This window comes from Telmatherina bonti (assembly GCF_933228915.1).
Source record: "Telmatherina bonti genome assembly, chromosome: 8".
Taxonomy (NCBI): Eukaryota; Metazoa; Chordata; class Actinopteri; order Atheriniformes; family Telmatherinidae; genus Telmatherina; species Telmatherina bonti.
The window spans coordinates 14490917-14602712 of NC_136626.1; the positions used below are offsets into that span (position 1 = coordinate 14490917).

A 111796-nucleotide genomic window follows, 5' to 3' on the forward strand; every position below is an offset into this window, starting at 1 on the left:
AAATCTGAAAAGTAAGTATTGCAAAGCTGTGGTCCACACACCCACTCAGTCATTTACTATTGCAAAGTTCAACATGTGTAATATGCAGGAGTCATACAAGAAGAATGGCAGATGCCCTGATTTTTTTTTAGCCCAAATCCTTTTAGCTGCGTCAGTTCTACATATCGCAGCTACACAAGACATCACATTTTCTGTTCTGCTATAAACAAGCACTTTCCAAAAAGAAAAAAAAGTTTATAAAATCAGCACAGTTTATCAAATCTGGGTTGCAAACTACAGCTGGTTCTAAGAGAAAGGACAGAATAATGCAAGATTATGAGTATCAATGTGCCAGAGGCTTTTTTTTCTCTGCATTATATATATTATATATTTGGTAGCTCAGAGTCTGAGTGTAATCCTCTGTCAGAGCAACCTATAAAGAACAGACAACCGTGGTGTGAAAAGGTGCTAAAAGTTACAGATGAAAGATGGTTACAAAGAAATGAAGACAACTTGGATCTGTTTAGTTCAGGATGCAAAGATCATTTGATTGTGTTTGCCTGTTGCCGGTGCTTTTTTTTTTTTTTTAAATGAGGAAAAATCAGGCAAATAACACCAAGTAAGGACCGCATGGAAGAAGACCGTCTAAATAAGTTTGGGACAAACGAAGAAAGCATGAAGGAAACCAGGAAGAACTGTAAGACTAAATTCCAGCAAGATAAAATGTTCATTATTCATGAATAATATTTTAAAAAAAAAAAAAAAAAAAAGCTATAAGTATGTGATAAAATTTCCAACTCGACTTTCCTTGAGAGACGTGGCCTTACTACGACGATGCTGCTGGTGTATATAACCATGCATCCAGGTGGCTCTTGTTAATGCAAACCTCATTTCAAAGCTGTGGAAGAGCCAACTAATGCTGTAATATGCCGAGCTTATTGCAGACTTGTGTTATACACACATCTGTTTTATAGATGGAACGTGGGGAAAACTGCAGGGGTGTATGGCTTGAATGAAATACCGTCCGAAACAGACTAAATTTTAACAAGTTAAACATCCTAGACAGGCAGTAAAAGAGGATGCTGAATGGAAAAGCTGCTTTTGCAGCAACACAGGAGCAGAAGGTGGAATCTACAGACTGTTTATATGTTAAGCCTTTTCCACTTCCTTTTTTTTATTTTTTATTTCTGCTTGTTGTACCACTGAGCATCTTCTAAGACAGAGGAGATTGTTTCACTTCCAGAAAGTAAACCGGATGGGGTCAATTTTTTCTTAGCACAAACATAGAAAACCAGTCATGAATCAGCCTCGCTTCTAATTAATTTCAGTCTATCTCAGATTTTCTCAGCCTTTTTGAGCTGCATGGAAACACACGCACACACACGTACACACACAAACCCTGCTGCCTATTGAAAGTAAAAAAATCGCGGTCCTGCTACAGAACCCCCCCACCCCCCAAAACTAATATTTATTGTGTCTAGTTTAGTAACAGAGTAATCTGAATTTATAACTAATGTCCCAAAAATTCTACAATTTCATTTTTTACTTTTCATGAATGAATATTTTAAAATACGTAATATTGCTAAAAACAAGGGTCATCCCATCACAGACCGATGCAGAAAAACTAGTCCATATATCTGTTACTGTAAGATTAGACTACTGTAACTCCTTGTTATTGGACTGTCCCACATATTCCCTGAAAATTCTCCAGCTGATCCAAAATCCTGCAGCGAGGGTCCTGACGGAAGCTAGCAGTAGATATCATATTTCTCTTTCCCACCGTTGCCTGCCTCCTCATGTATGCTCAGGGCTCAGGAAGGGGGGTTAGACTGAGGACAAGAATTGGTGAAATCTGTTGGTTTCCTTTAACTAGGCTATTATTTTATGAATTGGCTTGTATGAACACAGTGATTTGTTTCGCTTGGCTAGAATTGATTATTCAAATTGCCTTGAGATGACTGTGATTTGGTTCTAAATAAACAAAGCTGAATTGAACTGAATTGGAAAATAAAAGACAAATATCATGAGACATTTCGAAAGCTTTAGTAGGAACAAACAATTCAACATTATTGGCTTCTGCTCAGAGCTTTCTGTGCAAAGCCACAGTTGAAGCCGCCATGACTAAGCTGCTTCCTGATGTGTCATTTGCAGTTAGACAGCTGTGAGATATGCATTTAGCAAAAAGGCAGGAATCATCTCTATCTGCTGACCTTTGGGAAATATGATCATTTCCTCAGCTGACACTGAAGCACAGGGATGCTTCACTTCACAGGAAAGACAATAAGTGTGAAAGAATGAGCTTAATAAATTCATAAAGATCTGGATCACAGCCTGAAACGTGTCTGCGAGTCCACCTATTTCCACTGTGTTGGAGTGTGTATGTGTATGTGACAGCTCTACAGGTGCCTGCAACACGCAGGAGTCTGGCAGACATAACCAACACTTCACTGAGCAGCCAGAAGAGAAAGTCCCTGCAGGTTGGGTAGCTGAAGGCAGCTGGAGTTGTTTTTCTTTCAGAGAAACCTGCCAGGAGCCCATTTTTAGACAAAACAAACAAAATGCCAGAGCTGCAGACTTACTCTCATTATCTGCATCACAGCAGCTGAGAAATAAAATAATTACACAGAAAGCTTTAATCAAGATGTGGACATAAAAGCGTGGTCATGAGGACACATTTCCACCTGACTGGAAGTCAGAAAGCTAACGGGAATATGATTAAAATATGTTTTTACCCAAAGTTTCTAGCACACTCCTGCAGACAACCAGCTGCACAAGAGAATTCAGGAACTATAAGAAATTACCAATATTTCTGAGACGACAGCAGTCTGAAATAATAAGTCTCAATGACAGATTAGTGAGAGCATCACCAACAGCCCAAGCGCAACACCTGCAGAAACTTGCTCCTGCATCTACTGCAGGGGTCTCAAAGAGCCAGGCGACAGCGACGGCGACGTGACTCATCCAAATAAAGCCTCCTTTACCACAACAGAAACCACTTTCCATGATGCACAACACTGTAAGCCGATACATTAAAGTATTTGTAAAAGTAACCAGATCAGCTGACAGGAGACATCTGCCATCAGTGTGATCAACATTTTTCTAACATCACAATAAGATGTATGGTATACAGTGTGATAATCTCACTGTGAAGCACGGTGGAGGGAGCATGATGGTTTAGGACAAGACTGCAACAGAAAGCAACAACAGAGCTGAAACCACATTTGGGACGTGATCACAGGAGCTGATGTGGGATGTTCAAACCCCACAGTTTAGAAATACGGACAAAGTGACATTTTGAAGGGGAGGAATAGTTCAATATTAGTCATTTTAGTTTATTTAGTTACAGAAAACACATGGAGGCTGTTACTGTACTTGAAGATTTGAAAAATTTGACCTGAAAATAAACAGAATAGACTTTCTATATCATATAACCCAAATGATGCATTTAGCTGGGAAATGAAAAACGACTAAAACATCCCAGTTTAGCAACCTCACAACACAAGGGTGTGTGTGTCCGAGAAGGACTAGCTTCTTAAAATAACCCCAACAAGCTGCCAAAGACCTCAGTGCTCTCAAACCTGACTGGATATAGTTTGTCCTCAGCAGTTGTGTATAATCTGCAGTTATATACAGCAGTGGTAGTTTGGAAGAAAAAACCACCATGAGTGACAAATGCAACTGAAATTAAACAACATAACTGAGGCATACTCAGGATGAAAAATGGGATGAAAAATTACAGCAGGAAACAACAGAGAGGGAATTATACAGACAAGCAGCCACATATCAAAGGGGGGGGTGGGGGTAATTTGAGCAAAGTAAACACAAAGTAAACACATTTCTACAGACAGAGAACTTCCCCACTAGTCTGTAACAGAAAAGCAGTTTATCAAAAAAGAAAGAAAGACTTCATACGATGAAGAAGGGCTTTAAAAATGTTTGAGTGAGGTTCTTTAAAATGTCTAAAAGTGTAATAAGTTATAATAGTTTTCTATTAGATATTAAAGCATGCTTCACACAATTTGTGTTTTTTCTTTTTTCAAAACAACACTACAAAACTTTCTAAGCTTAAACCTTTTATCATTCTGACTCGTGACAGCACTTTGACATCAAATATGCACATTCCTGGAGCCATTTCCCCCCATCTGGGTCATCTCATTACGACTGCTTTTCACTTTACGGCACGAACCTCACACAACTGAAGATCAACTGGCTGAATCGAACATGCACTACAGCGGATTCAGATAAGAAACAGGAAAAAAAACCCATTATTGCAGGAAACAAGGAAAAGGAACTGAGAAAAGAACAGAGCAACATATAAGACAAGCGTCAACATTGGACTGACATTTACTGGTTGGAGAGAGGTCAGAGAAGAAACAGGACGCAAGATGGACAGCACTTTAGCTGTCGTGGGTTGGGTCTATTTAAATATATGTCAGAAAATCTGCCAAAGTAGTGGGGCTTCAAATGATTCTGTGTCAACTTTAGTAACAAAAAGCATTAAAAAAAAAAATGTAAATCCTGCTAAAGTTCAGTAGTGCTGCTTTAACCAACATTATTTCTGTCTCATGCATTTACCAGAAAAAAGAAACACTAAATCTACAGCCTGATGTTGAGGTTACTGGTCATAAGGACACAAATAAAACAAAACAATCTTAATCTGGAGGCACATTTAGGAGTATTTGATGCATTAAAGGCTATTTGTTGAAACACGCTGGCTGAATACAAGTTCAACTGTTTCCTTCATGACGGTAAGACTAAAATAAACCAGAGAAGCCAGAGCCTGACAGGAATGCAAAGGCAAGATACTTGAGTAGGAATACAAACAAAACACAGCAGAATGCATGCTAAATAGAAATTAAACTACAGAATAAAGCAAAGAATATTAGATTAACTTTAACAAAAAACATGCATTCACTTATGTTTTCTGGTCTTGGATAACAGACTCTTTTTTTCCATCTTCTTCTCTACAAGTGTCAAACTCTGGTCCTTGAGGGCTGCTGTCCTGTAGGTTTTTGTTGTCTCCTGCTCAAACCTGCCTGACTGAAAAGAATGGGTCACAGTGAAGAAGCTGAAGGAAAACCGTTGGATCCATTTGATGGGAATCAAGCAGGTTGAAGCAGCGAAACAACAAAACCCTGCAGGATAGTGGATCTGGAGCGCCAGAGTTCACCACCCCATGCTTTACTCTTTTGACTTGTCCAGAATTTCAGTCGTTCATGGATTCTCGTGCAAAAATAAGCTGCCGTTTTCATGACTTGATTATTAACTGAAAGAAAATGTGTCAGTGTGAAACTCACACCATTAAACATTAAATCAAAGTGTGACGTAAAAAATAAAGCAATTGGAAATATAGATGGAGCTTTTATGTGTGCGTGTGTGTTTATTGCCCTTAGTTTATTAGTTAATCATTTGATTTATTATTATTATTATTATTATTATTATTACTTCCTCTCCCATTATTGTGAGTGCATGTGAACATCACATCCATCCCGTTTAGCAAAGCCGCCCCCACAGTCCCAAGAAACTCACACCACTTATCTGAACTGAAATGACGTGCCCACATTATCTCATCTCACGTGCTATTTGGTTTCACAGTGAGAGTGTGGTTGCCATGGAGATGCAAGTACTATTCTGTACAGAGATATATAATCGTAGTTATGAGCAGAATGCAAAGAAACAAAGATAAAGGTGCAAAGAAAGAGAGAGAGCCTGTACCAGGATATTATGGCTAAAAACATTTCCGTTACAAAATGAACACATTGTACATTCATCTTCCTACATCTGTAGTAGCTTTTGTTATTGCCGCTTTGTTTAACATGAGTTTTTTTGCACATAAACCAACCTATGATATGAAAATAACAATCCCTCTCCTCTGTGACAAACACAAACTGAACAGTCTGCATATTGACTGTGCACCAATATTAATAACTGCAGTGGTAGAAATAAGATATGGATAAATAGTTGGAAGTTCCTTATTTGAAAAATGATACTGCATGAAGAAAATCTTATGTGCAGAAAACATCACTGCAGAAAAACTTGTTTTCAATCTCATACTGCACACTCCCTTCATGTTTTATTGAAAATAGAGTTGCAAATCTACTCTAACCATAATACAAAAACAGGAAATTATGCAATATGTGCACTGTGCAAATGTGATCAGACTGGGACATTTAAATGTCAATTAAATGTCACAGAAAAACAGCTCAATTTTTTTCTTCTTTTTTTTTTTAAAATCCACAAATGTTAGTTTTTTATTTGCTCCTGGAGCTGTTTCTTCAACTTCATTTATATATTTTCTCTTTTTTTTTTTTTTTTAAATCTCAGCAGGAAACATTTATATGTTCTCTGTACTGAGTGTAGTGTGCAGACTTAATTACCGCCGTTCAGACACTTAAAACCTGCTTTAAATTGGTTTGTGCCGTAATCTACTGAGTGAGTCCTTTGTGGAAAAATGGCTGCTGCATGTGGAGTTAAAGCTCATGTTAGTGCCTGAATAAGGTCCAAATGTTTTAGTATGAAATAAAAGAGGAGGAGGACTGTGCCTTACTATTTGGCTTCAGTGTTAAAAAAAACAAAAACAAATAAATACCTACATTTAAGCCCATAAATTATTACTCTAGTCACATATTACTTGGATTGGCTTGGAATATTATTATAGTACAAATATATAATAGTCTACTGCAGACTGAGCGAAAGAAACAAATATGACATTTAATAAATTCTCTCCATTTGTGTTTTACACTCACAAAGGAGCTTGAAAACGCCCATTATATTGTATTTGTTTGTTATGCATGGCTTCATATACTTTGATTATATTACAATGCATTATTTACACAAAGGTCCGTCTGTCAAGGGAAGTTGTTGTAAGTCATCGCATTTAAGGGCTTTGATTGGTTCAGGCCCTTTTTGTTTCCTGATTTGTACATCCCCAAACCTTGGGACTGAAATGGCTGACACTTCCTACAGATACAGCATAGCGACACACACACAGAGCAGACACGTGCGCTCTAATTCTCAGCTGGGAAATTTAAGAGGAATCTGGGTAATAAAAGGCAGTGAAGCGGGAGCAAACAGATGTCAGTCTGACTGAAGAATCAAAGCGTGAGTGTGCAACATCAGACATGTTTAGTCTTCTGGAAAAGGGAGGCGGAGAGGGAGAGTCCTGACTGTAAGACCAGTTCTTAGACAGCTTGAAGCGGGCAGGACAGATCACCTGCTTGCAAATACAAAAGCAGCTTTTACATACGGATACCAGATACTTTAGTTTACATGATATTAGAAAAGAAAATGTACAAGATAATAGTAGTTAGGTACGGTTAACACATCGGCTTCGAAACAACGGTTTAAGTTAAATATTTAAGGCTTGAACAGGACAAAAGCAACACTGTGTATGTACGCATATGTAAGTGCCAAAATCAAAGAGCACTATGGCTTGCTTTCACTTAAGCCATTTGCAACCCTGACTATTTGACTTAGTACCTACTGCTGGGGTGCAAAATGGCAGCCACAGAAAGGCCACTAGAGGGAGCTATGACATCCAGGTGATTGTGCTTCCCTCTCTAAATTATAGGCTTTAAGGTGGTTTGGTTCGTTCAGAGCCTCTTCCTCTTAAAGTAGTCTGCGTACTGGCCCCCAAGGCCCTGGGAGTGCTGCCCGATGTAGGTAGCCTCTGATGATGCCACCTCTGGAACTGCCAGCTGAGGATACTCCCTCTTGATGCCCCTTGTCTGGTTCTGTTAAGACAGACATGATGAAAGAGAAGACGGAAGGTTAAGTACAGGTCTATTTATATGTGAAAAAAGACTATTTGAAGGTAGAAGCTGGAAAGTTACTGATGGAAAGACAAGTTTTGTTTCAAAACTTTAAAGATATGAAAACAGCATCTTCTTGGACACATTTATATCACACTGGCCGTGTTTTTAATGGAAAAAAAAAAAGTTTAAAAGAAATGTTTACATGCACAAGGCAATTTTGAAACAATTATAAACCATTTTTGTTTAAATTTGCATGAATGCACATTTGTTTTAGACTTAACAGCTTTTAGCTCCAGAAAGAGTTTTTCCACAAAGGCTGTCTGCACAAACAAACATAAAGCTTCTAGGAGACGAGACTCAGCTCAGACGTCTGGATCTGCTTGCTTTACGTCAGCATGCTTTCCCTCTGTGAATCTTCTGCACTGCCTTTCTCAGTGGTTTTTGCAGCTTTTGTTACAAGGTGTATGCTTGCAGTCCCATTCAAGATTTAAGACTAATTTATTTATTTGTTTAAAGTTCCTACGGCTGTCGCTCGTCTTTCTAACTACCCCTCTCATATCGACAGCCGGCCTATTTAGCCTTTGTTGGGAGACTCAGGTCTAAAGTGGAGTCTTTAAGGTTTGCCTCTTGTTTGTCAGACTCTTGTAATTGTGAATTGTGTGGCGACAGGGCCACCTTGCAGTTGTTTTGCTTGTTGTTATATTAGTTAGTTGTGCTGCTTCCACTTGTTTTTTTTGTGGTTAGTGCAGTCAGAGTTTCTGTTACTTTGTTTGTTTGTTTGTTAATCAGACTAACTGCTGCTTTACTTTAACTTAGTCCATTTTGTTTGATTGTCTTCTTTGATTTAAGCAGCACCACCTTCCCATCACTCCTGTCTGTTGTCTTTATGTCCACCTGCGATAATAACATCCCTGTTACTCCACATTTCATCTGGGCATCTTTATTTTATGCTGCATCTCCTCCCCATGCGAACCAGGTTGTAACATAAGTCCATATTGGCTCCCTTCTCTTTTTTTTAGTTGCGGCTAATAGTTGACAGGGGGAAAAACTCTTCTTCATGGGCTCTGTTGCCTGCGTTTTCACGCCAAGTTCCTTTTATTTTAAGTGTGAAAAAAAATCATCCAAGGTAAAAACATAACAGCTGACAAGAGCATACCCCACTTTTTATCTTATTGTTGGTACTGTGTGGGCCTGACACAATAAACAGTCACCTTTACACCTGCACACTTTACATAAATACAGACTCAGAATTGTCCTACATTTACATAATATGCTTTTCTCCAAGAAAAACGAGATAAAACTGCAGCAGAAAAGGCAAAATGGCACTAATGTCTTATCAAAATGTGATAAAAGACTCTCCAGCTCTCAGAGAAAGGCCTGGTCCTCCCTGCAGGCGAACACAGATCACTACTACAGTAATAATGCACTCTCGACAACAGCTATTTCACATCAACAACATTTCATTTTTCAACAATTTTTCCACTGGTTTGTTTGCTTTCATTTTGAGGCAGCCGGAGTTATAAAAAAAAAAAAAAAAAAAAAAAAAAAAAAAGCCATTTTTGTTTCATTCTCTGTAATTTAGTTTTAAAGCAAACAACGGTGTCCTGGTCACTGATGAAGTCATACAGCACAGCTGCGTAAACCATCTGTATTCATGTTTATTATTTGCAAGAGGATGAGCCTGTTACACAAAGTATGCAGAAGTTAGTCGCCGATTCAACAATGACCAATAATTCCTGCTTACAAAAGTCTGCTGTCAACAACCAGCATCGCTGCTGAAGCACCTGAGTTGTTTCATAAGAGTGAAAAAAAGACAAGAGGATTGTTTTCTTTTCAGCAACAAGGATTCTTGTAACTCACATAGTAGTAGGTGTTCCAGTCTGTGGCAGCAGTGTGTGCATGTGTGACCGGGTTTGGTGTGGCTGCCGCTGGGTGTGGTGCCCCGAGGAAACCGGGCATTAAAGGCAGGGCGCTGTACGCCGGGAGCACGGCGGCGGCGGGTAGGACTGCCGGGGGCGGAGCTGCAGCGTTACTCACCGCATGCAAAGAAACTCCCAGAGGCTTACACACATCTACCTCCTGCAATAAAGACACACACAGAAATCATCAATGCTCAATACTGCAAAAGACACCATATTAAGACCCAAAAGGAAAAAAAACAATGAGCTCCAAATATCAAAGCTGGAGTTCAGTTTTGTACTGAACTGAAAAACTAGTTGTTTTTTTTTTCAGAAAATACTTTCCAATCAAAAGACCATTTAATCTCTGAATTATTTATTTGCTAACTTTTCTGCCCTCTAGTGGTTGCTATGAGAAAAACAAATATCTGCTCAGGCTCAGTCAGGTTCCAATACTGTTTAAATAAATAAATAAATAAAAAAAGAAAATAAGATAAAGTCGAACAAGCAGGCACACTAGCTTTAAGCAAACTTTTCACAAAAACCTTAACATGAATTCATTCTGGAAACTTATTTTAACTACTGAATTTTGGCAGATTTAGTTACTTTGGGGATCCTTAATGACAACTTCTTCAGCATCTATCTTGCATCCCATCTCTACTCTGAGCGCTCTCTTATCAGTAAAAGTGAGTCCCATGCTGACTCTTGTCTTATATGTTGCAGTTTCTTTCTCTGTCTTTTCCTCGCTGTCCCTGAGAATAAATGTTCGGTTGTGTGTGTGTGTGTGTATGTGTGTATGTGTGCTTTTGTGTGTGTTTTTTTAAATAAATTTGCCACTGTGTGCATTCAAAATGGCCAGTATGTCAGTATGATGCTGGCATGTGACATGGTTTTGTAAAGTGAAACAAAAAGGGCTGGGAAAGGCAGGACAACATCTCCAGCAAAGTACATCATGAATATCAGTGTACCATAAAACGAATCAGAAGCACAGAGATCAGAAAGTTATGTAGTGTGACCGTAAACTGATTTATGCGTCTACAGCACTGGTGATCCATGTGTACACAAACAGAGCAGATAAACTTGGACTTGGCTGTGTGTGGAGATGGCTGGTATCAGTTGCTGGGTGCAGAGTGATGTGTTCCCTCTAAGAGGGTATCCGTGTCACACAGAGAGGTCATCCTCTCCAAATAAACATGCAGACAAATCCTGTGTAAATGCCAGCCTGCAGATCTGAGGCATGCAGCACAGATAGTTCTACAGGATGGAAAGTGCTTTGGCTCAAGTTTAGTTTCAAGATTTGGTTTCACATAAAAGCTTCAGGTTTTGTGATATGGACGCCCACAGAATCCAAATAACGTAAAAGTTCATATCAGCTGTTAGACTGATGCAGATGGAATAAACAGGGCTCATAAAAAGAAAACCCACTCGTGCAGAAGTTGTAAAATCTCAAACTTTTTCCAAATGATCTGGAAAACTGCAACCACACAGTCCGTTCTGTCACAAAGTGCTACTTTAGAGGGAGCTGTTGGGTTGTTTCTTTTCTGTTAAATGACCTTATCTAGCCCTTCATAACCAATTGCCTTGCTATATTAGAGACCTTTTAAAGCCTTATGTTCCCAGCAGGTTTCTTAGATCTGCTGACCAGGGTTTGTTTAAACACGGGTTAAAACAAAAGGTGGAAAAGCCTTCGGAGAAATGGCCCCTGCTTTATGGACCTCCCTTCCTCTCTGCCTGAGATCGGCTGAGTCGGTGATCTCTTTTACAAAGCAGCTTAAGACATATCTTTTTAATCTTGCTTTTACTTAGTTTTATTTGTTTTGATGTTCTTCCTTTTTTTTTTTTATGTTTTAATTTTTTGTGTTTCGTTGTGAAGTGCTTTGTGATTTTTATCTAGAAAGGCGCTATATAAATAAACTGACTTTTTGTTGTGAGCTAACTATACAAATAAACCTTTACTTACTTTTTGTTGTGAGCTAAACTGAATTAGAACAATCTGTTTAAAAAGGGAAAACAGTTTTTATTTGCTCCCTAAATCATGTGGAAAATCCGTCAGTGCCATTTGAGGATAATGTTGAACTTTTTGAACATTGCAACACAAAAACAAAAAGTCCATGGGAAAACAGAGATGGCTGAATTAAGCTTCATGTCTCCTTCACAGCTACCGTTACCCTTAGCAGAATGATTCAATTATTAACAATTTACTTGCATCAAACCGGGAGTGTTGGCGTTATTCTTCGAAGCATGTGTTGAACATGTTTATTCTTGAATGGATGAATGAGATTGTTCATGTTGTAATATCTGTTCTGGAAAAGTCTGACACCACATACACCTTTTTTTCTAAATTTCTTCAAATCCAACCATCTGTTTTAGAACTGAATTTGGACAATGTGTAAAAAAAAAAAATACTGACAGAAACCCAACTTCTGTTGAATGTAGTAACAAAATAAAAATGTCTTTGTCACAGAAATTAACCAAATAAATATGAAAAAAAAAAATCTAAGGCCTCACTTTGACATGGCATGTCCGTCTGTGTTCGCATACCTTGCTAGCGTAGTTCTGGTTAGCTGTTGCAGGCTGAGTGTAGTACTGAGTCACAGCCTGCATGTAGGAATTGTAGTCCCCGTAAGATGTTGCTGCAGGAGCCTGGAAGACAAAAAGGCTGCAGGTTCACATCCTGATTTATCATAACTAAAGTATTGTGAAATTTAAAAAAAAAAAAAAAAAAGATTATTCTAGCTGTCATTAAAACAGTTTCAATAGTTTTATTGGTGTTTTCATTCTTTTGAATAAACCTTGGCTGGATTTGAACTTCTCTCACTTCTTAAAGGCATGATGTTCTCAACTGTTCTTTAAAAAGTTAATGGGTTTAGTTTTCTTTAAGATTTTATATAAAGTATGTGAATGTTTTACTGATTGGAAATGACCAACATAGTTACTGTGTGTGTGTGTGTGTGTGTGTGTGTGTTACCTGCATGTGCTCCTTGCTGTAATCTGCAGATGTGCTCTCCTGCGGAGCAGCAGCGTTGTAGGTGTGTGTTTGTGCTGCCTGGTACTGCTGGTACCACTGCTGCATGGCCTCCTATGACAAAGAAACCCACAAGCAAATATCAGGTGAAGACTGAACAGAGCACACAGATAGCATTTGCTCAGGCATTTTCTTGTCCTTGAGGGTCTTAAGCCTCCCTCTTCTCGTTGTTCTCGTCATCCTTCGTTCACCATTGTTCTTGCTGACAGCTCTCCCTTGTTTTCTTCCTTTGTCTTGTCTTTCCAGACAAATTAAACGAACCGTTTTATTGGCTATCTAATCATGACTCATTTGTTTGGAAGAGTAGACTGTAATTAACATTTAAAATTGGGTTTCTTCTCGCTGCAAAATATCAGATATGTCACTTGCTGCTGGAGGAGGCAAAAAGACAAGTGGAGAGAAGAAACAGAGTGACAGGAGAGAAAGAAACGGAAGACAAGAGAAGCAGACAAACAGCCAGTAGGAGGGCTTCATGACTTGTTTTGAGTGGAAGGTTGAGAAAGGAGGGAAGCATGGACAGATGGAGACACACAGCGCTCACTGCCAAATCTACTTTCATTCTGTCTGTCCAAATATCCAAACGCATTCTCATCCCCTCCGTTTCCTTGCCTGCCCTGGTTACAGCTCATCATTTACATCACTTCATCCCTTGCTAAGACAAAATGTGAACATGACCCATCTATTAGCACATGTCTTCGTTTCTATCAGCATAGCCAGTCTGCTTGTGTCGTACCTGTGTGTAGGCTTGGTTGTACTGGCTGTAGTCAGCGGAGGTATCGGGGGTGTACGGGGCGGGAGCTGTAGCTGTCGCATTATGGGAGAAGGAGTTGGATCCCTGGGACACAACAGGTGTGACCGGGTTGCCAAATGGCCCCGAGCCTGGCTGTCCTCCCTGGGCTTTGCTCGCCACCGACCCTGAGAAAGTGGAACATTGTCTGGATTCAGGTGCAAAAACTTGCAGAATAAACTGAAAATTCTCCAAACAGCCTGTTTTTTTATTATTATTATTTTTTGTTTTTATTAAAATAACAAAATGTGAATTCTTGTTGGCTAGAAAAGGTGACTGTGAAACGTATGTTCCTCCAGACTGGAAGGCAACAGTTAAAATGAAAGCTACATCAGCAGAAACTTCTTCAGCCGATACCGTGTCCCCCATGAGCCAGTGCATTAAAATCTCCCACCTTACAGTAAGTACAGGTTCACCTCATGATGCTGAAACATTGCTGACCTTTGGGTGCATTTCTGAGGATTCCTGGACTTCTGTGAGGTCTTCCAGTTTTACAACAGTGGAAACATTGTTTTCTCAGTAAAATCTGACTGGACGTTCCACTGAAACAGGATCTAGAAAGCTTGGGGTCTGGGTCAGCATCTTTAGCTTTTGGTCAGATTACTTGAGCTGTTTATTGAGTTTCTGCATTGCCAACTGTTCTGATCGGAGATTCTGCTGCTGTTCAGGATCAAACAGATTGACTGGAGTTTATGTTCAGAGTGTAGGAAAACATCACCTTTTCACCTGAACTTGCAGAGCTTCAAAATTGTTACAAGGCTACAAGGAAAAGTCAGCTTTGTACATGCAGGGCATGTGAATCTACAGCAGTAAAATGTCTAAGACTGCCGAACCGCCTTGACTTTCTGACTCTTTGTCACTACTGGCATTAAGAATTACTGCTGTGAATCCCTGCTGATGAAATCTGCCTTCCATAGATGAAGGAGCTAACTAGTAGCTTTGTACGCCATGTTTTCAACATGTAGACAATTCAGTCGTAAATAGAAGACAGTTCCAGAAAAGTAGTACTGCATGGTTGATCCTCTCTGTGCAAACATAATATATACGAAAGAAAAACACTGTATTTTAGTTTTTACTGTATGCCTTCCAATTAATAAAGATTTGTCAACCAAGATAACATTAGTAACTGATCCAGATGCTAATATTCGTTGCTTGTTTTTGTGCTTACCTTGCAGAACAACTCCGGGCATTACACTGGCCAGGTTCAGGTAGGGATTAGAGGGCAGTCTCACTTCCTTAGGAGGATCTCCCAGTAAAGAACTCTGAGTATTAGTCTAAAGAAAAAAAAAAAGATGAATTTTAATTGCATTATTTACAAGTAGACTAATCTGCATGTAAAGACACGCAAAAACTTCAGTCTTTCTGTTCACGAGTTGTTTAAAAGTCATCTACATAAGGCTTTAAATTAGAATTTTTAAGGTGTCGAGGAGCTGAAGAGGCAGCAGGAACCTTTGCGGATTCTTCTCTGTTAATTACACTTTCGCTCTATTAAAATACTTTCCAGAAGACGGCGACGGGACGGGAATTAGTTCCCTGAAGAACTTTAGCACTGTGATTATGTCTGCACACTGACATATAACGAATGAGCGGGTTAGAGTAGCATAGCAGTGCTGGATTTAATCAAGGCCTAGTCAAGGAGAAAGCAAATGCAGGTGCAGAGACAGGTTGGCACGAGCTGTCAGAGCCAGAGAGACAGCTGGGGAGGCAGAAGGGCTGACAGAAGTTTTCATACTGTATCAGAAAATACGGGCGGGAGAAAGGTGCATTGTGAGGATTCTCTCTATGGAAGAGTCCTCCAGGGATTAAGAGTGTTTGCTTGCATGTTCCCTGTGTTTGAGTGTTTTCAGTGAGGTTGAGAGAGTGAGGACTTAAATAAAGATAGGATGGAAAGACTGAAAGATAGCGTAGCTAAGGATGATAAGCAGCATTGACAGCAAGTAGATTAATTTCTTTATTGAAAAGCTTATATTTGAAAGAATAAGAATTGTGAGGATTGTTGCTGCAAAATGAAGAGCAAGTAAATATAATTCAGTTAGTATGGAAAATAAATGCATGAGTAATAAGGGAAGACTTTCGCCCCGCAAGAGGTTACAATTAGCATCTGTACAAAATCATAACACTTCCACTGTACTGAGCTACATTGTTAGTTGGTTTTATGAAAATGCAGGAATTAAAATAAATGTGGGGTCACTGAATCCACAACACCATATTACCAGCCAAAATGTTCTTTCTATACAACAACATGCCGTCCAGATATATTGACAAAGCAGTAAGTAATACTAGGGACTGAAATTAAAAAAGACACGCAGAGAAAAACTCTTAAGCACAAACAGTAGTGCAGAGCTCACAGATAAAACAGTCCAGTGGCTCTGCGTGCATCTTTAGGCATCTTTAGGTTATACACCTTTTTACTCATCATGAACATGGGTCAGAAATAAGTCTCAATGATCTTCATATAATATCAACTATAAATAGTAATTGAATAGTTCAGAAAATAATAAAAATTTATTTGGATATCTCTAGCTTTAAATATGTTAAAGTCTGACTGCTGAGCTTTGGCGCCCCATAACAAAGGCTAATTTAGCAACTGCTTGCACCCTGTCTCTTTTCTGACCTCTCTCCAGCCAGTAAATATCAGTGCAATGTTGACTGACTGAATCAGTGTGTGAAACACAGTTGTAATGTGATGAGATTAAAAAAAAAAAAAAAAAAAAAAAAAAAAAAGTTGTGAGGTTTCTCAGCCTTGGGATACGTCAAGGCAACGGCAGCTAAAGGAATAATACATAAGAAATATCGGAGTGCCTTGAAAATGAGTCAAAGGCATGGAGTTTTAAAAGTCAGAAAGTTATGTAGTCTTTAAAAGCCCAAGGACTGTGTGTTGTGTTGCATTACTGGACTGTTAATGTAATTTTTTCCTCTATCATTTTGGGAAAAAGAGTAAAATCACAGATGCATGACAAAGGAAAACTGTGGAAATAAGGTGAGTAAACGTGACCTCGCCCCTGCAGCTAAAGGGCTAAACATTCTGCGTTCAACACAGCGATGCCAGAATTAGCTGGAGAAGAAAGCCAGTCTGTGTATGCATTTATAATGAGAACAAGAAAAAACAAAATAATTGTTTTTTGGCTAAAACTGCAGACCTAGCAACACACAAACTGAGAAGCCAAACTTCTGTGCCATCCGGCTTGGAGTCAGATTTACACTCAGTGTGAACTCAATATAAGTGAACAAAACACAGATTCATGGATTTGTTGGAAAGATCAATAATTTACAGCTTTGATCTTAAGTTAGTGGCTGACTTTTAGTCTTGTGTTTTGTTTTGTTTTTAAATTTACAGTCAGATGTTCAATTAGGGTTATTTTACTTTTATTTAAAAAAATGGATTTAATAGAGTTAGACTAGGAAAATGACGAAACAAAGAATTAGGAAAAGATCTGAATATTGCTGTGGAATATTAGCGTGACGGTATGACCTGAGATAGGAACAAACACTCAAATATATGGCAAACAAGCCAGGTGCATTCATTGGGGCTTCATTCTACCTGTGCGTAATTAACTGAATTTCTTCTCATAGAAATGCAGCCCTCATAAACACACCTGTACCTGTCCTGTTTTAAGTAAATTATATTGCATTTGTCTTTGTGATGTTCATATTGTGAATGCTGATACAGCAGTAACAATATTTTCTATGTTTGTCTAACAAAGAATGGATTAATATACAAATCTGTTTTTAATCTAATAAACAAAATCTTTTGTACGTGATCTACAAATAGCATGCCTGAAGTGGCTGATTTACTGCTGAAATAAGAAATTGAGCACAAGAAAAGAGTATATGTTGTTTATGTTGCTGAATTAATGTTAAGATGTGTAATTAGAGCCAGAAGAGTGGGATAATAGAACCTTTTAATTTCTACATGTGGGCTTTTGGCCAGGCTCACCATGTTAGTCAGGCTGCTGCCATCTGAGCTGATGTGCTGGTGACCTGTTGATGTATATGCTCCTCCAGGGGGTTTAGTTGGAGGTGCACCAAGACCGCAGTTATTCATACCCAAGGGAAAGCTCTGTCCCTGCGGCTGGGAGCTCACCATCGTCCCTGGGGGGGCTGGCTGCCTGTCGCAGGAGTTTGCAGAAGAAGTGGAAGCAGAAGGCGTTGTGATGTTTTGGTCTCCTCCCGTTCGAGCCTGGAGATACGGCATCACACCTGCTGCAGATACCACTACTGAGGCACTGTGGGAGGAAGGTGGAATCGTCTCCTGGCCCAACTCTGGAAGAAAAAACAGGAAAAAAGAATGAGAAATAAAAATAGAAAAGTAAATCATTATGAGGAGGAAACACATTAAAAAGAAGAATTTGCTGTTACAGAAAAACTGCAATGCTAAAAAAGGTGGAAGTTTTGATTATTATTGCTGAAAACCTGATGCTGAAGTGTCAGCCGAAATAGTTTTAGAAGGTTATAAGTTTGTAAGCAACATGTAGCTCCTTAAAGTGGTTGATTGGGAAAAACTACAACAAAAATAAAAAATTTTAAGATAACCTACTCTTGTTTTTTTGTGGTTTCTCAGATAAGATATGTACATTTATCTTTGGTTGAACATTTTGCTTTGTTGAAAGCAAATGGTGACATATCATGCATAAATGGACTTTACCACTTTAGTAGTCATCTCAAGTCAAAGCCCTTTTTAAAGTGGTTCAGTGTCTTGCTCAAGGCCATGTAGTCGGGGGGGGGGGGGGGGGGGGGGGGGGGGGGGGGACGGACTAGAATCGAACCAGCAACTTTCAAGCTGGTAGAACAGTCGTCTTATATACTGTTTGGAAACTTGAGCTCTTGGCTTTTGGCTGCTCACCGCACAAATCAAGGCTTGTTAAATAACTTTCCATGTCCTTAACACAGTAATAAAAGGCTTCATATTTTTAGAACAATAAAAGTTAGAAATTTAAAAAAATCCTTGTACACATTTCATGATTTAGTTGCAACAAACAGAAGAAAATGAGACGATAAATCAAAGCGTCTAGAGCCTTTAGAGAAGCCTGTTCAGTGGTTGATGTTTGGAGAAATCTTGATTTGTGGGTGGGCCAGTGAAGAGTTATGAAAAAAGTAACAAAAAAAAAAAAAAAAAAAAAAAAAGGGGAACAAAAACGCTCACACACTGAAAAAGACGATGTTAAAAAAAAAAAAAAAACAAGTAAAGGAAATTAAAAGAAGAAAATGGAGGTGGGTGAAGAGAGATACCAGATAAACACATAAAATGGCTTTTACTGATGACCATCAGCATCTGTCTCCTCTGGATAGAAAAAAAACCCCACTCAGACGGCGCCTCACCGTCTCTCTAATATTCGCGAGTGGGTTTCCTGCTCATACATCATCACTTATGTTTATTTACGGCTCAGCACTTATCTGCACACTCCCAGTATCTTCCACATTCCAGGGTTTAATAACACAAATATACACATGCATACATAAACACAAAGAAAAACTAAATAAAACGCAGCATAAAATACTACTCATATTTTCAAGACACACATAAACACTAAAGGTGAATAAATAAACACACACACACACACACACACACACACACACAGTGATACTTATTAAAAATCCAATAATGCTGTGACAAACTGCCTCTATAGTACAATAAAGGAATCAGCTCTAACAAGCCTTAAGCTAACATTCCCATCAGACACTGATAAAAGCCCCACATTAGAGACACACACACACACACACACAACTGAAAACTCATACTCATGCAATCAGACCAACAGAAACATTAGTGCACGGACACACTGAATGTGTGTGCACTCTTTGTACAACATGCTGTATATTGTTTCCATTTGGAAAGGAACATGGCTGTTCTCAGCTGGATATTTGAATTGTAAATGTACTGCAGCTTCCTGGGGATGTTTTTGTACAGTAATGTACAACTGAAGCATTCAGCCCTGACAACCCAGACATTCAGCATTCACTGACACTTATTAACATATGTTTACTGATGGGAGAGACGTTTTGGAGGAGTACTTTGACCCCATGCATGGGGCTCCAAGAGTCACAGAGAGGTTCGCAAAGTGTGAAAGTTGTACTCAAAGTATCTGAAAACAACTGATGCTCCCAGAAAAAAAAAAAAAAAATTGGACTTACATGTCACCCCCTTCCCCTTTCCCATTTCACTAATAAATGAAAAAGAAAAATCAGCTGATATTTACATCAGGAAGCAATGATTCCCTTTAATCTCCAGTGTTGACCTAACATCTTCCAAAAACACTTTTGTTCAAAATGTCCTGAAAAGCCAAAATGCTGCAGTGCAACTTCTGATGAAGGCAGAACCTTCAGTTATCAAGCTCCCCAGTTGGACCAGCTCTCAGCTTGGATTTAGCAAGCAGACTCCCTCTGTTCCTTTGAGATTAGACTTTTAACTTATAGTTAAGATCAGCTTTGGTGCCACTTTATCCTTCCTTCGTTAGTTATGCTGCTGTAGGAATATGTCATGATGCATTTCCTCCCATTTCTCTTTTTAGTTCTAATTAACATATATTATCTTAGTATGTGGTAATAAATACTATAACAAGTCCATCACAGAGAAGCTGAACAGCTCTGAGAAGTTAAATGATTTGCTTTGAATTCAGTGGAGAAAACGTATGCAACCTAAAAAATAACTTTATAGGTGATCTCTTTCGTTTGCAGAGATTAGACAAGGTTGTTTCAGGCCTGGGATCATCTCACCTGTTGGCGAGTCTCCCAGAAGGCCTTTCCCCAGCGGGATGAGGCCTGGAGGCCGCAGGGACAAAGCTTTCTGCATCAGCAGCCTGGACGGGTCTCCGAGCAGACTGGAAACCTGATGACGTGAAAGGGGTGTAGGCGAATGTAAACAAACAAAAAAGATTTTACATTAATAAAAAAGCAGAGAAGATATAAGGACTTGGAGAATTAAGGCAGGAAAGAACAGCAACATTCAACTCTTATTAGGAAAAAAAAAACAAAAAAACAACCCAGATCAAGCCTAAAAAAAATTTCATTTTTAAAGTGCGTCCACACAAATTAGCAAATGAATTTACACTGTAAAGACAAGAGCTGGAATACAAAACAACCCTTTTTTCATAATCAGACTTCTACTTGGTCATTTCTGCACCGTTACTCACAGTTGTGTAGCTTTTAGATATACAAGGAAAGAAAAAATGAGAATAAATTAAGAATAAAGAAATGTCAAGTACAGAAAAGTTGTATTATTCAAGGCAGTGGGGTGTTTGAGGGTCAGGAAGACTGCAGTGATTATGAAAAAAAAAACAAAAAACAAATGAAAAATATTCTAGATATATTTTAAAAGAAAACATGCATATGAAAATGTTAAGCAGAAGTTCAGCAGCTAACAGCTGCGGGATTTGAGAATGGTTTGGTTTAATTATGCATTAAGTGCCGAAGATAAAAATGTGAGAGAACATCCACCAGTGCCCACAGCTACCTTCCTTACTAACCTATGCAAATAATCATTTACACACAAACAGCTGTCTTACACTGCTGATGCGTTTGTCTTTGATGTGGAGAAGCTGCTGCTGCGCGAGCTGCATGTGCAGCAGATTCTGGAGGACAAGTCCGTTACCGACCATGGCATTCTGTAGAGACAGAAAAAAAAGAAGAGATTTCTATAACAAACATAAACACACACCAAAAAAATACAGCAAGAAGGAGCTGCTATAACCTGGTGGGCTTTTCCCAGTGTGAGCAGAGCTGTAGTGAGGGGTGGTCTGAGGAACGGCTGGCTGGTGTGACGCCCGTATTTCCCTAGAAACACACAAAACAAAGAAAAACAATCAATGCTTCACTTTTCTGTTTTCTTTCGTTAAAATTCCTTCTTCACTAAAAGACTAGTTGAGCTTCTAACTAGTCACCACGAGTACAAGCAACCACGCAGATGTGCTTCAACCTCCACAAGAAAACCAGTATACTCCTGTAATGGTCTCTTTGCACTGGCTGCCAGTATGCTGAAGAATTAATTTTAGGATCTTGCCATTGACTTTTAAAGCTGCTCATGGCCTTTTGTCTTCTTAACATATCATGCTCCATGAACCTGTATGAAGTCTTAGATCCTCTGGCAGAGGACTTGTTCTAGAAACTTGATACAACACCAAAGGTGCGAAGCAGTCGCTGTCAAAGCCCCTAACATCTGGACCGAGCTGCCTTAGGAAATTATGTCAGCAGAGAAAGTGTCTTCTTTTAAATCTTTTTAAAACATACTATTACACTTCTATTGTGTTTTTAAAAAAAATTTGTTTATATCAACTGATGTGTGAAGCTCTCCCTAAATGGTGTCAGCCAGTTGCACGACAGCTGTTGATGGACCAATGTAGTAGATAATGTGTGTAATATTCCATGTACTTTGTAAAATGTAAAATAGCCATGAAACTTGTTGAAATAATAACAGATTCGTTTTCTATAGCACTTTTCAAGACACCCAAAGTGCTTTACATTACACTGGGGATGGTAAGCTACATGTGTAGCCACAGCTGGATCAGTGAATACTGACGGAAACATGGCAGCTAGACACAACAACAGATTAATTTAGGATTCAAACTGCCAACCTGACAGTCACTGGACAACCTGCTGTACCTCCTGAGCCACTGCAGCCCCAGAACAACTGTGTTTCATATACGGAAATATGTGATTGGCAACAGCCAGTAAACTATATGCATGTGGGATTGTATTATGCAGAGTTATTGCAGAAAAAAAGAATTTCCTACATTTTTTAGTAGGATTACATGCACAGCAGAGCACATTTTAAACCAGGCTGAGCATTTAACTACACCACGATTGTATTATAAAAATATATCCGTAAAGATGCAGATGCGTGGTATCGTCATGCTGTGTGAAAACCGGTTCGGGACTTTCTGGTGCATCTAACTTTCTTTGTGGTTGATCATCACATGTGAGTAAATTAATACTCATAATACTCATGAGCTTTATGAGACTCAACCTCATTTCAAAGCAGAATCAAATTATCTAAAGTTAAGCCAGAATTGACATGATGGGGGTGGCTGTGGCTCAGGAGGTAGAGTCGGAAGGACAGTGGCTCAAGCCCCCCCACGATGCAGCTCAGAGGGAGGCACAAGCCAGTGTTCTCTGAGGGCCGGTCCCGAGCCCGGATAAAATATAAAATAAATATAAATATAAAATAAATATGTCCCAATGAATATGTGTGAATATGGCTTCTGTACTGGACTGGTAGGTGGGAGCAGGTGTGATGCACTGACAAAAGGACAAAGCCGGAAGGCGAGGAGGAGGAGGAGGAGGAGGAGGAGGAGGAGGAGGAGGAGGAGGAGGAGTATTGACTTGTTGACAAGGCTTCTGTCAGATTTCATAGCAGACTATCTGCAAATTTATTTGGGCATTTAAGTTTTTACTGTTTGGCCTTCCTATTAATAAAAGTTGTCAACCAGGAAAACACATTTTAGGTAATACCAACGGTATTACCATGGTTATCAACTTCAACTGGTGGAGGTATACAAAAGGTTTAAAAGGTAGGTTAAATCTATATGTAACGAGGTTATATTCCATTCATTTAATAATCTTTGTTGGTTTATAGTTTATGATACAACAGCTAGAGAGTGTTGTTGGGAAGAGGGCTGTCTGGGCTTCCCTCCTAAACCTGTTGCCTACATGACCCGATGCATGGTAACTGAAAGAAAATAGATGGATGGACGGAGGCCATAGGATAGGTGACCAAATGTCCTCTTCTCCCCATACATGTCCACTTTTCATAGGCTGTCCAGTTTGTCCTGAGGAGTTTAATGAAATGATTTTTACATTTTTTTAAATAGTTTTTCACAGCTTGAATTAGCATGCATATATCTGCTGTGACATCATACTGCAAATGCTGAATTAAATGCCTAAGTGGCCACAAAGGCCTGCTTAAAGAAAAAAAAAAAAAAGGTGATAATTACTTAACACGAGAAATGCAGGCGGAGGCACAACAGCCAAAAGGATGGAGAAGGTGGTGGTGCAAATGGACTCAGAGCAACAGACTGGTTAATACAGGTGAGACAGCTGGTGACGAGCTGCAGATTTATAGCTGAACATCACATGACGATCCCAAGTGGAGATTCTTCATGACCTTTTACATGAAGCTGTATTAATGATTCTGGTACTACTTGCTGGCAAGACTTCATTCTGTTGTTGCTGCGGTTTGCTGCAGTGCTGCTGTATCAGCCGTTGGCTCAAACATAAAGCTACTAGTTATTCCTAATGTGGATATAAAGTAGGTCCTGAATGGGATTTCCTGTATAACAGATAAAATATTTGTTAATATAATGAGCTGTGTTCAACTGACAGGTGGAAATTTTCATATTTTGGCTGCTGGATCTGAACACAGGTCCATATTTGTCCTCATCTGTCCTTGTCCAACTCAGAAACAGGTGCAAAACTGTGCCAATAAGGAACATTTTATCAGTCCAGGTTAAATACTGATGATGAAACCTTTGAACTTCATCATTGTGTTTATCTGGTTGTAAATGATGAGAACTCCATATGAAGTGTGTGCTTCTGGGTGTGTTTCTGTTTACATAGTGATGACATGGCTATCCTTTCTGCACAAACTATTAGGCGGGTCCTCGGCAGGTGGGTTGCTGCATAATAAAGTTTGGGAACTCTTCCTAAAGTTGCAAAGTCTTTTATCTGTCGAAGTTGTGATGACTTTTTCATTTTCCAATGTTACATAAATCATGAGGTGAAGTTGCGGTTGACCACTATGTTTTACTTGAGCAGCAAATATTGCTGTTGGTGTATTATAGTAAACTAGCATCTAAAGGATTGGCTGACAAAATGATAGAATTGTGTTGTTTATCTCTACATATTAGCATACGAGTCCGGTTCTGACTGCTAGAATGAACAGAGAAAAACACTGGGCTTGTGGCTTGTAGTTTTATGTGGATAATGGTCTACAATAATCAGCCTTAGTGATTACTTAGTCCATATGTGTGAGCACATGTATGCAGGATACGAGTTGGGGTGTCATGTGTTAGTGTTCGCGCCTGGTCTGACCGTGTCCCAGTCCACGCCGGCCTTTCTTCTCTGCCCAAAGACAGAACAAAGTTTTCTCTTTTCAGTGACCTGGTAAATGGCAGTTTGGTGTGATAATGTTCAGCAGATGTGTACAATATGTAAAATGGATTCTATACCTTAGCTGGCAAACCAATAATTCATCATTTCGGTTTATATTCACCACTTACATCTAAATGATCAGAATTAGGGACTTGCCTTTGGTTTTGTTATGGCTGTCCCATCATAGGAAAATTATGAAACAGGTAACAAAAAAAAACAAAACAAAAAAAAAACCAGTTGAGCAATTGCAAACACCTCATGACTGTGAGTTATATATGGTGATGAGGATTTCATTGCATTGCATTGTCTCTTGTTGTGTTTAGTATTCATATCAGAAAAATAAACCACAGGGCATTTTTTACTTTAGACTAAGTTTTACCCAACATTAACCCAGACGACACACATTTTCTTTGCCTTTTGAGTGCACACCTGCTACCTCTGAATCTCAAGAACTCCTCATAATAAATGTAAGCGTCAATGCTAATGGTAGCTTCCACCAGAATAGGTGCAGAAAGTTTAACATTTAATCAAGGCCCTAATTTTAGACTTTAATTGTGCGTGCTCTTGTTTAAGAGAGCTCCCCCACCTCTCCCATCCTCTCTCCTTCCTGTTCTCATTTGTTCCGCTAATGTCATACGATTTCATTTTAATACCTGATTAGCCATTCATCAAATAATGAAGATGAGGTGATTACAGCAGCGTATAAACGAGGGCCTAACAGAAGGACAGACAGATAGCGGATATTTGACTATGAGCCCCAACGGAAAGCAGAGACTGCAGAAAAGAGTTCAGGACACTGGAAGTCCTTAAAGTATATCGAATCATTTCATATCTGCTGTATACTTGCTATTTTAAATCTTGATCTTTAACCCTGTAAAGCTAAACATCTCATATTTGATACACAACATTTCTGAGACATTTTTGCATCACTTTATGGTAAAAGCTTTGCTTAAATTCCTGTTGAACACAATCTGATTGTGGTGATTCCTGTTCCCTGGTGGGCGTGGTCGGCTGGGAACTGGAGGCACACCTGATTCACATCCCAGCAATCATCACACAACCTATTTAAGACCAGCTCTGCCTGCTATCCAGCGCCAGATTGTTGATTGCCCTGCGAGAAAGCCTGCCAGTTCCTAGACACCGCCTGCCAGTTTTGCCTGCCTGCCTGCCTGCCTGCTCGTGCACTTGTTCCCCTGCTTGCCTGCCTGCCTGCCTCCTGCTGCTCGCCAGTCCGCCATTCTCTGCAGGTCTGCTGGAAGAATTCACAGGGATCTGTTGAAGAACAAATAAACCTCTCTCTGTATCCTGACAGTGTCTGCTCTTTGGATCCACCTAGCCCCTCTCTTAGAACAGAACAATCTGGCCACCAAATGGATCCGACGGACGCCTGCTCCCAATCTGCCCGCTCACCAACCTGACTCAGCACACCCCGTAAGAGAGACGCATATTCCAGATCCCAAGCCGTATGCTGGCGATTTAGGCAGATGTAGAGGATTCTTGCTTCAATGTTCACTGGTATTCGATCAGAAACCATTCACCTACGCCACGGATCGATCAAAGATTTCTTTTGTGATCGGACTCCTTGACGGGAGAGCTCTGGATTGGGCTGAAGCAGCCTACGAACAACAGGGTTTCAGGCAGCAGTCATATTCATCTTTTGTCCATGAGATGAAAAAGGTTTTTGATCATCCTGTAAGAGGCAGAGAGTCTGCTACACGTCTCCTCAGCCTCCGTCAAGGAAGTACGAGTGTGGCTAACTTTGCTGTTGATTTCAGGACAGCCGCCGCAGATTCAGGGTGGAATGATGACGCTCTCCGTGGTGTCTTTGCTAACGGTCTGAGCAGCCGGGTGAAGGACGAATTGGCAACCCGTGACACGCCCGAGTCCCTGGAGGGACTAATTTCCCTCGCCATCCGGGTGGACAACCGACTGCGGGAGAGGGACCGGGAACGGCGATCCCAATCCGGTTACAAGCAGGAGAGTTCCGCTGGAGCAGTACCATCCTTCCCTCACACAGCCACTCCCACAGAGGAGCCTATGCAGCTGGGAAGAGCGCACGTTTCCCCAGAGGAGCGGCAGAGGAGAAGGACCTCGGTGACTGTTACTACTGTGGACTACCCGGACATTGTATTTCTTTCTGTCCCAACCGATCAAAAGACCAGGGCCGTCAGTAGCAGTGGGGGTACTGACGACCACATCCTCTGAGGTATTTCCCCACACTAAGACTCTCATCCCAGCAGTCCTGTTCAGCGATAATGTTCCCCATTCTGTTGATGCCTTGGTTGACTCTGGTGCAGAGGCCAATTTTTTGGATAGATCCTTAGCTAGCTCACTACATATTAGCTTGAAGACCCTCTCATCCCCCATATCTGCGCAGGCCCTGGATGGCAGTCTCCTTTACACCATCACACTGCAATCCCTTCCTTTAAAATTGATTGTTTCGGGTAATCATCAGGAACTTATCTCTTTTTACATTGTTGACTCACCTAAATCCCCTCTGGTTTTAGGCCACCCTTGGCTGGCTCTGCAAAACCCTCACCTGGACTGGCAGACCGGGAGGATTATTAACTGGAGTTCCTTCTGCCATGTTACCTGCCTTCATTCAGCTGTTCCAACTCCCCTTATTTCCAGCCGCCAACCTGTTCCCCTTGACCTGTCTACCGTTCCTTCAGTCTATCATGACTTAAGGGAGGTCTTTAGTAAGGACAACGCCTCAGCTCTTCCCCCACATAGACCCTATGACTGCTCCATTGATCTGCTCCCGGGGGCGCCATTACCCACCAGCCGTCTATATAACATCTCCCGACCAGAGACTGAGGCTATGGAGAAGTATATCTCCGATTCTCTCGCTGCAGGACTAATCAGGCCTTCTTCGTCACCCCTAGGGGCTGGGTTTTTCTTCGTCTCAAAGAAGGATGGTTCACTCAGGCCTTGTATAGATTATCGTGGCTTAAATGCTATCACTGTAAAGAATAAGTACCCTTTACCTCTGCTTGACTCTGTATTCAACTCCCTTCACGGCGCCACAATTTTCACTAAACTGGACCTCCGCAACGCTTATCATTTGGTGCGAATAAAGGAGGGTGATGAATGGAAGACTGCTTTCAGAACCCCTCTCGGCCACTTTGAATATCTGGTCATGCCATTTGGGTTGTGTAACGCTCCTGCGGTATTTCAGGCCATGGTCAACGACGTGCTGAGAGACCTCATTAACCGTTTTGTGTTTGTTTATTTGGATGACATCCTCATTTTCTCCCGGACTCACTTGGAACATGAGCAACATGTCAGACAGGTACTGCAGAGACTTCTGGAGAACCGTCTGTTTGTCAAAGCAGAGAAATGTGACTTTCATAAAGATACCATCTCGTTTCTGGGCTATATCTTTGAGCGTGGACAGGTCCGAGCTGACCCAGATAAGATCAAGGCTGTTGCGGATTGGCCGACTCCAAACTCTGTGAAAGAACTGCAGCGCTTTCTGGGTTTTGCAAACTTTTATCGACGCTTTATCCGCAACTTCAGCCGTACAGCTCTCCCCCTAACACGTCTCACTTCCCCATCGGTTCCTTTTTACTCGTCAGATGCGGCAACCCAGGCTTTCAACAAGCTTAAGGAACTGTTCACCTCAGCCCCAGTTCTTATCCATCCTGACCTGAACCACCAATTCGTAGTGGAAGTGGATGCCTCGGACACCGGAGTAGGAGCCGTGTTGTCCCAGAGATCTTCTGAGACCCAGAAACTACACCCTTGTGCCTACTTTTCCCGACGTCTTTCCCCCGCGGAACGCAATTATCATGTTGGGGACCGAGAACTCCTTGCCATCAAGCTGGCTCTAGAGCACTGGCGGCACTGGCTGGAGGGATCCAGAGTTCCATTCCTTATTTGGACGGATCACAGAAACCTGGAGTATTTGCAGTCAGCTAAACAATTGAATCCCCGCCAAGCCCGTTGGTCTCTATTCTTCAACCGGTTCCATTTCACACTGTCATACAGACCAGGCTCCAAGAACCAGAAACCCGACTCACTTTCACGTCAGTTTGCCCCTGAGACCACCACCTCTGTGGTGGAAACCATCCTACCAGCTTCCTGCATCGTGGCTGCGGTCTCATGGGAAGTTGAGAACAGGGTCATTGCAGATCAGCAACACCAGCCTGACCCGGGTACTGGTCCCCAGGATCGACTGTTCGTTCCCGACACCGCCCGATCCCTGGTCCTCCAGCGGGGTCACTCCTTCCGTTTGGCTTGTCATCCTGGTTCCTCACGCACTCTCTCCCTTATCAGAGGCAGGTTTTGGTGGCCAACCATGGAGAAGGATGCGCAGGAGTTCGTGGCTGCCTGTACTACTTGTGCTAGGAGTAAGGCATTGCATCGACCCCCGGCTGGACTTCTACGTCCTCTGCCTGTCCCTAGCAGACCCTGGTCACACATTGCAGTGGATTTTGTTACCGGCCTACCTGTTTCCAAAGGTAAAGACACCATCCTGACTATTGTGGACCGTTTTTCCAAGGCTGTGCATTTCGTCGCTCTCCCCAAGCTTCCCTCGGCCAAGGAAACTGCCGACCTGTTGGTGCACCATGTCTTCCGACTCCATGGATTGCCCACTGACATAGTCTCTGACAGAGGACCCCAATTCACTTCACAGGTGTGGAAAGCCTTTTGTCTCTCCATTGGTGCCACAGTCAGTTTGTCCTCCGGCTTCCACCCCCAGACTAATGGTCAAGCCGAGAGAGCTAACCAGGACCTGGAGACCGTCCTTCGTTGTGTGGCTGAATCCAACCCTTCATCGTGGAGTGACCATCTGGACTGGGTTGAGTACTCGCACAACTCCCTCACATCCTCAGCTTCTGGTTTGTCTCCGTTTGAATGCTCTCTTGGGTACCAGCCGCCCCTGTTCCCTGTCCAAGAGGTTGAAGTAGCTGTGCCATCAGTTCAGCACCACATCCGCCGTTGTCGTCGGGCCTGGAGGACGGCTCGGACTGCGCTACTTCAGGCTGGGGAACGGAGTCGACGCCAGGCCGATCGCCATTGCACAGCTGAGCCCAGATACGCTCCTGGTCAGAAGGTCTGGTTGTCTTCCAAGAACATTCCCTTGCGAACTGACGCCAAGAAATTGGCTCCCCGCTACCTGGGACCCTTTGAGATCCAGCGGGTCATCAATCCCACGGTGGTTCGCCTGCAGCTCCCCCGATCTATGCGGATTCATCCCTCCTTCCATGTCTCCCAGTTGAAGCCTGTGTCTTCCAGCCCTCTGGTCCCTCCTTCCGGGCCCCCTCCTCCCGCCCGGCTTGTGGCTGGTCGCCCGGCGTACACCGTCCGACGTCTTCTGGATGTGCACCGTCGCGGCCGGGGCTTCCAGTTTTTGGTTGACTGGGAGGGTTATGGTCCTGAAGGAGCGGGCCTGGGTTCCCCGCTCTTTCATCCTGGATCCTTCCCTGGTCCGGGATTTCCGTCGGGTCCATCCCGAGAAGTTCCGGTTGCTGGGTGGCTCCCGTTGAGGGGGGGGTACTGTGGTGATTCCTGTTCCCTGGTGGGCGTGGTCGGCTGGGAACTGGAGGCACACCTGATTCACATCCCAGCAATCATCACACAACCTATTTAAGACCAGCTCTGCCTGCTATCCAGCGCCAGATTGTTGATTGCCCTGCGAGAAAGCCTGCCAGTTCCTAGACACCGCCTGCCAGTTTTGCCTGCCTGCCTGCCTGCCTGCTCGTGCACTTGTTCCCCTGCTTGCCTGCCTGCCTGCCTCCTGCTGCTCGCCAGTCCGCCATTCTCTGCAGTTCTGCTGGAAGAATTCACAGGGATCTGTTGAAGAACAAATAAACCTCTCTCTGTATCCTGACAGTGTCCGCTCTTTGGATCCACCTAGCCCCTCTCTTACAACACTGATACCTGTCCTCTGCCCCTTAATAGAGGAGCAGAATATTACACTATACAAATTTGGACATACCATATGGTAATAAATTCCCAAAAATGTCTAAGTCTTTGGTTACATTTTGTTAAAGAGACAATTAAAGACCTCATATAAAAAAAATATGACTTAACATTTTTTCATGGGTCGGGCTTCAAGGGGTTAAAATGGAAGTTTTGAGTTGTAATTAAAACGTGAAATAACCAAAGATTTGGAGAAGTCAATCAAATAACTGTCAAAGTTTCATTAACATATTTAACAAGATTGTTAATGCTATTTTAGTGATAAGCCACAACTTTCTGGGTGGATAAAGAAACTGGATGCTGCTTAATATTTCCTGTCTCTGATATTTTCTAACAGTCCACTCCACCGTCTCTTCACTGCGCAGGTGGCTGGCTGTTCTAACCTCCCATTTAACTTCAAGTGGATTCATCACATCTCCAGCTGTGATCTGAACGATCACTCTTTACTTACTCCTATCCATTTCAGGTCTTTAGAGTCACTTCTCACATGTTAACATCCTTGCCTCCTGTCTTCGCGAGGACTCCTGAACTTTACGTCGGAGTGAGCGGAGGAATCAAGGAAGAGACGTGAGGAAAAATTAGTCCTTTCTCATATTTTTCTTACCTCCTCTTTTCCCACTGTGGTACGGTCTCATGAGGACCTGCAAGGCGGCTGGGTTGGTCATGCTGGTCAACAGCTGAGCAAGGCTTGGTTCTGGTAGCAAACCTTTCCTACTGCTCAGGATCTGGAGAAGAGAAAGAAAAGAAAACAACATACCAATAAGTTGGAAGAAAAAAAAATGCCGCGTTCTGTATAGTAAGCGTTTGATCTTGTCATTAGAAGCCTCTGATGGCCACGGTAATCATTACACCGGATTACATCATGAGAATCTGTCTGCAATGTCAGCAGAAGGGAGTCAGTCTGAGACAAAAGGAAAAAGAAAAGACGGTCTTGAGCAGTGAGAAAAAACAGGAGCCACTGGGTTGAAAGGGTTTGCAAAAAACAGACACGTTATTTTTTTCTTTTTAAAGAGATGAGGGAGCCCATGGATCCCATTTAGTCAAATTATCAGACGTTTGCACAAGTTAGGATCATGTTTAGATAAAGAGTACAACAAAACAAACAAAAAAAGAAAAATGTCTGTGGAATCCAGTGGAAATGTTGACATTTTGGAATTTGGAAGAAAAATGCAACACGTGTGACAGATTTGACTCTAAGAAGAGGCTTTCCACGTCTAAAAAGTCCAATGTAAAATGTGAGATCGTGTGAAGCAATTTCTACTGTTACTAAGCCAATTTTGCAGCACTTTCTGTAAGATGTGTTCCAGCTATACCAAAAGATGTACCCTTAATAAATAAATAATCTGTCAAATGTGTAGATTGCTCATTTTTAAACAATAGTTTCGGACTGCATATAAAGGATTGTTGTTGTTTTTATAATTATTCTTTTTATTGAACATTTTAAAGAAAATTTTTTACAGTTCAGTACAAGGCATACACATTTTATGACAAATGTTGCAAATCCACAAATTGCTTTCAAAAATATTTTCTTTATATTTTTTCATTTGAGAATAAAATATTCTTGAAACACTAATGGCAAAACATCCAGTTTTGTAGTGAAAATAATTCATGCAAGTTTATTTTCATTAATATTAAATAAGTTTCCATTGTAGTTACTGAAAAATTTGCTCTACAAAACACCACAGCAAGACATTAAAGGCTTAATGGGAACTGAAATTGGCAGCTAACTGGCTTCTCTCTCTCTCTCAAAGAAATCTGATATTAGACTGCTCCAGCTGACTGGGATTTTTCATTCTCATAAATCACTAGTATACGACCCATTTATCTCAAATAAAAGATAGTAAATGGACTTATCCTTTATGAGTTACCTTTCCCAAAACACTTACAGAACATTCATATGAAGATCGAACAACCAGAATCCAGCTGATCAATCTTCACATTTACAGTTATTATACACAGGCAGTGCAATTCTTATATAGGAAGATAAAAATGCGTCTATAGCAGTTGTACTGGGATGTGCAAACCCTTCATTACCCTCCAGGCCTTGCTGATCAGAAAACCCATATTTAGTTCATGCCTGGTAAACATCCGGTCTGTATGTCTAAAAACATAAGCAGACAGTTTGACTTCCCATTATACACTTTGCAAAGGCTAGGAATGTACCTAATAACATAAACCAAATGAACACATTGCTTTATGATGCTAGAATTTAAAGATTTCATAGCAGGCTCCAAGCTTGAGTTTTTCCTGTCTAAATTAGATGGATTTTTTTGTTAAACTTCAAATAAGTTGGATGTGACAACTAATCTCTGAGTTTGTGTCCTGCTATATCTATTTATAATTTATATTCTTGGCATCGATAATTTTACTGTATTTTCTTTTCATTAAATGTGGAATAAGTTGTACCTGCTTTACATTATTCAGTTTTCTTCATCACTTTTGCTTTAGTACGTTTCTCTTCTCCTGTCAAACACATTCAAATTCAGGAAATACAAAAATCATTTCCTCTTCAAAAGTCTAAAGGTGTATCAACCAAGAATATAATTCATGTTACATGCATAAAAAAACAATTTCAATCTTTCCAACAGCAAAACTGCTCATAATAAACAACTTTAAAGTAATTTTAGATAAAACAAATAGATTTATAACTACTGAACAAGTCAGTAATATAATTTTCAATATGACATGAATTGTATGTTTAAAGTCCACTACAGCTCTAGTTACACCTTTTTTAACTTCCTCGGTCAGTTTCTGGGTGGAGTCTGCATGTTTTCCCTGTGTATGGGTGGATTCTTTCTGTGTACTCCAGCTTCCTCCCATTGTCTAAAGACATGCATGTTGGGTTGGTTATGCTAAATTGTCTGTAGGGTTGTGTGTCTCTGTGTGTGGGCCCTGTGATGGACTGGTGACCTGTCCAGGGTGTACCCTGGCTCTCATCCAGTGACTGCTGGGATGGGCTCCAGCTTCCCTGCAACCCTTAAGGGGAAAAAGCGGTTCCGAAAATGAATGAATTACATCATTTTATTCATTCACATATTTTATGATCATTTATATATTTGATATTTTTATTATATTTTTCATGTATCAAATTATAACATATACATTCATATTACATATATGCAGAAATTTATTAATTATTTTATATTTTCATTCAAAATGTATCTCAAAATTAAGCTGTTAAATATTTCTCACACTTGTTAACTTTAGACATATTAAATATAGTATATAACATTATTACTTTTTTTTTTTTTTTTAAATTTCTATCCTCATTGACCTTTTTAAGTGGTGACAGTTGCTCAGCTGGCACAGTGGCTTGTCTTGTTACCCAAAGGTCAGCGGTTCTAGCCCTGCTTCCCTACAGAGCTTTGAGAGGGACACAATTGTTCTCTGAGAGGCCGTCCTCAAAAAATGTTCAATTGTGCGTTAATTTGATGTGGTGACCCCTTCTGAGGTACAATCCAAAGAGAAAGAACATCTTCATCAACCATCTAAACTCCCACTTTCTTACTGTTTTTTATGTTATAAAAATTTGACATATCAATTTTACATATACAAACATTCCTCCCAGCATTTAGGTTGGCATGGTTCTGTAAAACCAGCAAATATTCAACCCTTGGTTTCTGGAAGTGAAAAATCTAGTATTTCACATGATGATGAAGCAAACTTTTCCAGATTTACAGTAGAAGTTATTTTTAATGTACATATGCATACAGTTCTACTTGTGTAGTAATTATGACCACCTGAATTGACTCACCTCATCATAAAAACTAAAGTCAGATTTGTTAAAGCTGGGGTAGGTAATGTTGGGGAACTAGCAAGATCTGAAAGTAGCACCCTGCCTTGGCTCCTCCCACTTTGGTTTTGCTCCTTGCCTGATCCAAGGCTTTTTTCTTACCTCTACCAAGGAGGTTATGTTTTTACCGTCGTTTATCTGTTTGTGTTTAAGATAACTCAAAAAGTTATGGACGGATTTTATTGAAATTTTCAGGAGTTGTTGGAAACGTGAAAAAGAACTGATTTAATTTTGGTGGTGATCCGGATCACCGTTTGGATCCAGGAATTATTTCAAAGGCCAAGGCGGAGATTTGTGCTCCCGAGTGCTTTTCTAGTTTGCAGCTTTTTCCACCAACAATTTTCTCTTTCTCCGTTGTTTAGCAGGAGGAGGCAAATAAACCGAGACGGGTCGGGGAAATCCTCCCTGCATTTTCTCAGCCATGTTTGCCTTCCGACTTTCTTCTTCCCTACTTTGTATTTTCATCCTAACATGCTATTTATATGCAGGGTGTGGCTATCAGGTATGTGCTGCGGGAGGAGGGGAACCAGGAGAAGAAGCTTATGAAATATAAGAAATGAACAACTTCAACTCGGCCCGAATGTTTTGACTGGTCAGAGTTTTTACAGATTTACAGTAAACTGAGGAGTCTGACTATATTTCTTATTGTCCATGATTACAAAATGTACAGACTAGTATCAGGGCGGAGAACCACTTCACCCAGAGTAAAAACAAATATCTCTGAGCAGCTTTAAGTAAGAAATATAGAAAATATAGAACAATTTAAGCCCTTTGTTTACTTTCTCTAAAACACTGGAGTGTCTTCAAGTTTTCCAAGTGGTACACACACCCCCATTTGAGATGCCTTAGCCTACAGTATGTGTGTCTTTTGTGTCACCAACTTGTTTTATATTTGAGATAAATTGTCCTTTTTATTTATTCTTTTATTTATCTATTTTAAGTTTTTTTTAATTTTTATTTTTGATTCTAAGAAATATAAAACATTAATTAGCAGTACAGCTTACATTTAACTTGAATTAACTTTCAACTGAACAAATCTCTGCTAACCCATCTGCAACAACTTTATATATAACACACTTTAAAAACAGTAGTTGACCAAAGTGCTATAATGTGCAACAGAACATGAAAATATTAATAAAATAAATTGAAGATGTTTAATCAAATGGCATACTGTACCACCTGGATGACAATTTAACTATTTATTACACCCAGACAGTTTGATTCAATGGACTCAACTAAAATCTAATGAAGTTAAAAAGCAGTTAAAAAGCAGCTCTTGCTTATTTAGCGCTTCAAAACTGTTAGCATGCCGCCAGTGCTAGTTAGCTGGCCCAAAGACATGGATATTTATAACAATATCAAGCATGATGGTGATATTTCCTCTTCGTCTGCCTCTCAGCTACAGCATGACTTCCACTTGTTTCCTCTCCGTTACATCTCAGAGATGGAGCTTTACTGATGGGGGACAGAGTGGGTTTGACTCCATCCTGTCAGTAAGTCTACTGCACAAGTACTGTATGTGTGCGTTTGTGTGTCGTACAGAGGGCAGAGCTGGCATTTGTGTGTGCTGTGGTGTTGAACAAGGCCACTCGTAGCTGACAGCGTCTTTCAAGGGAAGAGAGGAGGAGGGAAGGAGGAGGTGGAGAGCTCTCTCGTTTCTTTTCTTCTACTGGAGAAAATGTCAGCATGCATCAGTCTGTTTGGCTACTGGCACAAAATCCAGCCACACACCAACACACCCACACACACACACACACACACACACACACACACACACACACACACACACACACACACACACACACACACACACACACACACACACACACATGCCAGGAAGGTAAGGAAGCCGTGAAGACGGGGAGGCGTGAAGTATTGGGTAAGAAAAAGGATTGATGGAGAAGAAAAGAGGAGGGAGGAGGAGGCCATCTGGTCCTCAGCATTCTCACTCACATTCAACCAAGTGGAGAAATGAGAGAACTGCCTCAAAGGAGATCTGTAGCCAGGAGTAGGTCTTGATCTCTTTCTAAAAGGTCTGATGTTTCCTTTACCAGCTGCTCATATTCACCACAGTGATCCTGAAGGAGCCTCCAGCTACTGATTTAACCCCTCAGTCTACACCGACTGTGATGCTCACTGTCCCTCTGGCTCTTCATTCTCCTTCATTTTTCTGGTATCTTTTGAACTTCAATTTCTCTGAATGTTATTCTCTCTTTTGCAATTCAGACTCTTAACTGCTACAGCTTTGCTTTTCAGACCATAATTTTCTCTCCATTCTTCAAAGCTATTACATTTTTACCTTCACCTGATTATTCATGTTACACAGAGGCTGCAAAACCGTCTTAGAGGCATAGAAAAAAAATAACTATACACCATAAGAGAAGTGATTATCGAAAAGAAATTGCATGGGGCTACTATAACTATTAAAATACAAGAATTGGTGAATGTATACAGGAAGTATAGACGCATTAGAATAATACAATCACAGTGATGATTGTTCAAGTGTTGCCTTCAATTAGCTCAGTGGCGAAATCTGAATTATTTAAAGAAGAAACTTTAATAAATTTCTGATCTTCAGGTAACTTGTAACTAATAAATAAACTACATTAAAAATAGAAAATAATTAATAACTTTGATTACAGCATGAAAAACACGTACCAAACTATTAATACAGAATGAATAAATTCCTTAAATAGCCTCAAATGCTGCATTTGCTGCTGGTCTGAATCACCGTAACACCTGCATTACAACCACTGAACTGTCTGTCCTCAAGGATAAATTAAAAAATAACTCCATTCTGCACCGAGTGATGCAACAAAATTGCAAAAGGCATCATACAGCAATAATTAAAAAAACTGACTAAACACATAAAATGATACAATTACTGGAAGTCTTAAGAAACAGACAATTTAGTTCCAGCTTCTAAAATCTCTCTTGGGCATCTAGAAGCATCTTTCACCTGTTTACTGGTGGCGTCTGCCACTCTTCCAGCTCTATGCACTCAAGCTTTTAAGTTTGCAGGGTTCCTTTCTGTAATGGCAGATTTCAGCTCTCTGTAAAGATTTTTTTAAATGGAATTTAGGTCAAGACATTTTGCAGGTCAGTTTTAAAGTTTTTTTTTATTCTTTTGTGCTGTTGATTGTGTAATTTGTGGTGATGTCCTGCTGAAAAACCTTGCATACTGACTTTAAACCTTCTCTTCTGAAAATGGGTAAATTTTGCCTGAAAATGCCAGCGTGATTTTCTGACTTTATATTTCTTTAAATCCATTAAATGCATTTACTACCAGAGGAAACAGAGCAGCCTCACAGCAGGACAGTCTGTCACTTACATGGAATATTTCTCCCAGGAAGACTGTGGCTTCGGCTAGATTGGCTTTTTGTGCCTTCTTATCAGCAGTTCCCTCTTTAGTCTTGAGCTACAGGAATCTGCTTGGTTCATTGTGATGTATGCTATAGACTGACATCTTCAACATAATTATAAACCATAAATGAAATTAGCTGTCATTATAAAACATTCAATATTAACAATTTAATAGTTTTTTTTTTTGTTAATTTCAGGCCAGTGCTGATTTATAATCCCTATACTCATCCATTCCTGACAAAAGGCAAGATTTATTATAATTGAAAGCCTTAATAATAACAACTGTGCTCTTTTTGTGTACATTAGAAGACAGGAACCAACAAATTGATGTTGATAAGAGGGTGTAAAGCATCAGTAAGTCTGTTCTATCAAATGGCAGACAACAATGAGGAGTTCTGATTTGCTGCCGGTTTCACTCAACTGGTTTCATACTGGTGATTGAAGATAATAAGGCAGAACCTGTATAATTTTATCAATCAGAAGTATGCAACTGTTCGACAGGATGGATGGAGGGAGGGATGACAGATGTCTGCATGTCATTTCTAATGTTGGGTTTTCTCCACAATCCACGGTTTCCTGTTAGCTTCAGATTGTGGCAGCATCTTAATAGTTTTAAAATGATAACATTTCTTGCTAAAACTGAAATTAAAACAGGAATTTCACCATCATTATTTTTTCCTATTTTTTCTCCTGTCTTTGTGAGGAAGAAAGTGAATTAAAATATCTAGTATTTATACATTAAAACTATAATTCAGTAGTTCATTCAATACACGTAACTTAAAATGAGACATTGGTAGCTTAATTGGCCTTAATCTGCTTGATGAACTAATTCCAGATGCAGGGCTTTATATCACCACTAATTTCCTGAATTGATTAGATTCAATCCACAACAACCTGGCAGTATGATTTAATTTTAATTCATTAATTATTTCATTTACAGATATATTAAAAAAAACACATCTATTTTACTTAAATATGTAAAGCAAGGCAGGTGCTTTACAAAAAACATTAAAAGCACTGCAGATTAAGTAAAGAAGCATAAAAGACAACAAATAGAAAACATCTCAATAAAAATCAGAAATTAAAATAATTACAATTAAGATCAGTTAAAAGTTGCCATGTGGATTTCATGTACAGGCGCATGAGAAAAGAAATATTTTTAACTTGGATTTATAAGTGTCTACGATTGGGGAGAGTTTAGTTTTCACTGGCAGTCTGTTCCACTTGTTTGCAGCATAACAGCTAAATGCTGCTTCTCCATGTTTAGTCTGGACTCTGGTCTGGACTTGGTGACCTGAGTCTTTGGATCCAAGAGCTCTGCTTGGTTTATATTCTGTGAACACATCCCAGATCTCTTAGTCCTAGTAAAAGCTCTAGCTGCAGCATTCTGGATGAGTTGCAAATGTTTAATGGTCGTTTTAGGAAGTCCTGTTAAAAGACCGTTACAGTAATCCAGTCTACTGGAGATGAATGCATGGATGAGTTTCTTCTGAGCTTTCTGGGACATTAAACTTTTAATTCTGTTGATGTTTCTCAGTTGCTAAAAAGCTTCTTAGTGAAGCCAGATTTGAGTCTATCAACACTCCAATAGTACATACTTGGTTGCTGGTTTTAAGAACCCGAGTCTCCAGGTGGTGGTCCAAGAGGTGACCCACTTCGCTTTGCTACCAAACAGAATGATCTCAGTTTTGTCTTTATTCAAATAAAGCAAATTCTCTCTCATCCAGGTGTCTATTTGCTTCAAACACTGACACAGTAAGTCTATTGGACTGTGGTCGTCTGGTGACAACAGCACAAAGTTGTGTATCGTCTGCATAACTGTGATAATCAGTATTATTATCCTGTAGTATTTGACCCAAAGGGAGCACATAACAGTTCAACAGAAGGTCCAAGGACCGAACCTGAGGCAGTCCAGAGGTCATGGCCATCTGCTCAGATTCATAGCTGCTGACTGTTACAAAATAACTGGCCGTCTAAACTGGACCTGAACCACCAAAGCAGGCAAGAGCTGAAATTGTCCATCTTTAGTCCAGATCTGACTCCAATCAATAATCTGTAGTGAAGGATTCTTTATTCATTTCATTGTGCAGCTACCTTCTATGAATGTATATACATACATATATACATACATACACACAAAGGAGTGTTACTGTGTCGCAAGCTGTGACTTGGGTTTATTTCAGGCAACAGAAGACAGTGGAACAGCCCAATCAGTCTACTGAACTATAATTATCATGTCAGTGCCTCTCTGCTTCCACAGCACTGTGTAGGAGGGACATCACAGCTACAAAGAGCATCTCAGCCAGAGAGTGTTCATGCATGTGCTCCATGTCAAACCACCGGCATATCTTAGTGCAAGATGTGAAATAACCACTTGGCATTGACTTTGCAATTACATGTAGATGTGAGCATATCTGCTTGTTTGCATGGGAAGTCTGATGTTTTGGTGATGCAGCATATGGTTTTACAGATAAGAGGAAGTGTTTCTATGCCACCTTTATTAAACTTACACGACTTTTTGTGAGAATTAGCTCTAATGAAGAAATATAGCCGGAGTCTAATTTAACTTGACTAAGAGGCGTTTTTGTTACGCAAGTCAAGGTTATTCTAAATTTACATTTTAAAGACTAAAACTTATGAACAGTGCCCATTAACCTGCTTTGATGTTTATGGTTGATTAAGCTGTGGGTCAACATTAAAGTTTACGTGAAACTGATTCTAATATTTGTGTAGCTGATTGTTTTTATCCTTCTTGCAGCTTTGCATGTCCAACTCCTGATCAAACAATATGTAGAGAAGTAAGAACCAGTGTGACAACACAGAAACAGCAGCAGAGAATGTAAGCTAACCAGATATCTCACTACTTTTGGTACATTTGAAATATAGTACAAAGTGTATTATGCATTTAAAAGCAAGTCCATCCCCCTCTTCAGCCTTCCATCTTTCCACCCCAGCACAGACACAAACACAGATACATTTACACACACATAGATAATGTGTAAAAATCTATAGTTTAAGAACTATGCTGCTGTGTTCCCACCAATGCATTTCTACATGCATGTCAGAGTCTCCAGAACAGTTCAGGCCCTTCATTTAAATTTGCTACAATAGATTTGCTGCAAAACTTGAGGTGAATTTACATTTTATAGGGCCAGGTTTGTTAACTGAAGTGGACTGACTTTGCATGGAGAGTTCAAGGAGCGCTATTATCCCCCTCTAATATTTTCCAGTAACTTTTTAACAAAAAGTAATCCTCTAACATGTGTCCATAATTTTACTATTATCATCATTATTATTTCCATCTTCTGCCGCTTATCCGGGGTCGGGTCACCGGGGCAGCAGCCTAAGCAGATGAAGACCAGATTTCCCTCTCCCCAGCCACATTTGCCAACTCTACGGGGGGATCCCAAGGCGTTCCCAGGCCAGCCGAGAGATATAAACCCTCCAGCGTGTCCTTGGTCTTCCCCGGGGTCTCCTCCCAGAGGGACGTGCCTGGAACACCCCACCAGGGAGGTCCAGGAGGCATCCTGACCAGATGCCCAAGCCATGCAGAGGAGCAGCGGCTCTACTCTGAGCACCTCCCGGATGACCGAGCTCCTCACCCTATCTCTAAGGGAGAGCCCGGCCACCCTGCAGAGGAAACTCATTTCAGCCGCCTGTACACAAGATTATTATTTATTTATTTATATTATTATTACTGTTATTATTGTTATTATTATTACTATTATTATTATTATTATTATTATTATTATTATTAGTAATAGTATTAGTAGTAGTAGTACTTTAAGTGGATTTTTAGTAAGAAATCTCTAAAGATATACACTTTGGAAAAGAAACTGCATGAGATTAAATAACAGCAATTTTCTATTAACATAAATGTATGATATTAAATCAGGAGCTTCCATTAAGAAGACTATTATTAGTGATGGTGGAAGATTTAGGGACTGGTTAAGCTGGTTTAACAGCAGAGTAGCAGTTTGTATTTAAGGGTTGGTGGTAAGGAAAAATCATATGAGTTGTCGCTTTGTTACACATGCTGATGCTGATGCTGTTTTGTATTGTTCAATATACTCACCATACCCTGGGTGGCAATGAGTGCAGCCAAAGTGCTTCTTCCTGAGGTACCAGGGGTGCAGAGCGACAGACGAACCTCCTGTGCTCCTACCAGTGTTCGGTCCATCTCTATCAGTACAGCCTCGGCCTGCTCTGCACTCTCATATTCCACCACACCGAAGCCTCGAACTGGGCTACCTTCATCCTGAGCAAGCTGGAGAAGAGAAAATTATGGTAATTGACTTTTATGAAGACATACAGCATCTTTAATTGGTTAGACCATTGCTGGTCGCCTATACTCTCAAACCCTTATAAACTCTAGAGAAAATGAGTTAGGTGCTTCAGAAGAACAGAAAAAAAAATGCTCCCAGTTTCTATATGCAATTTATAATCTCACAAAGGCTCTGCCTCCATTAAAATGTTCATTATATGTTACATTATAGTGTAGGTTTAATTTGATTAAAGATGTACTACAAACTTGCTCTCCACTAAACACAAGCACAAGTCTTTACAATCCAACAGTAGGGCACATGTGCAACAACTTGCTCATAAAACTTGTGCAAAAAGTGTAGAAAACAGCTGATGGGCAAAACAGACATGTCTTATTGATGTTGAGGCACAACAACAAGAAAAAGTTCTTTTTAGTCTGGTCATGTTCCACTCTGACAAATCACACAATTCTTCTCAGAGCTCCTCAAGAAAAGAATTCTGCATGCCTGATATGTCAATCACAGAACAAAATGACATTTTCTTTTCGGGACCTTCTCACGACGTATTCAACAGGCTTTAGTCATCAGGGTCAGCAAACAAGGTCAGACTTCCCTTTACATCTCCAACAAGTTATTGGCAGGATCTACTGTACGAATAGCAATACGTTGAGAGTTGTTTCAGAATTTAGGATTAAAAAGGACAACACAATGTTTTCCAGAAAAGAGTAAATGTGCAATATGACGAAGCACCTTGGATGGAAACCAATCTCCAGCAAACCGTGACATCAGTTCCCAAAGCGTTCAATTTTTGAGAACTATGCATATTACTGTAAGTTTTATTATTATTGGGTTTGTTTGTATTATTTTTTGCTTGCCTACCTGAAGTAAATTAATAATGTTTTACAGTGAAAGTGAACAGCACTTATTTCAGCTATAAAAAAAAACTGTAGATATGAATGGTATCCCATCATTGTGCTCCTTTATTTCTCCAGTTAAATAAACTTGTGTAAAATTCAACCACCACAAAGCCTGTTCTTAACAACATGATAATTTTGTCCTTATACTCAGTTATAACTGAACTTTTCCAGGCTACAAAGATAATGGAACAATGTCTTCCCATCTGCAGACACACCAATCAATCTCTCTCAAGGCGTGTGTACAATTGACCAATCAGATTACCTAAGAAAAAGATGGACTTTCCTGGCAAGAAGGTTCAGTCACTTGGAGCAGCTAAATAATGCAGGTTAATGGCTTAAAGCTAATGGAAGATGTTGGTTAATGACGATGGCTAAAAGCTAATGGCTTGTGGTTCAAACACGCCACTTGACCTATTGTTGGTGAAGATAAAGTCTTGCAAGAAGCTACAGCTACCAGTGTGGGGGGAACAGTGAAAGATGTGTCAACACTCTGAGACCATTTAAAATTTGGCTTTCATGATGTTTCCTTGCTTGAATGTTTCACTGCTCAGGATAATGTTTACTCACAAGAAGGCTGTTTTCCAAGGCATTTATGTTGATTCAAATGTCAACAAACAGTGATTTTGTGACATTTCTTGAAGTTTGAATGTCAAATGTGGTCCAAAACACACCAGTCACAAGGTGATGTGAAACGTCATACACAAAGGAAATTTTTTTAAAGCGTGAGACTTTATGAATCCACAATGTTACCTAATGCCTGTCTTTGATAGATTACGAGTGAGAGGAATGGAATACAGCAAATTTCAACTATGACATTTAACTATATATGAATAAAAACAATGTCAACATGTTATAATAAAGTTTTGCTAAAATAAAAGCAAACTTGTTCTAGAAATCAAGTCTAAAAAGTGTTCAAGTCAAATTATTTTAATCAGAGGAAAGTAAAAACAACCATCCAAGTAGGTCAATAATTGCAGTTGGTATCAAACATTTTGTTTGGTTTGATTCCTCTGAAATGCAACTGCTGTGACTCAGGCTACTAAAGTAGCTGCTGTTCAAGACTCCACAGTAGCTAAAATGGATTTCTAGCCAAAAACCTTCTAGCCTCAATGGCCAGAGGAACACAAGAAAGCAAGAATTAAAATTAAGATAAAACTGATGAAGCTAAATTTATGTGCATATTTTTTTTCATTTTTTTTATTGCAGCAATTTAGCCCGCAAGGTCCAATAAGTAAGTGTGAGTCATAAGAGTTTCCAGAATATCTACAATCAAGGCTAACTTTGCATTAACCAAATATGCCACTAATGTTTTACAGCCTGTGCAGCGAAATAGCAGTCACAATGGCCGCTGTGCACCATGGAGCCTGATTGTTTGCTATTATGTGCTACTCAGTTGAAGAATCTAAAAACAACTCACATATTGACGGCAGAAGCAGTCTAGGAATCACTTTTACTATTTTACATTTCGACTCCTTTGTTGTTTTGTGACAATAGTTTCGGCTCCTCAGGGTACCTCACTCAATGAATACCAGTACAAATGAGGGACTTCTTCAGAGAGCAACACAACGTCCCACAGAGTTGTAAAAGGCAGGCAGAGCAGAGAATGGTACAAGACAGCACTAAGATGTGAATGCACAAAATGTAACAGGGTTTTATAGGTACTCATCAGAGCAGAGATGTGTACCTGCAAATGCAGCTGGTAACAGGTAGTTGGATGATGCATGTTTACACCTGATGGTGGGCATGAATTGAATGACCTGCTTGCAATCATGTCAATAATGAGTTGCATAAAGACTGGACAACCATTACTGCAGGAAGACTTTCTTAAATCAAATGCACAGGTATGACATTTTCTGCTGTTTTCAGCTTTGTTTTTTTTTTAAAAATTAAATTTGTTGTTGAAACTTACAAGTTAGGATATTTTCCAACACTGTGACAAAAAATCAACCCAAGTGAAAGATAGTGACGGTGCTGGGCTGGTTGGAGTGTTCAAACCACTGTTGTGAGTCCGGTTAGAACTCCAAAGAACGAGTCACTTGAACTTCAACGGCGTTTATCTACACCAAGCAATCACATAAAACACACATAAAATGTCAATGAACTTTTCTGGCCAACATTTGGCCCAGATTTTGGCAATGGCAAGTTTTTTTCTCCTCAGGAACATTGTAGTAGTTTATGAGTACATCACAAATCTCAGGCTACAGGAACAGGTTAAAAACACTCATTATTAAATTTTACAAACAAAGAAGACAGTACAATTCACCTTATTCATATTCTACATTTGTAGAATAGAATAAAAAGGGGGGGGGCTATCAGAGAAATGTCTAGTTTACCAAATGTGATAAAGCCGTTCTTCATAATAGGCTGAGACGAGGAGAGATGGGGCAATAGAGAAGCTTGGAGGAAACTGTGGCACATTCCACTCGCCATAGATGTTGCAGCCTTAAACCAGACAGGACTATGTCTTCATTCTCTCTGTCCCTGCTGTTCGTTTAGCCAGTATAGTTTTAATTTTCATAAAACAGCAAGGCCATAAGCGTAACTACCGTTATATGTTAACCACACACAGAAAGCTGTACCGTGTTGCTCAGAACTGTCCGATATTCCTGCATGTTCAACAATAAATTTACAGTAAAACAATTAGTCATTGACAAAAAGAACTGATATGTTTACTTGCAGAAAATTTCCATGTAGTATTTTGCGGCAATATTTCTTGATTGTTGTTTTGTAAACAACAATCACAGTTTTAATTACAAATTAATCTGCAAATGATGGGGAAAAAAAAATAGAGAAGGCCATAATTTGGTTTTAAAACCATGTTTTGTCTACACAACAGGCCACGTTGGACAATGGTCGATTTTTTAAACCAATAATTAAACAATAAGAAACGTAATGGATCATTTCTATTTATGCAGCGTTACTGCTAAATTCAGCAACTTATCTGTCTCCCATTTTCACTAAAGTAAACTGTGTCTGCCAGCCAGATGTATGTGAAAGCAAATACAACCACATCACACAAATATCTGGCAGAAAACCAAATGTATTTGCATTTTCTCTGAGCTTGCAAACTAATGCCTGTTAGTGGTCCTCTACCCTTTCATCTGTATGCTGTTCCATCTGGTGGATGAATGGATGGATGGAAGGATAAAGAGAGGAGACAGGAAAATGCATGCATGTGTGGAAAGTGAGTCGGTCAGCTATTATCACTACTTTATATTAAACTAATTCCATGGAAATAACCTGAACTACTCAACTAGTTCACAAAAAAGTGGGTGGGTGGGTGGATGGATGGATGGATGGATGGAATTAGTTAGCTCTATCTGAATTCTATATGAATTATATGAAAATATATGAATTTGGGCACAAATGAATGGATTTAGCACATCATCTGTTAACCAAGCAGAACGCACTCACTAAAGCAGAGACAAAATCTTTTATTGGAAGTTTTTTTAATCCTTCCTAGTCGTGTATGGCTCCACTGTGTCCTGAAGGTGTAATTTAGGATTATTAAAGTGTAATTAATTGCATAAATATGGCACCTAATTTATCATTCTCCAAATCATTCTTGATACAAATCCACAACAGATTGACCCAGAAGAAATTCTTCTCCTGCTTCCTTGCAATTAGAACATGTCGAGCTGTTTTCAGGCAGCTAGTTATAGTGAAGTGTCAGATTAAATTATTGTTTGTGTTCACCTGACTACATAAAAAAAACACAGAGATTTAATGAAAGTTGGTATTTAAGTTGTGTCAGATACTGCGTGCATAATGTGATACTCAACATCAATCTGACACTCATTACAAACATGATATAACTGCACATGCTAGGCTAACAGGTTTGGTGAGACAATTTCCCACATCTTCTGTATGACTAGTGAAAAACCTACTAAAGCCCAGAATGGCAATTTCAAATGTTTTCCATTATTATCTAGACATTAGGCTAATTTCAACCAATGAAACATTAATTCTCTTTGTTTTCTCTGCATTAGTCTGAGCTGTTGAAGTGCGAGTCGGTCAACTTTCTATCTTTTGCCAAGTCCACATTTATGATATTGTCCACTCTGTAAGTAAAGTAAAAGAAGCTGAACATTTATGTCTTAATTTATGGATTTTCTGCAACTGTTGATATTTGTCTCATTCGCACTGTAAAGCAAGGCAAAGTTTGTGAGATAACAGTTCATTTGTCTTGTCTGAAGACATCTTCACCTGAACCTGAAAAGTTATGTCAATAAATGAGTGTTGCTTTCCTAAAATTACAAAATAATACATTTATAATCCAAAAATATAATCTGTGTGCCTAGATGCTACTTGTGTTGGCCTGTAATTTTTCTGTACAGGGTGAGAATTGATCCTCAATGTCCGCAGAGCATCAACACCTACATGGGTGTGAAATGAGGAAAATGTGAAGTATTAATGGTAAAATAATGCTTCCTAATACATTACCATAACTTACTACCTGAATGATACAGATTATATGAATTCTAATGAAACATAATGGTCTCTTACAGGTCTTAAAATAATCAAACATTTCATCCAAATCACTCAAAGTTAGTCATGCTTGAGGGAACTAGAAAAGCTAATTATCAGCAGTCAACATTTCCCGATTTTTGGCTGCATTGTTAGAAAAGGTGCCACAGAAATCCCAGAGATTTCTTTTCCAGTAGTGTTCACAAGTGCTGTACATGACAAACTAAGGGCTTCACTGCCTATAAATCTAAAGATGAAATTACCAGGACACTTTAATTACTGCTACAATCTACACACTGGCCATGCTGGAGGACTGCAAACAGATTTAGGTCCAAATGTCTTAAGGCAACCAAAAAAAATCTCTCTCAAGGCTTCAGGATGTGATTTGGATATTCAGTCAGTTCTTTTAAAAATAGCATCAAATTAGCATCTTTTAAACTTTTTTTTAATTCAAACTTGTTCAGTTACATTTGTGTTTCTGGTTGTTTGTATTGTGAAACATCTTCCGAAAGATAAAATAAAGGTCATGAAATGGGTCAGTACCCAAACTGATCCCAAAGCTATGGGTGGTCCCCCAGAGGGCAAGAATATTTGCAACTTGTATGTTTGTGTAAACACCGAATATCTTGAAGTTATGAAGGTATTTTGTATATTTCAGTCAACAATTACCTTCAATTAAGAATGTGCATCGACTGATACTTTTGACAATGAAGATAAAAAAAAAGGGTCAAAAGTAACGTGAAGAAGAAAATGTGTCAAGTATCACACTGTAAGAATCAGCCACTTCCAGCAGCTTGGATGTTTCCAGCTGTGTGACGAGACCTAGCAAGGCAGCAACCACATGTTTACGTGCACTGCCTTCTGATCTTCCTCTGTTTACATCTGCACTTGTATTAAACTCAGCCCAACTCTGTGATATCCTTACGAAGTGTGGTAAAGTCTCTGTTACACTTTAACAGTGTTTTTAGGATGTTAGGTTATTGTCTGCTGCACATGCTTCCTTAATGTTTAACAGACTCCAGGTGAATTACTCAAAATAAATCAAAGGCCATTTTAATAAAAATCTTATAGAATCATGTGCAGCAAAAGTTAAAATGTAGAGAAAAAAAAACAAGCATAAATCTTCTACAGCTCAATCCTGCAACAAGACTGAAAAGCAAAAAATGTGTTTTCCTGAAACAAGCATGTACGCCTGCCGTGCAAAAAACCCAAAGATGCTAAGCTAGCAATCAGTATGTCTGACAGCTCTTGAACTTGAGTCTGTGGCCAAAAGATGCTGACTGCATCACTGACAGGGCTAAGACTCAGAGGAGCAGCCGTCACTTTGTGTGTGTGCAGGGTGGGAGAGAGTTTAAATGGCCACGTCAGTAGTCTGAAGTGAGTGATGAGGTCACGGCAGTCCTGTCACAGCTGTCTGTGGAGAAATGTATGTGACCTATCACAGTGACAAGTTTAAGTGTACATATGTGTATGAAGAGTACTGCAGAACTGAGACAGAGGATTGCAATGTGGACATGCCAACGAGGAAGATGCAGACCAGATCAAAATGTGACACAGTGGGCAAGATTATGTAAATGCAACAACATTGAGTTGTAAACTGAAGATTAAGTGATCATTTATTAAACCTTTTTCCTCCTATTGCAGTGTTAATAAGGAAACAAAATCAAATATGGTGCTTCTCTATTTTCCCATTTCTGAATAAAACTTTCTAAAAGGGGGTCAATAACTGTGTCAGGAAGCTTAAGACTGTACTTGGAAAGACTTCAATTAGTGATGAAACATTAAGTGGCAATTGATAATTACAGCAAAGAGCATGTTTTCCTGGGTAAATAAGTCAATATGATTTACATCTTCAAAATTAGCTTTTCTTCTTCTGTTATGCTAAATACAACAAAGTAACTTCATTCCTCACAACAATCTCCTATCATTATTATTAAGTCACCTCTGCTGTTCTGCTGCTGCAGGAGAAGACACAACTGCTGAGAATAGTATCACATAGCTTTGCCTCATGTGTCTGAGTGCTTTTTTCCCCCCAGCTTTGCGCTGCAGACCTCTTATAGACTTCACAGAATAAAACAAGATGGTTTAGTATTAATGGGAGTTTATGTTCTACTGAAGCTCTTATTTGACTTTACAGACCAGTAGAAGGTAACTCATTTGTGATCGCTAAGCTGCTGTGGAAAATCATTCTGTCAGAGATCTGAAAAACCCTATTGCCATACAAGATCATATTTAGTATATAATATTAATGTCCTTTCCTCAGTAAAAAAAAAAAAAAAAAAAAAAGCCTACAACAGAGACCTGAGCTGAAAGTTGGAATCAAAGGGGACAGTGGTTCTTCCTGGAAAGTGTGACTAGCTCAAACTTACATGAGAACACTAGTAGATAGGTGTTGATTGGTCCAAGGTGGACTTCAACGTTACAGAAATTTCCATAGCTCTGCAAGTCATATAAAAAAGAAACAATCTTTCCATATTTTACAACATTTTGTGCAAAACTTGATATGCAAGATTACAACATTATACCTTAAATTATGCATTGCTGAATTGTGAGAGCTTGACTAAGAATTTAAAAATCAAGTTCTTTACTTCTTTTTAGTGCTTGTCTTGCATAAAGTGCAATCAAATGTCTTCATTTAGTTGGCTACATATTTCTCCTTAAATCTAACAAAAGTTGAGATATTTTCTTCATTAACCTGTCCTCCTGTGCTCCATTTCCGCCATCCATCTTTCCATTTGTTTCTCCCTACCTCATCAATATGTCCAACCTTTTACATGCACACTGCTATATGACCGTTGACATTTGTTGTTCTTTTTTACCTCCTAATTGAGTGTAACTGTGTGTAACTTGCTCATAGCCATCATTATTACATTTATGCTACGTATGCATGCCAACAAGTTTACTTTGACAGAGATCACATGCCTTAGATGATTTCACCAACACTGTCAGTCATCGCCTTTCACTCCATCCTCTTTAAAAGTTCTCACTTCATTCCAACCCATTCCAATGCCTCCATGCTGCTGTCCTTTCCTCTAATATAGCTGACATTTTTTTTCCTCCTCTCCTCCCTCCATCTCTACTGGCTGACTCAAGCTAAAGTGCTTTCTAGAGGACCCTTTCGTGGGTGGCAGAATTATGGCGCTCAGGGCAAGGCCGCAGGTTAAGTGCACTCTGAACAAAAGAAAAGTGTCAAGAGGGCTGAGTTCTACCAATGTGCATGGACGAGGAACATTGTTTATGTAAGACTAACTGGAGCTGGAGACAGAATGACATTCAGTAAAGACCTGAAAAGAAAATGGCTATGCAACAGATAAAAATGACCGCATTAGATTTGTTCGCATTGCACCTGTTCAAGTGTGTGTTACAGGTGCAATCATCAAATTTCAAATTTGAGGTTTTTTTTTTAAACACCACAAGTGAATCAGTGGGAATAAAAAAAAAAAACAATGGTTATGGTTGCGGCAGTGAGAGTGATACTTCTTACGCCATATCTGTAATTGAGCTGAATTGAATGTACAATATTCTCTTGGTCACAGTTGATGGATAAGTGGTCTGAAACAATCTAAAAACAGCCATCTGTTTGAGCTTTAGGCAAATTTCTACACAACTTTACATAGTTGCAAAGTCTAGATGCTTAATTTAAAGACAAGTATTATACTCAAAGCTAAGATTTAAAAAATTAAGGAAAATGAAAATATAAAGACAATGGTTTTTCAGATATTAGGGAATTTAAAATCTAGCCTTTTTAAAAAAAAAAAAAAAAAAATTTTCAGAAACTTTTTCAAGCATTATTTTAAAGAGTATAAACAATTTCTGAACTAAGTGGGGCAATTTGTCAATCAAGACTTTGCCTTTTTCTTTAAGAGAAAAAGGTGCCATACTTGGTCAGGACACTCAATTAAAAAAAAGAAATCAATTTCAAAAGAGCGCAATGCACCATTATCTGATATACTGCCCATGTTAATGTGCCAATAGAGGTTCACATGGCAAGCCATCCTAGAAAGATCCGCTTAAGAGACGTTTTTTTGTTCAGTGCTTTGTCAAACACATGTAATTGGCCACTAAGTCTACAACTCACACTGGAGTTACTTAAAATATGGGTTTATGACTCCAAAGCTTCTGGCATAATTTCCCTTCGATACCATGTTCCATCAAAACGAAGGAATGTCTCCACTGAAAGTGTTTTGAATATTATTATTATTGTATTTAGGCCTGTCCCCGTAACTAATTTTGCCAGGCTAATAATTGCTTTTGCAAAACAATTATTGTTGTCATTCTCACACCCTTTCAAAGATCAACACACTTTTAATTTCTAAAAGATTTAGCTCGATGTGCAGACTAGTTTATGGTCATCCAGTCCCCAGTCTACTAAAACAGATCACGATTTCTCCTGGGGCTTTTGGAACGTGGTTGTCCGGAACATATGGTCACAATACACTATTTAACACAGTTACACAGTCTATGGTAAAGCTCATATAAGTGGACATGTTTGGACTTGACCAGAGGTGGAATGGTAACATTGAATGTCTTTAAACACCTTCAGTATGTCATTTTCCATGTCATTGTAAAGTTGTGGATTTGCTGTTTGTAACATGTATGTTCATTCAGGCATTTTATTCTGTCTGCAAAGTGTTTGCAGCATTTTTCAAAATGTTGCCTTTTTAACAATATTAAAGGGCAGCATAGATTTACCAACCACGCTGCCTGAGTGCACACCATGTTGCACTGTCCTGTTTGTATTTAATCTGTCGGTTAAACACTGATTGTGGAAGTTTGTTGCGGTCTTTTTTTCCCAGCTGGGATAACTGCAGTTGATGTGCAGATGGAAGCTTGTTATTACTGTGTTTAGTTAATACTGTCTTAAAACAAATGTGGCACTTGAGAAAAAGACAAATGAAAATGACTGCGTCTGGCAAACTTATTGCGAACATCTTTTCTTATCGTACGATTAATTGACTTATTGCTTATTGCGACAGGCCTAACTGTATTATTATTTTCTTAATAGCTTTATGGAGAGCGGGTATTTATGAGTATTTGTGTCATTTATCTGGTGAAAATGTTTAAGGCACACACTAAAATGATGAATATAAAAAGCTGCATAAATAATATCATCCTTGATTGGGTATTAGCTTTTACCAGCTCAAAAGCACTACTGTTCAGGCTTAGACCATGTTCAGACATTTACTGCACGCTGTTGCAGATTATACTAACTATTTTCCTAAATGCCACGAGCTGGCATGAAGTGCTAGCTGGCATTTTAATAACATCCTCTTGTTTTCCGTTATTTCCTTTTGTCCCATATACTTTCTGCATTCACAAATTCTATATAATGATACCACTAAATTCATAGTAAAATAGTTTTTTATTCACACTTTTGTATTTGTTGTCAGGTAGTGACAGGTTTTTTTTTTTTTAAAGAATGTGACTAAACATGTTCAATAAAACTGTGTTAACCTACAGCTCCTGAGAAAGCTTCTTGCTCTGATAAAATCCTAGAACCACAGCATCTGACAAAAATCAATATTGTTCAGGACAACTAAGTTTTGGCAATATCTACAGGGTGCCCAGTGTTGGTCCTTGAGGGCTGCTATTAGTCCATGGGCCAGAGCTCAAAATTTTACAAATTGGTACCACTCAAGGTGACGAAACTTACTTATGATTTTTAAAAAGATCCATGTCTGTAGATGATATTTTGGTATGATAACCCTTTCTAACTGGCAGCTTTATCATTATTATCAGCTCATGAAGTTACCCGACCCCCATTAGAAAATTACATGTAAACTCTGGTGCATATCCTGGTTACACTTTGGTATCGGACACCTGTCAAAGTTTAACAATATTGTCTTTGGTATCATTTTAAAGGTTTTTTTTTCAGTTTTCATCCAAGCTAAGATGTGAATTTCTCGGACCAACATAGAGGCCACTGTAGTCCTTTAAACAATAGACAACACTCGTTTTTACACAGTTTTCGCCTAAATTATATACTATCTTTAAGCACTGTGTCATCTGAGAAAAACAGGGAAACAAAATATAATATCTGGAATACTCCCAGGGCCACAAGGATTCAGAAAATGTATAATATGCTGCAAGTCTGCAACTTGCACTGCCAGTCCATTTGATAAGCATGTGCAGCTAGGCAGGGTGCATGAACGCACACATTTGCATGTTAGCAGCTCCAAGACTACACACGGTGCAGGTGCAGAGTACATCCAGTAAATGGTTAGCTTTCCCTCATCTTCTTTCCATCCATGTTCTATAGGATTTGGGACCACAGGGTTAGCCTGCAGACTGCTCCTCCAGATGGCTGCCTAATAAGTTGCTCATTCAACATGCAGGAAGAGACAGTCCCTACATGGTGGCAGTAGGCTACACTCAATATTGCCCCTTTTAGAACAGAAGAGCTGGTAGCGTAGTTGGTTCACCTCACCAGTGCTTCTGTTACCATCATACATGTGATGTGAACTCCTCAATTCTTTGGAACAGTTCCTCACTCAGATCCCATGATTGCCCAAGTTCACTGAAAGTTTTTTGTTAGAAAATGTCCTTCTTCACTTTCTTCAGGGACATTTCTCTGTATTGTGGGACTTTCCACTCTTCCACTAGCAACTTGATGAGACTAGTCTTATTGGATGGACTGCACAGAAAAGTTCTCCACTGATTGATGCAGTGCCCCCTTGCCCGGGTCTTATAGTGCACAGCGCTGTCTGCTCCCGAATTAAGTCTTTCAGCATTTTTAATTGAAGTCTGGTGGTACACATCAAACAACATCAGTCCTTTGACTCTGTGCCCCCTCATGGAAGACCTGCTTGAAGACTGAATCTGCCACCTGTTCAAAGGTTTTGTTGTTGCCATTCATTTTCTGGACCAGTGTTACAAACCTCTGCTACATCTGCTAGAGGAAGAGGGGCAGCAACATTAAAAACATAAGATAAATTAGGGGGCAAGGATTTAACATTTCACCAACACTCTGGTCACAAAACAACATTGCTGGTTCACACCACAAAATGATACAATAACATCCGAAGGCCAACTTCAAGGGCTGACAATGGCAGCAGCAGCAACAACAACAAAACCAAACAGTCTCAAAAAATAGTATTATCAGAAATACCTTTTGTAAAACAAGTTTTGATACAAATTAAATTTAGATCATAGATCGTATATGAAAGATGGATGGAGCCTCCGGCGGAAAATGTGAAGCCTATGTGGAACTGCAGTTCCCCCCTCACCCGCTAGGGCTGGCTCCAAAACAGAGCAAATCCCCATAGACTCCCATGTTTAAAAAGACCAACTTCACGGCCAAAATAATCATGTTTACAGCAGAAATAAACATGTTTACAGCCTGGTTCAAAAATCCATTTTCGGTTTATAGGTCAGGTTTACCTTCATGACAACTGTGTGGGGAGTGAATTTTTTTGTAATTCGCCTGTTTAAAAGTAATTTAATCTCGAAGTTTGGCATATTTAGGGGCGTGTCCTTTTGACTGACAGGTACCGGACCTCATGCTTCAAGTAAGAACGTAGAACAACCGCGGTTTTTAGCCTTGTTAACAACGTGGCTTAGCTTTAGCCCGCTTACCTCCATTAGCTGGTTAGCTCCTGTTATCTCCGGGTTAGCTCGGTTAGCTCTTAGCTACAGGCAGCTCAGAGTTTGCTCGATGTCAAACATCCACCATGATGCTCACAGCCCCCCTCTCAGCTCCACCTCTCTGCCCATATTTGTATTTTCCGGGTGAGACGACACGCATGCCCCTGCCAAGATGGCGATGGTAGGAACCGCCCACCGAGCTTCAATTCAGCTCTTCAGAAACCTACAGGTGACGTCATGGAGGCCACGCACATCTTTTATATACAGTCTATGGTTTAGAAAAACATGTAAGGTGGAATCTCATTTAAAACGTACTAATGTACTTGCATGTATGACTAAAAACGATATGAGATGTGTTTAGAGATAAGTTAAAAACAATTCTATTGTGTGATCATGCATGTGATTAAGAGGGTTTTCCAGAGAGAATCAGGTTTATTGGATTTCATTACATTGTAAATAAAAAAAAACAAAAAAACTTGTCAGTAGAACAACTGTGTTTTTCAGCCGGCTAACAGTGCACCTGTAGCTCCTATTAGCTATCCTAGGTTAGCTTGGTTAGCTCTTAGCCAAAGGTAGCTGGGAGTTTGATGGGTGTCAATTATTCACCCTATACTCACAACCCCCCCACTGGTTTTCACCCTGTTTTGTTTTTTTTTTGTTTTTGTCTTTTTTTAATAAAATGTAAAACATAAAGCAATACACAAGAATATTTTAGACTGAATTGACTAATTCATCAGTCAAGTCAGCATTGGTTTGCAAGAAGAAGTACAACTGTTGGATATATCCTTTATGGAATATGGTAAAGGACTATTTTTTTGACAATAAATTTAAAGAAATTAATAATTTACTTTCAGTTTGAAATATTTGTTTTGAGACAACAACCACTCACATGGCTTATAATTGAAAAGTTGTCTTGCCAAAAACAAACTACAAAGATTCTTCTAAACTGTGCTAATCTCAGGCATTAGCCTTAGCAATGTGAAATATTTTTAACTGAACATCATATAGTGTCTACAGTCATATTTTTAAAAATTGTATGACATTTTATTTGAAAATACGATTGTATATTACCTTGTTTGATGACAGCAATTTCACTAGAGCACAGATAAAAAAAAATGTCATGTTCTTTCCATCTTTTCTCATTCTACTCCATTTGAATCTAATAATCTGAAAATGTTCTTCAAGTTTAATGTTAATAATCACCTCTGGCATTATAAGAATATAAGCATATTATACATTTTCTGAATCCTTATGGCCCTGTGAGTATTCCAGATATTATATTTTGTTTCCCTGTTTTTCTCAGATGACACAGTGCTTAAAGATAGTATATAATTTAGGCGAAAACTGTGTAAAAATGAGTGTTGTCTATTGTTTAAAGGACTACAGTGGCCTCTATGTTGGTCCGAGAGATTCACATCTTAGCTTGAATGAAAACTGAAAAAAAAACCTTTAAAATGATACCAAAGACAATATTGTTAAACACTGACAGGTGTCCGATACCAAAGTGTAACCAGGATATGCACCAGAGTTTACATGTAATTTTCTAATGGGGGTCGGGTAACTTCATGAGCTGATAATAATGATACAGCTGCCAGTTAGAAAGGGTTATCATACCAAAATATCATCTACAGACATAGATCTTTTTAAAAATCATAAGTAAGTTTCGTCACCTTGAGTGGTACCGATATCTGGTCTGGCCCATGGACTATATTCTGTAGCTTTTCAATGTATCCTTGTTTCAACATACCTGGCTTTCATAAAATGGATCCAACAGCCAGTGAAGTTCTGCACAATCTGCGATTAGTTTGAGTCACGTGTGTTGGACAAGGATACATGGGAAACCTGCAGGATTTTAGCCATTGAGAACTGAAACTGGACACCCCTGATCTACACACCCAAAAAAATAAAAATAAGACACACTGAACTCTTTCTGCAGGTGTACATGTGGACAAAAGAACTTTATAATGACTGACTGCCCATATAATCACTATACAACCTGATGTGTTTCAAATCCTCACACTGTAAATAGAGAGGGTTTTTTTTGTGCTGCTGTTGCAAATCATCCACCTGTAGCAGTTCATAACAGGAAAAAAACTAATAGCTGAAAAATGAATGCAAATTGTGGATGGTTGTAAAATGGCTGCATAAAACTATTTTGATTCCTGATTCTGTGTCAGTTCCCGTTAAAGAAAAAAGTATTTTGAGGGTTTTGTACACCAACATATTGTGCAATAACAGTCATGATAAAAACGCAGTCCTCTCCCAAACACCTAGCTGTGACAGCTCTTCTGAATAATCAGTTTCTTTTGCTTTAATATTAATGCATGTACTGCCTCTGCACCCTGTTTAGTGTGTTCATAGCTGTTGGGCATTAAGTATTCAAAAGCACTAAAAAGCAGTAACACACACACTCACAAGCACATAATGCACTGTACATAAAAATTGCTGAACTATAGGTCAAGCCTGCTGGCTCTGCAACAGTGAGGCAACATGAGCTAAACACCCACAAAGCATCATGGGAACAGGATGATGTGGGTGTATTGATTTTTATGTAGGAGTGGGGCAGAGGGGTGGAGCTAAAACTGGAAACTGGAAAGATGACAGATATCCATTGAGTGAACTTTAAATGGGCATGAGGTGGAGGAGTGAGGGTAGCAAGCAAAAAAAATAAATAAATAAAAAAAATAAAAAAAAACAACAACCAGGAACTAAACAGAAGGGGTGGGAGGGACCTGAAGGGTGGTGCCACAGCTGCCACACCTCACCATGGAAACAGTAGCTTAGTAATATCGCCAGACTGGCCAATAAAGGGGTTAAATGCATCATTTTACATCAGGACCCTTCACCCGGTGGAGTTTGAAAGGGAAATGTTTATATGGACATGTGAGGTTCCGATACAGATGTGCTGTTTGTATGTAATTACCAATGATTAACAACATTTTTATACATGTACAACTGGTACATGTATACTGGTACAAGTCGAACGTGAACTGCTGTGTTCAGCAAGATGTGACTGCTGACTGGAGCTGTGAAATTAAAGGCGGCCCTGATTATGTTAAAATGGAAACTGAATTGTCTGATTCTTAAGATGATACCAGTTTTAACATAGAAAGAAATGATAACATTTAAGTCAACGTGGCAGGATGGAAAGAACTGCAGAATTACCTGGCAGAAGACAGGTTTATAGGTTTCAGAGAACAGCTGGTTCAGTTCCTCTGAGTCACACAGGTCCAGCGGTAGTCGGTCCACACACAGACACTTTGAGTGCAGGTTCTCTTCTTGACTCAGCTGGTTGACATCCATCCACTGCACCATCAGGGAGCGATCCCCCTGCAACATTTGGTCATGTGGCGCAAAATGAGATAAATCTCATCCAAACTCTGCACTGCGTACACTACATTACAATTTATCTGCTTTGATGTAAATGCTGGTTTAAAAGCTTGGCAGCCTTTGAGCTTAACTTCTAGCAGCAGATTCTCTCTCACAACTCAAAAGTGCAAGGTCAGAAAGTTTTGCATGATGGAAACAAATTTTGTGAGCTAAAACGAGGAGGCAACAATATAGTTGCTTTTAGAATCTCTGCCCATACACAAGTTTTGGCCTTGACGCTGAAATTTTACACTATTTAGTTGGGCAATAAATTGAAAGCGAACTGAAGTGGCAAAGCCCATATTTGTGCTGATTAGCTGTTTGTTCCCTGCTGTCAGGCTTCATTAGGCATGACTGCTCAGCATAATTTTCAGACGAGTTTTGTGATTTAACTTTTTGCGACTTAAAGAACAGCAAAACAAAAGAGTGCATCATTCTTTACGCTGCTCACTTTTATGTCTGAGCAAAATCAGGCAAGAGGTTTACAATGGCAATCAGATTTATTTGGCTTAATATGAAATGTATGATTATGCCGATTACCTTGTGTTGTCTTCTAGCACAATTAAATCATCTATAACACCAATGAAAATTATATTTTCCAACTTTTTTATTTTCCTTTTCAGAGGGTTTCAGTACATAAAGAAGATTTTATTCCAACATACCATTGGCCGACCCAGGAGCTCTGAGCGGGCCCGTGAAGCAGAGTCCTTCTTCATGTATTCAACAAACCCATATCCTTTGGAGTGGCCGGTCAGCTCACTGTACACCAGAAAGGAGCGCTCGATGTTTCCGTACGAGCGCACCAGCTCCTCAAACTGCTGTGCAGTGAAGGTGTAGGGCAGGTTGGTGAGGCAAAGCAGGGAATCGGTTGGCTGCAGGGCGACGTTGATCAAGCGTCCCCGGACAGTGCTGTGGTGAAGGGAGCGGATGGCATCCTGAGCCTGGTCCCCGTTCAGCAAAGTGACAAAGGCTGGAGACAGCAACAAGTAGAAAAGACAGACGAAGACGGGAACAAACACAAAGAAAGAGATGCACAGACAAAAGGTGGACAGAGAGAGAGACACAAACATACATTTAAAGCACACTCAAAAACAAACATATGGTCAAAGAACATGCTCAAAACAACATGAAAAGCAAAGAAAGTAAACAGAAGGAAGTCCGTATTTGAAAAAAATAAAAAAAAATAAGATGGAACAATGAAAACCACAAACACACATTCATAAAAACAGACAGATACACAGAGAGAAAGACAACACATTAGCTAGAACGCCAGTAGGGAGCTAGTATATGAGGGAATCCACCGTGACACACATATAAACACTTTACTGCATTTAAAAACAATTAGATCAATGGGAAACCCAATAACACTAATGAATACAACAATACAAATAGCATTCGTGAACAATTAGCATTTACCGGCAATTGAACTGAAAGAGTATAAAACTCCAGATTGTAACATTTAGGGTGAGTTATGTTCTCCTTAGGGTAGCATCATCCGAATATCTGAGGGATATTCATTACCATAAAAGTAGCTATTTATATCTTAACATGCCATTTTTCAACCAAACCCAGAATCTAAAGCTGATCTGTTGGGATTTTTAAGTCTTTGAGGGAAATTTACTTGGTTGCAATGCATTGTGAAACTTATTGCTATAGATCTCACCACAGACCTTAAAGACAAATGTAGGTTTAGATCAAGAGTAGGTAAATTTGGTCAAAGAGAGCTGCAGTCCTGCAGGTTTCGATCATTCCCTCCCCTAACACAGCTGATTTAAATCATATTGATTAAACAGTTTATCAAGTTCTGCCCAGAGACTCATTCATCTGAATCGGGTGTGTTTAAACTGTGAAATCTGTAAACCAGGCAGACTAGCTTTCCTCTTCTCTATTTTCAGAGAGAGAGAGAGAAAGCATAATAATTAATATGTAAAACAACTAAAATGATGTGCTTAAAAAAAGCAAATTATGCTATGCTTAGTGTTTTTTGTTTTGTTTGTTTTTCTTGTGTTTAAGCTGTATAGATGAGGAAAAAGCTATTTGTGCTGCACTATTTTTCTGAAAAAAAAAATCATATTTTAGCATATTTTATGTGTAGTGAGATACAAAAACAAAAATTTTGAAAGACTTCGAAAACAATACTGTGAACTTGCCGAGTCAAAAACCACTAGAGGAAGAACTGGAATCTGCCTGGTCTTTGTACTGACCTACACAAGCCAGAGAGGAATGGAATAATGGAAGAAATATAATATCTAAACACACATTTTGTGGCATCCAGTAAAAACTGTTGCAAGTTTTAGTATTATTGTTGCATTATGGTCTGTAATATATTTCACAGTACGTTGTTGTTACCGTTGAGGCCAGTATCTTAACTGCTCAGACATCACCAGTCCAGTAGCTCTCAAGTATTATTCTGGCAGATTTTATTTTAACTTTGCACATCTCGTCATTCAAATTCTATAATAAACACATGCCAAAAAAGCCGGCAGTGAAAATAAAACATTTGATTTTGAAAATTGCTCTTAAGTCCAACATCACGAGTTTTCCAGTTTACAACTTCCTTCTCTCAAACTACAAACGGTTAGATTTCAGCTGAACTGCATCTCCTTCCAGCTAATAAAACTTCACACTATTTGTATGCAGACCTGTAGAATAATCAGGTTTGCTGACTCTGGTTCATGATCGTCCTCAGACTGTGCAGATTTAGCTGAGCTTTAGCGGTAGACTGGTTTCTATAATGAAAATCTATCAACTAAATACAGGTGTGCCTAAAACTACAAGCATTTAACTTGAACAAAAATGACACACCGTGCCTGGGCGAACAAAGCTTCTTTTGTGCCAGTGGCAAAGTGCCTGCATGTGAGCAGAAACCAGTGTCTCACCTCAGCTTCAACCTCACCAGTTTGATCCTGACCCTTTAAGTTATACGCACATTTTTCTTACAATAGTATGTCGTACAGTTTCAAGCAGTTTCCTGCCAAAAATCTCTGACCATCAGCATCCACTGGATGAAATAAATTATATAAAATGACACATAACACATACTTCGCTATATTACACCACCATGATATGAAACAAATGTACTGAAAGTTGATGTTTCAGAATTTGAATAAAGCAGAAAATCTTTCAAATTTTCACCCACAGTTCAAACTAGCTTCATGATCGTGATTGCTTTCCCTGACATTTTTCTGCTGTCCAAAAATATTGCTGCATGTTGGAGGGAAAGTGAAACCCTGACAATGTGGAGGATTAGTTGAGCATCATTTGTAGCTCTTGTCTTCCATTACTGGTGAAACATTTCACATTCAACAGAGTAGGTGTAAAAAATAGTCTACTGTTCAAATTTCACCACAAACCAAAAGGTTTCATCCTCAGATATTACATACACTTATATCTATGAGATGAAAACACTGGTATGAGGCTTAATATTTTCTACAGGAACGGGAAGACAAACCCAGGACATTGAAAAAAGCTTTATGTCAGATGATTTCTGATGAATAGGTAAGACGTTAAAGCAACAGTCTCAAGGTGATGATTTACACCACTGCAATGAAGATGTAACTAAAACTTATATTAGAGAAAGGGTACATTTTTCCTTACAATGTCTTTTGTCTAAGGCTAGCTCTTTAATGAGAGTTACATCAGCTGCACTGAACTGATCACTGGTTCTGTTTTAAGCTTTAATCTGCATATTTAAAATTAAATAAATAAATTAAATTTTAACACACAAAATAGTTACGCATATTTGCATGTTTCATCTTATTCCAGGTCACAAAGACCCTTCATAACTCTCAGTCTGGATATAAGACTATTGGAGGGAAAGTGATATACATAAAATATATAATATAACACTGCATAAAGAAAAGGAGGATTCTAGATGTTTTCTCATTTACAGACTACTGACAATTCAGAATTTTTATGCACCTGCCAGAGTGCAGGAGGCAGTGTTGAAATAATAAAATATCGCCTTAATGTGTGTTTTCCTTTTTCACTCAGGTGCAGGACATCCAATCAAAATGCATTCAACAAAAACATGTAAAGTAGAAAGGAGATCAAGAGGCGGCAATAAAAAAAAAAGGTGACGCATGATGCCCTCAGAGAGCTGCTCACAACATCTTTCATCATACATCAAAGCATCAGTAGGTATACGAATACTGTCCTGTTCCTAAAAGAAGTGGCCTGTATTCACTCTTCAGACATTAATCCACCACAAAGCAACAAAGTTTTATCCGGCGTTCAGGTAGGAAACTAAAGTCACAGATGGAAAATGTTAGCCAAAAATGTTCAAATAAGTCACGACTGAGACATCTGCGCCACAGGCTTCCTTTAGTTTTTACAGTAAACATCACTGCAGGCAGAACTAATAGCGAGTCAGGATCATTCTCACACACATAAATCTTTTTTGTGTGTTTTCATCTCTCAGCCAGCCTATATTCATCTTGATCCCACCGACTGCATCTGTATCTCTATTGATCTCTGCATCGCCTTTTTGTACTTGCACTTCCCGCTTTATTCCACACCGACTACTGTTTCCTCACATCTGTTGTCTCTTACAGTGTCTCACTACTTCTTCCTCTCCATCTCCATACCCATCTGCCCGTACCCATTTTCGAATACAGTCTCCATCCAAATCAATTTCTGAAACCCAGCACGAAACATACAGTCGCACACTTCGTAATGGATCTCTTATAAGCTGAAAGCCTAATTTAGTTTTAACCCGTCAAGTATGCTGCCTAACATTTGGGTATTACGAGGAGATGGAGAGAATATGGTTTGGATTTTATGCTAAAGCCCTTTCTATTTCCTCTAATGACAGTGAGGTCTGACAAGCGGGGGCTGGCATCAAATCCTGCTCAATACTTTCTCCTGCAGAGAGTGAAAATGCAGAGACTCTTAAATAGCTTACAAAATAATCTTATAATTCACAGCCCTGCAATCATTGAGTGGGCTAGCAAGTGAACTTTGACAATAAAAAGTAAAAAAGAAAAAATAAGTGGGAAAAAGAAGGAGGAGGAAATGTAAAAAGAAAAAGAAAGAACATACAAGCATAGCTACTTAATTATGGGTCTCCACTTCTGAACATGTCGATTATTCCCCATGAAGAGTGTGTAGGGGCTCGTAGGCTGCAATTCTGCTGCCTTGTTCCCCCCCTGAAGAAGCTAATTAAAAACAGGGGAGTTATGAACGACACGGTGGACCCTGTAACTCGAGGGGCCGGTTCCCATGCTGTGTGCAAGGGGGTCCTGTTGTTTCATCTCCACGCTGAGGCCAAGATGAAAGACTTGCATGGAATGAAAAGTCTTAATAGTAAACAATTTAGTGAGCTGACAGAGAAAAGTGTTGCAGATCTTTTTCATCCCACAAGCATTGTTCTATTATTCTGGCTTTCAGAATGTCAAAGTGCAAATGAAATGCAAAGATGTCTGTATAAAATAATTATGCAACATAACTTCAGAATGCAGAGACAACCCCGGTCGGGTCAAAGAAGTTAGAAAATGTAAAGAAAAAGATGCTTTGAGCTGTAACAGGTTCACAATAAGCAGGAAAAGTCACAAAGTAAAAAAACACTGAAAGCAGGTCATTTTTTTATGAACACTTAAAATTTAGCACAACTAAAGTGTCTATTATGCACATTTCATTCAGATTTATTTTAACATGCAAGTCCAGAAGGGCAAGAAATAATCAAGCATTTTTTCACAAAACCCCTTCATTGATTTTATTTTCATGCTCTCAGATCAGCCTCTGCCAGAAACAAGCGAACAGAGAAAGCTCCACCCTACGTCCTGCCTGCGGGCTGCGTCTGATTGGTCAGCTGCTAGGAGTAGTTATACTGAGCTGTAAAAGTGGGCGTGACTTTCTTCTCATGAATGGTCATCTTCTCTGGGTTGGGCCCAATCACTGAGTCCGTCCCCTGGAACGGCACTAAATTTACGAAATAGAAATAACTTTCTAAAACCAATAGTTTCCGTCACCATGGAAACCAAACGTAGAGAGTGCTCAAAAACTTAAACATGCATTTAGGTGATTAAAAAAAACAGCGCCGCTGATGAGTATTCATTCATTCATTCATTTTCTGAACCGCTTAATCCAATTCAAGGTTGCAATCGTGGGGAGGCTGGAGCCTATCCCAGCTGGCTTTGGGCGACAGGCAATGTTGAGTATTCAACACTAACTAAAACTAGAAATAGGATAATAGAGCCTCTTTAAATAAGTTATTCAATGTTTACGTTGTTTTATCTTTGAAACACAGAAATTACCTTTTTTTTTTTTTTCTTTTTTTGAATCAATAAATAAAGCTGAAAGGATTATCTAATGCATGAAATTATTACTTTTTTTAGATTCTGGTACCAAACTGTAATTATAAATTTTTGCTTATTTTTCCAAATCTGTCTAAAAATAAACTGCTTAAAATGCACAGAAAATTTATCATTTAATTGTACAAAAATGATATTACATCTAACAGTGCAAAAAGAAAAGAAAATTCATAACACAGGTTATATTTCATTGCTATGCTGTTGTGTCATGATGATATATGATGCTTTTCTATGTGGTTAAACTACATAATTTTATGTTTTGTTTGGTTACGCTATTTTATGTTTAAAAAAAAAAGCTGGGCTCGACATAAGGCACAAAAAATATTACTGGAACACACCAGACAGATTATCTAACAAAAAAATTAGGCTAAAACAGATCAGCGACTGAGTAAAGGAAGAAGAACATACCAAGAACGCTGAACTTGTCAGAAGTCAACATAGGCAGAAGTTCAATTCAATGTATCAGTTAATAAAATACACTAAAAATAGAAATAAAATGTAGCTTTCATTAAAAAGTCTGGATTCTAAACTGGTCTAAAAGCAGCAAAATTATCCTGGATGTTGCCTTTAATTCTGTCTTATTAGCACTTTTGATCTTTTACCATTAAAAAAAAAAAGGTTACCCATCCTTTATCTTAGCATGAGAAATTAATAAAGTTATGATGTCATGAATTAAAAGGCAGATAAGTGAAACAAAGGCTGCTGAAGACTGTTTAGATATTACATCATCACTGCCATTTTAAACAAGAACTACATTTCTCTTAATGTATCACAGTTAATGTAGACAGTTGAAAAGGATGAGCTTACTCTGGAACTCTCTCACACACACACACACACACACACACACACACACACACACACACACACACACACACACACACACACACACACACACACACACCAACACTAAACACTATCCCTCAGGAGAATTCTGCACTGATCTGAAAGGCCATGCACCCGTTTCCCTTGTCTGAAACACAGATATTACAAGAGAGACTTCACAAACAAGGAATAAAGAAAAGCGACTACAGTGATAAGAGTGGAAAAAGGTGAACTGACTGTTTAGACAAACTGCTTATACCACCTGTGGTAAAATACCATCATTAAGTACAAAATTTATTAGACAAGCTCTGATGTGGCTCTTTGTTCTGTGACACTAATGATTTCCAATTACCTGTTGCACCTCTGTGGCTCTACTCCTCACTGCCTCTTATTTTTCCATACGTAACCCTTTAGAGGAGCTGCATTCTCTTCTCTGTGGCACTCCACTCATCCTTAGAGCCCTTTGTCCTTTAACACATCGACCTTCCCACGCACTCTTCTCCATCATCACCACCACAGTAAATAAGCATGTACAAATGATGTCTTGTGCAGAGGCCAATCATGTACATCTGTTTTGCAGCAGCAAACACATGGCGAGGGAACTTTAGATGTAGCAAAGCAAGAAGCAATAGAGGAAAAAGTCGCAGTAAAATGTAACATTTCTACAGATGCAGTCGATGGCTTTAATCGTACATGAGGATGGCAGGATAGTGTTTGATGTATATGTGGATAAGGAGGTGTAGAAATGAGAGGATGAGATGTATCAGAGGCAGTGCAGAGTGGATCTAACACTCGGCATCTTTTCAACCAGCCGCCCACTCTTCCTCCCACAACAACATTGTTCACTCAGCTGCTCGGTCCCTCTTTGGAACATTTTACTTGAAAAATATGTAAAATTACTGTAAGATAATTTATGAACGCTGACGTATATGTAAAGAGATGCGCATTTCAATGGATCAGAAGGTCATAAATAAAGCAAAGAACCATCTGCGGTTTCAGATCTTTATCCAAATTTTGAGCAATGATGAAAATAGAGTGAAGCCATAATAGCAGTTTGAAGAAAGATTACCAATTTCAAACAGTAAGCAATGTTGGTAATTAGTTTTAATTGTGAAAACAAGCCTCTCCTTCTGGCCACTCATCAATTCATCAAATATTGATCCGTTCTGGTATATCTTTCCATCGCATTCATTTTTCTCTGTCATGACATTCTGCATTCCCATTTTCTCATTTTGAATTCATTTACACCTTTATGCCCACTCATTCATCCACTTTCTTCACATAATTACAGCATCCATTGCTCAAAATCTCTTCTCCATCCCTCTCTTTTTGCACCCACTCTGTACTTTCTGCTTCACTCTATCATGCCAAAAGAAAATACCAGTAGCAAACCACAGAGAAACCATATTGTCTTAAATGCATCCTTATTGCAGAACCAACTAAATTAACACACCACCGTAACCAGAAAGTTATGGTTATTTTACAAACTAGGAGATAAAAGGGGAATTGAAATAGGAATAAAAAGTCAGCTTTCATGAATGATGTTTAGTTGATTACACTGATTGAAAGCATTTATGAAAATATAGCAGAACTGGTGCTTAAAGCTTGTTTGATCCGTCAACAGGCACACACGGGGGGGGGGGGGGGAGGACAAGAAAAAAATATTCAAAAACACATCAACTCAACGAGTTGAAGCACACTTGCTTTTTTTGATGCAGACTGAACACGAAAAATCTGTTTGCATGTTGCTGTGGTCAGCATGTTTTTCATACTCTTCTTATCTTCTGTGTGCATTTGTGTTCCAAAAACAGCAGCAAGGCTGGGAATCCTGATAACACAGTGACCTGAACTATCAAACCTCAACAGTTTGTGCATGTGCTGCATGATGATTGTCACCTGCAGCCCAAGTGTGTTATTCACGCAGGTCTCAAAGCAAAAGAGGGAGCTCATGTGTGTCCACAAGTGTTCTCATGTGCACTGCTGTGAGCTACAGATAAGAGTAAGTCTGCTTATGCCATCTTTGATCATTCAACTAATAAACGTGAGCTAATGAGACACTTGTAATGTTGTTTCCACTTAATGTGGAAAATATGCGTGAAAGTACTGAAACTTCAAAAAACAGCCTAAAATACTCACACACATCGAACACTGTGCCACTGTGCTCATGTGCAGACAGCATCTGATAGGACCTCCTCACCATAAATGTAATCCTTAAAATTGCACAAGGGCGCTTAAAGTTGAATGAACAGACATGATTTCAGTAAAGTCATGTCATGTTTCATGACAATGAGACAAAGTGAGACACATTCTATGTTAATATGTCCACATGATATGTTGTTCCGCCACTATAGTTGCACAGATTATACAGATTATAATTAAAGTAGGCAAAAGTTGTTGAATTTAAAAGATTTGCAGTCAGAATAAATTAAGTTGGCGACAATTGACCAATCTCAAAGCCTGCCATTTGCAAAGAAAACAAAGAATAAATGTTTTATTAGTAACCACCAGCTGGGACAATATTATGTACGAAAATGAAATGATAAAAGGTGCCAATGATGCCGCTGGAACCTGGCAGTGGAAAGACAACCATCACATTCACATCTACATCATCATCTCTCTCGGTGTCAAAAATAATGAGGGATTTCTGGACATAATATGTCTATTAACTAGTTTAATAATGCATTGACATCATGGCAAGCAGGTGTTGAATGGGGACGTTGTGATGTTAAGATGGGAAGATCATTACAAACTGCAAGAAATGTTTATTTCATAATACAAATAAATAGAAAAAAAACTTAAAAGGACTGATTTTTCCTATGACCATCCACAAGGGAAGTCTGTTTTAAGGATGCAATTTAATCAGTTATCAAGTCTCTTGGACACACTTATTGCTTTCTTGTTTTAAAGTTTTAAGTGTGATACGTTGCCTTTTATTCATTTAGCTAAATGAGTAAGGATCCATGTATAAACTGATAGAGGAATATTTGGTTGCAAAAAGAAACAATGAACTGAGAGCATTCAGATTAATCAATACAAAAAGTAGGAAAATTTCCCTCTTTTATTTGTCTTTTTTTAATTGAAAGACATGAACCCTTAAAACTCCAGCAATCATTGCTTTTTTTTTTTTTAATGTAAAAATTCATGTAAATCTCAACCCTTTTTTTCACATTTTTTCAACACTGTCTAAGTTGTCAGATTATGGGTCTTAAATGATGTAAGATTAATGTATCAATGGCTATAACCACCAAGGCAAAAGACAAAAAATGTCAAAAGCATCTGTTTTTTTCTTTCAATTTCTTCCCTGTTATTTTTCTGTTTACAGTTATTTATGCTGCTATTTACCAGCCATCTTTACTAGCTGAAATTTGGATATTCCAGTTAGGACATTACACACAATGTAAGTCATCTAATGGGTCAAAGGTTTGACAGTAAATGGAGTCATCATCGATTCCAGGTCAACAATAGAGGTTTCTTAGCAACATAGCGCGTATGGAGAATTTTATTTTGAAATTTAATTATGAAACTGGGATAAATAATAATTTATCACACTAACTGTAGATTTACCACATAGTCTCAGGATAAACAACATTTTGCTGCTGGACTTTAAACCTCAATCAAAATGTGAAGCTATCGATCACAATCTACCCCACAGAGTTACATGCTACCAGTCCTGGAAAATTGTTGATAATAAAAGCCGATGATGGAAGGCAGTGGCAAATCAGGTTTAAAGGGTTAAACTTTTCAGGACTCCAGTGCATGTGTAAAAGTGGGTTACCCCTGACAGAAACAATATGACCGCCTGACTGCCTGTGCAGGATTCCTTACAATCCTTCTGCTGGGATCACCTCCCTCACCACAGGGAAAGGATTGAACAGTTAGGCTCATTCTTTCTCTGTACCAATCCCCCTGCACGAAGCTGCTGGGAGCAGCTCTTTAAGCTGCTCAACGTGTGTTGCAAGGACCTTACTCTGAGGAGAGATGTAATACAGATGGTCCTTAAGATCCTCAAAGAAGCTTCAACTCTGGCTTAATCAAATGTTTGATATTACTTCTTTACCTTCAATCTTAGGATTTTGCATATCATTAGCCTTCCCAGGTATTACAAGTCAACTCACAGTGAGGTTGCCTATCTGCATGTTTTGACTGGATTTATTTTTGATCACTTAGAAGTTGTTGTCATTACATATCACTCTACAGAGGGAAAGGTCAGTGACAGGATGTAAGCTGGGTGTGTAGTTTTAAGAGTGCTTAATTTTTCTCCATTTGAAATGCAGCCACAACAGGATGCTGAAATAGTGTTAAAAATGCAGTCCAACACCTTTAGCAGTGAGAGCTGATGCCACAAATCTGATGCCAGCTGGGTCGACTTGTTACGCCACTGACGTTGCACAGATTTTAATTAAAGTAGGCAAAAGTTGGTGTATTTAAAAAAAAAAAAAAAGTTGCAGTCAGAATAAATGAAGTTGACAACAACTGATCAATCTCAAAGCCTACCATTTGCAAAGACAACGGAGAATAACTGTTTTATTAGTAACCACCAGCTGGGACACTATTTATGTACAATAATGAAATCATAAAAGGTGCCAATGATGCCGCGGGTACCTGGCAGTGGAAAAGCAACCATCAAATTCACATCTACATCATCATCTCTGGATGTCAAAAATAATGAGCGATTTCTTTTGTTTTTTTAGTTTTGTGTTCTCACCTCAAACAAACCAGGGTGTGTGCTTCAGGTTAGAATCTCCATTAGCTACATTTAGGTCATTATGAAATACATTTTTTACATTACTGAAACGATAATAGCGAACATAAAGAGGTAAAATGTACAGTAATACAGCGTGTTAGCGCGTCTGTCTGATGAAAGATAACAGATGAATCACATTTGCATAACCTGTGTGCTGATTTGCATTTTCAAGTGATTCACCAGGCAGATGGACAGATGATGGCAGAGAAGGGGAAACAGAGAACTGACGAGATGGAGGGGGAGAGAGAAAGAAAGCAGAAAAGAGCAGTGACAAGCTGCTGTCCAGGGAAGCAATTAGACAGATACTTCTGTTTGTCACTTAAGATGGAAGAACGGAGGGGAGAAAAAGAGAAAGACAAACAGAAACAGGGCTGTTTTGTTGGCTGTTACTGTAGCTGTTGTTGTGCAGTCCTGGGAAAACAACTCCACACACACAGACAGACAACAGACAGGTAACCTAACAGTTGAGGTGCAGACTGCAGGAACATCTAAAATCTGACGTCTGGAAGGCTACATTTGCCAATATTTTCCCTCCACATCAAGTGTCTAACAAGGATAAAAAGCCAGTAAATAGCTAAGTACTTACTGTCCTAATGTGAATAATTGCTCCCAATTTGTAGCAAAAGAGCAGCAGTCACATGATCTGACTGAAGCCTTCTTAAAATGCTGCTTACATACTTGCTTAACTACAAACATCTTAGCAATATGTTAATGAAGTTTGAAGATAGATTAAAGATTTCTGGGACTTGTTGAGTTAAAAATGCCAGTTTGCTCCATAGCAAGTTACAGAGTGCATCTTTAAACATCGCCGTGTACAGGATGTGGTAGCTTACAGAGGTTCAAATGAAAACAAACCAGAAGTGTATTTTTTCCCCCTCACTGTTCAGCATAACATGCAGATACATTTTGATTATTCTATTTCCTATATACTATTTGTTTAGCGCTGATATATTAAGTGATATACTAATGCTGAAACTGAGAGGGGAAAAAAGGAAAGAAAAAAAAACACAAACAGAGGAATAAAAAGAATAGGGGGTCTAAAAAAGTATTTCAATACTACTGAAAGAAGTACATAAAGAACAGATGCAAATACAACAAACAGACACACAATAGACAGACAGACACACAAACATCAGGAGCAACCGGTCAAAAGCAGCTGCAGATAGGAGCACCTCAGTGTGAATGTGGTGAATGTGCAAGTCACCCCCTCCCTTCCATTTTATATGCAAGTCCATGAAATGGCTGAAATGGCATAACTGATGCATAATGTGTATATGAAGCATGTGTAAAGAACAATAAAATGCCTAAAAAGCAGAATTAATGACATTTTGTTAAGCAGTTGTTTCAATTTTACACAACTGGGATATGAAAAAATATATTCAGTGCACTGCAGCCAAAGCTTCAACATACATGTTCGACATGGTTCTACATCAAATAGTACATTTTAAAATACTTAAGGAAATAAAATGTGTTTGGAATTGGTTCCAGTACAGAACCAGAGTTTGTTTGTCAGGAACCTGATGTTTTGAAGGTATCTGCAGCAACCCCAGGCAGTGAACTGCAGCTGTCAACTTTCATGCTGCTGCTTTTAAACTACATGCACCCTTCCAGTCACCAACATCACCACCAGAGAAAACCAACAGCAACCCACAAGACAAAGAAATTAATCCTTGTGAAAAGAAAGAAAATGTGAAGACAAACAAAGACAATGGTAGTAAAAATGAAATGCAAAGAAAATCTTAATGAGCGTTTTAATGATGGGGTTACAATTAAAACTGTGCTAGAGATGGATGGTGTTACTGCTGTAGGGCAAGTCTGAGTCCATTCTCATCCACTGACCTAGGTATTTTTGTACTGGATCCACACTGGTGGACACATTTACACACAAAGCAAGAGGCCTATGAGTTTTTTGCCAGCATATGCTGTCTTCATTACTGGACAGATTAGCAATGAGAACAAAGGCTGCCATTGAAAAGCAGGGCTTCCCAGGATAACACTCACCATTGTATCCCAGATCCCTGGTTCCGCAGCACAGCCGAATTAGTACACATACTTCTGGACGGGTGGTGTCATGTGGAAGCGGCTGGCTTACAGTGGATGGGAGGACTAGTAGATGGATGGATATTCGGAACAGGCAGGCAGCTTCGTCAGTCTGTCTGTGGGTCCATATGTAAATTTCTGCATCTGTGTGCCTGTCGAGCTGCCTGTTTGCCATTCAGACAATCTGGCTGACATTGTCTCAGCAGCAGAAATCTCAACCAAAACAACCCTCAAACCCTTTTTTCTAAATTCTGTTTTAAGTAAAATTAGCCTAAAATTCTCATGAACACAAGATCCTAATTGTTTAATTCATATGGTTCCTCAGTGAATGTGTGTGATCATCAAAAACTATTAAAAGAATTAAAATTTTCTGAGAAACTTAACAGAAAAAAAAAGAATTAAAATGTGAGTAAAACTAATGAAAAATCACAGCCCAAAGTCTATGCATATTATAAAAAAAATAATGGCACAAACTGATATATAATTAAAACCTTTTGGGCTATGAGCTGAGGATGCCTCTTCCATTCCAAGTATGAAAATATTGAATGTATTTAGGTGAAATATACATAGTTCATATAATTCTACAACCCAGAGCCTGGCAAAAATATACACAAAAATAGAAAAAAAAAGATCTGGAAACCTTCCACTAAATTCAAACTAAAAACAAGCTAGAATGGGAATATGCTAAATTTGCGTCAAACTCAAATTTCATCAAGAACTGACAAGTCCATCCGACCAAATAGTAAGAGCATAGAAACCAACCATAATCAATCTTTTTTTTTTTATTATTCCAGGCGGCGAACAATCAGATTTGAAGCTGCTTCTGAACTGCTAAGGCTGAAGAAAAAAGGTGAAGATGGAAAATACATCAAATGAGAGAACCAGCTGATGAGAAGGAATTTGATCCAAAGGACATGACAAGCTCAGGCTGTCTGACGGAACATGTTCAATACAAGAATTTGAAATATAAAATAAAAACGGGTCAAAGACTGAGCAACACTGCAACAGGTGCCATTCTTCCCATGTGTGTGTCTGAAAAGAAAAAAAGAGAGTGATTGTGTGTGTTGACAGGTAGAAATGAAAAGGAAAAAAACATTGTTAGCTGAAGAACAGAAGCAGCAGCCACTGAAGCAGAGTCCCAAGAGACACAATGGGACACACTTGAATACACACGTTACCACAGATATGTGCACAGACATAAACACTCCCATCAGAATGACCTAATAAGTCCAACGTTACAACCATCATGGCCCTGAGGGTCAGACCACACATGCTAAAAGCGGTTCTGAGCACTATGTTCCAATTACGGCAGAAGAGCAACAAATAGAACATTTCAGAGAATAATTAGACAGAATTGATCATTTTAGCATCACAAGCTTTGTGGTTAAACCATATGTCTTTGAATATGACGAGACGTCATATTCGGAGACACAGGGACGTCATATTGGGGACGTCATCAGGAGACACGGCGTTGATTTTCACAGCTATGCCGATGATACACAGCATTACATCGCTGTGTCCCCTGATGACTTAGAGCCACTAAATGTTCTTTTAAATTGTATTTCAGATATAAAGTCATGGATGGCAGCAAACTTTTTACAGCTCAACCAGGACAAAACTGAAGTTTTAATTATCGATCCTGAAGGCAAGAGAGAGATCCTTTTATCAAAATTGCAACATTTTAATCCCTCCCAGTGTGTGAGAAATTTGGGTGTTCTTCTTGACTCTGAGCTGGATTTTATTCCACACATAAAAAATGTAACAAAAACAGGTTTTTATCATCTAAAAAATATTGCCAGAGTCTGCCCATTTCTCTCTCTTGCCGGCACAGAGGTGCTGATGCATGCTTTTATTTCCAGTACATTAGATTACTGTAACGCCCTGCTCTCTGGTCTTCCTAAAAAGTCTCTTTCCAGCCTACAATTACTACAGAATTCAGCGGCTCGAGTTCCGACGAGGACCAGAGGGCGGGAACACGTTACACCAGTTTTAAAATCGCTGCATTGGCTTCCTGTGCGCTTCAGGATTGATTTTAAGATTCTTTTACTTGTTTATAAATGCCTTAATGGTCTTGGGCCTTCTTATGTATCTGACCTTCTTTTTAATTATGAGCCTTCGCGGACCCTGAGGTCCTCTGGTACCGGCCTTTTAGTGGTTCCTAAAGTCAGAACTAAGACATACGGTGAGACCTCTTTCCATTGTTATGGTCCCGACTGTGGAACAGCCTGCCAGAGGACCTCATGGCCGCAAAGACTGTTGATGTTTTTAAGAAGAGGCTCAAGACACACCTTTTTAGTTTAGCATTTAACTGAATTTTATTTTACTTTATTTACTTATCTTAATTTACTTCATTTATTACTTTATTTATTTTTAAACTGTTTTATTAGATTTCTTATTTTTAATACATTATTGTGAAGTCCTTCTATGTATATATGTATATTTTCTTTTATTGTTGCTCTTATTTCTTACTGTTATTCATCTTCTGGTTTTAACTCCAGTGTTTTCCTTATGGGGATCCAGCACGCTGGGGGCCCTGCCTGTTTGGTCTGGGGGCTGTTGTCATGGCGACCGCTGCTGTTTGGGTGGCGCGGGGTCCAGCACTGCAGCTTCACGGCTGCAGGGTGGCCCCGTTGCTGCCTGGGAGTTGTGCGGTTGCTGTGGCAGCGGCCCCTATGAGCATGCGGGGGACTGGCTCCTGGTGTGGATGGATCCCGAGGTATTGTTTCCTCACATCAGCATCAAGTCAGAATTTTTATCACTTACTTAATGTTTTTAGTTGTTTTATTAACCAGAATTCAGTTAAAGAGACAGTATTCAGGGAATGATGTTTTTCGGGGAATGTGGGTGGGCGTGGGGGGGGGGGGGGGGGGGGGGGTTCTTTGCTCTATGCCCTTGTGTGTGTGTGTGTGTGTGTGTGTGTGTGTGGTGTGTGTGTGTGTGTGTGTGAGTGTGTGGAAAGAGCTTGTGTCTATTATTTTTAAATGCCTTTTTATCCACTGTTTGTTTTAATCCTTATGACTTCATTTTATCCTGTAAAGCACTTTGTGTTGCCCGTGGCATGAAAAGTGCTCAAGAAATAAAGTTTGATTTGATTTGATTTGAATCATTCATTTATAAAGAAATATTATTTGTGATGTAATGAACTTCTGAGTCCCAGGAGAAGCTGCTTTTATTAATCATTACTGAAGGGAAAAAAAACAACACTAAAAGAGACTTAACATCCCTAAAACACCTCGACATTTACATCTCATTAACATAAGAGATAATAAGCAGTGTTTCTGCTGCGAGGACACACAGGACCTCATCAAAATGTGTTTTCTCCATCATTGACCTTAAATACCAGTTAGTAGAAACTTAGATGGATTAACAGCAGCATTATCAATTTCAAAACATCCAGTCATCCAGTCCAAATGTGAGAGTTTAAGGGTTGGAAGAAGGCTGCAAGCTGCTTGTTAATATTCTGAGGACAAAATGATGCAGGGCTTTCATATAAATATCAGCTCTTGGCTTGATAAGGGTTACACTGCGTGTTTATATCAGTCTTATTGACCTCAATCAATACTGAAGTCAGAATAAAGGTTGGTTTAGACTAACTGCATCAACTCTGAAATAACGATTTCAAGTTACAGCTCAGGAGGATCTACATTTTAGGATGTAAGATAAATTATTTCAATTTTCCCAAATAAAATCTCAATGCAGGTCTGCATACGGGATTATAAACTGGATTATTATATGGTTACAAAAACCATCAGGCCACATTTTTTTCTTTAGCTTAGCAATTATTCAAAACATGAAGGTATTTCTTAAAACCACAAAACTGCTGCAGGATTCATCTTCGTGACCTTAACATGGAGTTGGTTTGGAACGGCATGAAAACAGCTGATGCTGAGAAAAGCTACGTCCATGACGTTGGAATAACACTGGAAAACTGCATTTGTGTACGGTGAAGGGCTGGTGCTGTTCTGACGAGACAAACTACTAAAACAAAATACTGATGCAACTTTTTAATATTTGTTGCAAGCAGTACAAAGTTTGAGGCTTTGCATAGCTTGATCGACGCTGCTTGCACAGCGGCGTGTGTGAGAGCTGACATGTTCATCCCTCGTATCAGACATAAATAATGTGAAAATTAAACAGCTGTAAAAACAAGCCCTTTTAGTATTTCAACAGACTTGTCACTGACTTCTGTTTCCACACAAATGTGCATGTTTAAAAGCAGCCAGGATCCCAGGAGGACATCTTCACGGGGACAATACTGGAACGCTTTACTTGCTCGGCTGTGTTTCTGTGTCTGCGCATGCGAGACTCTCACCTCAGGGAATTTGTCTGCATTTCACACCAATTATAAAAATCTCAGCTAAAGCAAGCAGTAGTATTTCCGTTCCCAGCGGGAATGATGCAGTTCGTGATCTGTACCTGTTTGACATCACGGTCTGACCCATTGGAGGCTTTTAAATGCCACATCCAATGTTCAAAGATAATTAAAGATGGTTTTGGTCTGTAGGTGACCTCTGGGAGAGGATGTCACCTCCGCTTCAAATACTTTTTGCAAGAGCTTCTTCATGCTTGTTCATTGCATTGTGATGCAGTAAATATGTTTTTGTAATTAAAAAGGTTCTCCCATCAAATTATGTAACAATAATAATGAAGACTGTTTTTCAAGTTATGGAACACACTTTATCATAAAAAAGTGCTTCACAAAGTTCACAAATAAAGCATTCAGCCTCTTTATTTGATTAATATTTCATTGTGCGTTTATTAGAGTCCCGAGGCTGATGATAGAGGAAAGATAATAGAAAACCAATGCAAAAACCAATTTCATATCTTAAACTAATTTTGACAGATAACTGCGTAGTGTGGTAGCTTGGCATCACAAGGACAAAACACGCAGCTCCTTCCGAGTTTTGTGGGAATTAGCAAATAGCTCAAGATTTTTTTTTTCTGCTGACAAACAATCTGGAAAACCAATTTCACACTGGGTGTGAATTCTTCAAGTGTGCCCAGTTTGAACGTGATGTAGGGTCATCGTTCCATATCATGCAATATTTAACAGTCAGCCTCAGGGGCAAATAAGCCCCATGACTTATTGATCACTTCCTTTGTTACAGTTGAAAACATTACATCAAAGCCAGCTACATCCCGGAAGATAGATGAACAGATTACTCAGCCTGGCCAAAGCTCATTCATTGATAATTCTCTGCAGAGAGCTCAGCAACAACATGAGCAGAGATTGATTTTTACAGTCCTGCCCCTTTCCCTTCGCTCTTATACCTGGTGTTAATGCCGTCTCCTTTACTTTTTGTTACATCTTTTCTGCTTTGTTGGACTTATTTGGTTATTGATTTCTCCATGATATTTGGAATAAATATATTGTGGGTCAGTAAAACAAAGATTTGTTAGACTGCATAAAACTGGTGTTTGATGCATTGTTTACTTGCAAATAACAAATTGGCTGAAGTGGAAGTTCTGTTTTTGGTCCAGGCCAATTAATGAATCGGGTTTTCGTCCGCCTTCTGTTTATTACTTCTAGGTAAGTTGTTGTTTCGGGGAAAACCACCCCACAGTTGTGAGTGCTTGATGTTGTACATGCAGTTTTATTATGTCGAGTGAAGTGCAAGTGAAAGCAAACAGAACTTAAGGTAATCACGCTGGGAAAATGTGGCCTGAAAACATCAAACCCACACCCCCTTTTTTTCCTACAACTGTAAAATAAGAGACGTGTAAAACATAATTTAGATACATGAAGTGTTTGTGTACAGAAACTTAACCTGGGACCCATTTAGGAAAAGGTTAACAGGTTATTGCCTGTACTTAGAACTGAAAATATGTCCAATAAAAATCCAATTTACAAAATAGAGTCAGATGACAATATTGACATGCTGTAACTGTTTTGATTTTTTTTGTTGTTGTTTTTCACAGAAATACGAAAGAAAAAACATAAAAACATATTTTTCCAGAGAAAAACCAAAACATGAGCCATGTGTGATTCCAATGAACTTGTATAAAGTAAGCTGACAAAGCAGACAAAGAATAAAAGAAATGAAGCAGAGTTCCTCACAGAAAAGTGTGTGGGGGGAACTCTCATCAAGAGTATTGCCAAATATGGGCCAACACAAGGCTGTAGATGTGGGCCACATTTATGCCAAATGTTTTTTTGCTACCTCGTGTGCTCGGCCTCAAGGACAACAGCAGCCATTTTTAAAATATTTGCAAATAGTTATCACTTTCTGTTTGTTTTATTATTAAATAAAGCCTTCATTTATCATCATGTTGGGGTAAGACACAAAAAGCCAGTGAAAGCTTAAGTATAAAAAAAGAATGAAATAAAAGCAAAGTATACTTCCCATTTGTATGTACATGTAAATTTGCACAAATTAATAATTGAAAAAAAAAATAAAATAACTTAGTTTGCTTCCAGCATCAACATTTAAACAGTGTTGACTTTCTGTCATCAGTCCAATGAAACATGTCAAAGCATTGTGCTGTAAGCTCAGAGAAATTTCTGACTTCATATACACAGTTAGGCTTTCCGTTAAGAACCGGAAATAAATTTGGATCCTCAGCAATGCAGAACATCTGAACTGAAACCATCACCTCATAACATTTCTTTTACTACAAAATCTTCAGTAGTTTGATGTACAGGATGGCCATCAGAAAAAAAACACAAAGAAAATCTTGTAATGTGTTTAGGAGGTGAAGTTTGAGCGCCAGAGAAGGTGAAAGTGAGAAAAGCTGAGAGGAAAGAGGAGAGGGAGAAGAGGAGGAGTCAGACTATAAACACTTGGTTGGGATGATGGTATACAGCCGCGATGAAATCTGATCTAATGGCTGGCGAGCCTGTCAAACACACTAAAACAAAGATACCCAAACACACCACCAACACCCTTCTCCCTATTAAACACAAACATTTGTAATGACAGTCACTAATCACACACACATGAGATGCACACAATCCTGAAGCACAGCTGTAAATTCACCAAGTACAAAACTGCAGGCATTGAGGTTGGAAGGCAGTGTGTGTTTAAGGTGACAAGATAAGGGCGGGGGGGTGATACAGGACTAAGGGAAAAAAAAGAAAAAAATCAATCAGTCATCACGCACACACATTTGCGCACAAAGTGAAAAGGTACAGTGGCTTGAAATCAATCCTCCACACTTCTAACTGAGGAAGTCGGGGATCTTCCAACACACATGCACAAACACACTCACACAAGCTCAGAAAACACTGCCTATTGAGTCTCTGCTGAGGCTGCATCCCACCTTAAAAACAACCCCATTTGTACCAATTTCAGCAGCAGTTAATGAGCTTGATGAGCCTGTTTAGCTGCTCCTGTAGAAGCCTGCCCGCCTCAGCTACAACAGTAAGACAGACACTCCAACAGTACGCCTCCAGCATTTCTCACAGACTAAATACTACACAGATCTAGAAAATGGTGCCACTATTTGTGGCTTACAACAGCTATACTTGGAATTAAAGCAATAAAATAAGTCAAACAACAAATAAAGTAAACAAATAGCAAGCCACGTGGGTATATTTACACTGTCAGACTGTGACATGTTTTACACTTTGTTTCCAGGTCCTGTCCCTCGTCACCAATCCTGCTTTCTGCAGATGATGTGATTCTGTTGGTTTCCTCACACCAAAATTTGTCACCTGTCTACTGTATTATTTACACATTTAATAGGTGTGGTTCTCGAGCCATTCACTAGTGGATGAATTGACTTCATAGCCATGGCAACATAAAAGACACATGGAAGTATAAAGGGGTGTGATGTACAACAATGCTTGAAAGGGATGTACCTATTACATGTGTAAGGGAGCATAAATGGGCCGTCAGTCTGAAGCCAAGGTTCTCAACTGGAAATAAGTGAAATGCTTTCTCTAGGCTGAGAGTGACTTTTGGCCTCTGGCGGGGAAGTTTAAATATATCTAGATATTGTTCTTGAGCAATGATAGGATGGAGTGAGAGATAGCCAGACAGTCTGGGGGTGCATCAACAGTAATGTGGGCTCTGAACAACCCAGCTGTAGTGACAAGAGCAGAGCTGAAAGGCAAAACTCTTCATTTACTGGTCTTTGTAAATTCCATCACTTAACTATGGTCATGAAATTTAGGTAGTAACCAAAAAAAAAAAAAAAAAAAAAAAAAAAGAACTTACTTCAGGAGTTAAAGAGGACTAAATCTGAACGATCAGGTGAGTAAATCACACATCCACTAGAGGTAGAAAATGGATGGATGGATGGATGGATGGATGGAGTCTAATTCTGAGACTGTTTATGTTTGGGCAGGGCAAGGCTTGTCATGCTTTGCTAACGTCCCTGCAACATATCTGCTGTACAGACAAAATGACAAGACAACACATCTCTGGCCAGATATTTTGACCAGATGTGGTCCATCTCTTGCATCAGAGCTTTGTGGAATATCAAAACACTATGCAATAATAAAAGATAATTATAATACAAGATAATTCATAAGAGATCATACAAAAAAAGACATGAAAGTGAAGTGGTCTCTTTTGGGATTGTGAATTTAAAATGAACAACATTTAGTTGAGTTTTAATCTATGTGAGCTGAAGCGTGATCTTACACCAAACTGACTTATTACTTTCGAGGTACAGTGAATGCAGCATCATCCGAAGCTGAAGTTAGGTGATGATAAAGAAGGATCAGGCTGAATAACCTTGCAGCAGTATTTTAACTTCACTCTGCAATCACAACAGCTTAACTTTTTAGATTCAAGGTCTAAAAGATAAAACAGGATTGTGTTTGTTCTGTGTTTGAAGCAACTTTAGACAACCTAATACAAAACATGCTGTCTTGAACAGAAAACAGTTATTTTCCTATAATGTGTCTCCTTTAAGCCATGTCGGATTTTTTTTCTAAACTGTAATTAAGTATTTTTCAACAACTGTGTCCTAAACAAGTACTGCCAGATTTGAAAATCCTAATACGATGGAGTCAAATGAAGAAAGTTTACTGCTGCTGTTCTGAACATGATGAAAACTTGGTTTGCTTTCTTCAAATGCATGCAAATACAAATTTGCCTCTTAAAATGAAAACATTCTGTATGTATTTATTTGTTGATATTCACTAAAAATCAAGACAAAAATACATAGCTTTTACTGACAAACTCACAATTTGCACTAACAATATGCTGTTGTATCACAAGAACTCATTTCAAGTTCTAGACAGGCATATAAAGCTCTTGTCTAGCCTGGAAGCAGGAACACCCTCCAACCTGCCTCCCTTCTGCTACGTGTACCTTAAATTGCTTAATAATATCTTTACCAACATGAGCAGGAAAAATAACTGTTCATTTCATCGGAGGCTCTTGACAGAAACGTTTGAGATGTTTGTTAGATTGTCAGAAAACATTCTCTTCACACAAAGGGCCAGTATACTGACATCAACAAGTAGCCATATTTACCGAGGCCCGCCTTTCACACTGAGCTGAAGTTAAAACCAAGTTGTTCCTCACTGAACAAAACATCAAGAGAGACGCAGAAAAGAGATGATTTTTGACAAGTTATGGGTTTGTTCGGACAAAATGAACTTGGTCTAAAACAGCTCATGATGTTTTGATTCTTCTCACTTGTCCAATTCATCCCACTCTAATCACCACAGCGTATTGGAGCCCAGTCTTACACCAGTGGCCTGATTAGCAGTACACCATGGCTATTGGTCGGACAAGGGGCCTTGTTTGATCAGGCTCTCGTTCACTCTCAAACACCATTAACCTTTCGAACGGCCAGTGCCTTGATAACTGCTTCTCAGCTGTTTAAAGCCCCCCCACTACTCTTGAAGTGTTTTCTTTCAGGTCCTTGGCAGACTGCACCAACTAAATATAGGCACTATGTATGATTTCCCTGGAAAAGAACACACTTAAGGTGCGGGGGGTCATGTATGTGTGTGTGTGTGTGTGTGTGTGTGTGTGTGTGTGTGTGTGTGTGTGTGTGTGTGTGTGTGTGTTTTAGTATTTCAGACCTATGAAGAGAAAATGTCAGAAAATCAAGATAATAACATAAAAAAAAAGTCTACACTTAGGTGTAGAGTCAAGTTAGGTGTGTGATGTTTGAAGAGAATAATTCACTTAATTTCAATTTTACAAAAGTTATGTCTATCTGGAAGGAAAAAATGTGGTACTAAAATACCCACGCTGCATCCAAAACAGCAAGCAACTATTTAAAAAAAAAAACAAAAACCCTGGAGTGTGTGTGTAATAGAAACACTGATGTCATTTTTGGTTAAATTTTAAGAAACTTGTGCTCGGTTCAAACTAAACAGTGTGTGCTGTTATTTTCACCCACAGCAGTTTTACAAATGTTTTCAAAGAAATAAAAACATTCATTCAATATTCAATTAGTTCGGAAATAGCTGGATTTGTAGAAGCTTGTAATTCTAATACTTTATTCTATGAGATTTTAAAAGATATCTCATCAATGATCATCTCTAGTGCCCTTCAGAGGTGACACATATGGCATTTGACTTTACACTTTCCTTTAAACAAAGCCATCATTGTATGCATCTTCTTGAACGCTCACTCGTGAAAAGTGACAAGAGTTTTAGCCACCGGATATTCTCGCTCTGATACTTTAAAGGTCTGTCCTACTAAGCAAGTTCACCAGGATATCTTCTGTGTATCTGGCCTCACTAATCCTGAATAAAACAGAGGTCACTCACAGTGGTGTCATGACACAGACCCATAACTGGTAAGTAATAGATGTTTGATCTCTATTATTATGACAGAAAAAACTAAATATAATTCTAGATAGTGACACATTTAAAGATAAAGATTAAGTCTAAAGCTACAGAAGTGCTTCAGCCTAATTCAGGGAGCAAAGATATAAAAATGTACAAAATGTGTGAATGTGCAAGTTCGTGTCATATTAGTGTTTCCGCAGTATCATCGTGTTTATCTTATTGTATTTTAAATTTTCTGGCAGACATTATGTCCCATGCCAGAGGCAGTTAGGACTGCAGTCTAAGTTGTTGTTGTTGGAAAGGTATCCCAGTAAGAAGTGGACCACCTCCATGATACTGAATATCCAGGGTTAAATCTGAATCTACATTATTTTGGAGGGCTCCAACTCTGTTTTGCCATAAAGGTCACAACTCTGACGCACATCTAGACATGTACTGCTTTTCATTAACCAGATGACGACTGAATAGTTAGCATGAAATCTGATCAGCCTGATGAGCTTCTGTAGTACCAGCTATCTAGCCAAGAAAGACTCCTGTATGTGTGTTAATTTCCCCACAGTTGTATTAACAGTGAGAATCTGTAGTGGCAGAGGGTCTTACTCCAGCATGTCATCTGCAGATTGACTGAATAATTTAATAAATGGATAATACCATTGTTGTGATTGTGGAAAACAAAAAAACCCACAAATGATAACAAATGATAGGGAAGTTTTGGCACATTTGAGAGCTTGACATTAAATTACCATGGTAATACAAACTATTATTGTAAAAGTCAAACTTTAGAAAGACTCGGGTATTTATATCTCACTTTAAACTGTCCTATGGCTTTAATTACACATGCACCATGGCTCTCTCCATCACTGCCAGTATCTAAAAGGGCAAGTGATGGCTTTGGTTGTATTGGTTAAGAGTCGTGCTGCAGTAAATTAAGTCAAATACATATTAGATTAGTAAATGTTCTTATCTATTGTGTGTGTGTGTGTTTTACCTGTGCCTTTGTTGCGGTCCACAAAGCAGTACTTCAGTTCGTACTCTTTCAGAATTTCATGAACTTCCTTGAAAAGAAAAAAAGCAAAACAAAACATTTTAGTTAAAAGACCCGAAAAAAGGACAGAATAACTGACAAACTATTTTACAGCTTTTAAGTAAATTATATAAACAAAAGTTTAAAAGAATGATGTAACTTGACACAAAAAATCCTTTAATTATCTCTCACCTATTACTTGCTATATTAACCCTGGAACACAAACGTTGGGGGAGCAGCCATTCAAATGATCTATTATGGGTAAAAATCAATGGACTTTTGGGTTCTAGGAATAATTAATAAATTTAGTCATGATCCTGGTTTTTACATTAGATTTGTTTAAACTCATTTTCCAGACATTTCTTTTACCTTTATAACAACTATTTCTATTCTTTAAAGTGACATACTTGGAAGACGAATTCATGATAATAATCCCACTATGTCCTGTCTTTTCCTTTATCTAATATGCATGATCATGTGAATACACATATAGCCCCATCTCATCTTCACCGCTCACCAGTCTGTAGCCACTCTACTCAAATACTGTTAAATGTAACAGCAAACAGCTAATATTAGATTACAGTACATACAAATTGTTCCAAAACACATTACGTTCCACCCTGCAAGCTGACCTCCTTCTCCAGCTCCTCTCCCCTTTGTGGCATTGTCCCTCTCTCAAGGGGTTGCCGCAGCAAAACACCTTCTCCCACCGACCATTCTGATGTGGAAGCCGTGTGCCAACACATTTTTGTTGGCACACGTTTTACGCCGGACGGTCTTCCTGACACAACCCCTGCATTCATCCGGGGTTAGGAGCAGCCTTCCGTCTTAAGCGCTCTTGGGACTGCCTCGTGGAGGGCACAGAGAGCTCTACCAGCTCTACCTCCTGAGCCACTGCCACCCCAAGTAAACTGATCTAACTGGTTTTATTTGCTACAACACTATCTGCCTCTCACAATCTGCTTTTATGATATTGGTAAACCGCATTTTTAGGGTGGAAATGATCAGCAATGGTCTTGATTGTTTTTCTTCTATGTTCAAGAAAAATAAACAAACAAAAAGCCCAATATTCACATGTTAAGATCAAAAACTCAGTTTTCTACAGAAGAGTCTTAAACATACCATGGGACCTGAGGGTACCAAAAAAAGTCATCAAGTGTTGGTAAATTGTGGGGAATTACATGTCAATGAATGTCATCTTGCAAGGTACACCTTCTGATACGGTGCATGCTAACATGGTAACCTGCCAAAATGTGAACTATGATGAAGAGAGAAAGAGAGGTGAGGAGAGATAAAACAATTCTTATAAAACTGATTTTTATTAAAAAAAAAAAAAAAAAGGTTCTACAAAACACATTTATATGGTGGCCTGGATTATGCAAAACCACTTCACATTTGCATATTGTGAACAGTTTTTTCATAGCTTAGGAGGTCCAAGGAAGTAGCCAATGAAAGAGGTCCTCATTTACAGCTCCAGTATTTTGGTTCCACTGTTGGACACATTTGTAAAGTTCTAAAAGCTTAGCAAAGCTTTATGCAGAAAGTTTTCTTACTCAAGTTTTTCCTTTTAAGGTGTGTGAGACCTGGCTCCCAGCTGTTAAGTTATTTATTTTAAATCATGTTAAGAAAACAACTTTTCCAGTCAATAATGGCTGATCCATTTCCTGTTTTCAACTCTGAATAATGTTTCAACCCCAAGGAGATGTACAATTATCACATCTATCACAGGGCAAGTCTGGCTAACAGCTACAAACTATTGACTGTGTTAGCCAACTGCCCTCAATAACAAATATTTCAAAAGTCACCATGACAACTGGGTAGCTAAATCTTACCTGCACCTTGAAATACAATTTAATGAAACCATATTTTTGTGTCAGTCAAGCAAAAACACAGCAGCCTGACATGCAGCATACCAAGCCACATGAGGGTCAGACAGTGTCGTCAAACAGTAAATATAACTCAACTCTTCTGTGGAAATGTATTTTATGCCTCTTTAGTGAGAAGATTAGATGAGTTGAGATAGATCATGGAGAAAGATGCAATAGTACAGAAAGATCCCCACACACCATCTGTTATGAACTCCCCTGCTAACTGCTAATTTGGTTAGCCTCTGTGCTTTCCTAGTGGGCTTCACTCTTATGTAGAAGCACATGGTCTTTGCTTCAGACAAATCACAAGTAAAAGCAAAAAAGAGAAAATAATGGCAACAATTCTTTTCAAAGGTATGCTTCTGTGAAATCTTAATTATGAATGCCCATACTTATTTTCAGATCCGAAGGGAAAACACAGAGTGCAGTATAGTACAGTTTCAAGGTGGTTATGTAACTAAGATTAGTTTAATTATTAGTTTAATTGTTTCTGAAAAAAATCTAAAATATGGTCCACAATTTGACAAACATGAATAAAAATTAATAAATTCAAGATGGTCTTCCCAAAATATTACACCTAATAGAATGACATCTGTGTGATGCCATAATGTTTTTTTTTGTTTTTTTTTTGTTTTTTAAGCACCACAAAGTAACAATTCTTATATATAAATTAACACCTGAGGAAAAAGTTGTAAAACTCTTTTAGGGCATTAAACAGATTATAAACAACTACACGAATGTGCATTTAGCAGGTGCCTTCAAAGTCTAAATCACGTTATACTTAAAATATAAGCCACATGGACAATGTGATCAGTGTTTTCCTGACTATTATATTAAGGATTCACTCTGCCTCCAACAAAGGTCTTTTTTTTTTCCATACAGTGCCAGATCAGAACATAAAGGTTCTTATGCTCTCTGGAACAGGTTTGTATCGTCCTTTATTATAAACTAAACTTGATGTTATTCATCTTATTTATGACAGTATGACATTTCTGTCTCTACATGCTCAATACTATCACAATACACACCCTAAACAGTAGACAGAAAGCACAAACTGGAAAACGTCATGTTAACGAGCTGAAATGCAGACAAAAATATTTATTTTGTTTAAAATGCTCCCAGTGGGAGTAAAACTGAGAGCAGCAGACAGAGCCATGCTCTTCCTGATGTTATGCAGAGAGCTGCATGCCCATGTCGGGAAGACACAGCTTAACAAGCAGAATTTACAAGTCAGGTCAATTCTGAGTTAGATTAAGGCCTAAATAGAGGCAGTATTGTTTGTAGCTGTTCTGAATGGTAATATATTATCTAAAGTCAATACTGTGAGAATATTAAGAACAACTTTGCTGAGTTGAACCTTTTTACTGTTGTTTTTGTCTCAGTTTTTGTCTTTTGTTTCAGTCATTCATAGGAAATTAGTCAGCGATGACGTTTAAGATTTGACACGTTTTCACACTTGACTTTCCCTACCAAGAAGTAATGTTGTATAATTATGGCACTCTTACATGTGTCATATTTACCCTGTGTTGTTTAATGTTGTGGTGTGCTGTTACATGTATGAAATTCACAGTTGAGTCAAATCAGATTATGTAGAAAACATCATTCTACTTTAAAGTGCCTGTATTTCGTCACACGAAAGGGCAAGCATGATTCTCCTATATATTGTCTCCCTACAAATCCTTTATGAGTAAGTGATGGTGACCGGCTGCCTAAAGAAAACTGTGAACCTGAGGGAATCACTAATGATCCAAAAAACAAGTTTTTAGGATAAATTCTGCAGATATGTGAACAATCACTGTAATGTCACTCTAAACTATTTTCTATTGATAAAATAGGCACATTCTATCCCTCCCACTTGGGCTTTTGTTGACTTTATGTTTCATCTCAATTTGTTCATTTTCTTATATACTTTATGAATATTCAATAGCTAGTTGAAGGCAACCATTAGGCTTGTAAAAGAGCTTTAATAATAACAACAATAATAAACAGAGTAGCCAAGCTGATCCTAACTGTTGGTTACTGCTACTTTTATCCTACGCTTTAATTCGCCTTCAGCTAATGCAGGACATGTTTAGAGCTTCCATTCAACGATGAAAACAAAGAAGTGAACTTTGAGTTATGGTATTGTGGTGATTCATGGTCATCCCATGATCAGATCTGAATGAAAGCAGCTCTGATGTGTCCTGTGGGTCAGGTTAGTAAATACTTTGCTAAAAACATTTCCTCTCCATTTCATCTCATTGTCTATCGGAAAGAAGAAAAATCTGTCAAACGGTAAAACGGTAAAACAGCTACAATCTGATGAGTACATTTTTCTCTTTTCTATCCCTCAAACCACTATCCAGTCCATTCATGCACAAGGAGCAGACACGTTTCACAGCAGTCATGGCCAAGTAAAGCAAAGAGTTATTTTTCCTTATTGTTATTGATGCGTTATAAGCAGGTTTTCCACCATATATCCACCTATGCTGCTCCAGAGTATATCAGTCCCCATCTGAAGAGAAAACTGAGATCAATATTGAAAGATCAAATATCCAGTTTTTTTTTTTATTGTGTTCTTGTAATAAAAAATAAATAAATAAATGGATTTAAAAAGGGAATAAAAGAGTGCAGGACAAAAGCTTCTGTTCCTAATCAAAACTGCTTTTCTGGAAATAGTGACATAATATTAGATATGAAAAGGTTTTTTTTTTAAAATTAATTTTTAAAGAAAATGCTTATTCATGTCATGTAAAACAGAGGGATAATACAATGAGATAACTGTGCGGACTCCATTTCATTTAACAGACTTGGTAAATAAGGTTCTAAGCAGACTGTTTTTGTTTTTTTTGTTTTTTTTATGCCAACATGAGGATCAATTACCCAGAAACTATTTGCTTGAATTTTAATATACTGCCACCCAAAAGCTATTTATCCTTTATTTAAAGGGCCTCTGTATTTACTGTCCAGTACCTGATGTTCAGGGCCCACTGAGCTTTTCTTTCAATCCTTTTCTGGTCACTAAATATATATTTCTAGAGGAGAAGCTTAAAAGAGATTCTGTATAAAAAGTAATAAAAATAGAAAAATTAAAAGAAAAAAGAACCTATTGGCAAAAAACTTATTGCCTTATTGGAAAACAGAAATTTTCATCAGTCATGAAATTAGTTTTTTTTTTCTTATGCTCTGAAGAGCAAAGAGACAGACAGTGTGAGCACTCGATGGCATTCAGATGAGCTTAAGTTTCTCCTCTCAGAGCCAATTTTTGTCTTCTACTGTTATGTACTTTTATTTTTGTTTGTCACCGCCTATGACAAGACATGAGATTTTTAAAAACAAAAAAAATACTGCCTCTCGTCAAGTCTTTTAATTTTAATAGTTTAGCACATCATACTGCCCTTTTTCCTACCCTTTATTCCCCACCACTTCAGTTCCACTGTTCAATAAACTTGCACTTTGTTCCATTCTGTCACCCACTTTTCTGTTTCAACAGCTTTCTACTCAAAACATTTGTTTTTAACAGCTCCCGTAAAAAGACAGACACCCAAAACGGCACAACTGGGCAGGAAAATATGACCCAAAGATTAAGATGCCGCCTTTTTTTTTTCCTTGTTATGAATGATTCAACTCAATTTTTTCCTGCTTCAGCATAGTGTTTTGTGGAAAAACTGAGTTTTTTCTCTTTAAAAGAAGAACCTTTTAACATTTTGTGACCATTTATCTTGCATAGTTTATTGTGATGCACTGAGTGGTATGTACTTCAATTCCTGTGTACCACATGCGATGACAATAAAATGAATTAATCAATCTTGTTTTAACCTCTTAATTCAAAGCAAACAGAATCACTTTTTATAAATGCTTCTGCCTTTTTCCGCAAGCAGTAACGACAATTAAATATAAGAAAAAAGAGCTGCCATTAGCGAGGCCATTATCCTTTTAAGTTTAGTTATGAAAAACACAAGAAGCTAGGGCTGTTCAACCATTGCATAATCACATGATTCTAATTATCTGGCATGTTTGTGATTGTTTGACATAATCTGGCAATTATCAAATCAAAGAGTGATTAAATAAAAAGCAGTAGCAGTATCCAATAATAGCAATAATAATAGCAATAGTCCAATACTAGTAAATAGCAGTATCCAATCAAACACTTTGATAATATTATGTGGTATATAGCCCAAAAACATAACTAGGAAAACATACATCTCAAATGCAGATGCTTAAAGGGGTGCTATTATGGTATTTGGAGTTTTCTGAGCTTCCTACAGTGTTACAGTGTTGAATCCTCATCAGACATGTGAACGGCACTGTTTTTTATCACCTAAACGCATATTTGAGTTTGAGTTCCAGAACTCCATCCATTCGGTTTCCATGGTGACGAAAAACGCGTCGTTATAGAGAGTTTTTTCTACTTGGAAATCCTTGTGACGTCCCGGGGGATAAGGTTCGGTGATTGGTTACCTTCTACTGGTTAACAAGGGCATGTACAAATACATCAGGCGGGTGGAAAACGTCGGATAAAGTTATTTCCAACAATGGCTGGTGAGTTTACCAAAGAGAGACATCCTGCTGCATTCGTTGCTGTGGGTTGCTGTTTTCCACTTCGTTTTTAGGGTCTGATTCAGGTTCCAACATGTAGGGCTGTATGCTATGTGTTGACATTGTATTTTATTTTGTTTATTGAGTTCATATTAGCCTAATCCTTCTGTTTATGAGATGTTACAATGACGGCGAAAGCAGGTGCGGTGCGCGCTCCCGATGTAGTGCAGTGGCGGGAGGCGGGGCTTAATGCGGAAGAGTCTCAATCCACTCATTTTGCCCACAAACTGACCTGACAGCCTACGGAGAGGGTCAGTCTGAAGTAAATAAAGCGATTTGTGACAATAACTCGATCCATCCCAGCCCTTCTGGTCTCAGAAATAAAAATAAATTAGCCTGAAATGCACATAATAGTTCCACTTTAAGAAATCTACTTCTACTGTCTCCACAGATCTCTCACTACAAAGCAGGAAAACAGTTGTAAACCTTTTTTTTTATGTTTTAGTCTTTAAATGTCATACACCCCTGAGCTGTGGAGGCTTAAAACAAGCCTGATTCATCACCATGAAAACTTCCTGGCTGGAACAAATGTGCTCTTTAAACATAAAGACAACTCATTCTTTGTCTAAAATCCACTTTATTAAATATAAATCATTGATATATTTGATTATAAAGTCCAACTTATCAATAAAATGCAGATTTTACCTCTGGGTATTTCGTGGTGACTTAGAACAAAGCAACCATGCTACTTTAGATGAGTAGATTTTTCATAATATAACCAATTGTGACATTTGGTTCCCTCGATGCAATAGCACTTCATTTTGAACCATGTAAAAGGAGAGATTTCAAGCAAGTCCAGTCTGTACCACAGATGTAGCCTTAAGCCTTCCAGCCTATTGCATCGCCTGCATGTGCAGGTGCACTCTTTGGTGAAGTATTAAAGTCAACTGCCCTGAGAGGAGCAAGCTTGATAAGGAATGTCATAGAAACCAGATCTAGCACCTGGTATGACTACATGTGGGTTCAAGCAACGTGAAATCACTAGCCCCACTCGATACGACTGATAATTACCTTCACAGGTTGGCTCCGATCACTAAGATTGCTGCCGCTTCCAGCTGTAAATCACTGATCAACAGCTGCAGAGCAGGATGAGACACACCACCCACCTCGCCAGCTTTCCTTACATTGACATTTCATTTTAAATGTTACTAACTTGGAAGCACACATTTTATTTAGGTTTATTGAAGTTACTATCTATAGTATTGTCTCGATAGGCTGAAAGTGGAATAGGTTTCCACAAAGATTTCTGTTTGTGGGGATAAAATGGATGCAGATAGGTTTGTTACAGGAAACCACCAGGTGTGTAAGGCAGGATGACGAGCCAATAAACACTGATCTTGAATCTTTACATGTTGTGCAGTCTGATGTAAGCAAACAGCTGGCCGACTACTCCAAGCAACCAACTTAAAGACACAATACAGAACTTTTGCCTAATTTTCCCCGTCTTGTGACCCCTATCTGATTTTCCCCGTCTTGTGACCCCTATCTGATTAGGCATCCATCTTGCATCCTACCTGACCTGTGAGATCTCTCCAGCTAGATCTTAGTAGTAGTAGTAGTAACTTTATTTCGAGCAGATGAACAAAACCAATACCAAGATGTACATATACATAACCAAAAAAAAAATATATATATATAAGCTCGAAAAGGAGTGGGAAGAAGAAAAACTTATTAAATCCCACCCCTAGATAACACAAATCAAAACCTTACAATACAAAGGATGCACGACACAATACCAACAATGGTCATGAGTAATACCAAACAATAGTAACGACATGACTTAATACCAACATTAGTTAAGAAGACTTAATACCAACAATGTTAAGTTCACTATTTCCAACAATGGTAAGGGACAATAATAAATAACTTAGTATTGTTATAACTCATCTTCACTCAAAAACAATATGTAAATAGACTGTAATATAAATAGACTGTAATACAATCATAAAGATTGTATTAAGCAATTTCTCTAAGTGGTGTTTATGTTAATAACAAATTCATTAACTTGTGTGTATTGTCCCTTAAAAAGGTTGGCTATTAATATGAACCTGCTGTTATTGGAGACAGCTCCCAACAACAGTAACACGTTCTGTTTTTGAGTCTATACTGTGCATTAAAATAAACAAGGTTTTGGTGAGTCAGCTGCCAGTAGGGGGCGCCCTCTGGACAACCGATCCACTACTTGCCAGCCCTGATCTGATATTTAAAATGTGCATGACCATTCATGTATGGAAATGTAACTATTAACATCATCACCACTACATACATAATCACAACAATACTGTAGTCTTGAATGAATGAAAGAATACTTGAGCATCACACTTATAACAACATTATACTTATAAATAACCCTACATATATTCCTCTGCATTATATTTCATCAATACCATTGCTTTATACTTAGCTTTAAATTGATAAATAGAAGAGCATTGCTTAAGTTCTCTCCCCAACCCGTTCCAGAGTCTAACCCCGCAGACAGTCACACACATACTCTTTCTGGTGGTTCTAACAGGTGGATATTTGAAATTATTACATTCTCGTAAATTATGTTCTCCTTCTCTTACTTTGAACATAATTTGAATGTTTGCTGGCAATGCATTTTTACTTGCCTTATACAATAGCTGTGCAGTGTAAAAGTTTACCAAGTCATGTAATTTAAATAATTTTGACTGTAGAAATAGTATGTGTGTGTGATCATAGAATCCAGCTTTATGAATGGTTTTAACTGCTCTTTTTTGAAGTTTAAAAATTGATTGTAGGGAAGTCTTATAATTATTACCCCAAATTTCCACACCATAACTTATATGGGGCAAAACAAGGCTGCAGTACAACAAGTAAAGGGCTTTGGAATCCAAATTAAATTTTACTTTATTCATTATTGCAATATTTTTGGAGATTCTATTCTGTATGTGTTGGATGTGTGGCTTCCAATTCAATCTATTGTCTATAATAATTCCTAAAAATTTGTTTTCCAACACCTTTTCTATTGTTACACCATTTATTTTTATTTCCAGTTCAGGATTTATGACATTACCAAAAATAATCATTTTGGTTTTGCCTAAATTTAGTGATAGCTTATTAGTATCCATCCATCTTTTTATTTTTTCTAATTCATTATTCATTATATTTATTAATGTGCTATAATTGTCATGGGAATAGAAGATATTTGTGTCGTCTGCAAATAATATCATTTTTAAAGCTTTAGATACATTAAAAATATCATTAATATATAAAATAAATAATTTTGGACCAACTATGGACCCCTGCGGCACTCCACACTCAATGCCACGTCTCTCTGACTCATGATCACCCATCTTCACGAACTGTTCTCTCTCTGTTAAATAACTCTTGATCCAGTGCCAAGCTACTCCCCTTATGCCATATCGTTCCAGCTTTTTCATTAAAATTGAATGATTAATTGTGTCAAAAGCTTTCTTTAAATCAATAAATATTCCAGCTGCATATTTTCTTTTGTCTACTGAATTTGTAATTTCTTCTACCGCTTCAAGTATAGCCATTGTGGTAGATCTGTTGGTTCGAAAACCATACTGGCCTTCATTCAAAATTTTACACTTGTCAAAGTCCAGCGAAATTCCTTTGGACTCGAGAAAGGACACCACTTGTCGTTCCGCCGATGACATGTCCGCTTCCTCGGGCTCTGTCCCAGTGTTTACAGTTACTGCCCTGGCATACGACCGGGGCTTGATCTTCAATCCGGTCACGACGACATCATTAATCCTGGAATACTGCTCCAAGTCTAATCCTGGAATACTGCTCCAAGTCTTATGGTGACTCTTGTTTTGTTTCTTTCTCTCTCTTTTAATTTTCTTGCATTTCTTTGCTGAATCAGCGATGTTGAGTAATCAAAAGAGCCAATGTGTTTTGTTGCAACGTCACGCAGCGTCCCAGATAAAAAAATTAAAGAGTTATCTAGTGCAGTTTGGGACACTGTTGAGCAGCAGCAGCTCCAGAAATACACAGCTGTCACTGTGTCATTAAAAAAGTCTGGATCACATAGTTTTGATGTCAGAAAGTTATGTAATGTCTTTAAGTTGTAAATGAGGAATTTAAAAAAAAAAAAAAAAAAGTTGTACAAGTGTATCAATTATGACATTTGTGCTTTCTTGTCTGATCTTATTTTGTTCATCCCACCAACGTAATCTTTATAGAGCCAATCTAGATTTACTGTGACTTATCCAAATGAGCTCAAATACCATGTCAAATGTATGCATTTTGTAACAGAGAACAATTACAAGGTTTATTAAAGTTTTAATGCAATGCATCCATACTAGTGTTTCTTTTTGGCATAATCTATTATATGTAACTTTCACAAACCAGCTCATTTTGTGTAAACCTGACTAAGAATCTTATTGATTCTGATTGATTGAGAGCACTTTGTTAAAGCTGGAGTCATATTCAGCCTAAGATATTTTGAGAGGGAATAAAAGTTTCACTTTTAACTCCTGTGAAGAATTAAAATGAATCGAACTCAGCTGCAAAAGAATAAAATGCCTCATCTCCAACTGACCGTGTTGACATTAACAGATCTAAGCAGACATTTTCTACAATACAAAAAAAAAAAAAAAAAAAGCACTGGCTAATATCAAGTGAGAGAGAATGAAATGGATTGAGCCAGCGCTTACAACACCCCAACTCTGAAATGAGCTCAACTCAGTGAAATATAGACATGTTTGATGTTATCAATTAAATCTGAGCCTTTTCTGTCATGACAAGCCAAAATGGCTAATAGTGCCAAGTTCGGGCAACCAAAGCAACTGGTTCAATGTACCAATCAATATTTGGGTAAACATCAGAAAGCTCGGGGACTGACACATTCTTTTAAAATAAAGTGATTAGGAATGAAGCCAAAATGTGATTAAGAGTAAGACTAGCTCAATAATCTTGGGAAGGTGTTTTTAAAAAAAAGCTATTAGATCAGATTAGATTGCAATTACTGCAGATGTAAAATATGACAAAAGTGTTTCATTACAGCCATTATGCCATAATATAGGAGGATTTTTTTTTTCCAGTTCATGTCATTCATTTCTAGTTTCATCTCATAAACCAAACACAAAAGCTGCATCAAGGCCCTCAAGGCATCATTGTAAGTATATTTGATTTAGTATGTGCTCTAAATCCAATATGATGAGGACAAGTCTCTGAAAAGAAGCAATCTTCTGACTTCCGAGCCTAATATATCCACATGAATAGAAAATGCACTGGTATTATTTGATGTATTTCTTAATATCCATGTTATACATATTCGCCTAGTAAAAATTCTGATATCTAGAAGGGTTATTTCAACTTTCCGACACACTACATCACAAATAGATGTTGATAAATTCTTTGACCAATCTCACATACATAAAAACAACCATAAAAAAAAGCAAAACATAGTGGAAACTCTTGTACTGGTCTGTGGATGGTTTATGCAGAAACAATTGTGGTGAAGAAAATAAATTTTAACAATAGCACCGTGGTGTAGCTAAAGCAACAACATTATGCTGCCAGGGCCGCTGTGGAACAAACTCTTCACATGCACACAGCACCGATAGGCTTGGACCTAGTGAGAATACCTTGCAGTGAAAATATCTCAGCTCTTAAAAATACATGCCAACGTAAAAAATCCAAGATCATACAAAACCTTCAGGGATATGCTAAGCAATGTCTGACTATGTCTAAAACTTCAGAAAAGATGGAGTACAGAGGTGCCTGACCAAGGAATGAGTGGTCATTCCAACAAAGCTATAGTTTTTTGGGGGTTTTTTTCTCAACCGTTATTTAACCAGATAAAACAACCCATTGAGATCAGGATCTCCTTCACAAGGATGACCTGGCCAAGAGGTCAGCAGCATGTCATAAAAACAGTTACACAGATGTGATATTAAGTAAAACATATTAAATAAAACATACAGATCAAGCCTAAAAGAGCTTTTTAAATAAGGGTCAACCAATGTGCATATCTGCAAGCGGTCAGAGAAGGCAAGTTCAATTTCAAGTACAATTCACAATGGTGGGTGAGGCGACTGCAATCAGTAACAAATCTCAATGCTGGGTGAAAAACATTGTTCAAAGACTGGAGACATTGGGACGATGCACTCATATAAAGCACATCTCCATAGTCAATAATAGGTAAAAAGGTTGCTGTCACTAATTACTTTGAGAGAGGTTCACACAAAGTTTAATGACAAGATTATTTATATATGATTTAAACAAAAGCTCCTGATCTAAAATAAAACCCAAATACTCATAATTTAAAACTTGTTCTATAGGTTTTCCTTTGGATATTATATTTGTAATGTTCTGTGTTAGCACCTTTGAGTGAAAGAAAACCATGAACTGGGTTTTATCTGTTTAAAACCAATTAAGATCATAAAAAAACATGACTGAATAACATTAAAGGCAGCCGGCAAAGACTCAAAACCCTAAGCTAGAGAGGTTGAACAGCAATAAATAATAGTGTCATCTGCATAAAAATGATACTTTGCATTTGACAAATTATTGCAAAGATTATTTATGTAGACTGGAAATTAAATGAGTCCCAAAATTTAACCTTGGGGCACCACTTTGGTGACATCCAGAAAAGCAGAGGTAGTTTCAGATACCTGGACATCCTGTATTCTATCAATTAGATAGCCTAGAAACTAGGCAACTGTATCTTTGGATAAGCCAACATAATGTAGGTCTTGTGTCAATAGTTTGTGGTCAACGGTATGAAAATCTTCTGACAAATCAATGAAAAGAGCAATACAGTATTTTTTGCTGTCTCGAGCCTCAATATCATCATTTAGGACTTTCAATGCAGCAGTAACAGTGCTGTGCTGTTTTTTTAAAACCAGACTGGAATGCAGAAAAAATATTATGAGATGCTAAAAATTCTTTCAGCTGGTCACTGACAATCCTCTCAAATAATTCAGCTAAAATACACAATTTTGAAATTGGTCTATAGTAGTTTACGCAGTTGCTGAAAATAGAGGACAGACTTGCTGCAGAGAGCTGGGACTCCTTATCTGTGTTCCCCCGCTTTGTTTAATGCTGAATAGAAAAGAAATTAAAGTCATTATGCTAAATTTCCAGCTTCAATCTGACACTGATTCATTTTCTATCAGTGTCTGAATCTCCCAAACCAATCACTGAAAATGAACCAGTGTCTGAATTTAAGGCCCCAATGATCAGTAACAAGATGTTGGGGCAGTGGAATGAAGTAGTTTGACAATATTTGGACAGAATTAGCTCTGGCCATGACATTAACAAATGATTGGGTCTGCTGCCATATTTTGAGGACAGTTTTTCTTTTTTCTTTTTTTTTAATTCAGTTTCTTTAACAATAAACCACTACTTGGTTTTCTTCTTCACTATCAACCTCCAGACCCTACTTGCTGAAAATGGGGACCTTAACTTGGCAGCTTTCTGTGAACTAGCTTTACACTAAAACTATAATGAATTGGACCAATATGGATCACCATTGATTTCATTCAGTTGGATGACTCTTTACAAAGACTTCATCTTTGAATTTGCATAAAATTACATTTAAGTACAAATCAAGTTGAAGTGATTGGAATTGCTTCATGTGACTGTACCTGGTGGATTGGACACATTCAAAAATCTGGGCCTTGGCCATTTTGTTTAGGAGCAAATCCACTACATCCAACAAAGCTCCATAGTTCTGGGAAACCCATTTGGATTGATGGGCATCTTTCCAACAGATCTAACCTGCTTTAGCGTGTTTTTGGACATGATCACTAATCTTCAACAAAACATCTGTAACTGTAACCAAATCTTCAAATGTACCAAAAGACAAATTCAGAGAGAATTACCCCGTGTGGATTAGTTAAGTGTTACAAGGCTAATACTACTGCAAAATCCATGATTTTTGATGCCAAGACTTGTGTGTTTGACAGCAATTTCCCTTCTTCTCACAACTTTAATTTCCTGCAAATTTCCTTGCAAAGTGCCTCTCCTGTAGTCTGGGCACAATTTGACCCATTCATTTTATTACATCTGTCAGTTTAGGCATCTATAATTCCTGCTGTACCATGTATTTCACTCTAAGCAGGATCACACTCTGTATACTGAGTGTGGAAAAACCAATAAAAATAAAGGAGTTGTGACAGAAAAATGTGTTTACTGTGGCACCTGTTCATTCATTCCACAAATACACAAACAGACACAAGAATTCTCCGTTTGTTCTGCTGTCTCACATTAAATAGCTCAACATCACAAGCAGGGCTACTGAGGAAAAGTAGCAGTGGGCTATCAGCTCTGTCCACGTGAGAGAAAGATGAGGGGGATTAGGGGACAAACACACTCTGCATGGCCTCTTTACTGGCAGGAACTACGTCCTTGACCTACTGATGGAGTGATGTATACTGCAATGAGAGGGAGAGCCTGAGATAAACCCCAGGTCTGCCAGTAAGAGCAGACAGGCGCTAAAATATTACACGAATACAAAGATATAGTGATTTTTCTAAAAGATCAGTGCAGTAAGTAGTTATCTGCATTACTACAGCTATCTATCTGTAAGCAGGTATTCTCTGAGAACTATTTAAGAGATATGACTTATAGTACAATTCATTGAATACTTGCTAAGTGTAATTTTTTTTCATTGTTCCAACAATGTGATGCAAAAGTCAATGATGATAAATGCATGACAGTGTAGGATTTTGTCATTAGGGGTTACTTTTAGGTGACTGAGCCATGTAAAACGACTGTCTTCAGTCACAACTGATAGTTTAACAGCATGTTATGCATTTGCTCATTTCATAACTATGCGTCGAAGATATTTAGGACATGTATTCCATATTTGGTAAGGACCAAGCGTTGTGTTTATGTCTGCGTGTGTGACAGGTGGCTCAAACCACGCACAGCACGGATCGCTGCCCCATCAAATGGCTGCCAGGAAAGCCTTGTTGGAAAATGTGCACACTCACACTACAAGCAGACCAGTACAAATACAGGCGTGCATACATCTTTCATTCTGTCTCTAACACAACCTCACCATCTTCACACTTTGCATATGCAACATTCTACAAATGCATTGGTTGAATTGCGTGTTTAACACTTCTGTTTTGAGTCTTCTGTTCTTATAATCTGGCATCAATATAGGAGTGTGCAAATGTGACAGAGTGTTCAGAGAGGAGATCCACTGCCAAGGCCGATCAGAGCAAAACAAGATCCAACCAGGAGACCCTGATTCAATTCTTGTATATAACAGTTGCCCTGTTGTCCAGTTCAACAGTTCTTCTAGGCTTCCGTAATTTAAAAAAAAAAAAATTAAATCCTAGCTTTTTTTTTAGGGTTTTAGTCACTAAAGTATGCAGTTATGAGTTTGGAAAAGCAGCAGGACAAGCTTGTTGCTCTCTTTCACCCGATTCCCATGGGCGTAAAATACTCTACACCCTTTGTGTTTCCATTATAACAAAAAAGGGTAGAGTGGAGCTACAGGCACCACAATACAGTCTACTGATTAAAAAGCAGACAAGAGAGATTACCACCCTGCAGGACTTCAGTCGTTTCTCTTCACCGTTTCGTTAACATTGAAAAAATGAGAACCAAAAAAAAACAAAAAACTATAAAGTCTGGTCGGCTCTGGGACTATAATTATTTCTTGCTATAGTATAATTGTCATGAGTTGTGTCATATTTGTTGTTATTGCATGAACAACCCCGCCTATCAAGTGAGAGTCCAACACTTTGATCAACCATACTGTACTGTACTGACCCAAACCAATGGATATAAGGATGATGTTAATGTTGTCACTGCAGGGACATGTAGCAAGGTTCATGGCTGGAGAGGCACCAACTCCTTTGGCGTATCTTTTTCACTGTTCAACTATCAGAATGTGTTTTTACAACTGGTAATTTAATCTATTATTAGCATTCTTCTCTCACACACACGCCAGCATATACACAGGGATGTATTTGGCTTAGAAAGGATGTAGTTTTATAGCAACAAGAGACAGCAGACAGCAAGTTTCAGACTCACCCTTAATGTTTTCTGAACAATTCACACTCATTATAAACATATAAGAGTTTGATATGTGTACGAAACAATTTTTCATTTGATGTTTAATTATTTTGTTGTTTTAAAACATTTGATTTGGGTGCTTTAGGACAAGTTTCAATTATTGATTTATTTTTTTCATCTGTTAAATTAGATTATCAATACATCCTGATAATTCCCAAATAGGGATACTAATCAAACTCTCTAACAAGAGACACTGAGGAAATACTGAGAAATTGTAGAGAGGAAAAGCTACTCCTTGATTTCATGTCAGACTTGAGGATTTTCCACGTTGCTTTCATGATGTCAGAGGGAAAACTATTATCAGGATCTTACAGGAGAGCACTGCTTCAGCATTGCTGCCTTCTCAAACTGCTGCTGTTGCTTATGTTTCCAAATCCCTCATTTGATGTTTCCCCTCTCAGAAACGCTAGCTGATGTGTTCAGAGCAAGGGAGAAAGCGGTTGGTTAGGAGTAGCAGGTGGCTTGCCCTGAGACAGGACAGATTCTGCCGTCAGCCAGCGTGACCCCACTACCCTCCCTCCTGTCCACACCCTCCCGTCTCTGCATGGCTCAGGCCCTAAAGCGACAGGGCTCAGATTGAAGGTTATTTTTCCCACTGAGCCAACAGTCACTCCCCCTCAACATATCACAGTCCTGCAGTCACTGGGTCATTTACGAGTATCCATTATTCCTGCTTCAGCTGGCTTCTTTGATTTGTGGGGTTTTCCACATGAGATAATGTCGATGTGTTGCCTGAGTGAGCTTCATTTGTTAGTGTTAGCATTAAAGTCATCTTAAAAGAAGGGAATATAACCTGTTTTTATTATTTCACCTGAGTGTTGTACACTGCTGAAAGCTTTACAAGGCCTCGTCCACAGGCAGCGTTCGTGTTAATGCCAGCAAATGACAATAAAAACAAAATCTATGATGTTTTAGTACAGGGCTACTGAATTGTTATGGCAACAGATAGCATATTGACTAAAGAAAAACTTTTTAAACAAGGAAATGCATTAAATGGTTTTTGGAAATATAACATCATGGAAAAGCTTGAGCGGTCCAAGAGATTTAAGCTCTTAGAGGATTTTCACTAATCTGTCAGACCTGAATTATTTTTCTGGCTTGTTAACAATTATCACAATCAAGGGACTAGAATAAAGTTATTCATATGTTTAAGCTTTACATAAATACTACATAAAATGGGAGGATACTGGAAGAAGATGTGTTTTAGGAAAATGTATTTGTTTAAAATAAAACTTAAAGATGTGGAGGTCATAATATTGCCTGAACATAAAGCTTAAATGGATGCTTGTCGGACATGTGTTGTTGCAAAGGATTTTATTAATCGGTACCACCATTAATTTCCTTTTGACATAGCACCACATTAAATACAAATACATATAAAATGTATTTTCCATATTCTAGTGAGATTTTTGGCCCTTTTTCCTGGCAGTGACAGATCTCATTGTGCCCAGTGAGCATACCAAAACTCTTGAATGTGATTTTTAAAATAAACCATTAACATAAGATGGATGGGTTAACATTGTTCATTTGGGTTCGGAGGAAAGTGCAATTAATCCAACTAAATATTATGAACATTTTCTACTGTGTCACTTGTTGGATCGCCTTCTATTCTTTGATAGGAAAGGTGACACCCAACATGGGTTACACCTGTCATTTTCATCTGTCTCTAAGTTTGCACATGAAGAGCTGCTGCTGACTGGATTGCATGTTGTTGACTCAGATGGATGAGGCTGAATGTGATCTGACAGAACCCACACATCTGACACTTACGTTCAGAGTTAAGTACATGATGCATTATGTAATCAGAGGGTTCAGATCAGCATGGACTTCTATCACACAGGAAGCCAAACGTGCAAGTCAGACAAATCGAATGGTTTCACTTTCAAAAAACATCACTTCAAAATGTAGGATATATTCATTTATGTACCAAAAGCATCACTTGGGTGCACGTCTGTGCTGCTGCTGTGTGAATGTCAAAGATCAGCGAGTAAACAGGATTTAGAACTGTCCACATCCTTCCATTTGCCCATGACGAACACATTTTCATACAGTGATGGAAGCAAATCTTTACAGCGTGCAACCATCTCTTATGAAGTCCAAACACCGTTAACTCAAGCGGAGAAAAGGAAAAAAAAGTAGCATTAGGACAGATTAAAGATAATTTCCTTTTGGAAGTTAATGAAGGAGAACTGCGGAGGTTCAACCAAGAAGGCCACCTTGTCTCAGTACTCCAAACACACACACACACGCACACACTCATTAGTTTCTTCTAACCTTTTATCCAATTACTCTACTCTCCATTCCCTCTGTACTTATCCGGTCAATGCCTTTCTTCTGAGGTTACTTCAAAACCTTTTATCTACTCAGCACAACTACTACCTCCTCCATTTAGCTGAGAAGTTCTGACTTTCAGTGCAGTCATGGAATATGAAACACACAAAAGCCTTTTGGATTATCAGCTCATAAAAAACTGTTAAAGATTTTTATATCAATCCTAAAGAAATCAGTGATGATCACCAAAAATGTTCCTTTCCCTCTTTTCCACCTAAAACAGTCCCAAAAGCAGGATTCAACCAAGGTGGAGACAGAAAGAGACCATTACAGTAAGATTTACTTATTTGATAAAAAATCCAACTGGGCATAAATATCATAATGTGATACAAATATTTACAGACATCAAAAGTGATTAATGCTAAGAAACAAAGGGCCGGGGGGGGGGGGGGGGGGGGGCTAAAATGATAGGGACATAGCCTCATAATTGAAGATGATGAAGACCACCCACTGTTAGGAGTGGCAGACATGATACACATCTGCTCCTCACACAGCCATCACAGCATGTAAAGCCAAAAGAGGAAGGAGGTGAAAACACAGCGGCTGCATTTGTCTTCACCCGTGCATATGCAAATACAACTGATAACAAACACACACAGACAAACACACACTCTTGTTGAAAGACAACATGCACATCTTTTTTTAGAAAAATTCCATCAAAGATCATATAGCCAGAACCTTGGATGGAGAACCAGAACCAAGTCTAACGTCGACACACAAACACTCCTTTACACTTATTTACATTCCTGTTTATCTGCAAATATGTTTACATGCCAGCTGCGTGAATTTAAAGAAGCAGACTTTTTACTAACGGTCCTGGGCTCCAGCCTACGCATGCACAGTTTATTTCATGAGAATGTCATGGTAACATTTAAACATTTGAAAGAGTTATAGCTGTTTTCATGACTTTCCCATCTTGATGTCAAAGGGACGAATAGATGTTGGACGGCCTTCTGAAAACAAAACTGAAATAAACAACGCTGGTCAGGAGGTTGCATCAATGACTGGAAACATTTCTGGACTTTCTGAACAGGTTGCCAAACGAATGACTTAGTCTGAACCAACCATCTGTAGATGGATCAGGTCTACATCTGGAATCTGAGAAACCTTTTTTCATAATCACAGGGTGTTTAAAGTGCGCCTGAAAATGAATAATTCATGTGGTTCTTCTGTTGGGACCCCATTTCATTGTTGCAGGCCAGAAGAATATATAAGTAAGTCAGTGAAGTAAAGAATGTAAGTGAAGTCACATGTTAATCTTTTAGTTGTTCAGATAATGTCTTTCCTGAACTCCAACAAAGAAAGATTTCCTTGTTTATTCATAGTTTATAAATGTAATTAACCCATTATCAGGGAAAAATAAATGCTATGTTGAGCCAATAGGAACCGTTCCATTATAAAGAGAAAAAAAACCCTTTACCATCCTGAGATAACAACACGGTTAAATTGGTCATCCTGAGATCATGATGTTAAAAAAAAAAAGAAGAAAAAAGAAAACTTATCACCACTCTCAGTTTCCATATTCAACATATTCCCTCATTTCACTGCTCTCTCGCTCAGCCTTTCCATCTTTATTGAACTCTTCCTCCATCTTTCCCATCCCCCCTCCTCTTGCTGAGATGGAGACTGTCAACAGGCCCATATATCTGACACACTGCACTGTACGCTCACACATTTCCAGTCTTCCAGTGGAGTGTTCACTAATGGGGCAGCGGGTATGAGGGGATGGAGTCTTCTGGGTGCTCCAGAGTCTATCACACACACTGACACCAAGTTTCCTTTGACACAAATAAAAAAAAAACCTTCTTGCTTAGAGAACAACCAACATGCTGTACAATTCAGTATTTGGGGTTATTTCACTATTTTGAGGTAGACAATGTTTTCCATTTATAATTATTATCATTATTATTTCTGTCTGACAGGCTTCCGGATTAATAATGGCCTGAGGCCACATTGATTGCACAGCATTACAACTCCAGCAGAGTAATGTCAAAGAATCAGAACAACTCCTTTAAATGAGTATCCCTCTCGTTCAGCAGTGCAGACTTCATCCTGCTCTGCTCTGCCTCACTACCACAGCATCTGACACATGAAAAATATGGAAAATACAAAGAAACTACCACATCTGTTGCTCCACCTGATCCAAGTGACTTTTTTTTCCTCTCTTTGTCATTTCTCACACACTCTACGCGGTCATACTCTCTCACACTCCCTCTTCTCCTCACACGCAAACACTTCGACAGAGCGCCGGCTCTCCTTGGCAGTCAGCCTGCCGAAGAATGTTTGGTGCTACAAGCCTGAAGGAACACACACCATCAGCGCAGGCTCGACACACCACCTCCTAATGGCTTGCATGCTGACACAAGTGATGAATGACACTCGGTGGGAGAAATCAAAGCCGCCATGAAGTTATAAACAGTGAAGTCACTCAGAGGTTTTTGATATGAAACAGGCAAAGCTCGTGCAAGTACAATAAACAAAAAAAAAGATTAAATGATTTGCTTTGGCTTCTAGTAAAAGGAGTCTGATGTGAGCAAACAGTTTATGCAAGCAGTCAGAAATCATGGATTCCACCTGTCATGTCTGCTGTGGCCCCAGTTTGCACTTATGCCTCTTTATATTTCTCACTGCCATATTTTTTTTGGGATGCTAATGACTTTGTAGAACCAATTTGTGAAAATATATGCAGATAGAAATCTCAAGAGGAAAAGAATAATACAGAAAAAAACAAAAGATACCTGAACAAAAGTACCTTAAATCAGCTTGAAAAGAACATTTCCAGCATGTTTGGAAGTAAATTAAAGCTAATTTCTTCTGTTGCACATCCAGTTTTTCTGCATCATAAATTGGGTGAATTTCCTTTATATATGGCGTTTCAGAATAAGGCCTTTTAATCTTAAGTTGCAAAGATAAGTAAAATAACACATTTTAATCTTAAACTGCTGGTCAAACAATAAATTAAGTGTAGAAATATAAAGTTAAGACTTTCCACACATCAACATGCGGCTGGTTAAAAAAAACAAACAAACAAAAAAAGATTAGCGGAGTGAAATTGTTTAATTAAAAGTCGGTAATTTAAGTTACTTTAAAGTTTAGATCATGATGGGTGAAAACAGAATCGGAAGCATGAGGTAAACTTGGTCACTGCATTAGGTAGTTATCACCAGCAGGTCATGAGTAACCTAGTCCCACGACCTGACAGTGTTGTACAAATGAAAAAGTGCGACAGTCGGTGCAAACTCCACCGCGGCGCAGCAAGAAAAGTGCGCTGAGCCTCAGTGTGCGCAAAAACTAATAAAAACCAGTTTCTCGCTACTTTTCTTCCAGTTTCTCCGGTGGAAACTGTCATTATACCTGGCTGGTGGTGTCAGACGGCAGGTTCTTAATGAGGATTTTCCTCCTGTTGCTCAGCTCCTGCCGAGTTTTGGCCAGCCTCCGCTCGATCTCCTCCGGCTCCAGGTCCGGCAGGTCGCGGAGGCAAACCCCCGGCTCGGAGGGCTGCGCTGCCGCCGCCGCCGCCGCCGCCTCCTCATCCTCCGGCTGGCGGCTCTCGGGGCTGTCCATGTCTGGAGAAAGTGCGCTATCCCGGCCGAGAGAAGAGTGAACGCTCGGCGGCTGGATGGACGAGGCTGCCGCCATCTTGGGTAGCTGAGAGAAAAGTGTAAGGAGGGGAGAGTGACAGCGAGAGATGAGAGGATGCGCGCGCGCAGGTGGGAGGTGTGTGCGAGCGCGTGTTTTGTGGAAGAAAGAGGTAAGAAAAAAAGAAAACACCCGAAAAACAATTGTAAAATAATACAAAATATAAAAAAAAAAAGCATAAAAAGCAGTTTTTATATAACAGGTTAACTGTTCATATTTGCAGAGAAAGAACTCGTTGTCTGTCTGTTTTTCTGTTCACGCAAACTTCGTCTTTTTAACCAATAATGAGTCAAGCTCAGAGAACTTTTTAAAAGTCAAAGTATTCTGTCGTTTGTTTCATTGCTGGTCGTTTTTAATTACAATATAAATACGGGAAAAACATTTGAATTCATGCGATTAGATTATTTCAAAACAAAATATTAATAACAATAACATATTTACCGAGGCGTTTATCAGCAGCTGGATGAAACGAGATGTTTTCAGCTTCCACACTTTGCGGCTGCTCACCGGACTCCTGGCGACCCCAACTGTCAGTTCAGGTGTCAGACAGTCTGTTAGGAACCTAACATGTTTGGTGGGTCTGCTACCTTCATAAGACACATTCAGGCTTCCAACCAGCATCACTGGCTGTAATTTGGACCTAGTCAGATTCTTTGACAAACAAATCTCTCCTTGACTTTATAAATAAACATTTTAAAGAGCACAACCACATGTTACATCTGCTAAATGTTTGGATTTCTTTAAACTGTGTTTATTACAATTTACAAAACAATCAGCTGATTTTTTTTTTTTTTTTTTTTTTAAAAAGGATTGTGCTTAGCCTTGTGCATGTTGAAAAGCAGCTCTGCTCTCATTTCCATTCTGCAGCACATTTAAAACATTTCTTCTTTAAGACAAAAAGGCAAGAGAGAGAGGGGAAAAAAGAGAGAGCCATTCAGTGTAGAATATCTCTAAACCACCACAGCTTTCCTGTTCTCCAAGTGCATAATGTGACCATGAATGGCTGTGTGCCTTCCCTCCTTTCTACCCAAGTCACCCAGTGAATGCCAACCTAGCAGCCAAGCAAGCCCGCCTGCCCGCCGTGGGTGGAAATCTGCTCCTGGCAAACACAAGGGGAGCAGAGCTCCCTACCGAGTCCTCACAATGCCTATGTAGCTTCCGCAAGGCAGCATTAGTCGCTGACAGACACATACACACAAACACACACTGCATATTCATGCCCATAGGCTGTATCAACACTCAGATAGACACACAAACATGTAAAAAAAAAAAAAAAAAAGAAAGAAAGAAAGAAAGCGCACATCAACCCACTTAGGAAATATTTAGAGCACATTTGTGCCGAGGCCCATAAGAGATGGTGAAATTATCCTCCATCTTCTCTCTCACTCGCCATCTGTGTGGAGTGTTTCTTGGCAGATCGAAGTCCAGACAATCACAGTTGTCAGTTGGTGAAAATGATCTCACATTGCCAAGTCACTGAAGCAGTGTGACTGAAACTCAGTCACTGTGTGTGGACTGTTTGAATGCTTCAGTCGGGATTACAATCAGTGTTTATCAGACTAAAAAGGCCAAAATAGGGCGATTTTAGTTGCCTGCAGCTTGTTTTCTGGTCAACACATTTAAGAAGTCATAAATCTCCTTAATTATTTCCTCAAAAGATGGAGCAATGATGTTTCTGGTTAACGGTGAGGCTACCATTGCTTTACCTTTAAAAAGCTCATTTTACCTGACATTTCTCATGCTATTATAAAACAGCAAAGATGCTGCAAGCTTAACTCACAAATTTGTGTTTTCCAGGAAATCAAACAATGTTAAAAACTCCGGATCGTTCATCTAATGCAAGACTTATGTTGTCCCAAAAACATTACAAACACTGGAATCAAACAAAAAACAATGACGAGGAGTCAAGGTTTAGGCTAGATGCTGTCATTAAATAGCTGGTGGCTGCAGATCGACTGGGAGACACGAATCACTGAGCAGCGGTTCACTGAAAAGACAGCAAGAACTCGCCTGTCACCCATACAGGCTGGTTTTGGAAATGCATGAATCATTCCAGTAAGTGCTAAACAACTTTTCCATAAGAGGACAATTAATTTGTCCTCGCAGACACAGACTAGCAGGTACACCTGCAAAAAAACACAAGTACAACAATGCTGGCCTGCAGCCACCTCACATAGTTATACAAACTATACTTGTGAAGCCCTTTTTTTTTTTTTTTTTTAACCAATGTGCAAGTCAAAGTGCATATTCATGAGTGATGCTTCACAAACCAAGGGGAAGAGAGATGTTAGTTGATTTCTGTCTAAAACACAAGAGCGCTGCTGGTGCTTCAGTGTGTCAGCCGGTGATTCACAGCATTTTGGAGTGGGTGGCAGTAGAGAGGAGAAGAAGAAAGCGGGAAAACGTTTGCCGTTGCTTGCTGGGACTGAGAGTGTGAGGGCGTGGGAGGGCTGAGTGGCTGAACAGGCAAAGCGGGCACCTGGGATGAGCTCAGTAGGCGTGAGGATGGGAGAGAACGGGAGGAAGAGGTATCAGGAGGGAGGGTTAACCATAAATGGTGAAGTGCTTCTTTGTGTGGGGGAGTTTGTGAACACATACACATGTGCATATAGATTTTTTCCAGTGCGATTATGAACATCTCGTGCTGTGATCCAATCAGGAATACAGTTTCAGAGCCAGTGCAGAGCTCTCATAAATGTTCACGCTTTCCTTCTGTTTATTACCAGGAAATAGATAAAAAGGACATGTGACCTACTAAAAACAGCTGACCTGAACACATGGGGACGATATGCACAAGAGCTCCCTTCCCAATTCATGTCCTAATTACTGTGGTCATAAGTATACCTCCTCATCAGTCCACCGGAGAAGCCTCTCTTTACCGTGATGAGAAAGTGAGTCAGTCATGAAAAAGTTCTATTTAAGTTAACAAGAGCGCTCCTCGTTCTAAACCGGAGCATAACTCAGGTGGGTACTATAGGTCCTGATCGTTCAAAAGGACCATTCGAAATTCACTAATACTGTCAGGTTGAATGTTTAAACTGAACGCCGAGAACATCTTTAGATTTTACTGCAGGATTTCAGTCATGTTCCCGGCTACTGCACACATTTTACACATTTTCTTCTTCAGAAAAATCATTACAGGACTGAAGGCAGTGCATGTCAAAGCAATTTCAACGTGTTGTAAATGACTTGCCCGCGTTTAAGATTTAAGCTGATCACTGCGCCGAGATGCGTTTGGGAAACTGGAACTCTGGACTGCACAAAAATGTGCTGCAAGTGCATGTCTGCTGTACGAGTTGGCAGAGCGGAGACTGACTGAAATGACCCGAGGGTGCTTGGACACCGAGCTCGGTGCTCTAATTCAGTGTTTCCCTGGCAGGGAGCAGCAGACAGCTCAGGAGAAAGAGGGAGAGATGAGGAGGCACAGTGACAGCAAAAAGGAGACAAAGACAGGGTTTTGTAGAGGAGATATGAGCGGATTCAGACCAACTGATGAGGTTGTTGGGACATGGAGAGACAGCTCCTGCTTTCTGTCGATTTCCCTGCTCATGATGAATAAACTAAGACTCAGCACCACTCTCTACTTCCCCTCAATATGAAACTATTCACATTGCCGCAATACTTTCCATAAAGCAGTTTGTAACACTTCGTGGGTTTTTTTTTTTTTTTTTTATGAGACAAAATGTAAGATTTTAAAAACCATTATTAAAAAGTCTGGTAAGGTCAAAGACTTCATTTTAATCCTTTTCAAATCCCACCCTTTCCAGCCCACATGTCTCTCTTATCAGCTGAATGACTTCTGTGATATGTCACATCATCTTTACAGCAGAGATCTGTTAATGGATGTTAATACCAGTGGACAAACTGCTTTTTAGTGGTCCATGGACAATATATAAAGATGCCAAGATGTTTGCAAAAGAAAAAATTACCTTTAAAATTCAATGCTTCCAAAGGAAACACTGCAAAAACTGAAATCTAAGTAAGATTAAAAATCTTAAATTGAGTACACATATGCTTTTTTTTTTTTTTTTTTTTTTTTTTAAAAGTAAGATAATTCTTAGTTTTTATGCCAGAGAATTCCTCTTGTTTTAAGAGTATTTTTATTTGTTTTGGGAAGTCTTGACAAGCCTAATTTTCTTGTTCTGTTGGCAGATAATTTATCTTATTTTAAGCACCATTTACCTAATTTTTGTAATTTTTTTTCCTTGTTTTTTAACAGAGTTTTGCAGTGAATAAAAAAAAACTTTCAAGCAAATCAAGCGTCAATTTACATCCTTTGGATTGCAAAATGCAGCCTCAGAGGACCATGTTGCTCTGGAACATTCTGAGGATGGGAGATCAGATTGGGACGTGGGGAGGTCACTTCCGGGCCGTCAGCTTGGACTCTGTCACTCAGTTTGAGCTGTTCCTTGGTTCTTTCTGTGGCGTGTCGTAAGAGGGTGATAAAGTGTAAAAGTAACAATCACATGAATGCCACGATCAATCAGCTGTTTCACAGCAAAGCAGTGTTTTATAACAAGATGATCAGTCATCCAGCCATTAAAGCAGGCCACATTCATCTGTTTTACGAGGCTGAAAACAACATGTCAAGTCGACGCTCAGCATCCAATTTGACACGGTAAAGGTTACTCGTGATTTCATTATAATTCCGAATTTATTTGAACCATTCGATAATTGTGGTGCGACATCATAGCCGCAAGCATACGAAACATTTGAAGTAATTATCGTACCATCAAGAAGACAAATTATAACCTACAATAATTCACAATATTTCCTTCCTCTGGTGGAGTTAGCAAACAAAGTTTACCTAAATTAAATAAAGATGATAAAAATGGGGCTATTATATATTAAATCCCTACAGGATATACTGCATGTATACAGTGGCTATGTGTTAAAAGTTCATCGTTGACATCTCAAGCTCTAATTTCTTCTTTATAAAAGTGGAAGAAAACAAAAGGCAAGCATTAAACCCACAAACTGCTCCTTTTCCTCCAAACCAAAGCAACCTCTTGTTGTATCAGAAACATGTTGCCTCTCCATCTGTGATTGTTTCCCAGATCCCCTGGCAGGAAACACCATATGTACAGAAAGGCCTCATAAATAACTGAGTCTTCCAGGCTGTACTGCCATCCTTCCTCCACTCACAGAAGGCTTGACCAGCATCTTGAAACATACTGGAGGTGTACGTTGGAGCACTGATACTTTAAAATGTCATAATTCTGGACTTCAGTGTGTAAAATGTTACCACAGCCTGTCAACCTTTCATCGTCCCAGCGTTACCGTCTGCAAAGCATCTTTGCCGTCTGAAGAGTTTTGCAAGTTATATAAGGGGATATTTTTCATTAATTAAACTTCCAGCCAGGTATAAATTGGCATCTGCACGTCTCGTTCCATGCTGAAAAAGGAAAATAAAAAAACAAATTGCCTCTCCAACTACGAAGCCAGGCAATTCTGCCAGATCAACAAAGCAGCAGAAATTCTACATCTCATTAAAGACACGGCT

General features: G+C 38.8%; 1 protein-coding gene across 1 annotated transcript; it reads right to left on the reverse strand.

The window, feature by feature from the left end:
- Window positions 1–7571: 7571 nt before the first annotated feature.
- On the reverse strand, window positions 7572–106293 carry raver2 (ribonucleoprotein, PTB-binding 2; the record flags this gene model as incomplete). Its single annotated transcript, XM_079244565.1, has 16 exons — window positions 7572–7712; window positions 9594–9812; window positions 12173–12274; window positions 12600–12710; window positions 13390–13571; window positions 14612–14717; window positions 17381–17706; window positions 20158–20269; window positions 20946–21044; window positions 21131–21213; window positions 31058–31178; window positions 41685–41876; window positions 58005–58169; window positions 58871–59178; window positions 83816–83882; window positions 106009–106293. 16 exons carry the CDS (start codon window positions 106291–106293, stop codon window positions 7572–7574), a joined length of 2619 nt encoding a protein of 872 aa, XP_079100691.1.
- Between the last annotated feature and the right edge of the window lie 5503 nt (window positions 106294–111796).